The sequence below is a fragment of the Electrophorus electricus genome, chromosome 24 (genome assembly GCF_041902795.1).
Source record: "Electrophorus electricus isolate QZ-2024a chromosome 24, ASM4190279v1, whole genome shotgun sequence".
Lineage (NCBI taxonomy): Eukaryota > Metazoa > Chordata > Actinopteri > Gymnotiformes > Gymnotidae > Electrophorus > Electrophorus electricus.
The window spans coordinates 10,545,679-10,686,513 of NC_137520.1; the positions used below are offsets into that span (position 1 = coordinate 10,545,679).

General features: G+C 42.5%; 7 protein-coding genes and 2 long non-coding RNA genes across 50 annotated transcripts in view; 5 read left to right on the top strand and 4 right to left on the bottom strand.

Annotated features, from left to right (window-relative positions):
* The window catches only part of vps13d (vacuolar protein sorting 13 homolog D), a 40,561-nt gene extending 13,565 nt beyond the window's left edge, over window positions 1-26,996 (bottom strand). Inside the window, exons 1-64 of one of the 11 annotated variants that reach the window (XM_081706665.1) lie at window positions 26,461-26,991; window positions 25,615-25,824; window positions 25,438-25,515; window positions 24,907-25,097; window positions 24,690-24,770; window positions 24,481-24,597; window positions 24,295-24,399; window positions 23,968-24,138; window positions 23,683-23,783; window positions 23,369-23,537; window positions 23,123-23,224; window positions 22,457-22,658; window positions 21,196-21,378; window positions 20,954-21,084; window positions 20,758-20,824; window positions 20,431-20,610; window positions 20,219-20,349; window positions 19,980-20,112; window positions 17,571-19,820; window positions 17,086-17,225; window positions 15,906-16,988; window positions 15,705-15,795; window positions 15,465-15,591; window positions 15,190-15,370; window positions 14,428-14,652; window positions 13,321-13,474; window positions 12,892-13,105; window positions 12,395-12,566; window positions 11,883-11,998; window positions 11,564-11,776; window positions 11,128-11,396; window positions 10,897-11,030; window positions 10,360-10,515; window positions 10,015-10,213; window positions 9,841-9,915; window positions 9,513-9,710; window positions 9,084-9,173; window positions 8,773-8,913; window positions 8,522-8,647; window positions 8,026-8,100; window positions 7,424-7,529; window positions 7,165-7,317; window positions 6,807-6,942; window positions 6,504-6,551; window positions 6,258-6,408; window positions 5,935-6,151; window positions 5,607-5,854; window positions 5,260-5,451; window positions 5,044-5,170; window positions 4,697-4,839; window positions 4,461-4,591; window positions 4,159-4,334; window positions 3,933-4,056; window positions 3,573-3,808; window positions 3,329-3,434; window positions 3,039-3,196; window positions 2,394-2,502; window positions 2,094-2,264; window positions 1,888-1,992; window positions 1,537-1,686; window positions 1,287-1,436; window positions 1,022-1,115; window positions 742-890; window positions 202-336 (exon numbers count right to left, since the gene is read on the bottom strand). In XM_081706665.1, coding sequence (XP_081562791.1) covers window positions 202-336; window positions 742-890; window positions 1,022-1,115; window positions 1,287-1,436; window positions 1,537-1,686; window positions 1,888-1,992; window positions 2,094-2,264; window positions 2,394-2,502; window positions 3,039-3,196; window positions 3,329-3,434; window positions 3,573-3,808; window positions 3,933-4,056; window positions 4,159-4,334; window positions 4,461-4,591; window positions 4,697-4,839; window positions 5,044-5,170; window positions 5,260-5,451; window positions 5,607-5,854; window positions 5,935-6,151; window positions 6,258-6,408; window positions 6,504-6,551; window positions 6,807-6,942; window positions 7,165-7,317; window positions 7,424-7,529; window positions 8,026-8,100; window positions 8,522-8,647; window positions 8,773-8,913; window positions 9,084-9,173; window positions 9,513-9,710; window positions 9,841-9,915; window positions 10,015-10,213; window positions 10,360-10,515; window positions 10,897-11,030; window positions 11,128-11,396; window positions 11,564-11,776; window positions 11,883-11,998; window positions 12,395-12,566; window positions 12,892-13,105; window positions 13,321-13,474; window positions 14,428-14,652; window positions 15,190-15,370; window positions 15,465-15,591; window positions 15,705-15,795; window positions 15,906-16,988; window positions 17,086-17,225; window positions 17,571-19,820; window positions 19,980-20,112; window positions 20,219-20,349; window positions 20,431-20,610; window positions 20,758-20,824; window positions 20,954-21,084; window positions 21,196-21,378; window positions 22,457-22,658; window positions 23,123-23,224; window positions 23,369-23,537; window positions 23,683-23,783; window positions 23,968-24,138; window positions 24,295-24,399; window positions 24,481-24,597; window positions 24,690-24,770; window positions 24,907-25,097; window positions 25,438-25,515; window positions 25,615-25,711 — 12,183 coding nt within the window. In that variant the 5' untranslated portion in view covers window positions 25,712-25,824; window positions 26,461-26,991. Of the gene's footprint in view, window positions 1-201; window positions 337-741; window positions 891-1,021; window positions 1,116-1,286; window positions 1,437-1,536; window positions 1,687-1,887; window positions 1,993-2,093; window positions 2,265-2,393; window positions 2,503-3,038; window positions 3,197-3,328; window positions 3,435-3,572; window positions 3,809-3,932; window positions 4,057-4,158; window positions 4,335-4,460; window positions 4,592-4,696; window positions 4,840-5,043; window positions 5,171-5,259; window positions 5,452-5,606; window positions 5,855-5,934; window positions 6,152-6,257; window positions 6,409-6,503; window positions 6,552-6,806; window positions 6,943-7,164; window positions 7,318-7,423; window positions 7,530-8,025; window positions 8,101-8,521; window positions 8,648-8,772; window positions 8,914-9,083; window positions 9,174-9,512; window positions 9,711-9,840; window positions 9,916-10,014; window positions 10,214-10,359; window positions 10,516-10,896; window positions 11,031-11,127; window positions 11,397-11,563; window positions 11,777-11,882; window positions 11,999-12,394; window positions 12,567-12,891; window positions 13,106-13,320; window positions 13,475-14,427; window positions 14,653-15,189; window positions 15,371-15,464; window positions 15,592-15,704; window positions 15,796-15,905; window positions 16,989-17,085; window positions 17,226-17,570; window positions 19,821-19,979; window positions 20,113-20,218; window positions 20,350-20,430; window positions 20,611-20,757; window positions 20,825-20,953; window positions 21,085-21,195; window positions 21,379-22,456; window positions 22,659-23,122; window positions 23,225-23,368; window positions 23,538-23,682; window positions 23,784-23,967; window positions 24,139-24,294; window positions 24,400-24,480; window positions 24,598-24,689; window positions 24,771-24,906; window positions 25,098-25,437; window positions 25,516-25,614; window positions 25,825-26,378 lie in introns of those variants that run through there. The other 10 variants (XM_081706668.1, XM_081706667.1, XM_081706666.1 and 7 more) reach the window with 10 other exon arrangements.
* Window positions 26,997-31,688: 4,692 nt separating this feature from the next.
* On the bottom strand, window positions 31,689-37,953 carry lrrc38a (leucine rich repeat containing 38a). The gene is made up of 2 exons (XM_026998204.3): window positions 37,316-37,953; window positions 31,689-33,450 (listed from the first exon to the last, which is right to left on the bottom strand). The coding sequence occupies exons 1-2, from the start codon at window positions 37,941-37,943 to the stop codon at window positions 33,206-33,208; spliced, it is 873 nt and encodes a 290-aa protein (XP_026854005.3). The 5' UTR covers window positions 37,944-37,953; the 3' UTR covers window positions 31,689-33,205.
* A 1,143-nt stretch (window positions 37,954-39,096) lies between these two features.
* LOC118240722 (uncharacterized) lies at window positions 39,097-41,306 on the top strand. The gene is made up of 3 exons (XR_004775600.2): window positions 39,097-39,182; window positions 39,295-39,371; window positions 41,225-41,306. It is a non-coding gene; the product is annotated as an uncharacterized LOC118240722 (long non-coding RNA).
* Window positions 41,307-41,475: 169 nt separating this feature from the next.
* On the bottom strand, window positions 41,476-78,771 carry ephb2a (eph receptor B2a). 4 transcript variants are annotated; one of them, XR_014119686.1, is made up of 17 exons: window positions 78,635-78,771; window positions 70,207-70,271; window positions 69,190-69,874; window positions 56,976-57,131; window positions 55,025-55,360; window positions 51,747-51,871; window positions 51,304-51,466; window positions 50,504-50,612; window positions 50,343-50,407; window positions 49,000-49,122; window positions 48,576-48,823; window positions 47,761-47,976; window positions 47,317-47,466; window positions 46,675-46,868; window positions 46,159-46,314; window positions 45,205-45,612; window positions 41,476-42,501 (listed from the first exon to the last, which is right to left on the bottom strand). XR_014119686.1 is itself a non-coding variant. In XM_035522406.2 (16 exons), the coding sequence occupies exons 1-16, from the start codon at window positions 78,732-78,734 to the stop codon at window positions 45,504-45,506; spliced, it is 2,973 nt and encodes a 990-aa protein (XP_035378299.1). In that variant the 5' UTR covers window positions 78,735-78,771; the 3' UTR covers window positions 41,476-45,503. The 4 variants fall into 4 exon arrangements, 3 of the variants coding, with proteins under 3 accessions (XP_035378299.1, XP_026853931.2, XP_081562844.1); XM_035522406.2 differs by having other exon boundaries at window positions 41,476-45,612; window positions 46,159-46,287; XM_026998130.3 differs by having other exon boundaries at window positions 41,476-45,612.
* On the top strand, window positions 76,254-90,026 carry LOC113569981 (uncharacterized). 2 transcript variants are annotated; one of them, XR_014119687.1, is made up of 4 exons: window positions 76,254-76,505; window positions 84,673-84,772; window positions 85,491-86,160; window positions 89,390-90,026. It is a non-coding gene; the product is annotated as an uncharacterized LOC113569981 (long non-coding RNA). The 2 variants fall into 2 exon arrangements; XR_003409857.3 differs by having other exon boundaries at window positions 85,495-86,160.
* Window positions 87,102-88,322, top strand: lactbl1a (lactamase, beta-like 1a). The gene is given in 6 exon segments (XM_035522650.1): window positions 87,102-87,194; window positions 87,523-87,590; window positions 87,592-87,764; window positions 87,767-87,854; window positions 87,856-87,973; window positions 87,975-88,322. Coding segments are annotated over 6 exon segments (888 nt in total).
* A 3,254-nt stretch (window positions 90,027-93,280) lies between the features above and the next one.
* eif4g3b (eukaryotic translation initiation factor 4 gamma, 3b) lies at window positions 93,281-116,141 on the top strand. Of its 23 annotated transcripts, none has more exons than XM_081706726.1 (35): window positions 93,281-94,002; window positions 97,222-97,321; window positions 98,449-98,625; window positions 100,767-100,859; window positions 101,244-101,276; window positions 102,263-102,283; window positions 103,109-103,414; window positions 103,705-103,819; window positions 103,953-104,059; window positions 104,145-104,270; window positions 105,473-105,614; window positions 106,021-106,902; window positions 106,977-107,056; window positions 107,183-107,399; window positions 107,485-107,609; window positions 107,703-107,822; window positions 107,957-108,112; window positions 109,256-109,453; window positions 109,598-109,744; window positions 109,877-110,113; window positions 111,142-111,246; window positions 111,339-111,477; window positions 111,614-111,699; window positions 111,957-112,053; window positions 112,150-112,270; window positions 112,384-112,598; window positions 112,871-112,986; window positions 113,126-113,298; window positions 113,614-113,739; window positions 113,856-113,937; window positions 114,112-114,210; window positions 114,414-114,560; window positions 114,640-114,742; window positions 114,881-115,027; window positions 115,151-116,141. In XM_081706726.1, exons 1-35 carry the CDS (start codon window positions 93,857-93,859, stop codon window positions 115,330-115,332), a joined length of 5,466 nt encoding a protein of 1,821 aa, XP_081562852.1. In that variant the 5' UTR covers window positions 93,281-93,856; the 3' UTR covers window positions 115,333-116,141. The 23 variants fall into 23 exon arrangements, with proteins under 23 accessions (XP_081562852.1, XP_081562853.1, XP_081562851.1 ...); XM_081706727.1 differs by having other exon boundaries at window positions 93,282-94,002; window positions 111,611-111,699; window positions 114,414-114,554; XM_081706725.1 differs by having other exon boundaries at window positions 93,284-94,002; window positions 111,611-111,699.
* A 12,574-nt stretch (window positions 116,142-128,715) lies between these two features.
* Window positions 128,716-130,047, top strand: LOC118240729 (eukaryotic translation initiation factor 4 gamma 3-like). Its single transcript, XM_035522649.2, has 5 exons — window positions 128,716-128,849; window positions 129,165-129,290; window positions 129,407-129,488; window positions 129,663-129,761; window positions 129,967-130,047. The coding sequence occupies exons 1-5, from the start codon at window positions 128,785-128,787 to the stop codon at window positions 130,045-130,047; spliced, it is 453 nt and encodes a 150-aa protein (XP_035378542.1). The 5' UTR covers window positions 128,716-128,784.
* A 2,043-nt stretch (window positions 130,048-132,090) lies between these two features.
* The window catches only part of phc2a (polyhomeotic homolog 2a (Drosophila)), a 26,248-nt gene continuing 17,503 nt past the window's right edge, over window positions 132,091-140,835 (bottom strand). For 5 of the 6 annotated variants that reach the window (XM_081706628.1, XM_081706629.1, XM_081706626.1 and 2 more), the window contains 8 exons: window positions 138,076-138,443; window positions 137,824-137,986; window positions 134,977-135,185; window positions 134,454-134,586; window positions 134,113-134,227; window positions 133,878-134,001; window positions 133,514-133,784; window positions 132,091-133,321 (listed from right to left, as the gene is read on the bottom strand). In XM_081706628.1, coding sequence (XP_081562754.1) covers window positions 133,167-133,321; window positions 133,514-133,784; window positions 133,878-134,001; window positions 134,113-134,227; window positions 134,454-134,586; window positions 134,977-135,185; window positions 137,824-137,986; window positions 138,076-138,443 — 1,538 coding nt within the window. In that variant the 3' untranslated portion in view covers window positions 132,091-133,166. Of the gene's footprint in view, window positions 133,322-133,513; window positions 133,785-133,877; window positions 134,002-134,112; window positions 134,228-134,453; window positions 134,587-134,976; window positions 135,186-135,756; window positions 136,757-137,823; window positions 137,987-138,075; window positions 138,444-140,835 lie in introns of those variants that run through there. The other variant, XM_026998149.3, reaches the window with a different exon arrangement.

Genomic DNA, 140,835 nt, shown 5'->3' on the forward strand with positions numbered 1-140,835 from the left:
TCATTTTGCCTGTAATCTGTGCATTCCTGTCAGTTTTGAACATTATACAGATGTCCTTGGGTGAGAGAAGGGTCATCCACAAATCACTGCCATGCTTCATCTTTAGTCTTATTGGACTAGTGTGGCCAGTTCTCTCAGCATTTGTCTATGTTATTGCCTATAAAAATTAGAAACAGAGGGCAGGTAGGTCAGGACCCATACCTCTCTGAAGTGTTTGAGTATGTCAGTGACGATGATCTCCTGGGTCTCATACGGGTGGACTCGAGTGAATGGATACATGTTAATGACTGCATCCTCAAACCTGATGAGTGGGAATCCCAGGGTTCCTTTTAAAGCCTGTAAAGATTATGGAAAAAAACTGACCACAGTCCCATCACCACACAAACCGCTTGTCTTAACACATTCACTGGGCATTCCAATGAATGCAGAAATTTAGGAAACTTTGATACTAGTGATAGAATCAGAGATACTACTGGTATCCCTTCCCTCATGAATTCCCTCAAGTCTCTTTACATTGTATTTTTACTTTAAAGTTTTGTGCCTAATCACCTCAGTGTTCAGAACACTGTGCTCCATCACCTGGCCGGCTATAGTGTCAGTAAAATCGAATTACAAAGTGAAAAAGAGGGAGCCATTGCAACCTCTTCTGTCGAGCACAGGAATTGTGGATAATTCTTCATCCACTAAATAAGGCCCTTGATGTATTTTCAGTAAGAGATATATCTAAAGAGCTTATTTTACCTTGAGGTCTGGCGGCAGCTTGTGTGAAGTAAAGACACTCAGTTTGACCTGGGGGAGGCTGATCTTCAGGTTCTCAAAATAATAGCGTTTTTGAGACCCTGCATCCTCATTGGGCTTCTCATACAGATTCTCATCCAATTTCTCAACCTCTGAAATGTACCACCGTTTCATACACATATGCAGCGCTGTCACACACAACTTTAATGTGAGCAGTGGTGGAAATTTTGGCAGACTGTAACTTTCTTAACTTTACATATGAGATTATAAACTACTATATCACCTTCTGTTTGCCCATAGCCGAAGAATGCCAGCAACTTGAGCAAGAGCTTCTCTTCAATGATGACAGTGAAGTGTCGGGCAGTGACCATGAGGTGCTGGCAAACATTATAGGATTGAATTTTCCAAAACAAAACACATTAAATCACGCAAGACACAGCTACATATGAATGTTCAACAAAAGATGAGTAGTGCGTACCCTCCAATCCTGATTCTTTGGACACATACTTTAATTTTCCTGTTTTACTAATCATGGAATCAGGCCTTACCTTGAAGAGCTCAGTAAACATGAGACTGCTGGGCACTTTGACAGCATTGACTTGCAGAGCAGGTCCAGAATCCACTGCACTGCTCTCGCTGAAGTCTGGGGTCACACACAGCATCACAGGCTGAGTGGTGCCCAAGAGCTGGTTATCCACCTGAGGGAGAGAGGCAAGAGGCGCTCTGCTTGATACTTTCCCCCCTCTGATGAGGGTGCATGTGAAAAACCACTCCACTGCATGGCTTTACTGCAGTTACCTGGATGTTCTGTACACTGAGCTCCAGCACCTGGCTGGTGGCCGTGCGGGTAAAGTGCACGCTGATGCCAGACAGTGTGGTGAACACCAGCTCCTCGGGCAACTTGTTCACCAGAGACAGGCCCACTCCCTCCTCCAAGTTCACCATCACCTACACAAAGAAAACACAGAGAGCACTTTACTGATTTAATATGGTGATGTGATGTGAAAAGGTTGGTTACAATGACCTCAATATGGAAGATTTGCTAATTCAACACTATTTTAATGAAATTCAATCAGGTTATAGATGCATATCATCTACCTAAAACACCTGAACTGGTATATTACAATTCTTAAAATAAAAGGAATTAACCTCCAGTTCCTCTTTAGCGTCCGCCTTCTGAGCATTCTTCGTGCTCTTGTCTTCCTCTGAGCTTGGAGTAGATCTGTTAATACGCCGCTGAAGAGAGTCACTGACCTGCAGGGAGCGCAAAAGCATCCAGTCTATCAGAAATCTAGTGTAGGAGAAGAACCCATTAGTCTCATTACCATTCAACAAACTGACATCTGAGCATATACCTGCAGTACACGAGTAGGTCCATCAGGCAGCACCTGCACAGAGAGCACCCCAGAGCCGGGCCTCATCTTCTGGTTAATAAACTGCTGTTGTGGGGGTAGATCGAGCAGTCCCGTGTCAGGTCCGAGCACTACCTCCGCACCATCATAAAGCCCTGTGATGCCCCCCTTCACCTGTGGTACACAACGAACACACACACACACACACACACACACACACACACACAATACACAAAATAAGAACAACAGGGCATTTGACAAGTGCAGGCAAGACGGTCAGTCATCCAAGTGAATGAGCCAGACCTGCACCACCAGTCTGGGTAAGTCGCAGGTCAGCATGCCAGAGCTAAAGTGCCATGTCTGGGTAGTGCTACGGCGAGAGTCTGGCCGCCTCAACATCAGTGGCTCATAACTGCATGACAAAAGACACAGAGAGAGGGGGAGGGGTGCGGCATACAGAAAGACACACACAAAGAAAGACACGAAAGCCTGATTTTGTAAACAGACACGTATAATATACATAAACATATAGATGTCAAAATTTAACAATTAACTATTTCTAGCTGCTTATTAAAGCATGCTGCAGTTAAAAAAAATGTAAATATGCTTTAAAACAACAAATGTGTTTTAAGATATAGACAGGTTATGTAGACAAGTTGTTTTTCATGCTTTTGTTTCACAACTGTTCCACTATTAAATAATGAAACAGTAAAAGTGAATTGAAAACAGTGCACTCCTGCCAGGACAAACCACAACCAAGTTCAATATTTTTAATTAATCAGATTATTTACATATCCATGAATAAAAAAAAAAAAAAAAAAAAAAAAGTGTTGATTTTATGTAACTTGGAATTATTCTGGCTGTATGCCATTGATTTAGTCGCAAAATGCATGCAGAATGCACAAGTGCATCCCACAGCATTCACACTATAGGTCAGCGCAGACTGACCTGTTGTCGGTGACGGCAGCCAGCCCAGCAATGTCCAGCACCAGGGAGGAGTCGAGAGGTCGGGGTTGGGAAGGTTTACTCTGAGGGGGGGAGGAACCCTCGTGACAAAGCATTCCCTTCCCCGTCATCCTCCACAGCTGAGATCGTTTGCCTGGCTCCTGCAGACCAGCCAAGAGAGCCAGGACGGTTAGGATGCATGCTTACCGGGAATCTTTAGCAAGAAAAAAAAAACAAAAAAAAACCACAACAACAACCTTATTTAAGAATCTTAGAAAAGAAGAAGATGGCACCTTTTTCTTCAGTATGACTCTCTGTGTCTTTGCCTTGACATCAAGCACCAGTTCAGTGCAGCTGGCCTTGCGCTTCATCATTCCTGGCCTTTTATCTGCACCCCTGCTGTCAGAGCAAGTCCTCAGTCACGGTGATGACATTAACTATCTATTACAATCGTGGCATGGCAGCCTATGTGACAGCAAATTTGAAAACGATTTGAGTGGTTTTGAACTTTAAAAAACTGTCTGGGAGAGAGCTCACTGAGAGAATGTGAAAGTGGCAGCAATGTAGATGAAGTTCTCATAGTAGAGCCTGTTGTACTCTCGAAAGTTGTTCATGTCAGCGGTGACCTCCGAAGAGCCGGCTCCTTTTACAGTCAGAGTGAGGTAGGGGAGAAGAGTGGGCTCGTCGCAGGCGTAGTCCAGCACTGTCCCAGGCTTCACCTCCGTGTGAAGCTTGATGTCTGGTACTCCGTGCTGCCAGAACTGGATAGGCACCTGAATTTAATGAAAAACACCAATCAGCTTGGGACAAGGCATTGGAAGGCAGTTGGATAACCGGAAATGAAAACTAAATGGACACATTAAAAACCACAGCGCATCTGGAAGAGCTGTCTCTAACCTCTGAGAGGTTGTCTAGGCGGAAGGGTGGGGGCAGCTGGTCAGTGTCACGGAACGAGATTTGATAGGTCGCTCCTTTCAGGGTGATTTCAGCACAGAGAAAAAAACAGTTGCCCAATGTGTCCCTGTGGATGTCAAAGAAAGAAAACATATTACCAAAACTATTCCATTTCTACCATACACACAAGACATTACTGGAATTATTATTTTTGCTGTTGCTGGAGTACCTCATGTTGACATAGAAAGACTTAGGTTTGTTGACTTCAAACCCCCCAGACCAGGTGCAGTTGGGTACGTCCATGAGTCTCACACATAGCAGCTGGTCATAGTCGTTCCTGGGCCAGTGGAACACCACACTGGAGCCTGACAGAGTGGAGATGTAGCCCTCAGGATTCACTGTGCCCTAGAGCACACACACAGTGAGTTAAAGTCACTATCAATACAAGAAGATTTTTATCTATTTGTCATGGCAAAACTGTCCAAAAAGACAAGGGGCGTTTCGGAGCTTATATTCACACTGGGCTCTTACCTTCCCTCTAGCAAACTCTCTCTGGGAAAAGGCCAACTTGTGCGAAGACTGATTGTCAAGCAAATAGCGAGGTGCAAACGTCACAATGTGGGTGTCTTGGTAACGCCCCTTGCCCTTTCGAACATTAATTCCTTAAACAAATCACATTATGCCCGTTAAAGCTTGTAATGCTCAAATGGCAAGATAAGTAAAACAGCATTACATGGAGAAGAATGTCTGAGTGATGTTTCACTCACCTATGTTATAGATGAGTCCCGGTCTGTTCCCTGGCTGGATGACTTTGACTGCTCGCACTCCACTCCCCCCATCCAAAGAGAAACCCTGACACCAGCCAGGAACACCATCTGGGTGGATCCCTTTACCAACACGCATAGTGCACCTGATTCACAAACACAAAGAGGGAGAGAGAGAGAGAGAGAGAGAGAGACACATCCAGACAACCAGACACACACACACACAGAGAGAGACCGAATACAAAGGAAAATTCAGAGGTCCGGATCCACGTCGGTCGGCGACTGAATAAATGAAAGACTCATTAGGAGAATGAAGTGAAAACGTCACTACCCATCTTTCATTCACTTACATGGTGGCCTGCTCTTTGTCTGTGTAGCAGAAGAGCAGTGGGCTCAGACTCCTAGCTAGCTCATGCTCCTCAAACTGGCCGGCAGCGTCTGTTTTGCAGTTGTCCTGGCGGAAGATCAGAGGCAGACCTGCAGGAGAATAGCCGCCTGTAAATTATACCATTGCGACCATGGCATCATCGCACTTTTGAGCTATAATTAAGGAGCAGGCAGAGTACCAGTCTTGTTCAGGAGCCAGTAGGGGGCGGAGATGAGGATCTTGAGTGCCCCCTGGGCTCGGAGAACGATGCGGAGGGTGAGGCACAGCAGGCGCTTGTTCGTGTCGTACAAGCGCATGCGCACCACATAGTTCTGAGTGCCCGGAGGAATCAGCAGCTCCTTACACACTGAGAAGTTCTCCAGAAGAACACCTGGAGAGGACACGGAAAGGTTTAGGAGCCATGCCAGCTGTCAGGCATCATAGTACACTATTAAAATTACATGTATATATAGCCATGGATATCTTTCTAAATTAACACCTACGCAATAGTATCTGTGTGCGTATCTGAACTTATTGCCAGCTTACCCAATTCTATATTCTGTGAAGTGTCTGCAGCGTGGAGCACTGCTTCTTTGCCTGGCTTCATGGTTCCTGTGATTGAGGTGCCTTTGATGTAGTAGTTGAGGTCACAGGGCAGCAGGTTAGCCAGCACTAAGGTAGGCAGTAGATAGATGGTGTGGCCTGGTTGCCGGTAGATTTGCTTGGTGCCACCAGCAATGGCTTTGGCAGGTTGCTGCTCAGGGTAGTTCTCTTTCTTGATAACCACGCAAAATCTAAAGAGCAGATATCAAAGCCGTCGGTCGCGAGCAAACACGTCACTCTCTCTTTCAAGCCAAACTTCGTCAGCATTTACCTGAAGCTATGCTTGAGCTGGTCGTCGTAGTCGGCCGACTGGCACTCCCTCTTGCTGCTGCTCACCTCCCCAGGCAGCTCCACACTGGTCCAGTGTATTGGCAGCTTGCAGAAGAACAGCCCCAGGCCTTTGGGCCGGGCCTGTAGCCTCCAAGATGTCAAGTGGAGGGGAATAGCCAGGGCTTCTCCAGGCAGAATAGGGCGAAGCACGACTGGCTCTGTTGGAAACAATCCATGAGAAAGAGCTTCCCAAGGGCAACTCCTTGAAGTGTACTGGTGAACAATGGTGCATAAGGTGGAGGAGGAGGCCACTTAGAGACTCACTGTCTGGAGCTGATGGGCTATCCAACCGTAGCTCCATGGGAACCTCCAAGCGATTTTTCACCACGAGAGCGGACTGAACGGTGATGACCTTGCGAGCGCTACCCTCCATGGTGATGGAGAAGACAACTCTGACAGGAGGCAAAGCTGAGAACTGCACAGGAAGTTTCAATATTCAAACTCACCTGAAATTAAAATGGGCTCAGTAACCAGTTAACAGTGCGTATATGAAACGTGGTGACTACTTACATATACATGAGGATGTATGATGTTCGTTCTGCTGACTGGGCTGCCAACCTATACGAACCATATCAGAAGAAACGTTCAAATGTCACCATTCAAGCTAAACTAAACATTAACATAATATTGTATTTTAATGATGATAATCACACCACAGAAAAGGTTAAAAAGAAAACCCATAAAAGATTTCATGGACCTCTGTAATGTGTGGGGAGAATTATCCAAGTGCTGAGTAATTCAGTGACTCGATTTACATTATTCTGAAGCCAGAGAAATAACTGTGCTTGTGTTTTCATAGCATCAAAAACTCACTGTGTTGGAGGGGTTGTTGCAATCAGGAGCAGCATAACGGAAGAAAACTCCGACCTTATCCACCGAGACAGGCTTCACCTGCTCCCAGCCTCCAACACGCACCAACAGCTGGTGCAGCTTCAGCTCATGCGTATGTCTAAGCAGCAAACAGATGGACTGTTACTAAATTAACATCCCCATTGTTAACCTTAAGGCTTTGAGGATTCAGAAGTCATGTCCCAGTGACAAAATTCTGCACAGCTTGGCTCACTTTCCTCTGAAGGGCAGAGTATACGGTGTTACCAGTATACTGTTTATTTTAGTAGCCTGCATTTTTTTTCCTCAGCCGAATTGCAACCCAGAAGCAGTTCACACACACCTGTGTCTACGTTTCTCACGGGCCTCAAACTCAAAAGGAATCTCTGCTCCTGGCAGCACCTCTCTCCACTGACTGATGTTGTGCGTGTCATCTGTCCCAGGTCCATGTGCATCTGATATAGAATCAGCACTACCACTGTGAGACAGTGCCACCCTGTGGATGAAAGAGAAGCAAACTGGATTTACATGGCGCACACAGAAACGAATCTCCCTTTTGTTGCAAACTGTAATGTCCAACAGAAGAAAGCAGCAGTTCTGACCTGGTTGGGGTGGTGGTAAGGGTAGCAAAGCACATAGTACAGCCCGTATGGTTGCGCAAGGCGTAGGGAATGAACGGCTGCCTCCTTTTAGACAGTTTCACCTCCGCTGAAACGATGCAAGAAAACACCATCAGAAAGCGACCACAGTTCTAAGAGCAGTACAAATACAGAGACCACGCAATGTTTCCATACCAAACAACAAGCAACTCATGAAAATGCAGATACCTCCGATAAAACGTTTGATTGACTAGACATGTGGTTCTGGTCTTGTATGAACCTTATGCAAATGTAGGTTGCGTCTTTTGACATCAGTGCAGAAAGACAAAATGACAGTTTCACAAACTAGAGTTTCAAAGTCTTATAAATGGTGCGACTCTATGATCTTCAATATCCTAGACAGATGCAGAGCTGTGATGGTGGAGGTGAGCGTAACAAGGGTGACTTCATGACCTGCTAAATGGAAATAAACTCAATAATGTCTGCAGACAGGAAGAAAGATCAGAAGGAATGTTTAAGGGGGTTAAAGGTGGAGGAGAAGCAACAACCTCAGACACTGACTCCCAACTTGTTTAAACTCCTGCAGCTGAGTCTATGAACTGTACCTCGGGAATGAATCTGACGCTCAAGGCAAGTCAAGCTTGCAGTGCTTCTAGTTCTAAGGTAGGCAAGCGGAACACCTGACAGCAGAGAGAGGAGGTTAGTCCAGAGTAAAGAGAGAGACATGCAAGGAAGATGCAGGACAGGAGTGCACTGAGGGAAGGAAAGCCCATGGTTTCAATTACAACTGTTTAAATCAAATCTTAAGGTTATCCTCATTGGTCATGACATGTAAGGTTGTTAAGAGGCTGCAAGGCATATGCACTCTATGTCACTGAGGTGAGCGAAACACAATCTTTTAAAACTTCAACATTTAAACAAATTATTATTTTTAACTTTAACAATTAAATAACAGTCTCTTTGTCCAAACTAATCTTTAATAGAGACATTCCCAAAAAATAGAATTTGAGGTGTCATTTTTTTTTTTCTTTTCCCCCCAGGGTGATAAAGTAAATCCTTTCTTGGCTGGGAGTCAGGATTGAATGCATGTCTCCTACTCACTCTGGCCAAAGGAGGGGGGATCCACGGAGGAGCCCATCCAGGACAGGGAGGTGGACGAGGGCGGCGACAGCTCGTCTTCCTTGCAGTAATCCGCTAACCACGAAGTCTTGGTGGCGCTGTACTGCTCTGTGTGTCGAAACGACAGGCCGGCATCGTGGTGAGAGAACCATCACGCCACTCATAAATATGGAGGCAAACAGCAAGGGGAAAGAAGGCAAGCGTGGGAGGGGGGCTTGACCCAGACGGCCTACCCAGTAAGACGGAGGTGATGTTCACGTCCAGCCTTTGCTTGGCTCGCACTTCCATCTTCAGGCGGGGGGGATGGAGCCGGCCTGCCGCCTGCTGCTGCCAGTTCAGGACACACGGCCAGGGCTCGATGACCGGCTCCCAGCCTGCAGACGCACAGTCAACAGCGCTTTAAGGGCAGCACTATTTACTTTCCAGATAAATGTCAGTTAAGCCCCGGACTATACCTTCGGCCTCTCCTAGTCATAAAAGAGTCTTTATTTCATCACTTATCTCTAAAGCTTGGCATAAAATACTCGAATCTGCTCCAGCTCACCTGAGAGCTCTCGGTTGTAGTAATCACCAGAGAGAGTAAAGCTGGCATTTCCTTCTTGGGTAGAGCCAATCCTCTGCAACACCAATAGTCCTTTCATGATGCAGAAGGGCAGAAAGACATTTCAGAAAGCACCCTAAATTCTCACTTCAAATTAGTGGTATGCAAATCACAAATCCACGAAGCATGGCACAGCTTTTGCACCATCCCTGTGCCTAGGAGTTAGGTGTGAAAGTGGCCAAACAGTTGCATTAACTGTTCAATAAACATGAGTAATTACAAAATCCTGGACAGAATTTAGACTAAGTACCACTTCTGGCAGCACGGTCGCACATAGCTAGATTCCTGATTTTGCCTGATATGATGAACACATTAAAAAACAAACAAAAAAGGAAGAAAATGCATCACTCTCCACAAACTCAGTGATCTTACGTGAGAAGGTGAGCTCAGCCAGGGGGACGTCACAGTCCAGACAGTCATCAATAAAGCATATGCACACACTCTCAGCCTTGACCTCCACTCCAGACAGGGGCAGAGCTGAGTGGGACAGTGAATCAGAGTTGGCCCTGCTCCTGCCAAAGGTGCTCTCTGCGTTCTTCAGCAGCCATGTTGCGGCTTGGTCCAGCTGACCTGCAGCGACACACGCTCGCACTTCACCCTAACCCACCAGCATTTCCTCCTTCAAGCAAGGCCTGTCTAGTTTAAGGCAGTCAGGCAACTCAAACGCTGACTCAGAAACATTCAAAAAATTATGCCGGACCTTTGCAATGAATAAGGGCACATCTGCAGTCTTCCTTCCTGAAGCCCAGGTCCTGTAGGTGTGTTAGCTGATTTTCTGAAGTGACATACACAGCATGACTGTAATCAATGACTTATGACTTAACATCTCACAGTACTAGGAAGTCAGAGTAACACAAACTGCTGTGGCTCCTACCCAGTAGGGCCTCTGTGCGTAGTCTGAAGCTGTCTTTGGGTTTGGAGGTGGTGTCTGGACTGGCAGTGGAAGGCGCTGCCTGGGAGGTGCAGGTTGGGTCAGTGACACTGTGGGAACTGGTGGGGATGGACTTAGCAATAGCCAGGAAAAGCTGCACATCATTGTAGGAAAGACGGATATCCAGAGAAGGGAACTGGATCTGTGGAGACAACAAATCAGATAAACCTCTGAGGACTGAAAATATTCTAAAAGGAACAAATGGCTCGAGCAAAGGTACACAAAATATGTGAGAACAACTCCAATTTCTGCAGGCTGAGTTTTTGAGGATCTCGAGTGTATTCTGACCTCCAGCAAAGGAGGGAAGTCCTCTATGTTGAAGGCATCCAGAAGCCCTGAGCTGCTCTCATAGGTGGGGTTGCCACAGAGCTCCACCTGCACGTTGACAGGATCAATGATGGACAGAGCTGTGTCCTGCTCACTGCCCAGCCGGCAGGAGAAAACCTTAATGGACACAAATTGAGAGGAAGCAAGTGTTAAAGAAGACAAATATAAACAAGGGGAAAAAAAAGAACAACAGCTGATGTGAGTTCTATAGTTTGGGGGCCATGACATGATCTGGTCCCAACAGTGACCAGCCTCAATTTTGTGACAGCTACGAGGCCAGTCCAGAAGACTTGAGAGTGCACGCAGAGGAACAGAGATGAGGAAGAAGCTTGAAGAAGAGAAGAAAAGGTTAAAGGGTCCACTGTTTTGAAGTTACAAAAAGAGAAAAACAATATATTGCAAGGCTGAGAAACTGGAAAATTGGCTATAATTTTTAAAAAGTTAATATCAGAAAGTGATAGGGTAGTAGCTGTTGATATCCTATGCTGAAGGGCTTACCTCAATGCCAGCCAGGCTGCCAGAGAAGGGCCGGTCCAGAAGGCGAGGCTTGTAGGTGAGAACAGTTGTACCTTTCAAAATGATGGCATTGGTGTCCAAACACGAGGAGTCTTCCACAACTACAAACTCTGTACCTGGACAGCACAACAACCATACTGAGCACTTAAGCCCAATAAAAATGGAGAAGTTGCATTACTGAAAAGGCATATTATAGGGCTCTGGAATATTTACCTGTTACATTGAGCTTGACCTCCAGATATTTGTCTTGGGTGACGGGAACGGTGGAACGTTTCGTAACGACACCCCTCTTGACGGTTTTGGGCATGACAGCAGTGTTGGCTGGGTCGCTGCTGCCACTGGGCCAGCGCTGGCGGGCAGGGGTTGCATCCTTCTCCACGGGCATATGGAGGAAGTCTCTGACCAACAACAGCCAGTCGAAGATCAGGAACACTCGCATGTTGTTCAGGACCACAGTAAAACATGAGGAGTCCCGGGTAGACCTAGAGCCCAGGTGGATTGAAAGCAGTTAGATGTTAAATTATTCATCTCATGTATATCAGGATGACTAAAATATTGGTTAGCTCTAGAAAGAAAAAAGTATGTATGTTTGATGCTTACAGCAATTACTGCATGTAAAAGATGTTATTTAGAATTTGGGAAAGGGTACCTATAATGCAGCTCTAACTGGAGACAGGCTCGGTTGCCAGCAGTCCTACAGGGCTGCAGAATACAGTCAAACACATTGTGCTTGCCCTCTGCAGCACTGCTGTGTTCACTGTAACGCGTGTCGTAGGCCAGGAGTGAATGAGACACCAGGTTCACAGATGTGGACCCATTAGAGAAACTCTCAAACAGTAACTTGGATTTCATAAAATCAAACCTGTAGGATACAGAAGAAAAATAAGAGAGATATTTAATTGTTTCTGTAAAAAAACAAAAAAACAAAACAAATACATACGGAAATAAAGTGGAGGTGAATTACACACCTGGCCAAAGACCGCTTATGCCCAGCATCTCCGGAGCCATCAAGCAACTCCAGACTGACATTCTTCATGTCAACTAGGAGAGACAGGCCCGTATACACGTCACCACTCAGCACCGTCTGCCAGTGAGAAATGCAGGGGAGATGATATGGGAGTCCCTCCATCTCTGACTCATGACAGTTATTCACAGTGGTGTACACATCACATTTTCCATATTCCGCAAAGCAGATGGACCTTCAAGTAATCCATCTGCACAACAATGCTAGCATTACTGGCATTATGTCATCTGTATAGCAGCACATAAGCAGGCTTCATTCATTGTCAGTAATTTCACTACACACAAGTGACAAATACACAAATAAGAATTTTTTTCCCTATTTTATATTCAAATCATTATCAGTTGACAGTAATAAGTAAGACGCAAGAACATTTAATACATAAGAAAAACACATAAGAACGTTTACCAAAGTAAGTTGTAAGTATAAAGTGAATTGAGGGCAGGAGTGGAAGCTTACATAGCTGCTGGGGTCCTGGAGATTGTAGGGCCTGAGGAACTCCTCCACAGACTCTCCCAGGTTGTGCTCCAACAGGCCTCGGATCAGCTGGTACCTCTCCAGGTCCATGGAGCAGTCTACAGAAGACAGGCTGCCGTGGACGGTCATGTCAGGGACAGCATGACTCAGCTCCCTAAAAAACAGAAGCGGGTGATGTGATCTGGCAAATGTGCAAAACATTTTAGGTGCACATCAGAGCTAAACAACAGACTTCAGACTGAAGGAAATAACAGGTTTGGGGGGCTAGAGATACTCCACTTTTGCAGGGTCCTGCACCCCTAACCCATGTGGTAGGCTGACTGTTGAAAGAAAAAGGTGGTGTAAGGCTTAGCAGAGTAAACTGGCTCCAATGGTTCAAGACTTTTGTAGACCGTAGTTCTACCAGTGCTACTCTGTGCTCAAAATTCCCACAAAAATAACTAAAAGGGAGCAAGCCCCTGGTGTACAGACTGCATTACTTGTCTAGGTTGCGTTCCACTTTGAGTTTGAGATGGCAGCGCTCAGTCAGCAGGCTGCCTCCTGTCCTGCGCACTGAGTAAGAGGGGAACACAAGGTCTGTGTCCAGGTGCTTCCCGACGCTGTCCCACGGCTCGCAGGGCAGCCACTCTGCAGCAAACAAGTCCATCTCCTGCAGGTCTAGAGCGATGCAGTCCAGCAGACACACGTGGTCCTCTACGACACAAAGCACACATTAACTAGCCACTAGAACATAATTATCATTCAAAAAAAAAAAAAAGCGATAGAAACAGCACATTGAAATAACATTATGAAAGTGTAATAGTAATAATTATTATTATTATTGTTGTTGGTAGTAGTGGTAGTATTCTTAAAATTGGGTGGTATGTTAAGACTTATGCCACAAGCACAGTAGCATTACTGGTTCTCACCTGGGCTGGGAGACACATCTGTGTTGTGTCCCATGGTGACCTTGGGCCTGCCCAGGGTGAAGCCAGTGGCAGTGGAGCTGGAAGCTTTTGCTCCCTCTGATGATGCTTCCTCACTCACTTTTCCACAAGGAGCTTGAGTGCTCTTCACATGATCCTTTGAAAAAAAGCAGGAGTGTGAGCAAAAAAAACACCCAACTGTTCCTCTCAGTCAGTCATAAAAGCTCCATCAGAAATCAGTAATGAATGTAAAAAAAAAATAAAATAAAATAAAAAAAAAAAAGGAAAAGAAAGTCAGAGTAAAAATGATGGAAATATTTAATGGAAATATTATTTTACAAAATGACACTAGAGAAAAGAATTTGTGTAGCTGGAACAACAGAATGAAGTATAAAACAAACACAAAGTGTGATGCCATGCTGTATTCACACCAGAAAGTGTTTGAGTGGTCAGATTAGCAGATTAGGAGCAAAAACATAGGTAAATTTGTGTGTTGAAAAGATTGCTTATAACATCACAGGAATATGCAGTGAAACAGAAACACCTCAAAGCATAAAACCACCAACGGCTAATACCTTATAGTAAGAGGGGTCCTTGTATGAATTAGCATGCAAAATCAAATTCTTCACAAACATCAGAAAGAAGTTATAAGGTAAATAATATTTTAAAGAAATAAAATCTGATTCAAAACCATTGTGATAAACGTCATTTTTATTTTTAAAAGAATATTTAAAACAGTAGCCTACAGATGCATAATAAAATAAATACAGAAAATGGGGTCTCTCACATATAGGATACATACATACCTATTACAGTTTCATCTTAAAAGCCAGTACAATGGTCAGTTAGTAATCATGTATGGTGATAATGTCAGGACTGCATCCATGAAGCTCCTTCATTAAAGTACTGCCTTACAGGAGTCTTGGGCCTACTCACTCATTCTCCCTAAAGCAGGAACCTTCTCTATAATGAAGATATTCCACTGAACCAAGCAGAGCGGGAAATACTCCATAGATGCATCCCATTGGTGTAGAGTGGCAGAACATCAGTCAGTGTGTGTGCACGCGCATGCGTGTGTGTAAATGTGCGGGAGGTGGTGCCACAACTCACCAGAGAGGGAAAAAAGGTATGTACCATGGTAAGTTTCTCTACCTTGTCTCTAAGAGAGAAGGTTCCGTGCGCGCCTGCATGCAGGAAGCTGTTGCGCACTCTGAGCTGGCCCAGGTTTGCCACCATGAGGCGCTTTGAGCGGGAGCTCTCCGGGATCAAAAGGACAGGTGCCCCAGCCACAATGTCCAAGAGCAAACGAGAGGCTCGCTGTGGACGCTCCCGCACCTAGGCCAGGAATATTAACACTATTAACCATCCTCTTTCACCTCAAATCAGTAGAAATGTAGAAATGTGCAATACACAGCAAACAAGACAAGTAAATTAGAATTTATTAAAAAACAAGCATGTTGTTTCTGACTACACCACCACAAAGCATTTAATAACATTAATTGTCTAACAGCAGCTGTGAGTATCCCAATAAACCTCCAAATACTAGGTTTGAAACATGTGAAAGGAGACTGAAGTATTTGGCAGACTTAGAATTCACAGTCCCTACAATGACAGAAATGAGAGTTGACAACTGCCAGTATTACCTACTTTTATCACAGGTTCAGGGTGCATTTTCAACTGCTGGCACTCAAACTATTTGTTACACAAGTCAGCCGTATGTTATTTCAATAAAACTTTCAAGGATGCACATTGTTATTGCACCATGTTGGGTACATAGAATACCGCTTAACAGACACCTTACATAAGGCATTGAAACGTATTCTTTCCAAAGGTTAACAGTAAGCAAGCAATGGATGCAAGTGGCCTACTTACAGCCTGCCCCTCCATTGCTGCTCTCTGTCTGCCCAGAACATCCTGCAACTGTGTGAAGTGCTGGATGAAAGCCACCACCTCGGCCTGGAAACGTTGCGTGTGCACATACTGTACTGAGGCCATCTGCAGAGACACTTTCATGTCACAGTCCCGTTCCAAGGAAGGGTCCAGCTCTCCGTACCTGTGCAAAGATCCATGATTGGAGGTTTCTAAATCAAACTGTTATCATGAGGTACAGAAAGAGTTGTGACATTGTCAAAGTAAGAGTTCATTACTTATTTATATTGAAGATAAGTGCCTCTCCCCCCCGGGTCGTGAAGCGCTCCCTATATAGGTCACCATGTGGGGTCAGGTCAATTAATGACAGACTACCCAGGCTTCCTTGCAATGAAAGATCTCCATCTATAATGTAATGCCAAATGTGCATGTTAAATTACAGTTCTTAGTTGAAATTACATAAATCTTATATAAATGCTAAGGGATACACCCCTTAAAAAGTTAAAATGACAACTCACCTATCATTTCTAAGTGTGTTAACAATTTTGAGACGCTAGCTTTGGCAAGTTCTGTAGTTTTCTTATTCAACACCAAAGACAGGGAACGAACCTGTGGAAGGAAAACAGAAATATCACTTTTATAAAGCCCTCAAAATTATTCTGCATTTCCACATTTTCATACACAAATTCAACCTAATAACATTAATGACAAATCTCTACCTTCAGGTCTAGTTTAGTGTTGATCTTCTCCTCTGGTTCTTCCTCATCAATCTCAGGGTACATATCTGTTGTGTTGTACAGTGGGTGTCCAGGCATAGACTGGGGAGAGGTGGCAGGCACCTTCACTGCATGGTTGTTGGCTGTAGAGCCAATGCCAAAGAAGTCAAGAATGACGACCCAAGTCTGAAGCGTTATGAGGACATCCAGACAGTTGAAGTCCACATCAATACTACGACTGATGCTGCCATAGCGTGTCTTAAACTCGGGATGCCTTCTTTCCACCATAAGCACACTGATGTGAACAAGAGAGTCATCAAAGTCTGGTAGAGGGTGAGGTGATGCTGTATTCCGAGAGGGCGATGGAGGGGGGGTGCTGGGGCATCCTGGGTCCTTCATATTTTTCTTGCCCGATGCTGCAGGAGTGCTAGGATGCCGCTGATAAAACTGGAAGACATTCTGGGCCTCCTCAATTTGAGCTGGTAGCGAGCGTGGCATTTCTGGGTACAAGGCATTGGATGAGGATGGGCATGATTGGGAGAGGTATTCTTTAGTGTTAAAGGTAGACGGTTTGGGGGCACCTCTGGAAACCATAAGGTGTTTGTGTTTTGACTCAGGATTTGACTCCAGAAGATCTTCCATGAGCAGGGAGCGAAGGGCCAGCTGGACTAACAGAGAATGAGGATCCTCCTTAGTGAAGTTTCCTTCCAGGTCTTGGAAGCGCAGACTGACCAAGCCCTGAGATCCTTGACTAAGGTCTGCACTCAGCTGTACCTGAAGCTCAGATACCTTGAAGTTGGCTCTGACTTGGGTAAAAGAGAGAAGCTGTAGAGGCTGGGTGTGGTTCTGCAGAGGGAGTGGGGTTGAGAGAGAGGATGACATCGAGGAGTAAGACAAGCCGATAAGAGGGTTGTCCCGAGCAAACAACCCGCCCTGTGGATCAGGGAAGCGATGCGGTTTGGTGGAGGACGGTGTCGGCGGAGGGGGAGTTGGAGGCTCATTGGGAGTTACTCTCTGTTCCTCAATCAAAGACAGGTTATCTAAAGTCTGAAGAACCTGTTCATACACAGGCTTACAAAGGAAAACCTAAAAGGACAAAAGAAACCAAAGAAAGAAAATGAATGTCATGAATATCATATTAGTTGTATTAATTACTATGACTTGGATTTTTTTTTTTTTTTACCTTAACGGCATTGACAAATTTGCCTTCTACTCTAAGTAATCCTGTATTGTGGTATGGTTCATCACAGAACTGTATGTCTTCAACAGTAGGAACTTTTTCAAGAGTAAACTGGATGGTAGTGTCTTTAAGAATGTGAAATGCTGAAGAGGGAGGAATAGCATGTTCAAACAGAAAATGCAGTTAAGCAGGAAAGTCCATTTAATGAGTTTTAGCTCAATGTGATATGATTGGCATATTGTACACATTCACTGAAGAATAAGGCTACCTATCATCCCTGATGTTAATGAGCAGACTCACTTAAAACTAGAGCTGAATGATTTCATTTCAAAATGATGATTTAAGCAAATAGCTTGGCAAACATACATGTCCAAAGCATGCAAAGTTAAACAGTTAAGCAGGACTTCATTCTTAAGTCACTTATTAAACATGGTGTGGTCATTTTTCAACATGTGTAAACATGGTATCATTAAGGTAACCTTTCTCACCTTTTCCACGACTTAGATACACAAAGAAGTCTTGCCGAGTAAACTGTGGCTCATCTAGGTAGATGGGATTATGAGATGGTGACTGACTGGGGTTGGAGCTGCTGTCAGTCCGAGGCCCTTTCTTCGGGACTAGATTACTTGTATTGACAGAATAGAGCCTTATATTTTTAACTTCAACCTGCAATTTTTGTCCTTTTGTGTCTTGCTCTGCAGCAAAATTCTGAATGGTAATGCTTCCCAGGTGACCAACGAGAAGTTCATGGTGTCCAGGTTTCCGAGGAATTGATACAACAGGGGATTCTATGCTGACATTCAGTGTAAGCTTGACCAGAAATGAGTCTGTGCCTTGTTCTTCCTCAGGACCGGTAAGATCTTCTTCATATTCTGGAGGCTCCAGTGTCCAGTTGCTTAGACTTTGCAGTCTGGATCTCTTAGATGGGGTCTCAAAGAGAGAGACCATGCCACTGTATTCTGCTGTTTTAGTAGCCAGCACAGAGGAGACCTTTGTGGCAGCACTCTTCAGCATGGAACGAAAGTTATCTTCCACTTCATTGGCAGAAAGACTGAGCTCTTTCAAGAACTTGGCCGAGTGATTGTAGTGCAGTGATGCCATATGGAGTTCTAGAGAGCACTCTCCTGGGGACTTCTCCAAAAGGTGGAAATTTAAAGCCTCATAGGGAATGAACCCTGAACCAGTAAAAAATACACCTTCTACAGCGGTATCATCTTCTAAATTTCCAATACTGACCACAAACTGACTTTTACCCCCTTCCTGAGTTAAATCTACAAGCTGAATGCAACCCAAGGAGCCGTTGACATCAAGTCGACTACCCATAGAAACGTTGACTTTTGTCCCATTTATACTGGCTGTGGCAATTTTCATGCCTCTTTTTTCACCACCTAAGCCAGATCCAGTTGAAACTGTTCGCAAGAGTAGCATATTTAACCTATGAATCTCTACAGTTAACTCCTTATTCTGATCATAAGTGGATTGATAGAGTTCGTCTTGGTCTTGTCCATTAGGCACTGGTGTAGGTTGCTGTGCTGAGGGAGCCCATGTGCTCTCTTCTTTAGGAAATGATTGCTGAAGAAATTTGAGCAGCTCTACAATAGTTTCAGGGTTGAGAATAATATCCAAATTGTTGACCTGTATGGTGGTGACCTGTAGAGAGCTATCTCTGTTCATTGATGGGCAATCTGACCTAACAAACTGGTATTCCAGTTTAATGAGTGCCTCCTCATTGCTAAGTGAGCTAAGAGGGGATACTTTGTCAAAAGGCAGACCCAGGTCTGGCAGTTCAGGTGGCTTCCCATCTTGAGAGTCTGGTGATGTAGGCTGGCTCTCTCTGAGACTCCCAGTGGGCACATCAAAACTAAGGTGCTTATGAGATGCCACAAGCAGGTCAAAATCAGAGCCATATGTCTGCATGGTGTCCACTAGAAGAAGACCATGGACTGTGAGGGAGACGTCAACATCATAAGGTCGTTTTACAAAGTGAGCATTTGTACCAAACACCTTTAGAACAGATATATACCGCCCCCCACTTTCCACACCAAGCTGCATGTAGTTGATGTTGAACTCCGCAAGAAGTAGTCTGGATTCAACCAATACTTCTCGTGTCTGCTGCTCAAGAGTTGTCACACTCTTGGTAAGGTTTTTGTCATACTCCTGCAAGTTCCACTGACTGTCGTCCCTCTGAAAGATCTTTTCATGACGGAGTGTTAATGGGTCAGGAGACTTGACGTTCTCTGCTTTATTGCACATGTTTTCATCTCCACTTGTGCGAGCAAGTCTTGCCAGACAGCTTCTCAATGCAGTCATTTTGTCCAGGTTAACATGTACTTTCAGGTCTGGTAAGGTACCTGAGAGAACTGCACCAGGGAGCTGAGGGTCTGAGGTGTAACGCAGTCTCTGCTCCAATTGTAAGAGCACATTGAACTTCTCCACTACGTGGGTGGGCCCCACTTCACTTTCCTGTAAGTGTTTCCAGTTGTCTTTGTAGCGCCCAACCATGATCTGCAGGTCGTTAAAAGATAAGGAGTACTTCTCATACAAGATCCTGCTGAAGGCCTGGACTCCCTCTGCAGATTTAAGGATGGAGAGGTCAGGGCTCTTCTCCAGACCTTTAAACTCTCTCTCTGGTTCGGGTAGTGGAGACTCTGGAGGTGTTGCTAGTGGAGTCTGGTATTCCTCGTCACTGAACTCCTCATCTTCTGACTGAGAGGTCCTGGACTTTGTTTTAGGATCTTCTATAAGGACAAGAAGAAAAAATGGAGCACAAGAAAACCCCCCCCAAAAAAACCCCATAAAAGCTAAGCACATATATACATTTTATATACATACATATATATACATACATATATATACATACATACACACACACACACACACACTCACACACTCAATACCTTGAGAATTGGTAAGGAGAATTCGACCAAGATCGACTACAACTAGCATGGGGTCCTCAGATTGAAAGTCATCTGGGAAAATAACTTGAGGCGCACATATATCCAATTTCATTGTCCAACGCTTACTATTCTCCTAGAGTAAATAGGAAAAAATAAAGGTTGAAGACACTAGTACAAACACAATAATCACTAGCATCACCAAGCATAATGAAACAACAGTTATTGTTAAAATGCCTTACAATGAACTCTCCAACCAACAGCTGGTCTATGGTCTGCCGAATTTCAGCCTTTGTCTGCATTTTCAGCTTGTTGTATTGTCTCCTTGCTGCCTCAGTCACTCTCAACTCTAATTCAGACTGATATCCAAACCCTATAAACAGCAAAAGTGCCAAAATTAAAAACATGGCAATTAATAATGGAAATTCTAACAATTGAGTAATCCAGTGCCAACCTGAAGTATGAACCCTTCCCTTGTAGAAAAAATCTGCCACTTTCTTGATAGCTTGAGGGTTGTAGATGATATTAAGAGGACTGGTATTGACCTCCAGTCTCCTCTCAAATTTACTCCTTATTGGGTTACGCTCATAGATCATCTCAAAAACAGGGGATGACGTGGACTCCATATCAGAATCTGAACAAATTAATAAATAAAAGAAAACACATCTGTTCTAAATTACTCAAGTTTGTGAGAAGAATTCACTATTTAACATAAAGTTAAAACTAAATACTACAAGGTGGCCAGAAAAATAAGACATTCATATATATTAAAACCACTCACCCATATTGCTTTTGTCTGTGATACTATTCTCTCCAAAGGGCTGATTGATGGCAACAGCAACCTTATCCTAAAATATGTTATAGAAAACATGTTAATTTAATCCTGAATTATCAAAGGATGACAAGTCCGGTGCAAGAAACAAAAATAGCTGCATATGCAGATGTAAACTTTCACACAATGAGCTAGAGAAGATTACCAGTTTTGGTGAGACTAGGACAGGGAAGATAGAGCCCTGGGTGGTGAGGTCTCTGAGAAACAGCCCTCCAAGCTTGACAGACAGTAGAGAGGACTCTGAGCGAGGTAAAGACTCAATACCAATCTTCACCCCTGCAAATCAAAACAATGCATTTAGCTTTAGGGAAAAAATGTGTAACAGAATAAGATTCAATATTTTCTGAGATTAAAAAAAAAAGATGTATGGAACGATATTTACTGCACCTGAAAACTCTAGCTGTATGACCCCACTCTCACTGGACAAAGGATTCAACTTGTCTTGCTGGAAGAGAGTGATGGCTGCCTTCTCAAGGAAGAAATCCAGTTGTGCAAAGAGGTGATCCCTCCTGGTGAAAGTGTTTAATGTCCGAGACTCTTCTAGTGGGTCAAAGAGGTCATCCGTTTCAGCTGTGAATGGCAGGAGTAATTCATGTTAAATTATGCATAAAAGACTGGGCCAGATTCATAAAACTTGATGGTAACTGCACTATGCCACACAAAATGTGCTATACAGTATTTAATTCCTATTCATAATGTAACTGTTGCAATAATAAGCACACTGGTGTCAACTTACACTAATTTTACCTCTGCCCAGATTGGTGAAAGTCAATGAACAACGAAATATAAATGAATCCACACATATTTTAAAGATCCACATCAAGAGACAGATGACAAAGCCCAGGCATGACCAGTGGTACGCTGCCAGTTACAATAAAATGTAATGCATTTGTAAATTACCAAAATGGGAATTACATGGTTGTGCTGAGTTGACTTTAGTTTTTTTTAAACATGGCATAGCAGCAAAATTCTCTCCTTAGTCTAGATATGTGAATAGTTTCTTCCTCTGCAACACCTACATTTGCATTTCTCATGGGAAATGTTTATGGCATTCTGAGATAGTTTTAAAGCGAGTCACAGTCTATTATTGCAGTTGCAAAATGTGCCATCATGCTCACCCCAAACAGAGCAAAAATGTGCATTTTAAATACATATGTCAATTAGCTAAATGGGTGCATGTACAGAATTTTGTTGATGACTTGCATGTGTGACCAAGGGAAAATCCACAAAGGCTTCTTACAAGGACATTTACCATCAGACAGTATCAGGTGGTTATTTTTTTTGAGAAGCAGTGTGCCATTATGAATGGTATATGCAAATGAGGACAAAATGCAGTACTACCACAAATCACTGAAATAGTAAAATATGCTGGCAATGCACATTTACGAATGAGGAAACATGTTACTGTGATATATAAAATATGTGCTATTAACGTCACATTAAATACGGCAGTAGGTTATACCTCTTTGGCGTTAATTTTATAAAGCTGTTATATTAAAGAAAGACAACACTACAAGTAATAATCCATAATTTGAGTTTAGTAAAAGGAAAATGCTGAGAAAATACCATTATTTTAAGATAGTTATTTACCCATCCTTTTTTCATCCAGTATGAGACACATTTCTAAATACAAAACATCTCAACTCACCCAGAATATCCCATTCAGCAGTTCCTTGCATGAGGTCATCAGCCATGGGCTGCCCATCTAGGCCCCTTTCAGAACCTCCATACCATCCACCCCAACCGGGGAACCAGGACTGTAGGTACTGGATCATACCAGAACTGCCACTCTTTGGAATAGAACTGGAGGGGGAGGCGCCCTCAGGTTCGGTCATGGGCTCTCTGACACCCTGAGAATGAATTAATTGTGGTGAGTACTTAAGACACCAATTCAATAATACTTTGCTTATTCATTACCAAGAATAACGAGGATCATACATTTTTGACGAGACTTAGTGATGTTCTTTTTTAAATATGCAAATTGCTGCAATAAAGTTTCTGCCCTTTGTCTGATATGGTTGTACTGCTGCAGTTAAACGTGGCCCAAAAAGCAAGTTGAATGAATAGATAAAATAGTTTTCTAAGCATGTAGCATGCATATGTGGCAGCTTTTTCTCTTTGGGCCAAGAGATGCACACAATACTTCAATGTCCATGACAGACAATGATGAAGGTCAGAGCTTAATCCACAGGATTACTGTTACATCTTTTTATGTCTTATATCTATGTTTAATGTCAAGCAAGATATTTTAGCTCAGCACAAGGCCCTTTAAGTTAGTGCCCTTCAAGCTTCTACATAAAGCATATCAGCTTGCCTCTGCAATCTCCAGCTGCTTTCGAAAGGAGTCATGAACAATTTCCCTGAGACTCTGCAACTCCTCCACTGTCTGTTCATCTTCAATCCTCTCAAACTCAATCTGTTTATGAAAGACACAGCCACAGTAGTCCACAATTTCTCAATAAAATCAGCCAGTTATACTTAGTTATACTGGTGATTTATGGTTTTGTGCACTGTATCATTTCAGTCCTCTAGGTCTATAAGTTTAGTACGGGTGGTTTACCTCCTCCTGTGCAGTCAGAGCAACTCCCTCGAGTCTCTGGTTATAGAGGCTTGTGTAGAGCTGTGTATCACGTGCACGCTGAAGAGCAAAGTTCCAGTTCCTGCACCTGTGCTTCTCCCTGATCTTGTCCAGGTTAGCACTGATGGCATACATCCACCATTGCCGGCAGCTACAGGAAACAAGAAAGCTAGTTATTTTAAACGCTGATCCATTTACATACACAGACAGAGAAAAGTCAACCAAAACTAAATGATAAAAAAAACACATATTTGCATGATTGCTTGCATTTCCAAATATGATGCAAAGTGCCTTACTTTCCTGATAAAGGGACTTTGGGTCTCCACTTTCGAAAAAGCATTTCCCTCTCTCGCCTGTCAAGCTCTTTCAGAAAAGCCATTATCTGCTGATACTGAACCTGTATTTTGGATTCAACCCAAAGTACCCACTGAGAGTCAACACAGACATCTTAAATAAAATCTTAAGTCTTAAGGTTTTTCTTCTCATGACAATTTCTTCTTCAAAAAAAAAAAGAAAAAAAGAAAAAATTGAAGTCATAAGCTAAAAGCTGAGTTGACAGCTGCAGGCAAGCTGTCCAGTACCTGTGAGAGGTGCAGTGAGAGAGGGTCGAGCTGCACCTGGCCCTGGATGCGTGGGGTGTGACGTGAGCGCAGAGGCTCTTTAGACGCATTCCTCCGCAGAAGCACAGACGCACACACAGGCTCAAATATGTATTGGTGCTCTCGGCTATGCATGCAAGTGGTCATGGTTTCCTATTGGGGTAATACAGAAAAAAAGAAATGCATGTCCCAGGAGAAAACTATCATACATCAGGTAAAGTCCTGAAACTACTTCGTTAATCTGGTATATATCAAACTACTGGTACTGTAGTGGGTTTTTTTTTGGTATTATTATTTCCAAAGCAATACCTGTATTTCAGCTTGAGGAAGATCTGCCAGCATGGTACATTGGGTGTCCCAGTAAACACTGAACTCCTCAATCTCCAGCTGCTTCTGCCGCATGAGCTTCTGAGCCTGTGAGCAAAGAATTCAACTAACATAAGAGAAGGCTGTAATGCATTTTATAAATTCAATTACTGTTACTGTTCATCTCACCGGTTCTTTAGAGGAGTTCTGTGCTGATACGTTCTTAATACAAATTCCAAAAGCAAAGGGCTTTTCTGGGTTGGAGACATCATCCTCAAACCTTACGTGCACACCCTGAATCTTCAGCTGCAGATGTAAAGATATGTAAGGTCATTATACTAGGTTGAAATTAACAGTGAAATTAATATACAATAATAAAATGGGAAAAGTGGAATTACCTCAATATTCTCAACTATTCTGGTGACCACGGAGGCAGTGGCAGAGTACCAGTATGACTCACCCTTCTGCTCACATTCACTCTGAAATTACACAGACACAATTGTACAATCATTTTCATTGTAAAGGTAACCAGTTATTAAAGGTAACTACTGTAAAGGTAACCAGTTCTTTACACTGAAGCACAAGCATCGGTCAGTATTTTTCAAAGCTCACTACCTTCCATTTGTCCTCTAATGCTTTGAGCAGTTGTTTCTTCTGCTCACGCTCAATTTTTCTTTCCTGCACCTCATCGTATTCCTGGGGCTGGGCATTGCCAATAATCAGATTTATCTGAGACATGGAGATGACCCATGGGTCACTGTGAGGCCGATAGAAGGGGATCTGAAGCACGATCTTCCCAATGAAGCCTGCGGTAGTTTAGAAACATAAAACAAGTGTTACACTAAAATTAAGAGAAATACATATGTTTATTGCACACTCAATACACTTTCTTAATATTTAGCACTACTGAGATCCATTAAGAATTGTTTCTCAACACTTTTTTGAGAGTTATCTATGCAGGCAAAGAACAAGAACCAAAAAAAAAAAACAACCTACAAACAAAACAGCTGCTAGACACAAAAGTGCACTTTTTGGTCACCAAACCAAAAAAATCCTTATTGTCTTTAAAAGGCATTTCATTGTTAGCGTGAGTTTCCTCACTGTCTCAGTGGCATGAACCGCACACAGTGCTAAATTAGCGCTCACCTGCTTTGACCTCAAAAGGCAGATCAAACCCTCTGAGTGCATCTTTTCTTAAAGGAAGATTCTCAAGCTCTACAGCTCCTGGAACATAAAAAAAAAAAACATAGCATTGATGATGTTTGATCAAAAGTAGCTACTCACAAGCAGCATGGCACACAATGAGAACGAGAAGAGTCATACCTTTGAGAAGCGCAACAGAGAGCTGATCTGTGTTAAGGTTGCTAACATATTTGCCTAGGTATGTGTTAAGTACCCATGCAACAAGTCCCTCCAACATTATGGGTCAGAGTGGAGGGAAATGGGCTAGGCAGTGCATAAATGGGAAGGAAGCTTTGATGGCAAACAGGGGCTGGGACTTTATAGTCAATGCTCACTCCAGTCATTTGAATTCTAGAAAACAAGAAACAGAGGCAAAATATTAGTGTTCTACCGAAACATACATCAATTCAAACATGAAACTTCTAAACCAATACAACAGACTTATCTTAACCTAACATTATACTGGACAGCAGCCAAAGATGGATGGATGGATGGATGGATGGATGGATGGATGGATGGATGGATGGATGGATGGATGGATGGATGGATGGATGGATGGATGGATGGATGGATGGATGGATGGATGGATGGATGGATGGATGGATGGATGGATGGATGGATGGATGGATGGATATTTGCGTGCAACAATACACAAAAATATAACTATATATTAACCAAAGACAGCAGGCAAACTCCGTGACAGCTGCCTAACTATAAAGATGGCATCTAACCTAACGCCATCTAACTTTACCATTAGATACTGGAGATCAGAGAGGACCGTGTAAATAGACAATTTAGAGCGCAGTATCAATCAGACGAATGTTAAATTGCGTTTTTGATCAACTTTTCCTTAACATTTGCTCTTAGCTGTCACCTGCTAACGTAAGGTTTGCTGGTCACCTTACCATAACTGTAGGCCGAACGTGAACGGCGACCTTTCAAGACAAGCAGTTTAGAAACATTGTAATCCACACAAATTTATCTAACCTAATGTTATTAAGTTCCACAGGTCATCCAGAAACAGAGCGACAGGCTGTTAAGTATCCAGTGTCCATGAACAGAAAGTCTGTCCTTGTCAAAAGGAAACAGCGGTGAAAGACAGCCTTTGCGTTTGTTAGCTTTGTACGCGTCGTCTCCACATATTAACACCACACAGTTGAGTTCCCACGAAGAGAAACGCCTGGCAAAACCCTCAAGACAAATGCGACACCAGCAGAATGAGACAACACGCTGAAGCGAAGGTTGCAGAGAGCTACACTTAGCTATCTTAGCTAGCTACCCAGCTAGCTGGCATATCCGGCGGACAACTAGCAACTTTTTAAACATGATATAAAACTGGACTGAGCGATATGTTTGAGGTTATTTTCTGTAATGCGGACTGCATCGGTCACTTGGTCTTGCGAAAATCATCTGCTTTTATTACTTGATGGCTAGAACCTGCGTATTTGTCGCCCAGATATGTCAAACTGAAAGAATCGCGGTTCCATCGGCGCTTTTCCGGTCACGTGGCAAAACAAAATAAAAGGTCACGCACACATTGGTGACTGTGGACATCTAGTGTTTGGGTTTATACATGAGAATTTCGTGAATCCGTTCTTCACTATAAACAGTCGCTCGTTAATCATTTCACCAAAGGTCTAGAGAAAATAGATTCCAAGATTACGACATCAAACTGTAAAAAATATAAGTTAAATATATCTTGTTAGGGCTGTGTAGGCTTAATGGTGGGTATTCTTAATGGTAAAAAATAGTCTAAACGAAAGATTGACAGACAGACAGACAGACAGACAGACAGACAGACAGACAGACAGATAGACAGATAGACAGACAGACAGATAGATAGATAGATAGATAGATAGATAGATAGATAGATAGATAGATAGATAGATAGATAGATAGATAGATAGATAGATAGGAGACCTGTCTTCCTCTTTTGTCCAGATGTGGGGGTCCGTAAGAACGTAAAATGAGCAGATGGCCTTCTACACCACCGCAAGCATGCCATGGATTTTGGAACGGTTCATCAACAACCAGGAAATATGAAGTTTCGTATTTGCTTGGACTATCAATATTCTGTGTGCTATTTAAAAGCGCAATTTATTCTCTCAAGATGCATGACAAACATAGGCAGGCATATAGATGATACTGAATACATAGAAATGTACTGAATATATAAAGATTGCATTCATATAAACAAATAAACACATAAATAAATGCTGGGGATAAAAACACAAGGCTCTGGGTTATTTCCATTGCAGTCCTCTAAATAAATAAATAAATAAATAATTAATTGTAACAATCAGTCACGCAAGAAAATTGCATAAATATATTACAATAAGTTGTAATTTCTTCAACACATGTTTAAAGCTACTCTCAACTTGTAACTGTTTAAAGAAAAACAGAAGTTTATTCCACATAACTGCTGCAGTATACAAAACATGCTTTTGCCCATTAAACTCTTAAGTCCTATGGTATGAAGTTAGTTACACTCTCTCTAGTTGCACAATTGTGAAGATTATTTACTAAATTAAAGTAATTAAGTAGGTAGATTGGGACTAGTTTATTTAAAATTGTATGAGTAAGTTTCAAATCAATTTGATTTATTCTCATTTCTACTGGAAGAAAGTTGAGTCTTTGAAAGTGATCCTCCTTCAAATGATAGCAGGGAGGTATTTTCTGTATATCCCTAATCAAGTTGTTTTGAGACTTCAGTCTACTCTTAATACAGTTAGGAGAGCAGCCACACCAGAAAGTAGATGCATAATCAAAATGTCCTTTTTAAGTTGTTACACCCTGTAATACAGCTTTCCTAGCCAAAATATAGTCTTTTGTTAAATGGTAATTAACTCTTTATGGACCACTGCCTCCCCTAATAACTGATTATTTAAAACACAACCTAAATCATTTCTTGTTAATTGACTAGAAACAGTACTTGCTGTCCATTATAGATACCTGAATGTTTGGGAATATTAGAAGCAGCAGTTGTTGAAAATAGGCTTTTTAATACTCATCAACCTCTTTTTTATCAGAAGTAATTCTACCACAAATATTTAAACTAACCTTTGTAGAGTGTCAAATGCATCCCAAACCCGTTTAATGTTTTCCACTGCTTTTAAGGCTTTTTTTTTGGGGGGGGGGTTTGCTTCCATAACAATCTTCTTTACTTGTTTATGCCTTTTTGCCTATTTGAATAAGCTATGCTATGACTGGCAATGTTGGAATATTTAATATTAGGCAAATAAGCAATATAGTTAATCATGTAGTGCCCAAGTGCTTAGATGTGGGATGGAATCTTTGAGCAACACACACACACACACACACACACACACACACACACACACACACACACACACACACAAAGGCAGTGAGACATTTATAGCCCTCAGGCTATTCTGGTCTGGGTTTGACATTTCTTCTAAGCAGCCTACAATCATTGTGAAATGTTCAACAGAGTTTAGCATGAAATCTATTATTTTGTCTTTCAGTGCTAGATAAAGAAACTAGGGCAAGGGATCAAGAGATGGTGTATATTTAAACTACTGTAAATATCTAAGATGCATTTTATTTACAGAAGTCGCTGTAGGCTATACCATCTCCTTTACACTGTCTCTCATTTGCATTTATACTGCCAGTGTCAGTCTTTAATAATGACTTGTGTTCCAGACTTTACTATGTGCACCATGTCTAATTACCAAATGAAAATGACATGACATCATCTTACATTATAAGAGCTAAAAGTCTATAATGCACTGTTTAGAGTAATCCACTCAGATCCGGCAACACAATATCCTGACCACACTAGGCCTCTTGGGGGCACTGCTGTCCCACCATATTTTTCAGGGGTGAACATAGCCAATATGCCTGCCTATGTTTGTCATGCATCTTGAGAGAATAAATTGGCTGCGCTCTTAAATAGCACACAGAATATTGATAATCCCAGCAGATGTGAAGCTTCATACTTCCTGGCTGATGATGCACCGCTCCATAATCCATGGCATGCTTGCGGTGGTGTAGAAGGCCATCTGCTCATCTTGCGTTCTTATGGACCCCCACATCTGGACAAAACAGGAAGACAGGTCTCTCTCTCTCTCTCTCTCTCTCTCTCTCTCTCTCTCTCTCTATCTTACATCCAACTTTCTCTCTGTATACAAGATGTCTATGTATGTCTCAGAACTCGGATGATGCCAGATTTTGTAGTCATTCATTTGGGGGGTTTATGTTATGTTTGGAATATTACAAATTATTTTACTATAAATAAATAGTTACTTGAAATGTTTGGAAGTAATTTTGTGGTTTTGGTACACAAACATCATTTGAAAAAAAAAAATCCATTTATGTTCTTTATATTTTGTAATGAGGTATGACTGGATCTATTAAACAATACAATATGACATTGTTCCATTTGTATTTTTGATTTCCTTAAAATTGCTGTGCTTTCTAGCATACATTTACTTCTAGGGTAAACATAACAAAGCGCCACTCCAGGGGTTAAGGGCTGTGGGGTGGGGCATCGGGGAGAGGTAGCTATAGCATGAATGGATATGTGTGTGCTTTTAGCCTTGTGTAATTAGCACCGAACGGAGTGGGTGCTTTGCCACATGTGTAAGGCAAGCAGCTTCAGTGTCAGTAACAGTAGAGTTGCACAGAAAGCCAGGTCACGCTGCTTGTTGTTCCCTGGGATCTTGCTTGCACACCCAGGGTGCAGCCTAGATAATAAGGAGAATGCTGGGGGATCAGTGTCCTGAGCCCCAGTGCTACAGTAATCGTCACTGCTACCCAATTAGGCAGGCCCTGGCAGGTGCTAATATGACCCTTCATTCTCCCAGAACTATATAGATTTTTTATTAATATTAATAATATTAAAAATAATATGCTACTGTACTATTTGACACATTAATAAATAGAATGCTTTGAATAAATGCAATAATACAAATTAAGTAATGAAATATAATGACATATAGTAGAAACAATAAATGAACAACCCCTGACCTAGAAAACAGATGCACTGTAAATATAGTATTTCAGTGAAGCCCAAAGGTATACTGTAATGGTATATCAGTGACAATAGTGTGGGGAGCCTATTAAAATAATAATTAAAATATTTTCCTACTACCAAATAAAATACAAGCCTATATAAATGTTTTTCCTGTGATGTGTGTGCAGTGCAACCTTGCCAATTTCTGCAGCTCCAGTCTGGGGTAGTGTGAAGGCAGACGGAGACTCATGACAATGCAGATCTTCAAGCAAGCTGGGCTGCAGCCATGTAACTATGGCGACAGCAAGATTTTGGCTGGTGAAGATCCTCATATTGGTAGATATCTCATTCTGCTACCTTCTTAAAATGGCTGGGGGGGCAGAGGTGGTTAACAAAACATGAATCATTTTCAGGGTACTCTTATCTTCCATCTGTGGGGTGTACAAGGCGAAAGGCTGCTGGCACCTGTCTTTGACTGTAGTTGGTTTGCTTCATGATGCCCTGAAGCTCTGTGCGCTGTTGCTTTAGCTTGCAGAGACATCTCCCATCCACTGGCACTCAATCCATACATGGACCTCTTCACACTACCAGGAATAATAAGGTCTTATGTGTGGACTTATAACTCCACACTGCTATAACATACATCCAATTTTACAGGTCATTTAACGTTTTTACATGCTGAAATGTGTGATTACATGCTCATTTAAATACATACTACAGTGTATTTCTGGCACAAGATTAGATAATAAACTATAAAAATGGTGAGAATAAAAAATAAAATCTAATAATATAGTCATTACACAGAATTATAGTAATGAGATAATGAATAATGTGGGACTACAAACATAAAATAACAAATGTGTTAGAAATTAAGCCTATTTTTGATCAAAGATGTGCAGCCAGATTGTTGTTGCTACAATGCATGTGCTGGAAGAGAATTCCTCCCACACGCTGCAGATGTAGACCAACAATTTCTTCCCTCCAAAAATATTTGGCTTAAGTTAGACTTCAGTTGGAATATCTCCTAACGATCATGATCCTGCTTAGAACCCACAGCAGTTAAAAACATGATCCTGCTTAGAGCAAAAAACAGCATCCTTTCCTTCTGCTGTTTATTTTTGAAAATCTTAAAAATAAGCCTCTTTGATTGGAATGGAACCCCTGTAGAGAAATATCTATTGGCTCACATGGGATCACTGGTCACTTTTCACATCACCTGCAGGGCTTTATTTTAGAAAATAGTACATAGTTAAACATGTGGACATAAAAAGTGTAATGAGCAGCATTACAATGCCTTATAGTTACTTTTATTCATAGGATAGGTTACTAACATTCTGTGGACTTGAATGTCTGATCAAAAGAACTCAGAACTAAATTTAAACAACTAGATTAATCTCTTCTTAGAAGATTATCTTCAAATGAAGAGAATAGCTATGATGTTATTTAACCAGAAGTACTGCAGAATAACGGAAATACTTTTTAAAATAAAAGATAGCTAAAAAAAAAAAAAAAAGCAACACTCAATACCATGGAGAACTAGATATATCATGTGTTTAATTTTTACAATGTTTTGCCCAAAAACATCTGAATGGGTTTACTTCATATAAAGAAATTACTTAAACTGCTGACTGTAACTGTATGAAGACCATGTGGGGTGTTTTTATTTGCTTACTGTAAAATGAGCAAAATCACTTTAAAATGGTTGTTTACTGTAAAATGAGCAAAGCACTTCAGTTGTGTAACACTTTGGTGCCACTGTTTATTTAATTATTACTCAAAGTAAAAAAGGAAAGGAAATTCTCAAGATAAAAGTGAAAAAGTAATAATGATATTCCCTTTCTATTCACAGTTGTTACAACATTTGATTTTATACAGAGAGTCTTCACCATGTCTCTTGTTCCTGTTAGCCTTTACTAAATAATCTTGTATACAAGATTCATTTACATTTATGGCATTTAGCTGACACTTTTATCCAAAGCAACTTACAATTATGACTGAGTACAAGTTGAGCAACTGAGGGTTAAGGGCCTTGCTCAGGGGCCCAACAGTGGCAACTTGGCAGTGGTGGGGCTTGAACCAGCAACCTTCCAAGTACCTTAACCACTGAGCTACCGCTGCACTGGTAGTTGCCACTAATTGATCATTTTCTGACAATAAATTAAATTATTGGGTGTGTTTTTTCAAATCTTAACTGATTGCATAACATGCCCTAATACCCACCCCAGAATTTGTAGGAAGATGCAAATCTTTTAAGGAATTCTTTGGTGACATGAGAAATTATGATTTATAATACCATCTACTTTATGGCTCACTGGGGTTATGTGCAATGTATCAGTTCTTATTTAAAGTGCAAGTACATTAACCTCACCTGTTTTAGTGAGATTCATTCCAACATTAACAAAAATAACATACAAAATATTAATTACCTTGCACATTTACATAAAAATATGTGCTAACATGTTATGCTCAGTTCCATGAAATCACAGCCCAGATAAAGGGGTCTAGAACACTATAATTTTACATAATTATTCGAACAGTTCATGTCTTAAGGCTTGGTTCAGATATTCAAGTATAAAAGTACTCCAACATCTCATCAAGCATCATACATGGAGGGGAGATGCCTGATGTGTGGCAGCTTATTCAGCCTCACCGAGCATCACCGAGGGGCGAATAGGGTCTTCCCTGGTGCAAATGTGGCCCTCCATCCAGAGCGAGGTGCAGTACAGTGCACCGGCGGGGTGGAGCTCAGCCGTGCGCTTACTCCAGCCCCTCCTCCTCAGCCAACATCTTCATCCTCTGTTGCTGAACGTAGCTGATAATCGAGGCCATAATGAAGCTGGTAGTGATGGAGATCACCAATATGACGATGCCAGAGAACATGACTACGAGAAGGTCCTTAAGCGAGAGCACGCCCAGACACTCTCGGAAGCTGTTCTCGGAGAGCATGCTCAGAGAGATCCACTGCCCGTTCACTGGGAGCAAGCACTCCATGTCCTCCAGGCCTGCAGAAGAGGAGAGAAATCGTACTGAGACGCAGCAACATAGCTGCACAGTGGGAGGCAGCAGCACATCCTCACACGGGGGGGGGAATCTGAGAAAAAACGTGGGGAAAACTTTAAATTGTTTGCTGTTGCTGGATAGCTATTTTGTTTCACAATGACACAGTGACTTTTGTATGTATGTGTTCATGTCCAATTATCTCAAATCTGTTACCTAGGAAAGACAAGGCAAAGAATTTTTAATTATGTAACACATTTGATTAAAAAAATAAACTGCATAGTACAAAAGATGATTGAAATAGAAGAGATATAAAAAAAAAATCTAAAAATATATATCTGAAATTTATATTAAAATAAATAAAAATGAAGCATATTAAAACATACAATACAGTACAATGAAACAGTACTAACTAGAACAGTACAAGAAACGTGCAAGAACATTTTAATGCTACAATCCAATCTGGATTGGTTAGAGTACGTTTTTCATCTTGAAATGTACAAGGAATTTTTTTATGGTAACCACATGCCCAAATGTAATAAATACAAGATATATCATTATAATGCCTTACAATGAATAAGTTAAGATTTAAAGAATAAAGAATGTGCATGTGACTGAAGGAGTCACAAGCACTGTTCCAGTGTGTTGAGACTTCTGGGTCTTATATTTTTAATTCTGTCTTCTTCTATCAAAGGTGACCAGCTCATAGACTACAACAGCACAAAATAGTGCAAGCTTGTGCCCCAAATATGCAGATATTAAACTGAACGCTATATACTTTGTACTTGTCCATAATCAAAATCGTTCTTCCCCATTCAATGCCATCACAGTCCAGTGACATTCTGACAGACAGGCCAACCCTGGATGCTTGTTGCCAAATGCATGCTGCTTCAGCTTGGTTGGAAATGAATCACAGTGTGTTGAGCATTCGTGGACTCTGCCGTGACTGCCGGGAGATCAGGGACAGAGCAGCCCCGCTGCGCCCACTGCTACGTCAACTACCTCTACCATGGATGGAGAGTTTGCGCTGCCTGCAAACAAGTTTCTATCTGCTTCATTCTGTTAGGGAGAAATGCAGTGCTGCATTCGCTAAGGTCACCTGCAATGCCGACGATCTGTTTCATACTGCACAAGACTCCAGACAAGTCAGCGTATTATTGTTGCATAGCAATAATTTGTGTCATTTACATTTTTTTAACAACAAAACTGTGATTCAACTACTGTGATGAAGCCTGTTCCATAACTCAGATGAAAAATGGCATTCACTCTGGTTTCTCTTTTTGCTCTCTTTGAATGCATTGAAAATACTGATAAGAATAGTAGCAATTGTAACAATTTTCATAACTGTAATAAAGTGAATGACACTGCATTAACCTGTACTGTCACTGACAAGTCAGTTGACATCATCAAGCATGCATACGGTGATAAGTATAGGTGTGTCAGTGTAGACAGAAAGGCTTTATCACATCACTTAGGGATTCAGTGACCTCAGCATCCTTTGTTTGCGTCTCACCTGGCCTTGCTCCTAGCCTCACAAGCTCTTCCAGACTTTCAGCATTCCTGACTGCTAAGTGTTTTACACAGGAGCACATTCTCCCCCACCCAACAGCACAAAAACAAACAAATACGCAAGTAAACCAACTTTTCCCAAATGATGTGTGATATGATATGTACTTTTATATATTAGCCACAAAATGAATCATGTTAAGATGTGGGAGATTACACCACCTCTGTTGCCACATGCAGTGTGTATTGGTTATTCTTCATCTCTTCATTAATGCTCAGTTTGTTCACAGTCTTTGGGTGGCAAAGGACTCTCAACCCAGCAGTGACACTGCTGTGCCTATTACACTCATAATAGTGCAGCACCCATTATCATGTCACTGTCGTGTCACTGTTATACTGAGACACACACACACACACACACACACACACACACACACACACATATATGGGAGTGTATGCATGGGTATGATATGCTTGTGGATATATATATATATATATATATATATATATATATATATATATAGGCCTTTTTAATCATATTATTATATATGCACACACATCCACAGCTTGCATTTTGAATACAAAAAAATATTTTTTTTAGAAATACAGAGTTATTATTGTTATTATTTACATTTATATAGCACCTTTCTCAGACTCAAGAGTGCTATATTAGGACTCAAGGACATCTATGTTAAAATACTGATATTAACCATCTAGATGCCTGCATTGTCATAACTGTATAGGTAATTTTCCAATGTAGTGTCATGACGGGTTGCAAAAACAAACAATCAGTCAATCAGCTGGAAATGGAACCTGATATGGTACTATAACCACTCCAGTCATGTCTGTCTTACTTGGTGCATGCTTGATACATTTGCACTGCACATGACATTTTGCTTACAAATACAGCACATTATCAGTGAAAGTCCTGTTATTTCTTGGCCTTTCAGGAGAGCGGAGTTCATGTTACCTGGTGGCAAGCATCTATAGTGCATTACAAGTACTTTGTCATCAGTATCACATTCAGTGTTGCATTAAATTATGGATGCCATGTGGTCACCTTTGACCCCTGTGTATGTTGGGTCATCAACCTTAAGTTAATAATCAACCTTTTTCTTCATTATTTTTGTTAGTTTCGTTAATTTAATTAGTTGTTCGCGATTTTGGTGACTCAAATGACTTGACCCATCTGAGTTGGCTCTTTACTTCATTTAGCTCTTCAGTTTAACTGCAAATTACACAAATTACATCTGGAAAACATTGTTGAAAACGCATGATTATGTAATCTACCAATCTGTAGTGGGGGTTTTTTCCCCCAAGGTTCTTTCAACTTTATTATTTAGCCTTAGAATGAGGAAATACAGTCCTTGGGTTTTGACTCCAGCTGACATATGTCAACAGTGTCTCTATGAAGGAGAACAGAGCAGTGGAAAGGGTGGACATTGAGTGAAGTTGGTTTTTCATTTGCTTACAGAAATTCTCTGTCCAGGTCAGCCTTCAGAAACCTGAAGACCTTGAACCTACATCAGATACTGTCTGACCATACACTGTGGAACTAGTGATCAATCAGTATCAGCCCATCACTCATCTCTCACTTAGAAAATGGTCGATTACAAGAAAACAGAAGAGCAAAAGGAGTTCAAGGTGAGTAGTCATAACATTGCACATGTTCCATAATTATTGGCATGGCCAAAAACGTAGCATATTGTTGAGATTGCCCCCAGTGTTGGTTTAGTGCTATTACATCTCTCGCATACATTCATATAGTGTCTTCTAGGCACTTAGGTGGTGTGCCATGTCACAGTTCGAAGGCTTTCAGTGAAAATACGGACAGCAAATGCATTCAAATGTAATACATTTACATGTTTGACAAATGCACTTATCCAGAGCAACTTACAATTTCAACCATGTTACGGAGGCGGGCGAATGTGTTGCTAGGAGTCCTGCCCATGGACTCTTTTTAGTATAGTGTGGTGCACTTGCACAGATGGGGGAACGAACCCCAATCAATAGAATATGACTTTGATAGTGTGTGAATGTGGATGTGAAGTAGTCCATCTTCTTCTGGTAACTGATGTCATGTGACAATTTCTTTTGCACAGAAAAGCAATTACCCTCTTACCGGGAAATGCATTTCATATGCACAATATTGACGTAAGTACAATAAAAAGATGCCGTTCATTCTAAAATTGACAACAGGCTATACACTATATGAAATGTGGTGTGAAGTAAGCGCCAAGATCATTTTGTGTATATGGCCTAACAAACCAGACTGTTGTTGTGGGCAGGTGAAAGAGCATGGCATGTTCATGTGTAAAAGACAAAAGCATGTGCTCAATGAAAAAGTGGATTTAAGCAGCTTACCATTTGGGAGCTTGTGATGATTTTCCACCAGCCAGAAAAACAGCTTGGTAAACCTACAATTGCATACCCAGGGATTCCCTTCCAAACGTATTATTCGGAGGGAAGGCAGCTGTCTCAACATCCCAACATCCAGGACAGAAAACCCATTCCTCTCCAGTTCCAGCTCCCTCAAGGAGGTGAGGCCTGCTAAGGCTCCCCGACTGAGCATGCTCAGATAGGGATTGTTGCCTAAACGAAGCTTGATCAGGCTGTGGGATTCTCCAAAAGTCCCTGAGGGGATCTCAGTAAGATTGTTGTTTCTCAGGTCTAAGTAGACAAGCCTGGAGAAGGTAGGCAGTGTCCCTGGCTCCAGCTTGGTAAGGGAGTTGTTCCTCAGGTCCAGGTACACAAGATCGCTGTAGACAACCAAGAAATCAGAGGGGATCCAAAGAATTCCGTTGTCAGCGAGAAGCAGCCTCCGGACGCCAAGAGGGATGGAGTCTGGCAAACGGGTGAGCCCTTGACCAGTGCAGTCCACTGTGTGATGGTCTGGACACAGGCAGCTGGGTGGGCAGCGCTGGCCCAAAGTGACTGAGGCAATGGACAGCAAGACAAGGAAAGACTGAAGACAGCAAACACATGAGAACATCGTCGGGAGGGTGAGGAGGGAATGTGAGAATGGGGGACTGGAAGGGAGATTTAGAAAGGGGCACAGGATGAGAATGGAACTGGGTAAGGGTCAGGGGGTGGGAGTTGAGGAGAAGAGAGGGAGGGAGGGGGGAGCATGAGGGTGAGCGAAGAGTCAGGGCTGTTGCAAAGGCATCATATCCATTCTGTTAGATCACAGTTTACAAAAGCTCCAGCATCCAACAGCAAACAGAGATGTGCAAGGCTGCTTTCCAAGAGATCATATAGCAGGCGGTGCGGATCGTGTGGCAGCCCGCTGGCTGTGAGCAGGAAAGAGGCAGAGAGCGTGAGCAAAGGAAGGAGAGAGAGAGAGAGAGAGAGAGCGCAAGAGCATGAGAGACACGCCGGGGATTAGCGGAGAGGTAAATAGAAACGAGCAAACCACAGACCAGGAAGAGCTGGGGGTGTGAAGGGGGGTTGGGCGGGAGACAGGATGTGACAAAAGGGGAGGTTCTGATTGGCTGGGTTAACTCACAGTCTGTTCATCTGCAAACTCTAAATCTAAATCTTCAGCTCGTCCTATGCATGTCTCCATGTTTGTCCATGTGCTCCTGTTCTTCAGTGCACACAACGCATGGTATGCCAGCTACCACAGATTTGATATCCCATGCTGGCTGGAGTCAGGTGGATCGTGATGCCTAGAAGTGGTGGTCACACACACAGTAACACTCAGCTTGTCTTCTGCTGTCGTGCCTGTGCCACATTTCAAGTCAGCATGTGAATGCAAATTCCAGCTCCATTGCCATGGCGATGAGCACTAACACAGAGCCATCTGCACAGCGCTGCCATGAAATAGAGAGACAGCGAGCATGAAACGAATCGACCATGAGCTGTACAGGGGAAGACCTTTCTTTTGAGTGCAACACAAATCTAAAATAGCATACAGGCTGTAAATTATGCAATCTTGAAACCGCATACCAATGAGCGACAGTCACAATTATTGCTCCAAGTGCATGAAAAAGCCGTGAGTGTTATATCAAGAGCATTTCTCCTCTCCATGGGCTTTTTGTTTCCACCTCGCTGTGGTCCAGTCTCGTGTTCACCGCTGGGCCACCATAAATCCCCGGCTCAGTAGAACACATGCTGGGAGCACAGACGCATTTCCACTAACATCACAGCACAGAACAGAGAACGACAGACCAGTGCAGACCAATACTCTCATACTACTGTAGCCTTGATCTTACAGAGAAACATCTAACAGGTAACGCTAGTCAACTATGATTTTGCTTCTTGCAAAAACAAAAAACCTGTTTATTATGTATTTTTGCGTGTTGAGTCCAAATATGTTTTCAGAATTTCTTTATCACCCACAGAGTTTTTGTGCCAGTACACTCATTTGTCATTATGTAAAGAATGGAAAAGCAGGAGAAGAAGAGGGATGTTCCAGATGGTAAATATAGCCATAACTCTTACATCAAGATTAATGGCCATGTTACCTAAAAACCATACATGTCAGAAACATTCCATTTGAACTGAGCATAAAAGTACTGTAAGGTCCAACTATTTTAGTTTGTGAAACAAAGTTTATCTTTTGTATACTAAAATAAAATAAATTAAAAAAACAACAAATGCTGATTTTTGCAATTGCATTAGCAGAAAATCCATTTCTTCCTCATGTCCAGCCTTTGAACAAAAAAATGAAATGCCATTTTCATTAGCAGATGAGGGATAAACACAATATATCTTCGCAGTGGGACAGCCAGTGATGTGGGAAAACCCGCACTGACTTCCCATGTGCAATTAAGGTCTGACATCTGAATAAGTAATAAATGTCAGGAGAGGCTTACCGTAGCCAGCTGCCCTCAGAGTGCCGCGGGGAAAGGAGGGGAAACATGAGCAACCCATGCCAACAATACCTCTAAGGGTCTAAAAACAGTGATGTGGCTCAAGACACTGGGGCAGCTGTAGAATCTTTTGGCTGTGCAGCAGTAGGTGAGGGTCACTCAATACATTGTACGAAGCCAACTGTCACAGCCGAGGCCAGCCCAGGAGGGACGGGTGCAGCAGGACGTCCAGCCCGGGTCCTGGATATGGGAACCTGATCAAGATGGGAAACCCGAGGTGGCCTTCCGCAGGCTAGCCGCATGGAAGGTGTTCCTAGCCAGGAGAAGGCAGGGTGCTAACATGTTCAAAAAGAGCACCCATCAGCAGAGGTTGAACGCAGTGACAAAGCTTTGTTCCAGGTGTGTTCTGAGACTTCACGCCACATGATCCTGAGCAACACAGCCAAGAACGGCATGTCTTGGTCTCCTGTAACCCTGACCGAATAGCCAAACGGCTCAGCTTTCGGACTGAGAGGACATTATGAACGGATGATGGAGAAGTGCAACTGGTCTAGACAATTTACACCAACATTAAGTGACTTTTGTCACCATTTATTAGAATTTGCTTTCTTCCCTATGATGTGCATTCAGAAGCTACACAGGAGGTATAAGTTTGACTTAGCTTGTTTAGACATACATAAAATGCTTAAAGAATGAGCATGGATAACAACTCCCAAAACAAATAGAATTAGTAATGAATATATTCCAAAAAGAGTTTTATGGAGTAATTTCTTACATGTGCAATTAAAGTCTGACATCTGAATAAGGGGTTTATAATTTGGTTTATATAAAAAACATTTTTTGCCAATAAATACATTTAATTTCTATGTTGTTTTTATGGGATAGTTCATTTTCCAGCTCTTAGCAAGCACCAATCTAGGCATATCCATCCATCTATCCATCTATCTATCTATATAGATAGATAGAGATAGATATAGATCAATAGATATATCTATCTATCTATCTATCTATATATATAGATCTATTTATCTATCTCTATATATCTGTCTATCTATCCATATAGATATATCTATCTATCGATCTATATCTATCTATTTACATATATATAGATCTATCTATCTATCCCTATATATCTGACTATCTATCTATATATATATATATATATCGATCTATATCTATCTGTCTATCTATCTATATCTATTTATCTATCTCTATATATCTGTCTATCTATCCATATAGATGAAACTAATTTAATATTGTGCATGACGGCTGTGGGACAGTCTTGATTTACAGCAGTCTATGTTGAAAGGTAAAAGATTAAGAGTGCAGCGGGTGGTCAGTAGCATGCTGCTCCATAGCAGCAGCCCCATAGTTCTCGTCCCACAGTGGTTTAAACCCCCACCACTGCTCTCTCTGACCGCTCCTTTGTCTGTCTGTCCATCCGCCTGTCTCTCACCAGTTGCTGCCAGGTGGAAGTTGTTACAGCACCACTTGGCAGGGGCATACATCGGCGTTCAAAAATGTTCCCGGCCAAGTGCTTGTGGGATTCCACAGATCAGAGGGATTTCGGGAGTCTGCAGGCTCTCTCTGCCTAGATATCCTCAGACAAAGCTAGAGGAGTTTACAGGCTGCTGAGAAATACAGCGAGCTCTTGATTGCTGGCTCCTTAAAAAGGAGTCAAAGACAAAGAATCTGCAAGGGGGGACAGATGAGAGAAACTGTAATTAATCCTAATAGCAGAGACTCTGGTAGAGGCCTCACACAGAAGCGCTCTGTAGTCTAAACAGTGTAAACTCCTGGCTAAAATGGATAACAAGACAGTAAATGTTTTTTTGTTTGTTGCTGTTCTTTTTTTTTTTTTTTTTTTTTAGATTATGTAATATTTAAATTAAGTTAATAGCATGGATTTCCAGTAAATTGTTTAAAGTGTTTGTTTTGATTAAATGCAACAAAATTGTCATTCTATACATAGTCTTCATCTCAGCAAATACACAATTCGTAAACCAGATTAATGGGACATGCGTTACTCTGTGCCCTATACTGCCCCCTTGTGTTAGTCGTATGAATGCCTTCTCACATAATCCACAACCTCCTTATCCTTTTTTTTTCTTTCAAAGAAGTAGAAACGTCTAGAATGTGATCACAACCTTTAGTCTTTTTTTATTGAATAAACATTTTCTCTCACTTCTTTCTTATTTTTTAGAAAGTAAACCCATAAGTACAGTTCATCAGGAAACTCATTGACAGGGCAGGATTATTTTACATGGTGTCCAGTTTCATTCACAGTATCAGAATGAACAGAGCTCTCTGTGTGTGTGTGTGTGTGTGTGTGTTTCTGTGTGTGTGTTTCTGTGTGTGTGTGTGTTTCTGTGTGTGTGTGTGTGTGCGTGTGTGTTTCAAGTTTGGTTTATTTGTCACATACATAGTCATACACAGTATAACTCATAGTAAAATGGTGTGTGTGTGTGTGTGTGTGTGTGTGTGTGTGTGTGCGCGCATTTGTGTGTTTGTGTGTGTTTCTGTGTGTGTGTGCAGAGCCAATGACCTCTACTGACTAAGACAGAGCCTAAAAGTAGAATGAAAAAAAACTTCCACAAATGGCATGCTAGTCAAAGGTTCACAGCTAGGAATGAGACTATAGTGACGTTAATACCTTTTTATTCTTGAAAGGAATAATATTTCGGTTTTTCACACTGAATTGACTTCAAATCCAATAGTTTTTTCTTACCGTGTCCGCTGCATGGGGCAAGTAGCACCGCAAAGAAAGAAAAGGCAAAACAAAAGCAAATGAATTGGTTATGTGAATGAAGAAGTGTCTTAAGCATTCTTTTAATATCCAGAACACACAGAGACTGTACAGAAATATGATCATAGGAAGTATGATAGCATCAACCTGAAAGCTTTGTATATCCATATATAACCATGGCCACAGACTCTGGGGCACCAAATGTCCCTCTTTACATAATGACCCATTCTCATTTTAAAAAAAGGACAAAGGAATTCGGAGTGAGTAGCCATAGTTGTTGTCTAGTGGGAGAAAAGCTTCACACATTTTTTGAGACTGAATCCTCATTAGTTTTCTACTTTTGTTCCATTCTCGAGGGTACAGAAAGTGTGTTCTCCTAATTACAACAGCACCCATCTTGGCAAAATGTAATTCTTTTAGTCAACTCATTCTGCAGGTAAAAGTGCAATAAACATCCTCTTAAATAAGCAGTACATCACAGGACAGCTGGCCTTATAACAACCAGCATTGATCGCACTCACTTTTTCAGTTCTTTGACTGACCTACTTGTCATTCATCAATAATCCAAGGTGCAAGGTGAAACCAATGGGCTTGGCTTGGAAAAAAGGCATGGACATGAGAGATGCTCACAGACCGCACACTCACAGACCACACTCTCAAACACCACACTCTCAAACACCACACTCTCACATGCCACATTCTCAGACCACTCTCACATGCTACACAGACCACACGCTCACAGACCACACGCTCACATGCCACATTCTCACAGACCACTTTCACATGCTACACAGACCACATGCTCACAGACCACATACACACATTCCACATTCTCTGACAGTATAACTGTCCTTTGGGAAGATCAAAAAGGTATGGCAAAACAATATGCACATCCTTGTAATGAACTCTGTAACCAAGGAAAGAAAGCAAAACATATATGCTTGAGAGTTGGTCAGGAGTGGAAGACTGGCTTACTATGTGAAAGGAAGCACATTCAGGACATGATTGTCACAGTGTAAATGCAATGAATACATTTGGGTTAGTAATTTGCAGTGTTTAGAACATCTGTCTTTAAATTTTTCCTAAATCCACACTGCATGTAGTAGAGAAAAAAAAGAAGACATTTACAGAGCGGAGTACTTTACAGGAGTTTTGTGGAAAAACATGTACCTCTTCAACAGCTTAAAAGATAGCACTGAATTTCAGGTGATCACATTGATACTGCTTGGATGAATGGCCACACCTATCTCAGGGAAGGAGGTGTGCGTTTAAAAAAATTCCTCCGGCCAGTGTTCTAGCTCAACAAAGTCCCCTAGAGATGTAAGGAGTGGGACTTACTACAGTGAATCAAGATACCCTCTGTCTGTCGCTGTGTGTGATGCAGGAAACAGCCCAGTTGTTCCATTCAATTCCACAGTGATATTCAACCACAGTCAGACATAAAAGCAGAATCAAGATGGAAAATCAAGATGGAAGGATTGGAATTAAGACTAATCAAAAGTTAAATCTATTAAAAAAAACTCTTGGAAGCTTGGATGAGGACGGTTTTCAAATAATTATGACTGTCATGTTAATACATGGCATAAATACTGCCAAACACTCCTAAAAATGCATCAACTGCTTTATACTATACTGGATAATGTACGTTATATTAAAAATCACAATGTTTAATGAGTTATAAACAACAATTATAAACAACATATATAAAAACGTAGACTGAACAAAGTGTCCTGTGAAGTGTCTTTAGGTCAGCCCTCTTGAGGCTAGTACTGCTCAGAGTCCACCAGCTGCCAGTGTATGCCAACAGCACACACCTGACTGCACCGTTCAATACACGCCACTATTCCATGTGCAGTGGAAACGTACTATATACACAGCTAGAAGAGGGGGGCGGGGGGAGTGAAAAGAACAGTCAAGGCTCTTAAAACATGACATCTCATTCCAAAGTCATGTCAACATTTACTTTGTCACCAAGGCGTGCATACTGTACGAACATCGGGAGCGGAAGCGATGGCCGTTCGCGACCACACCCACGCAGCCCGCTCCAGTTGCACTGGAACGGCAAGTCAGGACAGTGGTGAAGTCAGGAAGTGGAGTGCCTTTGATATATACGCATTACACGAGCGTGTGTGGAAGGCTGTCAGGAAATAACGACTGCACGGTTCATGTCGAAATGTACAAAATAAATAAATATATACCAAAAGCATGAAAAAAAAAATCACCACAATATTCATTAAAAATAATGTTCCAAGTCTCTGTTCATCACAAATTTTTAAACAGCATGAATTCTACAAGGGTCCTCTTAGGAATGGGCTGCCACATGGATTCCTTCCTTACCATATGGCAGCAACAGAAGAGGCTTTTTTTTTTCCATTAGCCCACAATCCATTTTAGACTCCAAATCAAACCCACATCATTCCCTCCACACTCTATTGTGCTGCTGTATGCACTTTTCTCATCAAGAACAAAGCTCTTAGCAGAAGACTCACACACAGCTTCAGAAGACAGAGCTAATTGGATTTTACCTATTGCCCTTTTAAAGGGTAGCCTTGCAATCTATCAATACAGATTTCTCAAGTTATGGATCAAAACTAACAATGCTAATGGTGATGATCATAATAAGGACAAAGCTGTTTTACCTTGGCTCCTTTATACTGTTGTCATTATAATCATCACCATCGTCATCAACGTACCACAGTACATGAGAGTGAAAAGGGTCCAGTGGTCGACACCGCAATGTCAGCAGGACACGGGCCAGCAGCATCCCACCTGCTGCGTGCTGGTGGGTTCAGGGGCAGTGGTGCGTGGGAGTCCCCCCCAGTGGGGGCCCTGCCTCACAGGGCCCTTCCCCAGCAGGGACCTTCCCCAGTGGGGACAGGCTACCGCTGAGCTCTGGAGCTGGGGCTGGCGGAGGAGGGAGTCGGTCCGAGGGGAAGAGCAGCCCGGGGAGCCCGAGCACGTGCCGTCCGTCTCTGGCCTCCAGTCCTGAGGGTCAGACCTCCACCGACTGGACATGGTTCATCTGCACTCGCATCACCTGCACACTGTTGAGGATCTTCTTCTGGTGGCCAGCTAGTGTGACACCCACTCTTAGGATGTCACTGTGAGGAGGAAGGAGAGCCCAATTAGCACATGCTGCACAGCCTGGAAGGCAAAGCACGCAGACTGCACCTACAGCAGCCTGTGCCTTGTGCGGTTAGAGCTTGCAATAGAGGGTGATATAGCAAGAACACAATGTCACCATACTCAAAAGCCATCAGTGAAGCGAGTGCCACATTTTTTAAAAAAGCCTATGAGTGAAATGATGTTTTTAAATTTTCATGTCTACAAAAAATATTATTAACTAAAAGTATAAAATATTATTAAATAAAATATTTAAGGAAGCAACAGGTTAAAAAAAAAATTAATAAAAAAATGGACACATCCCTGGTTGTTGTTTACAGGTTCATAATTGTTTTTTAATGGATCATGCAGCTCGTCAGTGTTTATGAAGTACGGACAGCACCCATGATATGTTAAAAAAGCAGACTGTGACAATTTATTCTAATAATGGTAAAATATCATTTCTCGCTCAAGCCCAGCTGATAACGAGGGATTCTCAGTATGGTTAAGCACATGCACAAGGACTGCAGGATGAAGAAACGTACTCGAGAGTCATTTGGGAAACAGCATCGAAGGTGCTGAAATCCTCGCTGGCAAAGTTCTCTTTATACTGGCCCATTTTGATAGCATCCAGCCACTCAGCCACGCTGCCAAAGCTGGAGAAGTCTGGTGTGCTGCGGTCCAAGAGAGGTAGGTGCATGCTACAGCAAGCCCACACACACACACACACACACACACACACACACACACACACACACACACACACATACACACAGCATCAGCAGCAAGGCCGTGCAATACAAGGTACAGGGGTGATTTCCAGCATCAGACATAAACAATGTCACATTTATGAATGGGATGACGTTTGGGCCACTGAAAGATTGCCACTGATAGATTTTCAGCGTGGTGTGAAAACGGATGTGTACAGTGCTTATTATTTACTGGGCATCTCGAATTTCTGCAGCAGTCAGCAAACATAAAAATCCTATTTGCCTCTTTATCTACCATGGCTATGTGTTGTAGGTGAAGCTCTATCACTTCGCAAGGCAGTGTTATCTCACCCTGAAGAGAGCGGGGTGGTGGCCTTTAGGCTGTTGGGGTTTCGGATCATTTTATCCAAGGTGTTCACAATCTGGCCAAATTTAGGCCGGTTGTTCCGGTCCTTCTGCCAGCAATCTAGCATTAGCTGGTGTAGCGCATTTGGACAATCCATAGGAGGAGGTAACCTGTAATCCTGCTCTATGGCATTGATCACCTGGAGAGATTAAGACAGATTAAAGCACTTGCAGTGACAGCAGAGGAGAACAAACATATAAAACATTACTATTTAATTTGAGACTTATTATTTTTTAACGAACTGGACATTTGTCTCAAATTTTGGATTTTACTAAACCGTAATGTGAGGATGATTTGTTAAACTCATTTTTGTCCACTAGGGGTCTCTGTATGTTAGCAACACAAAATGTTAGACCAAGGGGCTCAAGGCCAGTCCGGGATATACCTCTGATTGAAAGTAAATTTCTAACACACTTCATCTAATTAATTAGTAGGATCTCAACATTAGAGCCAGGTGCATTCCGGATGATTATGTTTTGATCTAAATTTTGCCCAGCAGTAGATGTCCAGGGCCAGACTGTTCTAAATTATACTTGTAAAATCACACAAAATGACAATCATAAACTAATATCTACAGAATATCCTACATCTTGATTGCTCATGTCCCAGTACGGCCTCTCTCCATAGGACATGACCTCCCACATGACGATGCCATAGCTCCACACATCACTGGAAGAGGTGAACTTCCTGTACTGGATGGCCTCTGGGGCAGTCCATCGGATGGGAATCTTCCCCCCCTGGGAGTGAAAACGGACTTAGCAGGAGCGGGAGAAGCTAAACTCATAGGGGAAGGAAAAGGCTACATCAGGAAAAGGAAAACTCATAGGGGAAGGAAAAGGCTACATCTTTCAGCTAAAATGCTGATGGGAACGACTCATCTGTTCTGCAACACACTGTGTCTTTGCAATCATATAGCCCACAAAATAACGGCAACCAATCAGGATGATACATCCTGACCCCCTCTGCCCCATGTGACCAAACCAAGGCTTGCACCAGTAAGGGAAACCAGGTGAGCACACGAGCCCGCTCACCAGGGCACTGGTGTAGGTCGGATCTGAAGCATCGTCCTCCAGGAAGCGGGAGAGCCCGAAGTCGGACACCTTGCACACCAGGTTGCTGTTGACCAGGATGTTGCGGGCGGCCAGGTCACGGTGCACGTAGTTCATGTCACCCAGGTATTTCATCCCTGAGGCGATGCCACGTAGCATTCCCACCAGCTGGATCACAGTGAACTGCCCGTCGTTTTGCTGAAAACACACACAGCAGGATAACTCAGTGTAGCAGAGCCGTGGGCGTTCCACTTTTCTCTGTATTTTCGGTTTTCCTTTTCCCCCCTTTTTTACGGGGTAAGCCTGCAGCAGTTCTTTCTGTCTGCTACCAGAGGAGGCCTTTTGGCCCTCCCATAATGTAGAACTCTGGCTGCCTCCCTAAGCTGTGTTACTGGAGCCCACCAGAGATACATCTGCGCCTGGAATGTCCCCTCGTCCAGCTGTGCCTCAAGCCAGACGCAGCTGGTCCCACACTGCAGGCACGCCAGGACGACTGGAGGCCGCAGAGGGAAGAGTGGCTTCACGCCATGTGGGACTGAGACAGAAAGCACACTGGAAGTGGTCGTGGTTAACAACCATTACCGTTCGATTCCTCACTGTTGATTTTCTCATTTGTCCATATGCAGGGAAAACATGGGAGCCAATGAAACACAAACAGACTTGTAGTTTTTCAGGTCTGTAGTTAACTAATTTGATATTTTATAAGGAATCAAATGAGGGTTTTCAGAAAGGATGAACAAAACTGAATGGAGACAACATGATAATGGACTAAAATGAGACTAGTGCCTCATGCCCACCCTGAGGAAGGAGTCCAGCGAGCCGTTCTCCATGAACTCAGTGATGATCATGACAGGGCTGCTCTTTGTCACCACCCCCTCCAGGTGGATAATGTTGGGCTGGTCAAACTGGCCCATGATGCTGGCCTCGCTCAGGAAGTCCCGCCTCTGCTTCTCCGTGTAGCCTGACTTCAGCGTCTTAATGGCCACCAGGATCTCTCTCTTCCCAGGAAGACGCAGGCTTCCACTGCACACCTCCCCGAACTCACCTTACAGAGAGTCAGAGGTTTAGTGTCAGTAGTACATTCTTCGAGCACAGCATCTGTCTTTTAAAAGGCTCCCTTTTACAGAATCTGTCTGCTGACAAAATTCAGCATGAGCTTGAAGCCTCGATGCCAACCGTTTCGGAATGGAAGGGGAACTTTAGATTCACGCTTGCATTTACCCGCGCCGATGACTTGTTCGATCTTCACACAGGACATGTCGATCTCTTTAGCGAACTCACGCACTGCTTCGTTGGGGTCTTCATAAGTGAAAGGATCTATGTAGATCTTCATACCAGGTGACACTTAGGAAGAGGAAGTGGAGCTTTAATTCATGTACGAATGGCTGAGCCAGAACTAAAAATGCCAAGAAATTCCAGTAAATACTGTATAACTGTCAACTTAACTTAGAACTGGTGCTGCTAATTTAATTTAAAAGTTAATCTGCATAGTTAAATGTTTACATTTAACCATAGATTGAGGTGATACAATTATTAATTGTCCAATAATACAATAAATAATTAGTCTCTTCTCAGCCAATCTTAGTACTTGCTTCATACTTTTTAACCAGCTGCTCTGAGTGCAATGGTTAAACAGGAAACTATAAAAGGCAGTGCCAAGTGGAAGAGACAGAGGATGAGACATGAGAGATGTGTGTGCACAAGCACAACATTAGCAAAGCCCAATATACTGCATTACCTTACTGAAGCAAAGCCAATCAGGTGGAGACAGACCATTCATCAGAAATTAGCCATCAAAATCCAGTGTGTGTAATGAAATGAAAATAACACATCTGTGTCTTGTATTTCACGCAGCAGGAAAAAACATCGAGCATCAGGTTTGGGGTTTACACCTTATATCCTCTTCTCATGTTCATCAAGGATAGAGAGAGCTAGTTATAACTGCTTAAATGTGAAAGGATGTCAGAAAGGAAGAGAGGATTTGGCCTAGTTTCCGGGCTTGCCTGCCATGTTTGATTTGGGGCCTGACATCAGCTGGGTTTTAGATGCTTAGATGAAAGCAGACGTGGTCATCGGAAAGTTTTCACTAACAGCACACACCTGGCCCTGCCCTAATTGCATGGATGTCTCATTTCTTTTCACCAACCCTTCCACCCTTGTACAACAAGAGATGTATGAAACTTACCAAGTCTGTAGAATATAGTGAAGGGTCCATAAACTGTGCTGACTTGGCTCTGGACAATGCATCTGTGTTTGTCCCCACTTTTCCCAACCCCAATTATACAGGACCCACATTTCACAACTTTTCATTAAAAAATCTATTCTCACTATTAAAATTTAAATGAGTCTTTCCACTGAACCAGTTTCATTATTCATTTCAATCCCACTAACAATGTGACAGCATAAACACATTAGGGAGACTGAACACCAGTGTGCTATTCCATTCTCTTATTGCCTGGCGCTCGTATTGATTGGCTGACAGTGCTAGCACCAAGCCTGTGTCCTGAGTATTATTACTTCAACAGACATGCATTTTGTCTGAGGGCTACTAAGAGAACACTCACTGTGGCCGCTGGTGTAGTGCTGCAGCTTGTCTGTGTACTCTGACTCTGTCCTGTCGCTGCCTCTCCTGTGGAGAGTCAGACATTTATTAACAGGCAAACAAAGCAGTGTGCATTTTTCTGGCACATGAGATTCCTCCTGGGAAGGATTTAGAAAAGCTCACCGGTTGCATACGAATACGAGCACGATGACCGCAATGAGAAAAACAACACCTGCAGCAGCCGAGCCGACGATGAGAGGCAGTTTTTCCTGAAGGCTGGAGTTATACTCCTCTATACAGAGACACAACACACAAAACATAACACACACAAACACAAACACAGCAGAGACAACCTAAAATTGGAAAAATTCATACTCCATGAAGTTAATGCCATGCAATGCAAAGTGTCAGCATTCATAATGTTCAGTTTCATCCATGCAGTGATCTGGGTTTATGAGTGCTGGCTCTTGGCATTTAATAACATTACCAGAAAGTCCACAAAATTTTTCCACTGCCACTAGAGCTGCAAATGGTGCTGTATGAGTTCCAAATATCACACTTTTCACATGTCTGTTAGCTTCTAGGAACTCTCTAAAAGTAGCAGTGAAAGTGCCCTGGGCAGTGCTGCGTGTTGCTGCTCACTTTTGGAAAACAGGTACATGCTGGGATGGTAGTGCTGAGAGCTCTTTTTGGTGCTGCTCTTGGCACAGAGATCCATTGACATGCTCCATCTGACTGAAGTCAGTGCCATTTCACTGACTGGCAGCGATTCACAACAGCATTACTGGAGCTCGTCACTTAGCAGCAATTGATTAAACTAATTGCTGACAAAGCTTTAGGCGGTTGGTGCTGTCGGGACACCTCATGATATGACTCGGACGATCTTGTGTCGACAGTGGCAAAAGGCAAACCCAAAGAAGAGAAAAACAGTAGAGGTTGAAACTGGAAAGATATTTCTCAGACTGCTTCACACAGATCCTTACCTTCGGTCATGGTCTGGAAGTACATTTTTCCACTGAAGCGTCCGAAGCCAGCCACAGTGCGTGCTCGTACCTGGAACACGTAGATAGCCCCTGGCTTCAGTGACCGAACCACCACAGTGTTAGTCTGGCTCCTCAGTACAGAAGCATTCAGCTCTGCCATGTTCTGAAAGACATCAACACACCAGGTTCAGTCCAGTCCAGCCCAGAGGAGTTCAGTTCAGAACAGAAGAGTTTGGCTCTGCCACGTTCTGGAAGACATCGGTACACCATGAACCTCTTTTATGTACTTTTAAAGTAACAGACATGATGAGACATAATACCACGTTTTAGACATCAGAGCTCATCTTCAAGACAAAGAGAAGACGTGAGGTCCCGGCCTTCTCATGGGCAGTGCAGGACACCTTGGCCTGAACTCAGGCAGTGAAGTGAAAGCATGAATTTACCTTTTCATAGTACTGCAGCTCATAGTCTAGAATGACTCCATTGGGCTGGTCTGGCTGTGACCAGGACAGTGTGACGCTGTCTACTGTCCTGCTCACCTGATGCATGATGGACACCACTGATGGAGCTATGTGCACAGACACAAAGAAAACAGGACACAGAGAGAGACAGAGAAAGAAAGAGAGAGAGAGAGGGAGGGAAAGACAGAGAGAGAGAGAGAGAGAGAAAATGAGGGATAGTGTGAATATCGGGTCAGAGACAGAATAAACCAGAGAGCCTATTCTATAAAACAGTGGCTAATTGAAAGGACTGTGAGAAGAGCACAAAATCCACTTAAACATTCAAAACCCCATTTTTCCGCTTTGAATACTTGGCTTTTGCACAGTACATCAAATCTGGCATCAATTCTGTATAGGACACTGGGAAGTCTTTACCCAACACAAAACTGAAGACTAACTCTACATCCTTCATGTCACTTGCTGTCTCAAACAAGCCAAAAAGCAGAGTGAGAAAGCTGGCAGATGCCCAGTGAAGTGGTTCCTTTTGCTACTTAATGACTGACTGTGCGTTTAAAGCAGTCGCTATGATCACCAGGCTCCAGCTATAGCAGTAGTGGGCAACAAAGTCCATTAGCTTTGGCCTTGGCAAGTCAGTGTGAATAGTGCAAAAAAATCTCTGAAGGGAGATGAGACAAAGGGTAAGGACATCAGGTCATGCATGTTTTCTGCTTTCTTTAACCCCAGTTGTTTTCAGACAAGCCATTCAATTTATTGATAGGACATAAAGCAGGGAAATGCCAGCTGATCACTCCCTTTCTCCATCTTTGTGTGTCAGCATTTCAGTTAAGTGCACACCAATGATAACTCTGATGACCATATTGTAAATGCCGTTTATGGCTGGCAGCAATGGGACGTTTGTCTGCCATTGGCTGATTGCTCTGGGTGTTCCAGGCCTGGGGTTATAAACCTCCCCCTGCTGTAGAGGCTGTGGAGTAGAGCCCAGGAATATTAAACACACCCTAGCATTCAGAAGCAGCAGGCCATGTGCCTTTTGCCTGTTCCTTTCACTAGGAAATCCATGAAAACACCAGCGATGAAGATGGAGTTCATCACTGAATTCACAGTCAAAACTTGGCGTGCTGGTGTACCACGCAGACCTGTAGGTTTAGTGTGCGAGTAATATAAGATGCAAGAGTGCCAGGTGGGACTGAACCAAAAAGGACGCTGATTGTAAAACTGTAATGATAAATGCCTTGTCAGATTTGAGTAGGTTGTAAAAAGATGAATCAAACGACTTCCAAACTCCCAGTGACTCATGCCAATGAAAATGTGTGGACTAATTTAGCACTCCCGTCATGATATGAGTTTTAGTGCTTTATTAATGATAAGGCAAATCCATGTACACCACTTGTCTGACAGTGAGTCTATTTCAATTAGCATGGGATGAAGCAGAAGCTCTAGAACTGGAAAAAATGCTCCTCAAATCACTCATCAAATTCAATTCATTTCATGAGATTGATAACAAATTTTCACTGAATGGCAAAAAAATATATTCCAATCATATAGATGGGATCACATTCTGCATTTGAGGTTATTCTCAACTTTCCTCATGTCTTGTGAAGCACTAAAATGGCACATCCTCAGGGGCGGAAGCAGCCATGCATTTGCGACTACACTGTACATCTAAAAAGCTTCCGTATTTCCCTGAACCTGTTCAGCTCTGCCGAAGCAATCCATTTTCCACACAGAATGCTGCAAGTGGAACTCTATCAGTCAACTTGTCTCAATGAGTTCAATTTAAGAGAAATCCAACTAGTATTCTAACAAGGGAAAGAAACGCAAGTTCACAGGTCCTTGTGATATTCAAGTTGTGAACCAGAGGAACCAATTATCTGCAACGCATCTGAAAGTCTTTCTGCTAACCAAGAGTTTTTCCACTGTGGTAAACGACAGTTATACCAAAGGTATTCAAACTTTTCCCAATTTTTAATTCAGAAGATTTTATTATGTATTTATGTATCTACACTCCATCTAACGTTTAAAACGGCCATGTCAGGGGTTGAAATGGTATATGGGAGGAAATATTAAGTTCAAATGCTGGAATGTAAAACTCATTCATAAAGTATAAACTTTATTACAGGCACTCAGAAAAAAATAACAGATTTGAAATGTGGAGGCCATTTCCCAATGCTGATTCAAATAAAACATTTGTAGGCATGGTTTACAGGGCCATGTAAATTTCGGTTAAATTGTGAACAGGTTCTAGTGGATGTAGTGTACTGAGTATGCCGCACTGCTCCACAGGTGATCAATAGCAGTTCATACATAAACACTTCTAGGCAATGCATGACTGCACTGAGAGCAGTAAACATCTCCAGTGAAGAGGAGTAAGAAAGTTTGGCGTCTGCTAGCGCTATTTGCTATGCGGCACTACACCTGCCCGTTTTGATTTACCACTTACATGTGAGGTAAATAGCACTGTGCTGGTAAAACTGCAGTGTGTCTCTGAGCCAAGAGCATTTGTGCCATTACGAATCCAAACTTTTCTTGCATCGCTTTGCAATCACTACATTTTTATTTACCATCTGTAACTTAATGAATGCACATTAAGTATTTTTCAAAAGTCATTAGATCTCGCCATTTCTCAGAGATTGTGCATGAGTTTCTGCCTGGGAGCAAGGGTTTTTATGTCCCCCATGCTGCGTGAAGTAGGTTTCCTGCTGGCGGGGCCAGCCTCTGAGAGCTGACATGGACGCGGGCTGTCCAGCAGCGCTCTGTGGCCTCTCGCAGAGCTTTAGAGGAGGCTGGAGCTGTTTGGTGCAGTTTCACAGCAGCAGTGAGGCAGTAATGTGGGCTGACAGGCCCACCGGTAAAAGGCCAAAGCCTGCAGTGCCAGGGCTAGCGAGTTCACTGTAGTGCAGACACGGACAAAGCTCTCATTAAAATGCTCTATTAAACTTTACTGTGCTCCTTTGAACTGATGATGTTTCTTTTTTTTAAAAAAATTGCATGCCTGCCAATGCGATGTTAACAATGTGACCCGCTACTCCGTTCTCACAAAAGCAAGAAAACGGGAAATATGAAAAGGCAAAAAACAAAACAAGACCAAGTTTGCATATAGGAAAATATCTAAAGTGTGAATCAGTGTGGCGTATCAACCTCCACCAAAGGACTTTGATCTTAATTCATCATCAAAACATGAACTAGATGAGGAGACCTATTTTGTCAAAAGTAAGAGATTAAACTTGGGATCTGGCCAGCCATAGCATGTGGTCTCTTACCGGCCTGGTTAGTGGTGATGTTCACCGAGGCAAACTGGGGCGAGTAGGGGCTCTGGTCGGAGACGCCGTTCACCGCCTGGATCTCGAAGGTGTACTGCGTGTGAGCGAGCAGGTTGCTGACGTGCACTCGGGGCTCGGCAAGGCCCAGCTGGCGCGGCAAGAACTGCACGTTGTCGCCGCAGCGGGTGCAGGCCCCGCGGCCTGAACCGCAGCTTTTGCAGATGACATTGTAGACGACGTCCTCGCGGCCACCGCTCTCACGCGGTGCTCCCCAGTCCAGCCGCAGCGATGTCTCGTTCACACTGGAGATCACCCACTGGGGGGCGGCCGGCACAGCTACAGGGAAGGAAACGGCCACGGGTGGTCTGTCAGCGAGGCCGCCCACGGTGTCTTGTGCACCCCGGAAGAGCCTGGTCCACGACTCGCTGCCATTATGTGCAGCTGAAGCACGCTGAAAGGACCGTGCTCCAAACTATGGCCTCTTGCCCAGGAGCCTTACAGAATATGCTTAATTGGACACATGATTCCAAGTATATCTCAAATGAATAAGACGCTTCATTAATGTTACCACTGATTGAAATCTAAATCATAGAAACTAGCAACGTGATGCCGAATGATCATCAACACTGTCTGCCTCTTTTCTGATGCCTGCCTGGTGGATGCCTTTAACGCTAAGCGATTGTTCTTCTTCCTGTACTTTTATGAGCTTATTCGCATTCATTCAGGCCATTATGATTGCTCCATTAGTGAGAGCAAAATCAAAGCAATCTGGCCCCTCTGTTAACTCTTTAATGTGTGATGTGATGAAAAGAGCATTGTGTTTATTATAATGCAAAGCAACACCGAGAGAAAAGTATTCCTCGCTCCTCAGCCTGTATCAGAGTGCTTCTCTCATTCACAAATGCCTACTCTCTTAAAAAGGGACAGGGAATTATGCAAATTGCATTGGGCCTGTTATTTCTTGGCTCCTTTTCAGATGCGCCAAAGACTGACATTTTCATTCAGAGTGCTGCAGGTCTACTAACTGGCACTTCTAAAAAGGGCAGCCACATCCAGAGATGAAACCACCCAGCTCTGCGTGCTTAGGCATATGCAATATGAATTACTTGAGGATTTGGAGATTTCCGTATTAAACAGATGCAGCCACGGATCACACTGGTACTGTTTTTGTGCGCTTTTGGGAGTGGGATTTATCGACTATGCTTACATGCACAAAAGAACCCAACTAAGCTCTTAGTGAGTCTATGAAACCAAGATGTATAACAAGATGTATAACAGCTTAATCTGTCCATAGTGCTGTTTGCAGGCAGCATAGTGTGACTATAATGGCAAGCAGCCCCTTCACAACGCAACAGAAGTTTACCCCTGTGAGTTTCCTGTCTTAAAACAAGCTTCCTGAAGTTGTCAAACTGCCACTCCCTTATCCATCGACACACTTACTAATGTCAGCATTTTTTTTCCCCAAAAAATGCATTATGTTGATTTCCAAAAGAATATTAAGCATGTCTCTTCATCCCCACAAAAATGTGGACGCCTTCTTCTTTTGTTTCTCATTTGATGGTTTTTTGTGGCATTATAAAGCTGGCATCACACATGTAATATTGCCAGGACTGCTGCATAATGTGGCGAGAATTTGGCAAGAGTCAGCATTTGGCTTGGCTCAATCTAGGCATTTACACTGCAGAATCTACCTCAAACAATGCCACTAAAATCCGCCTGGACCACAGCTTTTAATTGCACTTAGGATGAAGATAAACGAAGGACGTCCAAGACCTTAGTAAGACCATGACAACTGGACCGCACTGTTTACGTGATCACAGCCTACTCTGACTAGCAGTCGTAGTTATTTTAGACTAGTAGCTTAGACATACTTCGACTAATTTTGAGCTATTGCTGTGCATGCAAATGCAGCGACTGAACAAAAATAAACATGTTTGAGGGATGGATATACTTGTGCAGGGCATCTGGACGGGGTCCGAGTCAGTGCGGTAGTAGCTGTTCCGGCAGACGCAGTTGGTGGCCCCCTCGGTGGTGGTGCGGCTGTTGATGGGGCACTGCAGGCACTGCTGGTCTCCCTGGGACGCTTTGAAGAATCCCGAGGAGCACGCTGGCGGAAGACAGGCACAGAGATGATGGTGAAGGAGAGTGCTTGCTGCGCTCTAGAGATCAGCCTGCGCCGAGCCAAACCACTGTACCCTATTGCTTTAGCTGAAATTCTGAAACGTTATATAGACTGAATGGAGCGGCGTAGTTACTAAGAGAAATGTGGAAGCACCATCTCATATGGTTTTTGATTAAGCGTTTTTTATTACTCAGTGTGCAATCCTATAGACAGACAGACTCAATGCGTCATCACAAAGTGTTGTGCTGGGCCTCTCATGGGCTCCTTTTTAAAGCTTCCCTCACAAATATCAGTGTATACTAACACGGGCCACCTTAAAGAACATGTGCATACATCACCCAGAGCTCTGTGTGTGCCTTTATTTTGCACTTACTGCATCAGTGCATTGACATATACTGTTAGGTAAACCTTTTTCACGAGCAGTCAAACCTACTGCACTAAAAAGTCTGACATTAATATTAGATCCTCATGAGAAAACACTGCAGGTGCTGTTACTCTAAAGCATGCAATGGGCATGATGTGTAACCTAACAAGGCAATAAAGAGTTCATAAGAATTCTTCATCGTTCTCACCGCTGACAAGTGAAGGGTATCATCTTATATCGCCTCATTGCAAGTTAATCAACTTCAACCACTCCCCCCCAGGCAAAAGCACTATATCAGGATACAAAACAATGAGCCCTTATATGAAAAACAGAAATAACAACCTGACTGTGCCAATAATGGTACGAACAAAGGCAAATCAAACGCGTGGCACGTTTTGCGCAGGTGCGCAGCCGCCGCCTCCTCCAGCAGCACGCTGAGACGGAGCTAATATAATGAAGCTCATTCTATTAAGACTAATATCCCACAGTGGCTCTGACAGAAGAGCATTAGTCTTGGCCCAGTGATTGATGACAGGGGGTTTGCTTCTCTGCCAGCACGAGTATGAAGCTTCCATATTCACACTTCGCAGCGAGGCGCGAGAGGGGAGGCCCACGGCGAGGTGCCGGGGACGCCTCTGCAGGCGGACGGCTGAGTGGCAGAAACATAAACGGAGGGGAACGGAATTTAATGTCCGTGGCGCCACGAAGGGCAACAGAAGAAGAGGACGAGTACCGCAATAAGCCGTGGCTTTGGATGTTAGGACAGGAGCATTTAGGGCGCAGGCGGCCTGGAGATCCTGGTGAAGAGGGGACGTGAGCTTCTGGGCCAGAGTTCATTTACAATGCGAATGTATGACTGGGAAACCTCCTTACTGCCACCACATATGACACGGCACCCTTCATTAACAGTCATTTCTATAAGATTTTAGACAACATTCTAGGTTCTATAAGTCACAGAGGCAGTAAAAAGTTTTTTAAAAGATTCCAAAATTTAATGAGAACGACGATTAAAACAGTATCATATAACCTCTTCATCGTCAAATAAGTTTAACTAATGTAATTTTCAGTGGCTTTCTGCCGCGAAATAGTACTGAGCATGGAATATACTTAATAACAGCTTCATAAAGATTCAATCAGTGTGGGATTCCTTTGCTAAATGTGAACGAGAATGAATGAGGAGTGAATGAGGACTTTAGGACAGTGAGCATATTAAACCTGCAAGACGCACGGGCCACCGTCTCTTCAGTGACTACAGGGACTGGCACCACAGTGCCCTTTCCCAGACACCTGTGATGCTATAAGGCATTGACGCAATCTGCTGCAGGTCTTGTGTCACAGATCAGAGTGCACGGCCAGCTTTGAGGAACCTGTATATGAGTTCCCCCATTACCTCCCACCCGCCACCCCTTCGGCTTGCATGGCCTATTTCAGCACAGAGCCACAGCTGTCTGGGTAAGTCTCCTTGGTGGTGCAGGCAGCAGGAGAAATATTAATATCCATTAGACGTCGTCTGCCAACAGGCTGCACTCTAATACCGCTGCAGCCTAAAGGGAGATGAGGAGCTGAGCTCCAGCCAGTTCATTATCCCTGTACTACCTCTCAACCTAGCGGTAAAGTCAACACGATGTCTACCATCAGTATGGCTGGCATTATGTAGCTAAAATAGTCTGGGATTAATCTGTTAGGGATATTGTTTATGTTGGTCGGAGACCAGAAGCAAAACATTAATAAGAGAGTTTAGTTTGAGATCACAGATTTTCAACACGTCTTTTTATAACCTTGAGCTGAATCTGTGGGTTAATCTGTCCTTTGAAATATTCCTAGCCCACATACCTCATTAATAATACTGTGATTATATATTTTTTTAGATTATAATGAGACTCACTGCAACAAACAACTGTCTGAGCAAATTGCAAGAAATGTGATACTCATATAAGGCATATCTAGTAGTTAGCTATAGCTGACAGCCAGACTGGTGGACTCTGCAATGTTCATTCCTGTTCCATGAAAACAGGTGAGCACCACATCCACGTTGACTAACAAAGACCCAGTGAAGCAGGTTAGCCGACGGCTGGGGACAACTTGTGTCTTTGGTGACTGGGGGTGAAAGCGGAAGCGCGGAGGTCAGGGGTTAGGAGGACAGGAACACAGGCCCACCGAGCAGCTGGTGATCAGGCAGAACCTGTGCTCCTACAACCCACCTCAAAGTGAAGCTTTCTATAGACTACAAGACCGTAAGTCCTAAATTCTAATCCATTAGCCTCATATTGCTACTCCAGCGCTGCTATGTAAGGACATTACACTGATTTTGTTAAAAGGACTGTGCAGAGTACATGTCATAGATACTGCTACTGCAAAATATGCAATAACAATAATCGTAAATGTTATGGAGACGGAGACTGTGTAAGATATGTTCGCCACGTTACAACTTTAAAACAACTTAATGTTTCTTAACAGTCAACTTCAAACAAAGTCTAATCAATTGAATAAATATATGTACTGAATATAGCTGTAAAAATGCTTCGGTCGCATACTGGCTAATTTATTCACCAGTTCTCATCTAAATGCGGGCCGAATAAATAAAGGTTCGTAAAAAAGAAAAGACTAGAAAAGAAAAGAAAAAAAACAGAAAAAAAAAAACCAGGAAGGCCAGGCTGGCACTTAGCAAGTGTGGAGCAGACAGACAACGCTGCTAACGTGAGCGCGCAGTCACACGCACCCTGCTGCAGACATCACGTGCCCAGACCATTCCCGAAGGCTGGCACAGCACCGAACTGTCAGTCAGCAGGGAGACGGGCGAGAGCGCCGCAAATGCAGGTGGCAGACGTGCGAGCGCACACGCGCAAACACGCAAATCATAGTAAGGCCTGATTCTCAGCACTTCAGATGCCAACAAACCTTCATGATGTACCATATTATAATACTCCAGTATTTCTAGGATGCGCTAGAACTATAGTATTAGTAGTGGTGTTCTCAAGTAGTATATATTAAAATTATATCACCTGATGTAACGAAAGAAATCCCCCAAGTTTGTGTACCAGTTTGTGTAATAATAGTTTGTTACTCAGACCTGGAAAATTTGGCCTGTTTTAATGACTTCAAAGGGAAAAAACACCCACAAATGTGGAATTTTCAGATATCTGTTGTGCATTTTGCTATCTTTCGCCGCTGCACTGTAACACCGCACCACTGCAGCCATCAGCTTGTTTTCATCATCACATAGACTCATTAACTCCACATGACATCCAAGGGAATCCTACCGGATTTTCAACTCCGGGGCCAGACGACTGGAGGATTAGCACTGAATTCTTTGCTGAGGCATGGGATTATCAGGACGGTGGGGGACAGGAATCTTGCTCCAAAGCGTGTGGGGAGGGCCCGGGCCAAGGCTGGGGCCAGCAGTGTGATGGAGGCCTAATACGAGGGGCAGCAACCCGAGACACATGCTCCGCAGCTCCAAGCACAGCGCTCCAGGATTAAGGGGAGAAAACGCTGAAGAGCAAAGGCACTCACAGGCTCTTTGTAAGAACTTTGTGGCTGACGTCTGGAATCTTATGAAGAGTGAGCTAGAGAATATTTGGGGTGCGTGTGGTAGGAGAGGGGGTGACATTTCCTTAAAACCTGACAAAAATCTGACTACCTCTATTGTGCCTTGTGAGATGGTGGTCTAGTCCCAGTGCTAACCGAACCACAGTTCGATGGACGTCTGTTCAACAGGATGCTGAATTCAGATTTCAGTACTGTACAACTTGCCAAAAATTAGAGGAAGTGATTTTTGATTTGAGTCAGAACAGCCCTGTTCTGTCTCTTCTTAAATAGTTTGCATGATAGGCCTGTTCCTGCAAGCAACTGATACCCACATTAAAATTTTTTTAAAAAAAACAACAAAACAAAAACGCACTGACCACAATCCTTCTATTGTGATATGGTATGGTGTGTTATGAAAGGTTTTAAAAGTGGCCCAGTGAGGGTGGACTCCGTGCTGAGCTTTATTTTCTGATCTGGCCTGAACATTCCAGAACACTGTCCACAGGGATACGTCCTCGTCTATGCCACTGAAACCTATTCCAAAGACCAAAGCCTGAATCTTTTGCTGGAACATTTGCTCTGCGATGTATTACTTCGCTGAATTTTGGCACACAGTTACATCATACGTTCCTTGTTTAGTACACTATACCATACACCCAGGAGACCTTATTTTCACAGATTAGTGACTATGAATACAGGGTACTGTTACAAAAAAGGAACAAAAAACTCTTGTCTAAAAAGGTGTCAAAACCAGTTTAGTTGCAGACAGGCCAGATATTTGGCAGATATTTGGTGTTATGTATTCATTCATCGTGTTTGATGTTAATATTTCATTAGTCCCCAGTGCCTCAGACTCTGCTCCCCAGGGAGCAGTTTTCTGCTGACTGCCTCCATTGTGCCGTGACTGACAGTTGAAATGTATTCATTTCATTTGGAGTTGTAAATATTAATGGTGTCAACTCCATCTGCTAACCTCTACCTGAGACAAAGCCCTGCGCGTTAACCCGACAAGCTCTTTTATGTGACACTGTGACACCCGGTCCAGCGCTGACTGTGTGGTGTCAACATCGCACATCCATGATGCTTGGGGCTTCCTTTGTGCGCCTGACAGCGAAATCCGAGCGCGTCAGTCATCAGCCGCACCGCTGGGGAGAGTGCTGGCAACGCGTGAATGGCGACGACTGATAATATGACACTGACAAAGAGGCCGGTCCATCATGCAGTGGGGCGATGCAGGGGGGGGGGGCTGGGTCCATGGGCGGTGGTGGTGTTCAGATGATTCGCCGCAGTTGGGACTCAACGCTGCGAACGCAGAGGCACGGTACGCAGGCCTGCAGGTGCACGACGACCTCGGGAAAGGAAGCCGACGTTGTGTGATGAGGTGATGGGTGATGCAGAAATGGTTAACCAGAGCCATTCCAGCGTTACGCTGGGGAACTTCAAAGCTACAGTGAGCCTGACTTCAAGTAAAGAACGTCACTGGGTACGTGCATCTAGATCAAAAAGGTTTGTATGGTCATAAATCAGTTCAAAGCGACTGTTCTTCAAATTGTTCGACTAGTAAGAAACGGTAAGTAAGCTTGTCCTTGGCTAAGGACCACACTGAAAATCAGGAAACAACAAATGACTGTAGAGTAGATACCAAATATACTATACTGTATATAAATAAACTATTTAGTTATCTCAAACCGACATCTACTCATATTGGTGCAGTACTCCTGTCGGCGTGTGTGTGTTTGTATATGTGTTTGTGTGTGTGTGTGTGTGTGTGTGTGTGTGTGTGTGTGTGTGTGTGAGTGAAATAGCCCACTACTGCAGAAACACGCGAGAGCAACATTTAATGTAACCCTGCACATTACACTTAACCACAAACTAACAACAACGATGCCTCCATATCCACGATAATTTGTTTTTCTGTTTAAATGTGAGTGCATATTTATGTGGGTGGGAGAAAAACAATGTGTGCGAGAATGTTTCACAATGATTACACGTGCCCAGTTCGAGCTATCCTGCCATGTGAGCTCCTTTGGACTGAGTCAAAGTGCATTCAGGCCGACGCACATCCAGCAAAAACAGCTCCACTCAGAAGGACACTTTAATCTGAGAACGGGTACCGCTATGAACGGTTTGGTAGTGGCCTTGGCTAAGAGAATACAGGTTGATAAGTGTGATATTGAGTGCGATTTCACCGCTGCAGCTCTGCAGAGGGCGCGTATGCTCCGTTTGCCCTCCTTCCCTGTAGCCGGCTTTTTGTTCCTCATCTGAGCAGGTGTGTCTAGCTGGGAGATCATCTGATGATGGCTTTCATGCCATTTTAAGCACAATTTATGTCTCCAAGTAGGTCAACTGGCCCGAGTAAGGTATGATGGAGGTGTCCGACTCTCCAAAATTACAACAGGTCCTTTCTCTGTGACAGGGTGCACGCTGGGGGGTTCGTTTAAACAGGAACAGAAAAGGCCATATTACACCTATGGAGATATCTCAAATTTGATCCAGGACAGATACGACGCGTAACAAAGGACCCCTCCCGCTCGCCTTTCTTTCGTCGGAGGCACTTTTCCTTTCATGGCGGCTGAAAGGAAGAGGAGAGGCATGAGGAGGAGAGCCAGCGACAGGCCCCACTCACCCGACACTGTCTGCCTGCTGGGGACGGATGGACGAAGCCTGGACTCCCGACGGGCCTTTGATCAATGAGTCCCTCATCGATGACAACAGGACACCTGCTTCCCATCAAAGAGAGGAAGGCCTGGTAGCGCCAGTGCAGACAGCCAGTACTCAGCATAGATTAACCCTGCTGTAGCTTTCCAGGCTGTTCGGACAGCCTGAAGCCAGATCACAGGCTACCAAGACCCAAAGTGGTTTGTAAACGTGCAGGATATGATCCGAGGGCGTGTACTGTGTTGTTCGGGGTTAGTGGCAGCTTGCTAAAGAAAGGTAAAAAAAGGTAAATGTCTGTTATCAGCTGGATCTTACACTGCAAATATAAGAGAACTATAACCTCTCAGCTCACTATTTAAATTTAAAAAAGAGCATGTAGTAATTTACACCATATCTAATAAAACCTTTTTAAAAATGTAACTTTTTAAAATTTTACACGTGAGGTTTTAGGTACCCTTAAGTGGTCATCTATGACTTCCACTGTCCGCGGATTATATCGCACTGTATCTCTAACTTTGTTGTCAGGACACACGGCATCATGGATCAAAAAAAAAAGACAAAAGACAAAAGGCAGTTGAGTGACCCCTCTCATGTCTCAGGCTCAGCGTACCCAGATACAGAATGAAGTGCTGGCGTCAGAGCAGATTGCTTGCCTCACCACACTCAGTATAGAAAATATCCTTTCATTGAATCATCAGTATGAAAACAAAATGCAACTACAGCCATGAAGGTAATTAATTATTAATAATATTGATGATTATTAATTTGGATAATTACACCTTAAAATAAAGTGGAAGAAGCAATACTTGCCTGAAGCTGAAAAATATAGAAACATCAAATATAGACATGGCATACTTAAATATATGTAGTAACATTAATTAACCTGATAATGCCTAAAGCATCATGAGCAACATTCCTACTATCATTTTATTAAAAATTCCATTACACAAAATGTTTTACATATATATTTGTATTTTCTGATAAATACATCACATTAAGCATTAGGAGAGCTGGAGAGGATTAAGAATCTTAGAGCTACACTGTGTTGAGAGTTGTCAGGCAAAACTACCAAGTTTTTTACGCTTCTAATTGGAAGGACGAGAAAAATCCATGCCTGGTTTGTCAAGACAATCAATGTCAGTCACCTCCTGAAATGCCCCTACTGACAGAACAGCAAGGTCACCTTCCCAAACATCATTCAGCTCTCAGTCAGTTATATTGAGAGAAAAGTGCAAAATAAGTGACATTTAATTAAATGACATTTGAGTAAAAAAAATAGGAATCTGAACTACTGCAACAACTACTCTTACAGTTACACAGCATTTCCACCTTACTATAATATCTCGCTTTATTCACATATAACCTTTTAACTTTTAATTTCTTTTTCCTACAGATTGTGGGGATTTTTCCCCACATATCAATGCATTAACAGGGATAAGAGGTCAATAAACCTTTGACTTGCCTTGCTGCATTTCAAGAAATGATAATACCACATGATTATTAGAATTAGTATTAGAATAGTTTCATCTAGACATATAAGAGTCACAAGGTCCTGAGTGATTGGCACTAGAGCTGATATGCCTGGTATTCTTAGAAACAACTTTGTAGCTCTGCTTATCTAGTGGCAGACAGGTACTGTCTGCCTGTCTGAGTGGAAAGAGAAACTCAAGGGTGGGGACATCAGCATGTGGTTATAAAAGGATGTATGTACTGTGTGGGGGTTGCGAATTGCTCTAAATGCTGTGTGACACTCAGCCCGTTTCTCCAAACCGGACTGAAAAATAAAGAGCCGTTCATTCAGTTGCATTGTATGTGCTTCCTAAACAGGGCAATAGATTACTCCTACATTGTAATGCATTTCCCACTGCCTAACACCATAAACTAATACAGCTTCAATTATATTAACTAAAAAGACAAAGCCAACTAACCAGCGTTAGTCCATGAAGAAGTGCAAATATGTGGTATTCATACTAAAGAGTGACTGCATGACTACATAACCAAGTTCCGAACCTTGAATTGAAGGTATTTTTGTATCTCAAAACTACACTTTGATAACCTTATTGGTGTCCTATTCTATCTGCAGGCATAAAAAGCATTTTGTCTAGTCCCCTAACAATTGTTGCTAATCTCAGTGTTTGTCTTATGTTCTATATGCCTTTTTTGTGCATTTGTATCGTGTAATGATAACCATATATATCCCATTTTATCTTTATACACAAATTTGCCATTTAATTTAAATTTGGTTGGGACTTTCCATTTCCATCTTTCCATCTAAGGTGCACTAATTTCATATAGCAATCTAATGTGCATCTCCCAGACATGAGGTTAGTGTGCATCTGCTGCGTCCTGTCCTGGAGGCTGACTCCAGCACTCTGCTTTCCCCATCTGTGAGTAACCATGTTTGTACTGGGTCTGTCCAGAACCTGTGCTCTCAGTACGGTTGCACTGCTGTCAACATGCAACCGGACCTTGAAGATGACAGCAAAGATACCGAGCCTTCCTCAGACCCTATATATTTGCCACAGAGATCCACGTGTTCAAACTAAGTGTAAAATTAGCAACCAGACTACATATTAAACTCTTTCTTCATACATTGTGTTTCAGTGTTGTACGGGCATATCAGACCATGTCATGGATCAATCAAAGCATGCATCTTCAAATGTTTTCTTGGTTCAGGGAAGCTTTAGCAGTTTCAGTCTGTAATTGATTCATCTTAATTGAATTAAGTAATCACGATAAGTTAAATGTAATCATCATAATGGAGTTGAATGTAATCACGATAATTAGTCTTTGAATTTGATGTTAAGTTAAATCCTTTTTAAAAGGCAACCCACAATATTCTTGTTATGATAATACTGAGGCTGGCAGCCGGTAATGTCTTCATGTCCCATGGAGAGGTTTAGAGCTCAACCTACAGTTCCATTCTGGTCTTGTTCTGTTGGTGGGCTCAATGCCTTACACTGACGTGAACAAATGAACCAGCTAACACAAATACCGGAACACACACAGAGTTGCCCTTGACCAGCTGTGGTACTCCATTAAGGTCACAGGATTCCTTTTCCATGTGTCCTTCTCTAGTTGTCCTGGCCTGACAGCAGTGATCCCGAAAGAGAAAGAAGTGCATCACGATGCAATAGCACACCTTGAGGCTTAGCCTCAATTCCATAGAACTCATTCATCATTTGTACCAGCAACCGAATGTCTTATGCCTCCCTTCGGTTAGACTTGGGTTGGGGGGTGAGGTGTGTTTGTGTGTGTGTGGGGGGGGGGGGGGGGGGTGCTGTGAGACTTGTAAAGAGGTCCTTTGGGGCAGATGCTGCAACCTCAGCCTGCAGCTGAAAACACAACATGATGAAATAAATGTTCATTAAACTCGCCTGGGAACGCACTATTGATTTGAAGCTGTAACAGTATATAAGGGTGTGCTCAGCTCATTATGTTTGCAGACATATGCAATCTTGGCTAGAAACTTTGCTTTGGCTGCATTCCAGCTGCTTAAAAACGGAGTTAATTCATTTATATGCGAGTGTACACTCCACGGGCCAGTTACAAAACATAGATTAAGTGCAGATCTGAAGAAAATAGATTTCCCTCATGTAGCATTCAAGGTATATGTTAGCCTTTGAATTTTATTTTTGGTGCAGAAAAACAGATGTGTGATATTTTTTTTCCCCCCTTTCTTAATCTTTTTATATTTAAAACATGTAGTTTAGACGTTCAATAGCGAAATAGTCAAATATGTCAGTGGTCAGTAAACACATACAGAATGGCAGCTATATGTAAGACATCTCTGCATGCGAGTAGAGAAAGCAAATGGCTGGGGGCATTAACTGAATTACTGCCAGCGCTGTAACTGCCTCAGGTATAGCCAAGACTCGTTTTGCCCTTGGCTTTTTGACAGGAATTTAACATTCTAATAATCTTCTTCTAAGGAGGGATTAATAATGTAAGGTGACGTTTTTGGGATTGGCAAATACTGTTTTAAAATTACCAGTACTGCTTGAAACACAACAACATTTTTAAATACCATAACAAAGCTGCTGAACCCAATTACTTTTTTTTTTTATATGTCGTTAATAGTATGTATATTCATTACTCAAATAATATGGGCATTTGTGTTTAAATACATTGCATGTTATCGACTCATACAATAATCTTGATGATCGGCACTGGCCTAGAATTTTCAGGCCAGTGTATTCCCAATTCTAAGAATCTGAGATCCAGCTGTTCTGAGGTTTGGACTTTCATAATTCATGAATTATGATTATTAATATATTGTCTATTACTTCTTTTGGCTAAAAATGGAGCCTGGGGTTTATATGATCCATTAGATAAAATCACTTACCTCTGTATTTTGGATTTACACTACCCTCAAGCACAATGCACTATATATAAATCTTATTTAATTGATATGCTCTAAAATAACAAAAGGCTTACAAATAATTAAGTCATTACATCATTACCTCCCACTAATGAGAATACCACTGTTTCCAATGATGCCAGAACACAGCTCTCAAATCCCTTTGTCTACATGCACTTCTTGGTTAACCACCTCGGGGGGATATATTAGTTGTGCGTGATATTTGAACCGAATCGCCAGGGAGAGCCGTGTCTAAGTGTCCATGCCGCTCCCCTTCCACACTCCAAATTAGTCAATTAGTAGTGTCATTAAAGCAGTGGCAGCGAGGGGGATTAACACCGGGGGAAATAAAAGAGACAATCTGCTGCGTGCTCGCCGAGGATATTGCCGATTTCCATCCATCAACTGCTCCAGATGGAGGGACATTAGTAATTTATATTCTGTCAACAGTGCCCAGGAGAACTCTGCCAAAACCATTTCCTCATTGCAGCTCAGCTCTCTATGAATGTAATCATATCTGCTGAGAGCTGAGAGGAGAAGAAGAAAAAACACCTTTTCCCTAAATCCTTCTAGTCATTCAGAGCTATCTAGCTTGCATTACCACTGACTGAAGGATCTCTATTTGTTATTGTTCCATTATCCTTACAGGAGAAGGAGCACTCATTTCATGCATTAATACTTAAACAACATATCCTCATGTTAGTTTGAGTGTAGGTGTGTGTGTGTGTGTGTGTTTATGCGTGTTATGTATACTTATGTGTCATTAGGCACAACCTGCATGGATTTTGAGATGGAGACGTGGAGACAGATAAAGGCAAAGACACAATGGCTTGATGTCTTCCTGTCTCTCGTTATTCCACAGAGTGAAAGGTTTCTAACTGAAGGGCTGTGTGATACACCTCCATATGCACATGAAGGGAAGAGAGAGTCCCCTCTTATATGCCCAGATACACTCTGAATTTGAATTCTTATTTCATTGTCACAATACATATAGAGACCACTGACAATGATTCTTTTTTTCTTTTAACGATATGTAGGTCTGAAGAGCTAATACGCCACAGAATATTAAATGTGCTTTAAATGAAATCAGACCAGCTCTCAATCAACAGTCCCAAATGCTCAAGCAAACTCACCCTTGCAGACGGTGCCATTCTCCACAGCCTCGTGGCCCGCCTTGCACATGCAGCGGCCAATGGGGACCAACCACTCGCCGTCTCCGTTACAGTACAGTTTAATGGGCACATCCACCTCCTCTGCGTTCGGCACACAGGTGCCCCTGGCCGCCACCAAGGAGGTGCTCTCGGCCCCGGACAGGGTCTCTGGGAAGACGGCGCCGTTACGCACAGCGCGGGGACACTTGCGGTAGTAGACACGCACAGCGATGAGGGACATGCAAGCACCATAGTCCTGGAAGGCCAGGTAGAAGCCATGGCGGGACACAGGGCCAAAGCTGCGCACCTCAGTGTTGATCTTCATCACTCGGCCGCCAAGGTCCACCTGCGAGAAGCTCTCATCAGCCGCAATGGTGTCCACCTTAACCCACGGGTTCTCCATCCAGGCTGGGTAGGCCTTGGTGGCCACATCTGAGTCCGATTCAAAGTAGTAGAGGTTGAAGGTCTCCTTGCAGGAGCCCGGGACATTGGGGATGCTGCTGCAGTCGCGCACAGAGAACTTTATCTCAACGTGGATGCGCTGGGCGCCGCGCCGGCGGATGTACTTGGTGCGTACCCAGTTGTTCTGGTTGGTGTCGAAGACGTTGCACACCTGGTAGGTGCGGATGGTGTTCATGTTCTCGTCGTAGCCGCTCACCTCCTCCCACTAGAGACAGAGCAGAAGCTGTAAAGCTGAAGTGTCTTCTCCCAAGAGCGAAAACATGTTCCACGAACATGAGTAGGCACTTTTTAAAAAGTATTCTACTGTTTATATGCCCTACACAGGCAATATACTCACATACCTACAGCAGTAAAAACTGAGCAGAAGCTTTATTAGGCTTCATTTGGAATACATTCAAATGCTATTTTTGGCATTGAACATGGTGAGTCATTGTGCATTTGTGCAGCATAGCACTGATTTTATGTAATGTAAATCAGCAAAGCATTTACAAAAGGCACTTGTAAAAAGACAGAGCAGATCCCTTTGGTAGCCCTCACCCCTAATGATGGGTATATTGTCCAGCCCAGCTCTGCTGTCGCTGTTGTTGAGTCCATCAACACATCTGAAAGAAACACAGGATGGGGACACATGAGTACAATGCAGCTGCTGTGATTAGATTTTAATTATGCTCTATAATAAATAGCTTTCCTGAATGCTAAATCTGCAATGACTTATATTATGCCATGTAGAAAAACAACGGCTGGGGTTAGCCTCTTAACCCTAATAAATGGATGGGAGTCAGGCTTGTTATTGGTTTAAAGGTGACTGGTACCATCAGCAATGGATCACCTTGCTTTCTGAGTTCCGCTAACCTACACGATTTCAATCTGTCTAGGAGCAAAGAGGCGGAGCAGGTTGTCTGGCGGGGTAGGTTTACATAATATTAACTTCAATCAAGCAGGTGTGGGCTAATATATGACGAAGAGGATATCTGAATAAATTTTTATGCCAAGGTGTTTTAAGGAATGTGTTCAGGTTAGGCTCAGAAAATCAGTTTAATTATTTGAATTGGAGACCGAAGGTCAGCTTCTCAGAAGCACAGGTGGGTGGAAGGAAAGAAAAAAAATCAAGGAAAAAAATAACTGGCCCACACACCGTTACTGTGTGTCCAGGCACAGTAGGGCACGTTCTTCTGCTTTACCGCGAGTAGTATAAAACTGCTCTGAAATGGCCCTGCAGTCTGACACATTTTCAATTATTCAGCCAGTTTCGGCCCAACTGCCGCTGCACATTTGCAGAGCCTATGGGAACAGCCTTTCACCACGAGTCTCTGCAGGGTTATTTTCAGGAAGAGGGCTAAAGAATATAGTATACTACGCTGCTTTGAAACTGTCAAACAAAACCACATTTTACAAGCAAAGCCCTAAATCAAAGGAGGCAAATATAGCAGATAAAATATAGCAAAAAACCCCAAAAGATTCTGCATACTCAGGCAGGCATAGTCTTGATGAACTCACTGACCATCCACTCATTAACCTAACAGCACACTCTGCTCAGGGAGGCAGTAGGGTATTTGGAATGGGCGAGACAGTGAGGCTATTAAAATGAATTAGGATTTGTACCTACAGCTTCTGCATACTCAGGAGGTCACTTTTTTAATGGATAACAGTGAAGCAATACTAAGCCAATCCTTCATATGTTGAGAGATGATCATGTGGAGGTTTGTCAGATTGTCAGAGCATATGGGCTCTATATGGGCCTTACATGGGCAGAAAGAGATTGTCCACTGCATTTCTGTATTAGGACTTGATGAGGGGCAGAAAGACTTCCTGAGATGGGATCCACATCCCAACCCCCCCACCCCCCCCCCCCCACCCACCCCAACACAAAATCCTGGGATCCCTGTTAAACACTGGCTCCATACAGACCATGCCTTTAAGTGCCTCATTTATATTTCAGCAGCTTCTGCAGCTGAGGGATAACCCGTGCAATTCTGCTCAAGCACACCACCACCAGTGGGTGGGTAAGGCTCTGGATATAACCATATGACAACTGTAGATGTGGCTGTGCAGACTGTGTGACAATCCTAAGAGCCCTTAAGAGGTGACATATTCAAACGGTCTAGTTGACCGAGGTCCAAAATTTCGCAGTTTGCAAAAATCTCTCCCTTTGAATAGCAGATTCTTTAAACATTGCCATCAAAAAAGACAGACCTGCAAAAGATTGAGAGAGAAGGTCTGAACATTCCGCCACACATGGTACAGTCAAATGAAACCCCCACTCCATCTGTCAAAGCATTCCTGTAATACACCTCTCTCCCTGTCTCTCTCCCTCTTACTCACTTGCTCGATATTTTAATGAAAACTAGGGCAATGGGAGTGCCAGTCCGGCACGTATAATCCCGACAGGCTGAGCCACACTCTGTACATTACACTGGATTAATCCCAAAGGAAGTGTGGCTAGGCTCTGCTGAATTTCAGCTCATTATGCCAAAAGACAACTTTCAGTCCCACATTTCTTTTTAATTATTTATTTATCGGTTTTTGGTATGTTTATTCATTCCGTCTCTCATGTCTGCGGCATGGGAGTTGGATCACATGAAGAAGGCACAGGAGACGCATGGTCCCACTGGGACATGACAGCACTAGCGAGATGCTATGGTGTATATTGATCACCCTGCTTGGTCTCCCTTAGCATGAGCATAGTGTGCGGTGGACCTCATCAAAGTCACACTTGTAATTAGCGGTTGTAAGTGTTCACATTTCTGCATGATAAAAGAAATACACACCAGCCTAGGTTTCCTTCAAAATGAAATCAAAGGAGTCACTGTTTTTCTGTCCAGACATGCATTGAGAACAGATGACCTCGTCGTAACTCAGGAAACAGTTTCCTGCTCCATAAGCAGGCAATTAACACAGGGCAATACTGTTGCAGCTGGACAAAGCACATCAATAGTACAGACTAATTTGAAATCCACCTGTGTGTACCAGTCAGTCAAAATAATAACAATATTTTTTTCCAACTCAAACTGCCATACTGTTAAAGTTGCGTATATCAACTTTCCAAGCTTTTTAAAAATATGTAATAGTGGCATTTGACATTTTTACAAAAATATTTGACATTTTTTCACCTACAAGTCAAAAATGCTAAAAATTCCCCTGTGCTGTCCAACAGAATAGAATACATCTTTCTGGCTCTTTTTAAATCTAGAACTTATAAAAGCTATCATCACCTGCATTCAGTACTGCACCTGCTAAACTCTTAATTCAAGCACCATCTTAAGGACATGTGATAATTAGGCTTTACCCATTGAGATCTTCCATAAACAATCTTACATGCACACTGGTGAGTTTATTTATGACAATACACTCTCATCCCTCCCAGTGTGGAATACTATCATGAGGTTGCCTCTTTGTCTGTTTTCCCAAGAGAGCTTGTGAAAAGCCTCATACACCGCACTTGAAACATGCTGAATAATTCATGTAGAGTTAATTAATTCACAGTGAGCTTTGATCAAACATGACATGTGCTAGAAAATCCCTCACGAACTCGGCAGCCCACCACAATCTCGGGCAAATTCCACCGTACCAAAAATATTAAAAGAAAAATCTTGGGCCCATCACTTGCATATGCACTGCTGATTTCTATATAACAGTGGCTGTAAATGACTATCTCCTCCTCGGCAAAAACAAAGAGGAGTACCTGATTAGGTGTTCTGGCCCGCCGATGGAACAAACGCCTGTGTGGACCACGGGGTTTGACGAATCTTTCCCACATCACATCTCTTACGGAGGGAACACTTCCAGCAAGTTTCAGACAAAATCGATGGAACGTGTGAAAGGCCATGCAATCCTTTCCATGTGCCATAAGACTCTGTGGACTCACAGGGACCATGCAGAGAATGCATCCTCAATTTAGAAAGGGGACAGGGCCAATTGATCCTCTGTGCTCTAGTTCTGTCACTCAGCCTGTGGGTGGGTTGCTGAAATGTTTACTCGGTCATTGTGTGATTCATATAGTGTGGGTAAATATGTAAATGGGAGTATTGGCTCATTTTAAAAAAATCTATTTCAAATAACTGTGTGTTTCCATATCAACTATAACTATGTCTAAGATTCTATCAAAGCTTTTGATCACAGAGTTATGAGTGTGCAATATTAAGTCATTATAATTAATGGTTTAGTGTTCAGGAGTCCAACAGGACCCTTGTGGTATTCAGTCATTTATCATTTACTGCTTTGGTTCTTCAATTACTCAAATGTCTGACACATTTATCTTAGCGCTTTTCTTGAAGCATATCTTAGATAATAAGGGCAGCTCATGTTTGTGAGCAGGAGATGGATTTTGTATGGCTGAAAGGGCAAAGGGTCAGAGTAATGGTGGTGTCTAGTACACAGCCCCAGTGACCAATCAGCATGGCCCCAGAAATACAAGCCGCATTGTCATGCCAATGAGGAGGAGGATGGGCAGGAATAAACACCCAAGCCTAGACAATACAATAGTCCTCCCTCACTCAATCATCTTAGCCAATCAGTGATCACCATGCTGGGCATAGATAAAAAGCAGCCAAGCTCCTAAACACAGCCAAGCTAAGAGAGACTGAGCACAGAGGCCATGATGCTTCAGTGATACAAGCAGTAAACCAAAAGATTGCTGGGACTGTTCAATCTGTTTAGTCAAAAACTCAAAACTTCTATTATTAAGCACAGAAACAAACAGAATTTTTTTTTTTTTTTTTTTTAAGAAATAGTGAACATTAAAAACTATTAAAAACTGTGAATATTGTAGTATAAAACACAACTAGCCCCCAACATTAATAAAGTTAATAAAGGATAGAGTAGTGCCTGGGCCACATTTTCCTTTCTTGTCTGTGTCAAGGATGTGTCAATGATATCACACAAGGATATCACTGCATGCTACAAATTTATGTCAAAGTCTTGTCAGTGCTATAAAAAAAAGTTAATTACAAGAAAAAAAAATCTATTTGTACAATCCAAAAGATATTTTGTTTCCTTCTCAGCATCCCTATGCTTTGCATTTATTTTCGCAATAGCTTTAGTGATTTTTTATTTAGCTAGGGGAAATTAGCGAGGGGAAACTATTGCATAATGATATGTATTGACTAACAGTAAAATGAATCTGAGTTGCCAATGAGAATGTTGTGATGATTCCCTGTCATAAGCCTGGCATGGGTGACTGCTGAGTACACTCCACTGCAGGCAAATTACAAAGAGCCAAATCTACTAATAGGAGGGTTATTTATCAAGATAAAAGGTATAAGATCAAAGAAGAAAGGAAATCTGTAACAAAACTAACCCCTGAAAAGGTGGCTGCAGCACATATTAAAAGTGTTTTTGGCTACCTTCTTTTGCACAGTTGGAAACGGCAGCTTTTCATTTACCCTTTATTCAATAGGAAATAGAAACCCCAATTATGTAAAACAAATTCAGGAAATGGCATGCTTCAGAAGTACTCTATGAACATCTAATTCGTGGTATTTTGACTAAAGACTGATGGTCTCTAAAATATCCATATCCATTTGAAAATCACATCTGTGCCTCAGTGGACATGAGACTAGATTAGTAGCTTCAGGCCATAAGAGCAAATTAACTTTTCATCTGATTTTTAATCACTCTGAGCACTGAATATTTAGCTCAGGGAGCTCTCCCACTTTTCCCACAATTCTCCTTGGAACAAAATCTTCTGGGTCAATGATACATCGTGTCCAAGCGGGATCCCTTCAACAAAGAAAGCTGCAGCTACAGAGGTTCACTTCACTGCATCCATTTTAAATGTGAAGGGGCAGAGATCAGAGCTAGATTAGAGAAGTAGGAGACATCTATTTTCCCTCCAACCACCTTCGCACTCAGGGACCAGATGAGTTAGAGGAACTACACAATGTAGGAAACACAAAAATGTTCTGCCGCTCATGCTCAATCAGCCAGAATGCAAGAAAACAGCTTCGAGGAAAAAGCAGTGCATGAGCACTGGGGAATTATCAGGCGTGATGCACACATGAATTCTGTTTAGATGCGGCACATTTTATAGCATTTCAAAATTAGCTGTTTATTTAGGAAAACAAGCTTCCCAGCAAATTAGTCACACAATGTAACCAACATTGAAAAGACAGTGCAGCTCGCCCAATTCCATCCAAACTGACACATTAAACAAAACTGAGGAGACAGAGGGATAATTAAGTTGTCAAGCAGTTGCCAAGTCCCTCTTGAATACCTGATAATTTCACTATTCTGACCCCTGCTAAGCCTGCAGACAAAATTCTGTCATTTCGCAAGAAACAATTCAAGGTCTCTCTGGCTAGCACGGCCAAAACTCTCAATCAGACGTTAACATTGCAAGTCAACAAGAGCGATATGATAAAAGGATGAGGTGGTACAACCTAAAAACAGCATGCATAATTGCATGCTAAAATTTCCTTGATTATTAAAAAAAAAAAAAAAAGTCTGTCCGGACTCGGGAGATGGCAGCGGCACTCTGAGTTCCTAAATGGGCACTCAGAAGCCGTCCCAAAGCCATGGATGTGGCAGAAATCGGTCAGGTTTGCCCTCGTTGCATAAGGTCTCCAAAAGATAGCAGAGAAGCCAGGGGGAGGTCCTCCTAACGCAGAGGTACAGGGGAGCTCAGGAGGCCAAGGACCCCGTCTGACACACGTCACATGGAGCCAGCACTAGCAGACATCTCATGACCACACAACTGTCACCCAGGTGCGCATGGAGATTTTTTATTTTATTCTTTCTTTATCCAAATGTAAATAAGCTGCATTGTTGTTCCGATCCAGAACCAAATTCGTTGATGAGTTCATCTGAACATGCAAAAGGGGCGACTGAAAATATGCAGAGTGAGTATAACATTCAATTACCATGCATGACACAAACATTTAATTCATACATAACATTTTTCATACATTGTTCTCATGATTAAAATTAACCATAGTGTTGAAGTGAAGGCATATAGATGTTAAATAAATATTCAAAGCTAATTAAGTGTTAAGGTATAAAGTCATATATTTCAAAAATTACATGTACAATGCCAATTACAAAGCTACTTATATTACCTGAAAAGAGAGCAATGAAGCAAAAAACTATCTAGAATGGAGAGTGTTTTTACAAGTCAACAGGGGAATGTGTGTGCAATTCAGTCGTTTTGTACTTCAAACAAATCAAATGACTAGACGCGAAGTGACCATATTTTGCTTTCCTTGACGCTAGTCGCTGAGGAGTCTGAGTTTCTGTCCTGCTTGGGACGTCATGGCTTTCCCCTGCTTTTATAAGATTCTGTTCATAACTCCCCTCTACTGCTCTACGCCAGGACCAGGACGTTGTGAAAGCATCTAGAGTAACAAACCAGATGCAGAATTTCCTTTTCAAAAATGCTACGATTTCTTATAATTACAAATGCAGGGTCAAGTTAGGCTATAGAAAAGACAATAATTTACAAATAAAAATGCAGGCAAAAAAAAAAAAAGATAACCACAATCGTACAATATTTGTATTTTTAAATTAAACTTAAAATGACATTTTCAACAAAATATCAGTTTACACTGGCAAGCACAAGAACGCACAAAGGCAATTCTTCCGGTGGTTATTTTTGTTTAACCTCTTTGCTCATCAAAAGAAAAATAGCTATCAAAAATTCCATAGTATTGACTGAATCCAACGGTTTAACTTTGGACAAGTGTGCAGTCTGCCCAGCCGTATTAAACCAGTGAGAAAAAAGAAAACAGCAGTTCATCCCAATCTTTGTTCATCAATTTTGCATAATTCCTTAAAGATACGTGACTGGTTTAACAGATTTTTATCTAAACTAAGCTTCCTCCTGAAGGAAAGTATCACCTCGGCTGCATACACTGGACATTTAAACTACTGCAAATATTTATTGACACTACTGCCACAAATCTAAAATTGGAAAATACAGTGCTAATAATCTATCTGAAATGTAATTTCATAATAGAATAGAATAGTGAAGCTAATGTCTGAACCTTTTCATTAAACTTTTCTCATTTTGCATTTTTAGCATTTACGTTCTCATTTAGAATTAATTTGCAACAGGTATGAAATCCAACAACGCCCAGTTCTCTCACCACAAGGAGAGCGTGTTGCGCGGGGGAGGGGGGGGGAGTATATAAGTTACTGAATGTTTCTTTAAACTTACCTTTAGCTTTATGAATTCTCTCAGACACAAAACAAAAAAATAACACACATGCACAGCCTGTATATAACAACAGAAGAGTAGTATATATATGCCATTCCTGGGGACTGGTCAGCTTGGTTATGGCGCTATGGCGCCTGGTGATGGTCAGCAGCAGCAGCAGATGTGCAGACAGTTGCCCGTGTACCTACACAGTCGCGCTTTAAAAGATGGCTCATGGCCCGCTATGTTCGAGCGCATCGCTCACATGAGCTATTCACGAAGCACATTGCATTTCATATAGGAATATAAATAACTACTTTATATCGTAGATAGTAATCACTTAACCTAATCACTTAACCTTATCCTGTTTATCTATTCGTGTTTTATTTTTTCAACACATTCATAGTACTCTTCACTTGACGTAAATAAAGCATCAAAGAAAAGAAACAAGCAGATGTAGGCTATTATCGCTACAACTTTTTCTGTGATTAACAATGATGTGATTTAATATATGAACTTAGCACACAATGCCTAGGCAGTTATAAGCTAACAGTAGATCTAACATAAAGGCAATTCCGAGCCACATAAAGAAGCATTTTTAATATTATTCGCAGATGCATTGCACCTGCACCAATTCCCTCAATGATCACGATGCTACACTCAAGCAGTTAGTGCTTGAAAAACACATCAGGATTATCGTTCAAACTGAATGTGCATGTAGAATGAAGGATTTTTTCACTGATAAAAGCCAACGGTGGTGTACCATCTCACAAGTTCGCACTGACATCTCAGACCACGCGTTCTGATAGACACAAGACGGGATACAAGGTTTCTTACCTTCCACAGCCCACAAAGGTGGTATTATCCATAATAAACGAAGCATGAGCATAACTGCTGTAAATCTGGCCATATGACTATAAAGAGCCGGTATACTCATTGAAAAATTATCCGCTGGCCCATCTGTAAAAGCTCCGTCTTAGCAACCAATTGAATAAGCCACATTGGGTAGGATGAACACACAACTACGCCAAGTTTGGGCGAAACCAATAAAACACAGACATGGGGGGACGGTAATGTGTTGCTTTAGTCTACAAAACGACGGAAAGCACATTATGATAGACTCAATAACTATTTATTATTATTATTAATAATAATAATAATAATAATAATAATAGTTTTTGTTGTTATCGATTGAAATTGTGATGCTAATTTAACATAATAAAAATTGTAACCAATTGTAAAATCAGCTCCAATGATTAATGATTCATAATTATTAAAGCAGCACCAAGTAGGTGTTAATAAAATAAACTCTGGGGAACACCAACCTATTTCAAGATGGTTAAAATCAGTAAATTATGAGTATATGTATATGTTGCACAGAACATGCCTTACAGAGTAGGCTTCTATTGTGTTTGCGTTCAGAAATGTATCAGCATCAACAGTGCCACCTGGAGTTTGAATAAGAAACGTTGAGAGGGTATGGAGTGAAGGACGGTGGTTCAGGCAAGGGTGTTGATCCACTATCGAATATATCATCATTGAATCCATTCAAATTTTTCATAAGTACATCAAACCTCATTAGCTCATCACTGTGTAAATTGAAGATAGATGACAGATCAGCTGGTGTGCCTTCTCCTTTTTCATCTGTACACATGACCTTTAACCCCAACGTGAGAATTACATTTACATGCTTCTACACAGCTGGCACAGCACTGCTGGCCACAAAACCCATCATGCTTGGTTTGGTTATTATTTCATTTCATAATTTGCCTCTGGATATGTTATTCATTAATATAGCCTGAGACAGGTATTGAATGTAAACCTAAATGTAGGTAATGAAAATGAAAGCAACTTCACTTTATAGCTACAATCACATTTCTATAGGGAAATTGCTGTTTTGTTATATTCTTCATTTTGTAGGCTATTATAAAAAAAAAAGGCAAAGGAACACACAAATGTGCTTGTTTTTTATGTAAGACATTTTTGGCAGAATACTATTTTGCTCTGTGTGGCTGTGGCTGATATGAAAGTGGGAGGACAAATCACGATGACTCATTGTAAAAGTAGATCAAGAATGTACACCAGACAAAAGGAGCACAGAAAAGCTAGGAGCAAGAGGTGACTGCAAACTGGTATAAACTGGGCAACAAGAGTGAGCGCGACAGAGAGAGAGGAAATAGAGCAGAAGAATATGGAACTGACATAAAGAAATCTAGAATAATTCAGCCTCAAGATGAGTGGAAGCTAAAAAACAGCACTCTAGAGGATCTGGGGGTCGTTCCCATGGAAACCTTTGCCCAGGGAGATCAACGACCCTCCTGTCTACTAATGCACACAGAGCACAGATTGTAGGTCACATATGGCACCAACAACCCAATCAGGTCTAATCTGCCTTGACTTGTGGGTCGTGAATTGAACCGTGAAACAGGTTTCTATTCTGACTTGTATCAGTGACTATCCAGTGCACAAATTATAGATATATAAAGACCTTCAGAAGCACTTTGCTGGCACAGTTGAAGAACTGATGAAGGACCTCTGTCCGAAACGTCCTCTTTCTCTGGAAACCTTATTTATGTGGGCCCTGTCCCATTACTTCCACTTGCACTCTCGCTCCCCTCCTTTGCCTGTGCCCGTTTAGGTGTGCGAGGCTACAGGGTGCCCGGTTTCTTTCATTTCCCCAACTGGGGTGCTCGTGAGCACTTGATGAGCACTTGACGTGTCCCTCTCGTATGTCTGCATCAGAGCACAGTTTCGTGAAAGCCAGCAGCCGTGTTCCATTGTTATCCCAATCAAACATGGATGGAACATTTGAGGAAAAAAAAAAAAGTTTAGAATCTTTTATATTTTTTTCTTTAGCAAGATTGATATGATTTGAAGGTTGTACATCTGGAAAGGTTAGGAGAAAAAAAAAGCACTACTTAACTGAATACTTGTATGAGTAATGTTTTTAACTGTACTTAATTAGAATTGTCACCAGCTGAAATTGTGGAGAATTATCCTGTTTTGTTATCCTGTTTTCGTGTAATCTTAAGGTTGAACAAAAAAGCTGGGCAGATGTAAAGGCATCACGTCAGAAGGGCATTCACAATCAAATTTCAGCAAGGTATTCTTGTCGTTACATTGTCATAAAAGTTCTTGAAGGAGGACCTTAGTGCTTAGGGCAAAAATTGGGACAGTGCCGTGGTCGTAAACTAAATCGGTCGTAACTAAATCGTTGTCTGTTATAGAACTTACACTTGTTTCACATTTCTAGGTATCAGCATTGATCTCTATATTTCAACAGCAATGGTATCTTGAACTCTAACCTACTGTACTGGCTAGGATATATTCTGTGAGTAAATTACACTTTTGTAAGTCTCTCTGGATAAGAGTGTCTGCTAAATGCCGTAAGTGTAAATGTAACTTTCTGGATGTAAATCACAGCAGGTAGCTTAGCCATAGGCACCCCGACTATGGAATGCATATTGTACCTCGGTACAGGATTCAGACACACTCTCAATATGTAAAATTAGACTGAAAACCTACCTGTTTGCACAGTCTTTTGGCTAGCATATTGTCCTCATGCAATGATAAGTTATTCTGACCTATACACATCTTTTGAGTATTATGTTGCCACATTCATCACTGTAATAAAAGTGACTATTTACTCACTACTGTTTTCCTCACTAATACTGCTTCTGACTTGCTCTACTGGGGCTTGGATACAGACATGTAAAGCTGCTTTGTGACAACAGCTGTTGTAAGAAGCGCTATATATAAATAAACTTTGCTTGCTTTGCTTTGCTCCCTTGCTTGCTTCTAACTTTAAGACTGTTGCACAAAGCAGTCGCAAGCCGAAGGTGTAAAATGTATCCATAGTCATGAACAGGCATAAAGTCAGATTCTGTACCTTTTCTATGGTATAGAGAAGGTCACAATGGCAAGGTGAGGTGATGTAAACATTGTAGCAACCCTTCATCTAGATGTCTTTAGCTAGATGTGTTTTTTATTTGTTATTATGCTGCTTTGTTTAGAGGTCAGTGTGGCTTTATGTAAACTATATAATTCAATCAATGCGCATATTTCACTGTCTGCGAAATTAATTTTGCAGGTTTTGTTTTGTTTTGCTCTATAGTTAGTAGGATAGATGCATACTAGGTTTATACATTAAGTATTAGCAGCAATTTTGCTTAGTAGTAGTGCAAAATGCTTAGCAAGTGTCACTCTTACAAATATTTTACATGGACCAACTAGTTGCACATAGGTATAACTTTACTTGGTACAATAGGCGTAAACTCAGTGGTCTTACCTAGGACCAGTTTAGCAATTTTGACCATATTAGTTAGGCCCTGTTGATGCAACCATCCCCTCAGTGGTGAGCCATGACAGGAACAGCAGTCCACTTCAACATGCAGGCCAACGGCAAATATAAATGGTTGTTTATGCTTTTGTTAGGACTTGCGGGTGGTGGGGGGCAGTATGGGGGAATGACCACGAGCATTGCCACACAGGGGAAATGAGAGGGGGTTCTATAGTAAAGTATACGATGGCGCTGCTGAAATAATTTGGCTTGAGTGTTTGTAGCTACCATTTTAACAAGCACCTTCATGACTTGCTGTGGTAGCTCAGTGGTTAAGATACTTGATTTGTAATCAGAAGATTGTTGATTCAAGCCTCCCTTTTGCCACTGGGCAATGCCCTTAATCCTTAATTGCTCAGGTTGTACTCACTCATAATTGCAAGCTTTTTTTTGGATAAAGGTGTCAGATAAATGTAATTATGCAACATTTAATTGGGTATTTTAACTAGGTGTAAGTGTATATAAACCATAGAGGACTTTTGAATATTTAATGGTGTTTGTGCATCTTGTGTGATGTTATTTGTTTGGCTTGTTTACATGCCCTGATCCATTTCAAATATTGCTGCTTTAAAGCAGCAGCAATAACATGCTGAAATAATCAGGCAATGTTTTAAATTGCCCATATTTTTAGCACAGTTAGACTAAGATCTGGAAATTACAACAGCAGTGGATTATTCGAGCAACCACCCACTGGTTTGAAAAGGCTCAAATGCCACTGCTTTATATGTTTCAAGAACTACAATACAAATGGTCAAATCTCATATAGGCATTCATCTACAACCAGAAAGTCTGAATGTCGCACATAAAAAAAAACATTTTTTTAAGATAAGAAACAAATACCAAAGCATTCTGCCAAATACACATCCGTGATATTAACACACAGTGATATGTGGCTGCCGTTCTAAAACTGTTGATCTAAATTGGAAAAAATGACGTGGAGGTTATACAAGTTTGCTCTCTCAGACATTTCCAGGACTTGCTTGAGTTTTCTGTTAAGGTTGCTGCAAAGCCTAGGGGGCAAGCAAATATTTAATGAGTAACTTAATATCTGGAGCATGGACATGCCCCCTGTATGAATTAGACCCAGGAAATGGTGAGTGATATGGATGCTATACAGAAGCCCCACAGTCCTGAAGGTTTGGCAAGTACAACAGTAAGGACAGTGATTGGAAAACCAGAGACAGACATAGAGAACCACTAAATAATAAGAAGGGAGAGGAGCCAAATGACCGTGGCTCCTATCGGTGGCCTCTTGGTGGGTGTAGGGGGTGGGTCCTGCTGCCACTTTCAGCTAGTTAGAAATAGCAAACCTTGTTGCCCTGCTCATTCTTCACCCATAGACACAACAGAAACCTTTTCTTTTCCAAAAAATAAAAAATAAAAAATTGCAACGCTCTAATTGTATAGAAAGGGTAACCGTGTACCTGTCAGATTATGATTTAACTGTAACAGGTATAAACTAGTGTAATGCCAAAGATGAATGTCGGCATTGATTGTATGTCCTTGACAACATTAAATAAGTAGGTCTGCCATGTACTTCGGGGCTGGCCAGTGAGTCCTGTTTCAGCAGCAATTCACAGCAGTTAATTTCATGCCTGGTTCTTTGTTAAAATTATTTCCACACAAGCAAAATAGCTGACGTGTTTTTCATATGCTTCAATGTTACTAACTGCACATCAACCATGATGTCACAGCAACAGGAGCACCAAAACAGCAAATATAATACTTACAAAGATAATACATTCAATACACATAATACTTATATAGCATAGAGGTTATATTTATAGGTTTTGTTGATATAAAAAAAATTATAAAGGTTATAGGATGAATGTTATATGACATTAAGTAAAACAGAAAAATTGCTTAAGAATCTACTGCCCTCTTGTGCTGTTTGCTGAGAGAGAAACTGTACCACATAGTAGTTACACTAGCGGACGCCTAATTATAATAATTATCCAAAGGACAAAATAGTTGAATGAATAACAATGCAGCAATGTACTAAACTGAGCAAGGAAAATATTAATAAACAAAACACATCCACAAAATATACTGGAAATGGCTTGAACTGGACTAACTTCTCTAGCTTTTATTTGAGATGTTTGAGGAGTTGTTTACAAGGTGATCAATTATGGATATTATGTGATGCCAAAAAAACCCTAAGGAAAGCCAGGGCTACCAAAATAATGGGACTGGTGCAAGCAGAGTGATTTGGAAGTTCGAAGAGGTGGAACCAGTTTCAGAAAAAGCAGATATTTAAATGACTAAAATTAATTCTATGGGGTTCCAAGGATTTGTCAATCCCAGTGACAAGGAATTTTAACTCTAATACTAAAGGATACTGCATTAATGACATATCTGTTTGCATTTCCAATTGGCAGCAATGAAGTTTGAAAACGCACAGAAAAATCAGTCTCTATGTTACAGCTGAAAAATCATTACATATTGGGGGAAAAAACGATACTTTAACAAATTGTGCTACTGGAACAAGAATATGATGTGAACTGCAGCCTATCTCTTTAACTGTTTTGCATACCAGAGCAGCGGAGATACAGCTGTATGAAAATGTGGAATCTGAAGGTGAATCTGTTCTCAAGGCTGTTTCCTGTGGCACTCCAGGCTTGCCAAGGCAAAATGAGGTAGGAGTGCAAAATAACAATGCTTCTTCTTCAAAAAGTGTTTTTCTTTTAATGATTCAATACCAAAACCTGACAGTCATATTTGTCCTCAGCAGCAAATAAGTAGTTCCATTTGTTCTGTGTGGGGAATGACATTTTAAAAAGGTGCTCTTGGTGCAGATAATGCCTGGAAGTACATTTGTACATTTGGCCTTCTGATCTCCTTATGCTTAATTGATTGTTTGTGGGGGAAGTCTAGGGATTACACAAAGCTTGACACAGAGGCTCACAGGTTTCTTTGCACTGTAAAGCCTGATTGTCTCCTGGGGGAAGGTGAATGCAACAGCAGCGTAAATGACTCCATTATGGTTGAGCACCCATACTAGCATTACCCTCCATTCCACATCCACACCACATTATGTAACAATAAATACAATACGAATATTCTGTGATATTGGAATAATATGGCTGACTGCCTGATTACATTTCAGGGCTTTGTTCTGTAGATAAGGCAAATGAATGGAGACATTGCTTAAATGATAAGATGAGGGTATATTAGGGTGGCACAACATCGCCCTTGTCCTTGGTCTTGTATCTGCATGATAAGTGCTATCCATAATGCAGAAAAGTGTCAACCTTTTATGCATTATTGTATAGAGATCTTTTGGACCAAGCCTTACAGCTTGTTTTTTGTTTGCTTGTTTGTTTGTTTGTTGTTGTTTTTGTCAATTTGTCCAAGCCAGTGGCTAAAACAAAAGTCAAGGAGGGTGAAAGAGGAGAAGTTGTGTCCATGTATCCCACAGCCGGAGCTGCTGGAGCATCTGGCCCTGCCCTCGTGGAGGTTCAGGAAAAGGTCACATCATGTGGTGTGAAATCAAACCACAAGAAATAGGTCACCTTAGCCAGGATCAATACCAGCAATCAGTACTGCTGGATCAGTAATGTGCTTTACTGAGTCTTGGCACCCAGTACAATATCATTTTGTTGTTGTGCTGTCTCTTGTCAACCACAGAAGGATGAGTTCCCTCTTTGAGTCTTCGCTTCTCTTGAGGTTTCTTCCTCACACTCCTGGGAAAGTTTTCCTTACCACTGTCACCTTTGCAATGTTTGGACATGCACTGGGGGGCTTGGACATTTGTTTTGTGATGTCTGCTGCAAAAGTACTATATAAATAAATTTTGATTGGTTCATACTATATTGTACTATATTGTATATAATGTCTCGCGCTTGCTAAACAACCTTAAAATGCACTTTGAAAGACACTGTAAATCTTGTCTTATCTAGGTGGATGCTGAAGAACAGCAATGATACAACAGAACCATTATATATGATTTATATGTGCTGTGGAATGGGAATGTTGGCAGAAAAAAACAGAAGTAACCCATTCCAAATGAGTAAACAGTCTACAGGTGAGGAAACTGCACAATTGGGTATCACTGTAGTCTTATATGTGTGTCATGAAAAACATTAGGTCTCCAGTTCAGGGCTGGTATCTTACCTCCATCAAAATATCAGAAACAACCATGCTAATAAATCCAATTATTCAAGATGACCTGATGGACAGTAATCATTTTGTTTGAGGGTTCTCTGCTGCCATTGTTAATTCTTAATTCTCAGTTAATTATTTACCAGCATTAGTTAACAGAATAGATAATTATGCCTAGTTGTAACATCTTTGTTAGTAACAATAACCTAGTTATCATCATCTAGGTATATTTTGTTATAGGTAGTTGAGGCCTAAATCTAGCAGATTCACTTAACACAGGATGCTTTTTGTATTTCACACAGAATAGCCAACTGAATTAATTAAAATAGTTATGAAAATGTATTGTTACATATTATATAAGTTGTTATGAAGGAGAACAGTAAGGTTTGCAATCAAATAATGTGTTGCTATATGTGGTTGCTGTAATCAGTTCTCCTATCTGAGAACACGTTACAGAAAATGTTTTTGTCCAGCCTTTTTAGTCTAAAGCCATTATTCTGGCAATGTCCTTGAAAGTCCATTCATTGAGCTTCTAATAGCCCACTTTTAGTATGCCATTTTATTTTGGGGCTTAATCATATGTATTAACTGTTTTTTATTTGACAGTTCATAGATGAAGTACTAAAATAATAGAAATTACTGATTACATGGTAAGTTGTCTAAGATAACGTATTAGTGGTTGTAGCTGAGCAGTGGTAGCTCAGTGGTTAAGGTTTCTAATACCTAAGGTTTGCCTTGTAATTGGAAGGTTGCTGGTTCAAGCCCCAGTACTGCCCATTTGCCACTGTTGGGCCCCTGAGGAAGGCCCTTAACCCTCAATTGCTTAACTTGTCCTCTGTCATAATTGCAAGTTGCTTTGGATAAATGTATCAGGTAAATGTACCCAGGTGGCTCATAGGGACCAGTCTACTCTAGAATAGTGAGACCCAGGCTGTGGTTGATTTATTATGGGATGATGTTCTAGACCAAGGAACAGCCATTGCAAATCTTAAGGCAGAGGATCCCATGCACTGCACATGGTTGCAATTTTCCACATTGGTTTCTAATACCTGATTAGTTCAATCAGGTGTGAAAGAGCAAGGGAAACACCAAGAAACCCTGCACACACAGATGTGCAGAGCACAAGGTCCAGAGTCATTTGTGTAATACATCTCTGGACATAATGAGGAATGAACAGTTTGGAAAGTGTAAATAGATGCAGTAATGAATTCAACAAATTAAATGCTTGAAATATACAACATTTGAGAAGGATGCCAGGAGGGAATTCAAAGCCTATACACAGTAGTTCTCTGTGAGCCTCTCTGTTCTCAGATGTCACTACAGTAACCTGGCCTTCTCTGTGCTGGCCCATGTCCCATGAAGTGACAGGAACTGATTACAAGAGCTGGATGTCTAAAAATATCCTTTAAACGTTAGGCGAGGAGGACACCAGTTTTGACATCACCACAGACACCAAGAAGCAGATGGCAGTGGGCATTTACTTGAGCAGGCAGTCCTTGCCTCTCTGTGACCTCAGCTGATACCAGCCCTTGGGCAGATGTACTCCACTATGGTGGACAGGACCAAGCTTCTTATGGTACTGTTTGTTTCCTGCCCCCACTGTGTGCTCTGCCATGACCCTCAAGACCAAACTGATGTCTCTCGCACACCAATCCGGCATGTCCTGGTAGCAGCTGGAATATGAGATCATCCACAAAGATGGAGATCTGCACAGCTATTTGGTCTTGTACTCCCTTTGTTTTGAGCTTGAGCTTGGGCTTGATCATCCTGGTAGCTGGGACCAAGTCCGATGGGAAGGACCCCGTGGCCAAGGTCTACAACTACCTCTTCCCCACCATGAAGAGCACCTTGAGAAGTACCAAACATGTCCTCCTCTCTCCGCCTAACTCGACATCCTACTTGGGCAGCTTCACTTACAATGTCGTGACCTTCTATGTGATCAAAGCAGGGTGTAATGGAGTGCTGACCCTGCAGCAGTGTGGGCCACAGGCAGATGCACTGGTGTCTTTGAAACACAGAAAGTGTTACTTAGTAGGTCACTTAGAAGAAAGGTACAAGCTAAAGGTTGGCACCACTTCTATATAACTGGAAGCCCAAGAGACAGCTGGTTAAATTCCACATTTTAGATCAAAGTTCAAAGAGGTTTTATTGTCATTTCAGCTATATACAAGTACACAACAAAAATGAGACAATGTTCCTCCAGGACCATGGTGCAACACAAAACAACAGTGTAACAGACAACATGCTACATAAGTGCAAACAGTCCAATATAGTGCAAAAATGTAATTAAATAAACATTAAATAAACAATAATAAATACAGGACAGGACAAATACAAAATGAGTAGACAGTGCAATTATTTAGTCCAGTACACAGTACTGGGCATATGTAAAGTGAGTTGTGCATAGGAGTCAGTGACATGCTACACTGAACATAGCAGTCACCAGTAGCAGCCAGAAGAGTTCAGAGTACAGTGCTGGTTTAGTACAGTTTAGTACATATATATGTACAGTTTAGTACATATATTGTACATACATTGTTAATATATTTTGTACATACATAGAATATATATATTTATCTTGCATATATATATATTTCACATATAGAGAATATCTATATTTCTCTATGCACCCCTGTTTTCTTATCCTCAGTTTGGACAGCGCACTCTCCACCATTTCACTGCGAGTTATACTGTGTATGACTATGTATGTGACGAATAAACCAAACTTGAACAGTACTCTAGCCAGGATGAGAAGGCACTTGCATCTGGATTTGTGGTCCCAGGTCTGAACGCTTACAAAGTGATGCAGATACCACACTGAGATGGAGGCCGTCAATTCCTGAAAGAGAAAATGGTATAAAATTTCACCAAGTGTAGATTATCAAGTGAGAGCGGATAATTGGGTTATGCTTGAGGGAAGACAAAGCACTATTGTTTGATTAGTAACAAATGCTGAGGACATATTAATAATGAACAGTTCCATTCTTTTTTGTTTGTTTGTTTGTTTGTTTGTTTGTTTTTTGTAAATGGTAATTTACAAATAAACCTTTAATCACTCTCCCATATGTAGAATTTTGTAATCGAACATGTGCCCTAAGAGTACCTGTTGATCTTAAGTGAGGTTTTTTTCTCTTCTCTGTCCTGCTACCTAGGTGATGAAATTAACTTCCCCTGCTCTCCATACAGCTGAGACACTTGAGTCTTCAAATGAAGACTGAAGACTTGCCTCTTCACTGAGTCACTAGGCTTTTAAATACTTAAACTTTAACCTGAACGTATTCTGAACACTGACCTATCTATTCTCACATGTGGATATTTTTTTCATAGAGACTACAAAGTACTTCTTTAAGTTTCTCTGGTCAAGTGCAACTATTATAAGTGTAAATGTATATGTGTTTTTGCCATGGAAAATGTATAGCTGTTTTGGGAATCATGGGTGTTAAACAAACTTATTTTTTATTTCTGGCACATTGTATTTGTGACTATATTTGTGATCATTTTTGTCACACCCCTGACAATCGACCTGTTTTTTGGGGGAGGGGGTTTCATATTTTTGGAGTAGCATTTGGTACCTTTGCTCATTCTCTCAGTTTCCTCAGTTTTGACCCTAGCTTGTTCTAAGGTCCCCATCTCTTGTAGTAGACTTGTGCTTCCATTCACTCTCTACACGCCTTGCACGCGGATACCTTCCCACTAGCGTTTTGTGATAGTTGTCAAGAAGTTATATTTATGGTGGATGTAGATCATAATGTCAAGAGTAATATGGAAATTTGTAAAACATTATTTTACAAAAACGTTAATCCACACCCTTTATATATATATATATATATATATATATATATATATATATATATATATATATATATATATACATATACATACATACACACACACACACACACACACACACACACACACACACACACACACACACACACACATTGTTACTATTATTATCTGTTTTGGTTACCTATTGTTGGAATTGGGAGCAGCATAAATGTCATAAATTCTCACTTCAGGCCTTATGCTTCACAAACTTCAGCTAACGATTAAAAAGTACTGTTAATACTGCCCTTGAAATGTACAGGGCAGTAAAATAGGATTAATCACACTTCCTGAAACAAAACTGTGATTCAAAAGATATTACTTTAATCATTAACCTCCCACCACTGCCAGTAGCCAGTAGAAATATGCAATTCGAATAACATGTTAAGAGGACGAGAGGTGTTTCCCCAGGGTCATCGCATTTAGCATTGTTATCTTTCTTTTTGTAAAACATGTCATAAATTCATTGTGAAAAGGGACATTACTGATTACTCATGTGTTCTAGTACTCATATTTATGTGTACTAGTATGATCATACCAGAGGAGGATGCCCCCCCTCCTTGAGTTTTTGGCACTGTCACCCTTGGCTTGCTCACTGGGGGCTTGGACAACATGTTTTAAAAAGAGCTATATCAATACATTTGGTTTGATAACAAACCAGTAGCATCTGAACAAAACTTAAACCATTTGTAAGCAATATATTTGACAAAAATAATTTTCTATATACTAAACATAGAGGATATATTATTATTAGAGTAGTAGTAGTAGTACAGTGCTGATAGGAATTAAAGTCATCATGCCACATTGTATGTCTCTCTAAATGTGTTAGCAAGGTTAATAAAAAGGTATTTTATCATTACACTGGAAATTGGCTGGCAGTTTATTATCTATCCCAACCACAGGGCGGAGATGATAATTGTCAGAGGGAAAGCAATATAAAAGGATAGGGAGAAGGCATAAGGCACAAATAGTTGAAAAGGAAATCTGTTTAGACCTGGCATGTGTTCAGACCTAAGGTGAACTAAAGATGAGCACATTATTGAGAAATGTCCTGCTAATTTTGGTATTCATTCTTATTTTAGATGCTGTGATTGTTCAAGTAAGAATTTGCCATCATGACAATAACTACAGCTATCATGGAATATTAGTTTAACTCTAAAATCTTTATATTAAATAATAGCTCATACTAGTGCTAGCAGTGAAAACTCTATTCAGTGTGTGTGTGTGTGTGTGTGTGTGTGTGTGTGTGTGTGTGTGTGTGTATATATATATATATATATATATATATATATATATATATATATATATATATATAAAATGCACATTTATATAATGAGCATATAGCCTTGAATTGCCTTCAAATCTTTAGAGTAATTAATTAATGAGCCTTGTAGGAACAAATATTAGACCTTTTAATAGTACAGATTGCTCAGAAGAAGTCAATTCCAAATCACTGGGAATAATGACAACTTTCTTGTGGTTTAATTAATCAAGCAGGGGAAGCAATCTGTCTGCAATCTGTTCTTTTGTTTTCATTTGTTTTCCTGAGCAAAGCCAATTTCTTGATTTTAGTACAAACCATGAATTGAAAAAATATCATAATTCAGTTAGTGGATTAAACCCTGACATTTAAAAATTATCTGAATTATGTGAAAGGATTGGTTTTAAAAAGATCAATTTCTTCATTACGCTTATGGATTTCCAAACATAGCTGCTACTGTTTGCCTCATAATTCTCATACTGCATTAATAGAGAGTGGGTGGCCTTTAGTAGGAGTTGTTACTTTGTTGGGATTAAAGTTGAGTTGGAATGTTTTTGGAATTATGCTGTCTCTCAAACATATTTAAATGAAGCTGATATAGCCGGCAAGTTTGGCCTGGTTCAAGTACATTTAGCCAACTTAATGACTATACTTGAGATGGCAGAGTCTAGTTTATTGCAAAATGTGTAATCCTGAGATGTTCTGAGATGTTAATTACAGTGATGATGGCAAGTTTGAAGAAAAGAAACATTTATATATACACACACACACACACACACACACACACACACACACACTTTTTTTTCCCTCCAGGTCTTTCTTACTAGACTCAGTAAAAAAGCTTTGGGTCCTCATGGCTAAGGATTCCCCAGTAAATTGGAACAGCCACTACGCTGGCAGTATGCAAAAACCAAGACCTCCCTGAAGAATTTCAGCCTCTGTGCCAAACCAAAAATGCACAAGGCTCTTTTTCCAGACTTGGTAAGCATGCAGCAGCTCCAACAAACAACTTAGTGGGTTATTTCATGTAAAGGGGTGAAATTGAAAGTCCATGTTTGTTTATATGATATTTTATTATATTGAAGTACTTACTGATAAAGACAGGACACTGCTGGAACTGCTGGAAAAAAATATTTTTGCGTGTCTTGCAGCACTTCTTTCCAGACATGCTGGCTTGTGTCAGATTTGTGCTTTTGCTGCTTGCACTGGTTGCTGAATGCGACTCTAAGGAATGCCTACTTCTATTTTGACTAATTTTCAAAGTTTAAATCTTAACTTCTATTTTTTTAATTCTGTGTAAGTTTATTTGCTTTCCTGTTTATGTAACACACATGAATATTTAACTAGGATATTTTGCAAGCAATTACAGCATCATTTACAAATAAGTTTTTTTTATGTCCAATTTTTATTTTAGTAAAACTTGCATTATTCGGCATCAAAGGTCTCTTTCAGAGGTGGTACATCAACTGTAATGTCTAAGATTGTGTTAAAGGTGCAGTTTATGTCATGTATCTCATCTACATTAATGGTCCACTTTTTCATCTGTTACTTTCTTTTGTGATATTTTTATTCTGATATTTATATTTATATTTATATATATTTATAAAAGCATTATTTACACTACATGGAACACTTCCTGACCCACAATAAATAAATAAATAGATAGATTAAAAAATATATATATATATATATATATATATATATATATATATATATATATATATATATATAAAAACAGCAGCAACATAAATAATGGGCACATTTTTGTAGACTAGACTGCAAGTTCCATTGTGGACACAAGGTGACACTGTAACACCACGGATTGTTCTGTATCGGACCAGAACGTATTTGAAATATTTTTAAACTTGAGCGACATAGCTGACGTGAGCCGTAACCCATCAATTATTTTCAGTGTAGAACTACTGAAAAACTAACTTGGCTCAAATACACGATGGTTCAGAATTTACTTATTAACTGTGTCAGGAGAGTTACAGTTGTCAATCGCCGAAATTCCATTGACCGAAAGCTGTCGGAACTGTCCGATGTTCTACGAGTCGTCAGTCCTGTAGGACTGCTGGAGGCGGCCACAGCGCCATGTTGAACGAAGTCATCCTACTCAGTGGAGAGATACTCGTTAAATAGCAGTTGTAAAATCAAGTATTATTAATTTAATAAGGGTACGTCTTCACGAACGCACTGGCAAGCAGAGACGAACTGGATCCTCGGAAACCCCGACCGGGGAGGGGGAACAGCCCCCATCCTTCAGCAATGAAGATAAACCACAATAAGCGCTAGCTAGCTAACGTTAGCTTGCTGCTCAATAAGCTAGCTGGACTGTTAGCTAGCTGGCTAAAGCTTTCTGTCTAGCTAGCTAGCTAGCAAGCATTTCTGCCACCGGCAACTTGCTTGGTCAAGGCCTGCTCTTGGCGCAACTTGCTGGCTAGCTATATTTTTATGCGCGTTATTTTTTAAGCTACTAGTTATAAATAGCTAGCTGTTTATTATTGTAAATATTTACCATTTGATTTTTGCAATGAGTTTGCCGCCGAAAGCGGTGCCGAAGTCAGCCGCTGCCGCTGGACCTGGAACCGGGCCGTCACCCTCAAATCAACTGCGGGCTACCCTGGCTACAGTACCGTTGCCGGGGCCCCAGCAGCCTCCTCCGGTACCACCAACGCAGTATCCTTTGAAAACGTCCCCTGTGTACTATATTGAAAACATTTTTTCTTTTTGTCCGTTAGCTAGTTAGCGAGGGCTTTGTGTCCTTTTCCCTGTGTGTAGAGCCGGGTGAGTCCAGCGTGAAGTGTTTTGATTGTTGCCGTTTGGCCACAGTTCGTCTGCCTTCTTTACGTTGATACAGCTAACCTTGCTACCTCTCCCAACTGTCAGAAAATAACCGTTTTAACTAGCTACGTGACTGGTTACTAGCTTTCAAATCGCCGATTTTGCAGGCTAACCACTTAGCTTGCTAACTCGCTCTCCCCGCTACATGGCTGTGTGACACTTGTAAATAAGAGAGCGTCAAGATTAGACATTATATGCCCATGTTATTAAACGTGGTGGGATAGTTGTTTTATCATTGTACAGCAGCTTCGTCAGGGTGTTCGCTAGATTCAGTAACGAATAGCAGCAATTTCGGGAAGCCTATACCGGTTGGTTTTTCCTCATCGTTTAGCTAAGCTAAGTTGGCTAGGGAGGTGGGTGGTATGTAGCCAGACAACATTTTGAGGGCCATATCGTCTCGTTTGACACATCCCTAAGTTGCCAGTCGCTTGCTATCCACGTCTTTTGAGCGTTTTTCATTAAACCCTTACATTCTTCCTTGTAACATTTAAACTACGGTGTAGTTTATAGTAACGTATTTATATTGACCCTTTTTAAATTAAGACCTCGCCGTACCGCAGTGTGTGCTGGGGAAACTTGAGGGACCATGCCTGTCAAGTATTTGTTTACGGCTTGTATACAAGATGTTAGCAAATCGGTATGTTGTGTAATTATCAGTCTATTTCATTTTTCATCTCCACTCTCAAATGTCTGTAGTGACGCGGCTCAGTTATGGTATTGTAGCTGGAGGAGCTTGCCTAATAGATGAGTATGTTCAAGTGCCCATTTGGTTTGTGTCGTTGTGACGTGATTGGCACAACTTGTAATGAGTTATTCTTGCTTAAGGATAAGATTTGTAACGTTCTCTTACTATTATGAAACAACGATAAATGAACGACACCAATATGTGAAGGTGCCAATAAACTTATGAAGTTCAGAGACAGAAGCATTAACCTGCTTTCAGAATCTGCTGACAGTGACAGTCATCTAATGTACAGACATGCTGTCTTTTATTATGCAGAACAAGGAATGAAGCAACATTGAGCCAGTCAAAAAGAAAAGCACAGTGTAGGTTCTTAAATAAATAATGATGCATATATTATATTTGTATTCATATATTTGAGAATTTTTATTGCTATTATAATAGACTTTGCGGGCAGATTCTGATTTCTGTGTTGTATGGCAGTTGTGGAAAGATAAGACCAGGAGAAGGTGAGAGTATGATCATTTATAGACATTGAGTTGTCAGGCTTCTTAAAGTGTTTGTAGTTGTAGTCTTTAGTTTCCATGTAAACAGTGTTGAGATTACAGAGAAGCTATAGTTAATACCTAAATATAGTTTTCGTCAGTCTGTCTTGTTTGTCATAGAGGAGCAGGGGATTCCCCAAACTGATTTACGGGTAATGTTTTCTTTCACTTTTGGTCTCTTCTTTCTCATGTGCAGGTTCCTTTCAAGTTTGAAATGAGTTTGGTCATTTTATTAGCATGTACTGATACACACCACTGGAAAAGTAATTGTTTTGCACTGAGAGCTTCTGTTGGTATTGTAAGGTGATGGTACTGCGTATTCAGCCTCCGCTTTGTTTCCCTGACAAAGGCTGTGCTGTTTAGCATGCCCGCCTGAGATTCAGGGAGTGTTCTCATCATAAACTTTCGGTGTCTACTTCTGGGAGCTCTTCATCTTGAAAGCTGTTATCTGAAAATGGGTGGTCTCCTTTTAAAAGTTGGTTAATTAGAAAAACGACCTTTTAGAAATTTTAGTGCTTACTGCAAGTCTAGAAAATTAAAGTTTTATATCACTGCTCATTGATTTGTGTTTGTGTTAAGAGACAATTCTTTATTCTGCGGTCTGAATTTTAGGCATCAGTACACTTGTATGAAACAGGGCCTTAGTCTTATTTTAACTGAACTCCCAAGGCCCAGAGGAAAACCCAATCCTTAGCTGCAGTGTTAAAAGTGAGAATACTGGAATTATTAATCAGACTCTAGTACTAAAAATATCTTAACCTGTGCACTCCTTTTAAGTGTAGTTGTTAAAGTGGGAAACAAGCATGACCCGGAAGCACTCCAGTAGCCACCCTTAGTCATCCGGGACTTTTCATCCTTGGCCTTCATTTTGTGGCACTAAACCAAGGCGAAATTTAAATCAGTGCCTGCCAGCTGTTGCGTTAATCCATTTACAGTTAATCTTCATATTTTCTGGGTGCAGGCTGAGTCTGATTGAAGTGAGGCTTTGGAGGAAGGGTGCCTCCACCCTCGTAACAATAGCCCTGTTTGTGAAGCTCCCGGTGGCCTGGAGATGGGAGAGGCGTCTCCATCTGTATGGGTTCCAGGGCTCCTGTACCCTGCTGTACATTCAGCCATCACTGCTTCACTTGACAAGCTCTGCCATTCATCCAGCCGTCTGATGGCAGGGGCCCTGCTCCCGGCACTTTTCCTTTCTCAGTCCATGCTCTCACCCCGGTGCTGCTCTGCAGGGCAGCAAGGAAATATTTGGAACTGAGTACCTCAGTAAGATGTATGTCTTGTTTGTATGCACAGTGTAGCACGTATAGTTTGCGGATGACCACGCAGGGCGTGCGGCGTTTCTTTTGCACTGCACCTCGGAGAGCAGTGGTGAGTGCAGAGTGCTTTATACATTAATGACAGCAGGCATGTCTTGACAACATTGTGAATTCCAGTCCACTCAGCACCCGGAGCAGCCTGTATCACTGCGACAGCCCACAGGAGCCTCTCTCTCCAAACTACATGTTCTCTTACTGGGGGGTGAGGGGCAGAGAGAAACGAAAGAGCAACAGTTGGTGGAAAAAAAAACGAGTACAACAGATGTTTCCATTTTTGTAGGAGCTGTTGACTTAAGCTGTTCATTTCTCCTGGATACCAGTGCCTAAGGGGGGGGGTAAATCTGTCTTCCTTTGACATAATGCTGTATGTTGTGACTCATTAGTGATTAAACTTGCTGATTAAAATTGATCTTTTTGATTGCATATATACAACCTTGTGTGCCGCATGCCTGCGTTTTGTGTGTTCTCCCACCTTGTTGATGTGTTTGGCCTTAAGTGGTTGCTTCTCCAGAGTTTTCCTTAATGCGTTGCACCCCAGGATCCCCCGAGTGCAGCCAACCCTGGACGAGCGAATCTTCCCTACACAGCCTGGCGTCACTGCCGTCTACAGTGTAAGTGAGACCCTCCTGTCTCTTATTCTTATGGTTATGTATTCACATACGGTCTGACGCTGTGCAGGTGCATGCATCATTGACCCCAGGTGCTTTGTGTCTGTGTGAGTTTTGTGGTAGATTTTTATTGCTGTCCCCTGCACACTTCTTTTTAGCCCAATAAACAAATACACAAACCAAGTAATTAAAAGGGCTGAAGAGTTTCGCCTCACTCTGACAATCCTCATCCTTCTCGTTTAATCAGAGTTGCATTTAAACCAGGTCTCAGCCTGAGCCAGGAAGAGAAAAGAAGCAGGTGTATTGTGTTACAGCTGCGAGGATCGGCGCGGCAGGCTCAGGGGGAGTTTAGCAGGGCTTGAGGCTCAGCGGAGAGGGCCACTCGTTTCTGTGCCACGACAGCAGCGTGGAGCTTGGCTGCTTTTCTGCTGAGCTGTACTCCCCCCGCTCCTGTTTCCTGGGCTGTAGGGGAGTCTGGCTGCTGGCCTTGTGATCATCCACCTGGATGGCTGTATTTGTCATCTTATCCGTTCTCGCTCTCACACACACAGTCTCGTTCTCTTTTTCTCGTTCTCTGAACACAACCTCATTCCACCCCCTCTCAGATAAGATGCCCTAATCCTGGGTCAAACCACAAAAAGTGAGTCACTCTCCACCTGTGGATGGAACCTGGGAAAGTGGGCTCTCTGTTGAGCCAGAGACCGGAGCCACGGCCAGGGCTTTTTCCAGCTGCACCAGAGCCACGCTAAACCCGGCTGGCCGCATTAATGCTAGCTCGGCCGTAGTTCCCGCCCATGGAGCAGGAGATGTGGTGGCACCTCTCCACTTTCCTTTAAAGAGCCCTGCAGACGGGTGCAGCCAGGGTGTGCTGCTGCCTTTTTGTGAAGCGGGTCTGAGTGCCATGGGAATAAAAGTCATTTGTGATTGAGGCTCAGGAGCCCGAAGTGACAGTTAAGGTCGCCAAAGTTGATGATTTCGATTTTTATTGATTAACTTTCCCCTTTTTTCCCTTGCTGTTGTCTTAAGACTGCCCTTCATCATGAGGAGCCACGCCCCCAGTGTGCGTGTTGTGGTTGTCCCCTGTCCATACCTCATCACAACTGTACTTTCTCTCTCTTGATGGGTTACAGGTACAGAGACCTGCTGGCCCCCCTTACACAGCGCACGAAATCAACAAAGGACACCCCAGCCTAGCGGCCACACCGCCGGGCCATGCGTCCTCCCCTGGCCTCTCTCAGGTATCAGTTTCCACAGTATCCACTGCGCATCTGTATGGCCACCCTAAAGGCTGGGAGGCAGGAGGAGGGGTGAGTGCACCCATGCGACTGCCTGAGAAAGCATGGGAGTGCGTACGAATGTGTGTGTGTTCTTCCACCGTTGAGCTGATCAGCATCTTGGTGTTTGTTTGTGTCAAGCTCCTTACTCATCTATGAGATCTTTGAGATGAGTAAGAGATTATGCTCAGTCTCCAGGCAGAGGAATTAGGGATGCGCTCATGCTGGTGGCATACAGTGTGCGTTATTCACAAGACGCAAACAGTCAAATCAAATGGACTTCACGAATGAAGTCAGGACGAGCGCTAGCATGTCAAACGTCCTATTCTTGTTAGAATAACCAACCAGTCCATCTTATCTTCACTCTCAGCAGAGCCAAACCCAGCTGAAATGGGCCAAGCATTCCTAAATCTCTGGTTATGCCCTCTGTAACTTAAAAGAAGGAAGTATGCTTGTCATTTGAGTGGTGGGCTCAGAGTAAGATGGAGATAGCTAGATATCTCTCTCTCTCTCTCTCTCTCTCTCTCTCTCTCTCTCTCTCTCCAACAAATGTACCTTCAGACCCATCTTTGATTTTAAAAGAGAACCATACTGCCATTTTAGTTTGAGCTACTTTGGTTGTTGGCTTTATGCTGGGCATCCCTGCTTGCTCTGTTTGAAAATGGTCCTCAGCTCAGCCAGTTTTGTGTAGTGTTCTGTGGCCTGCTGTGTTCACTGTCTGTGAGTGGAAACTGCTTTTTAGCGCAGTGTCTGTGTTTCTTATACTTTTTGGTATTTCAGCTTTCCTTTAAAAAATACAGAAAAGAATGGACAATCAGCACACTGTCCTGTCTTCTATTCCAAAGATCCATTTGCAATCTCTAACTTTGTGTAATAACTGGACTATAAAATTAATTGTGTATTGCAGTTTTAAAACTTCTCTACTGGTGCCTCCAGTGCCCAAGTCATGTGTGTGATCACTGCCATGAGACCAATGAACTGTAGAATTTTCCAGTGAGCAGGTTCACATGTTTCCTTTGTTGTGAGTCCCAAGTGGTCCCTCAGAGAGAGCAGTCATTTTACATGCTCTTCTTTTAACTTGGTCCTCACAGCACAAGGCACAATGATCAAAATTGTTGTTTTTGATAGGATTCAGCTTTACTGATATTGAGGCCATGACTGACATGGCAGTATTGAGTTCGAAACAGGTTCACATGTCAATATGAATTCTGAAGTCTACATGTAGCTCCAAACAGTGAGTTTTCCCAGCATGGTGGAGCATTAATCAGTTCAGAAACCCCAGGCCATGTGACCTGGGTGGTAACCTGGCCTGTGAAGATGCTTGGCCAAGCCTGCATGTACCGCGGATCACCCCTTGTCCGATTCTGCTTGCCTATTACTGATGGCTCTGTGTGTAAACTGTCGCATCGCAAATGCACGCTCACACACACAAATACTCACTGTGCCCAGCTGATAGTCTCCCTGAAATAGAAAGTCAGTCACAGTGACTCAGCTGTTCTGTAGAGCACTCAGATTTCCGCTCTACGCCCGCACCATGCTGTCGGCAAGCATGGCCCTGCTAGACTGCTATTTATAGAGACTCCAGTGAACATGCTTCAGGATCTAAAGCCTTAATCACAACTAAACCCCCCCGCAAAAAAAAAAGCAGACCCCAGGTCTGAATGGAGACAAGAAGGAAGGAGAAAGGAAGGAAGTGGTGAGGTGTTGGCTAAGCTCCCCCACTCTGCTGTGCTCTCTGTCTCTGTAAGACAGACTGTCGCATGCAGTCTTTGAGCCAGCGCCCACTTGCGGCCGGCCAGGGCGACGCCTAGCCCTCTCTCCTACTCTGCTCCCAACCCCCACCCCTACCCCGCCCCTCGCTGGGTCCTGAAGGCAGCGTTGAGGCGATGGCAGATTTGCAGGAGTCAGCAGAGCACAGCAGCAGCAGCGAGTGGACACCCTCGCTCTGTCACCCACACTCGCCCCAGCCTTATGCGGGACAGGGCCCAACTTAGTCAGGAATTTCACCCAGCCTGATTCTTTTCTCCATCTGCTCTATATTTTTTTCCTAATCACTTGGTTGTTCTGTTTTTTTGTTTGTTTGTTTTTGTTTTTGTTTTTGTTTTCTGTTTTTGTTCCTTCCCCCTTCCTCCCCCGTCTGGTCCCTCTCCGTGACCCTGCCCTGTTTGCTGCAGTCTCCGTACACGGCGGGCCAGAATGCTGGCACGACCCCTCTCGTCTACTCCCCGCCAACGCAACCAATGAACGCCCAGCCGCAGAGCCGCCCGGTGAGTGCCCGCCTCTAGCCGCATTTTCAGAATGGCGTCTTCCTCTTCCTCTTTACCTTCTGTGTGCTGTGCTGCCTTTTGAGTAAGGTGTCTAGTCCTGAGCACTGTTGGACAAAAATGCTTTAGTCTTCTTGTGCCACTGCTGTAGGCTGCTGATGTTACAGTTGATTTGGTCAGAGCTGTTGCGTAGATGGTGGCAGTGTGATGTGGGTGGCTTCATGCTTGTGCCCGGATAGCATGGCAACCTGCCCACCAGCCTCACACAGCCTGTGATTTATATTTTATTTGTCATCTCTTTCTCTTTCCCCCTGTCTCTCCCCTTCTCTTCCTGCCTGCCCCCCACCCCTGTCTCTGCCTGGCTCCCCCACCCTCCTCCACCCCCAGTTTGCCCCGGGGTCTCGTCCTGCCCACCACCAGGTAACGTCCACCGCCGCAGAGCAGCACCTCCCACTGTATGCTGTGTGCCTGTGGTAAAACCTCGCTGAGCTTAGAGTTCTAGCCACTGCACTCCCCTCCCCAACTCGCACATTGATCTAACGGGGAGATGGATTCCTGTCTCCCAACTGCATCCCAGCTCTCTGACCTGCATAAACACTTGTATAAATGTTATCTGTGAATGGAACACAGCAACATTTGTCTAGTGTACCGGAGACCTCTTGAAGGTTTGTAGACAGATGAGGCCAGGCTGAGCTATCTAGGAGAGAGTTTTTAAGTTTAAATCTGACTAGCACATGCACAAAAGCATATGGTATTATAAAGGATCTGCATAATATCTTGACCCAAGGTTGATCTTACAGTAGGTGGCCATATTACCTCATATCAAGGGCAGTGTATGTCGGAAGACCAAAGCAGGGATGTGTGACCGAGCTATGTACACGAGCGCATAACATGCCGCATTCCTTGTTTTCTTCCATTCTTGAGTGAAGGTAATTTATAGTGCCATCTGCCATCTCCTTTTAGAAAGCCAGTGCAGTGCCTCAGCTGTTAATGTGAGCTGTTTTGTCAAAGGAAAAAGTGGAAAATGTGAGCGGTGATATATGTGTAATAGTTGGGCTACAATACCCTTTACCACTCATTCAGTGCTTGTCTGTGTACATGTTTTCAAGAGGTACAGTGTGATTTTATTTAGGTGACGTTTGTTTTCAGTCTGTCTGTAGTAGTGTAAACGGCATAGTCTACACTTTTCTCTCATGGAGTCTTACTTTTATACTTTTCATAAAAGAAGTGACATGCTTAGCTGGGCATGTTTATTCTGAAGGGCCAGAATATAGAGTTCCGGAATATAGACCTGTTTAAATCGTGTGTGCCAGTGTATGTGAGCGTGTTCCAGTCTCTCTGACCCTCCACACCAATCAGTGCGTTCTCCCATTAGCTTTTCTCTCTTTCCTGCTTCAATTTTCAAGGGAGGATTCAGACCCATTCAGGTAATTTTGCAAACTTCAAGAAATGCATGGCATGACGTTCCAGTAGCTCATTGGAGCTGGCCTCTTTGTTCCTCAAGCCTGCTCACTGCACCTGTGCTCCACTCTGCTCCCCAGCTCGGAGGACTCCAGCACCTTTGCTTTGTCTTTTAGTTTCTTTCTCTTTGTTTCCTCCGGACTGCAGTGCTTTTTAATAATCTGTTTTGGACATGTTATGGATGCTCCATAACCCAGGAGCCCATACAAAGGTTCATTTCTGCCTGTCTACATAACTGCTGGAGGGGGGATTTTATGTCCAGAAAATGTTAAGATGGTGACGGCTCGGTGGGAGACAGTATGTGAGAATCATGAGAAGTCATGTTGTGATTGCAATAATTGTTGTTTACTGCCCTAACCATTTTTTAGAACTGTGATTGTGCTGACAGAAGTCAATGCAAGATATAAAAGCTGCATTTGGACTGGTTTATGCCCAGAGTTGTGGTTTCTGACTCTTGACCTAAAAGTGAACAAGGTTTACATGTACAAACCATGTCCTGACGTCAGGGAAAAGGACCTAGCACTAGAGGGCCCTCCATGTCAGTAGTACCTTTTTACATATATATATATCCCCTCTCCTGCAGTAATGGCTAATTAGTTGCATCCTTCATTTGTATCGATTGTTTAATTTTTCATGGTAGTTCAATCACCTGTGTATTAGTGCCATGCATGTAAAATAGACTCTTGAAAGGTTTTCTTTTCATGTCTTGCATGTCTAACATTACAGGGCATTCAAGATTTGTTGAAAATGTATAACTTTTTTTTATGTATATATCTCTTCAACATTGCCAGTACAACTGCTGTAGTGTCCACGACATAACTCTTGACCAAAGTCTTCACTCCGAGGGTCTGAGCCAGCCGCTGCAGCATACTCCACGCGGCTCTGTGACCCTCGCGCTCCTCTCCCAGTTTTTCCAGAGGCCTCAGATGCAGACAGCCCGGCCTGCCATTCCAAGTAACAGCCCTTCCATTCGACCTGCGTCCCAGGCACCAGCCGCCACCGTCTACCCCCCCAGCCAGCCCATCATGATGTCCATGACGTCCATGACGCCCATGCCTTTCCCCTCACCCCAGACCGCCCAGTACTACATACCCCAGGTACCCAGAGCAGAGAAAGGTGCCTGTGCAAATATGTACACAGTGTAGCAAATGGGCTGAAAATCTGTCTATAAAGAGGTTGGCCAAGAATAAATAAACTACTCCCAAAATATATAGCTACTGTACCTTTTTATCTTGTAAGCAGACATGAGAAGTTCTGTTTAAAGTTTTTACACTGAATAAACTAACTTTGTTTACCACTTAGAATATCCCTTTTTGGATTGTCATATTTGATTGGCTATGTCTGGTGCTAGTAGTCCCTTCACCTCTGCGTACTTTTTCATTCTCAGTATCGCCACAGTGGCCCTCCCTACGTGGGACCTCCCCAGCAGTACACCGTCCAGCCCACAGGACCCAGCACATTCTACCCTGGGCCCTCTCCTGCAGACTTCCCTCCAGCATATGGTGAGTTTGGACATCTCTCTCTACCCGCACCTGCGAAACACATGTGTGCTCTCTTATGGGTATTGATGCTGGATGGAACTAGTTTTTTGTTTGCTCTCTAACTGAAACTAGTGCTTTTTTTGGTCACCGCTAGCGGCAGGGCCTTCATACTATCCTGGCCAGACCATGTACACCCCATCTCCATCCATAATAGTGCCTACAGCTCAGCAGCCTCCACCGACTAAGAGGGAAAAGAAAACAGTGAGTGTTCCCCCTGCTTCAGAGGTGAAATTAATTTGACTGTGGATTGACTTGGATGCAAATAACTTACCGTTTACCCTTCAAGATCCGTATCCGCGACCCTAACCAGGGTGGCAAGGATATCACAGAGGAGATCATGTCAGGCGTAGGCGGCAGCCGGAACCCAACCCCTCCAGTGGGACGTCCCTCCACTACCCCTACTCCTCCACAGGTAAGCCATTCGGTCCCGCAGCCTGAACCCCTGATCGTCTGCAGGGCACTGCCTCGCGTGGGCCACTCCACAGGCCAAAGTGCTCTCATCTAGTCCTCCCTCATAACAAGGCTTCAGCAGGTTGTTTGGCTAGTTTCATTGTCTTGTCCTATTAAAAGCGTCATAGTTTGATTTCCAGCCCTTCTCACTTCCTCCTTCAGTGAGTCTGTCACGGATATTTCTGCACTGTTGAGCCAGCTGGTTGGCGGGGGCGGGGTTGCCTTAAATTCTGTAGTGAAGCAGTAGGTCCCACGTACATAGTGGCAATCACAACATCTGGTTGTATCGCTTCCCTCTTTATAATCTCCTCTTTGTCTCCTTATCTCAAGCTATCTCATGCCTCTAGTCTGGCTTTACCCACCCTGCATTTACCAATAAATAAGTAAATCCAGCTTTAGTTGCTTAGTTACTGTTGCTATTTCTCTGTAGCAAAACATAACAAATCAGTACCATTGACCCTCCTCCGTCATATTTGACTTGTTTAAGTAGCTTGTGTGATTGTGGCTGTTCTGATGTATTTAAGAAGCCTCTTCAGATGTCTTTTGATGTTTCAACTTGCCTTACCTATTCTTTCATCTGCCTCCATCCTAGTTCTCCCTCACAGCTGCTCGACTCCTCCTGATCTCCCCTCGTGTTCCCTCTACACAGACAGCCCATGTAAAGGCCCTCTAAGAATGATTCGGCCAAAACCTGAGCACCTCAGCTTCTCTGAGGAAAGGCCTCTCTGTAAAGGGAACACTCACTATTGCGTTGTTGCACTTACTTTGTGTCCTCTTTCCCTAAATGTTAACAGTGTTCATCTCTCCTCTCTTTCCCTATTTCCCCTGCCCATTTATTTAACCACCTCCCCACACCACCCCATGCTTGTCTGCTGTCTCTTGCTGTCTTTGTGTCCTCACCCCCCCCCCCCCCACCCACCCCCACACACACACACACACACACACACACACACACACACACACACACACACACACACACACACATTTTGTGCCTTTGCTGCTGGATCTTTTGCCCTCTTGTGCTTTCTCATTTCCCCTCTTTCTCTACTCACTTCTGCTGCTGTGCTCACTCAACCTCCCCCCCATTCCCATTCTCCTTCTTCTGCATGTGTGTGCAATATCCTCTCTCTCTCTCTCTCTCTCTCTCTCTCTCTCTCTTGCTAGTTTTTATGTCCACACCCTCATTATCCTCACATTTTCTACCTCAAATCCCAGCAGCTGAACAGCCAGGTAGCAGAGCATGGGCATGTCATGTATAACGTGGACAGCGCTCAGGTCCTTCCTGCTTCCGTTGACTTGAAACCAGGTCAGAGCTCACTGTTCCTTTGAACCCTCTGACACACACACTCTCTCTCTCTCTCTCTCTCTCTCTATCTATCTATTATTTATATTATTTATTTATATATATATATATATATATATATATATATATATATATATATATATATATATATATATATATATATATATATATATATATATATATATATAAAATAAATACACACACACACACACACACACACACACAGCTGGTTTAGGGCTAGGAAACATATGCATGACCTTTCCTTATGAATCTAGTGTCACGATGGGCTGCGGATTTGTTTTGTTGTTGATTTGCTTTTGACTTTCCACTGATTTTGTTTTTTGGTTTTTTTGTTTCCCCCCCCTTTGGTGGTTCAACTTTCCCAACCCTCCTCTCTGATTGGCTATAGATGACAAGCCAAAGCTTGAGTGTGCAATGCTGAAGTCTTCATCACCAGGGCTACGGCCAGTCGACCCTCCTGTGCAGAGGCGAGAGCCCGGCAGTCCTGCCCCTGCTCCTGCCCCTGCTCCTGCTCCTGCTCCTGCTCCTGTCCCTGTCTCTGCACCTGGACCTGGACCTGTCCCAGCTCCAGCTCCAGCTCCAGCTCCTGCCCCCACCCCAGACTCTTATCCCCCTGAGAAATCTGAGCTTCCTCCCTGTGGCCTAGAACCAGCCCCCAGTGTAGCCTCAGCTCCAGCCCCCAACCCCTCCAAGCCTTTGTCAGCAGCAGAGGGGACAGAGACCCCCGGCCCTTCACCAGAGCCTGAACCAGCCATCTCTCCAGAGCCAGAGAAACTGGAGGTCCAGCAGGCCCCCTCAGAGCTGCTCATCTCTCCAACCCAGGAGGTCAAAGCTGTCAACGGGCTGGCCGAAACAAATCCCACTCCTCCCTGCGATGATCTGGGCTTCCAGCCCAGCCACACCCCCCAGCCGCAGCCTGCCCCCGGCCCTACCCGGCCACAGGCTCCCATCTCAGAGCCCGGCCCCGCCAGCCCGGCCCTGGAGGCCCACTGTGCGGAGGCGAAGGCTGCAAATCCAGCAGCCGGAGATGCGGTTGCCTCAGGCACGGCGACGCCCTCGTTGCCTTCCACCACTGCTGCTGATATTGGTACTGTGCTCACGCCTCCTCCAGGCCTCACTCTCCCAGGCCAGGCTGCCAGAGAGGCAGGCCTGGCCCGGGAAGCCTCCACTGGGCCAGAGCTGAAAGAGGCTGGGACGGAGCCAGAGGTCTTGCTGGAGGATAAAGTGGAGCCCACCTTACAGCCCAATCTTAGACAAAGCTTGAGTCAAGGTAAATAACTACATGCACGACATGCTATGTTGGTGCAGTAAAAAGGCACCAGACTGATTTGTTATGTTTGACAGCAATGACTAGTTTACCAAAGACGTGGAAGAAGCCAAAAGAAGACACTTCTGTGGGGCAGGTCCAGTGTCCTGACAGAGAGGTGAGATTGGGTCACTCTGCTGCTCTTGTGTTTTATATGTATATAGATTAGATATTAGATTAATTACTTATTCAAATATGCTCTGTTACTGTTAGTTTAAGTTAAACGTGTGTGTGTGTGTTTTAGGAGAAGCTGGAGCTGGGTATGGAGGCTTTCGTGGAGCGCACTAGCCCTCCTCCTTTTGGTGGGGAGAGACGGGCCTCTGCGGGGGTGCCACCAGAGGAGAACGGAGAGCAGGAGGCGGAGCCTTTGAGGAATGGACCAGCGCATATCCCTGAGACGGAAAGCAGCGATGGCGTACCCGCTACTGTCCTAAAAGAGCCCACCCCCAACGCAATACATAGTGAGTCCCACTTCCGACTAGCCTTCAGATTCTTTTCACCTGATTACTCTCTCCAGGTGCTCACTGTACCCTTCTCTGCCTGCAGAGCCAGAGCTGAAGGATGGGAAGAGGCAGTATAATAGAGACTTCCTGTTGGGATTCCAGTTCATGCCTGCCTGCGTGCAGAAGCCAGAGGGGCTTCCTCCAATTTCCGATGTGGTACTGGACAAGGTAAGCCTGCTAAAACATTGGCCTTGGGGGACATGTAAAACCATTCCGCAGGGAGGGGCTGATGGACTTTGGCTTTACTCTGTTCTTTTCTAGATTAACCAAAACAAGCTGCCGCTGCGGCAGGTGGACCCTCGCATCATCTCCAGAGGCCCAGACTTCACCCCAGCATTCGCAGACTTTGGCAGGGCAATTCCTGGAGGCAGGGGTGCACCGGTTGGTCTCTCCGTTCTTCCCTTCTCCTCCTCTGTCTCTCTCACAAACGAACGAGCACATGGTCATCTGATGTGACCGAGGTCTATGCCACGGTGTTACCTACCATGATAAAGAGCACCCATTTGTTCCTTCAGCTGCTCAGTGTCGGCCCGAGACGGCCGCCTCCGCGCAAAATTATCACCAATGTGTCCGTGAACGACGAGGTGCAGCTGAAGAAGGCCGAGAACGCCTGGAAACCTGGCCTGAAGAGGGAGAATGTCACAGAGGACCCCGAGACCCAGAAAACTCAGGTTAGCTCCTGACTCCACCATGCACTGGACCTCTGTTTTCAGATTTCAGAGTCACAGCCTGATATGGTGAGCTTGAAAACTACTTAATTTTTCACAATATGCTCTTCAAGAATTGGATATTTCAATTATAGAGTCATTGTTTAATTGGGTGTCTATGTGGGCAGTGTGCGTGAATGTAGCTGTGCAGGGAACATTTGGTTTCTAGTGTAAACAGGGGGTGTGATGATACTGAGGGCCAGATGTTGTTTGCTTGCTGTTCCTTGTGTTGATTTTGGTGAGATAGTCAGTGTTGTAGATAGTCTGAACACCTCACTTCAATTGAGTTAAAAATTAGTAGTTTTGTTATTGATGCATGTTGATACCTTTTGCCATTGAAATGTAATCCAGTAGTAAGTTTCTCCAGTGAGTAATGGTATTTTTTGCTTGTCAGTTCACAAGGATAGTTTTCTTGGCACTGGTTTATGCTGTGGAGCCTTCTCTGTCACAGTGATTGCTGACTTGTCTCCTAGCAGACACTGCTGGAGATGAGGGCCGAGTGATATTTAGAGATTGTGATAAAAGGTTGGCAGCTTCCTGCCAAAAATGTTTTATGGGTGTACTGTACCATATGGCATGCATATAGTTATCTATGGTGTTTTGTCTGAATTCTGTGATGTTGTAGATTAGTGCCTATTGGATGAGTTAAAATTATTCTTTCAAATTTGTGCCCAATTCAGCATTGGGAACGATTGACTGATCTTCATTGCATTGTCTGGTTGATAGGGTTATGATTGGATTAGATTTGGTTATTGTTATGTATATTTTTTTAATAGGAGTTGTATGTTGATAAAATCTGAAATAGTTGTAGGTGGGTGTAATGTGTTTTCATTTGAATTTGGAGGACATAAGAGATTTTAGTTGATAAAATTTGATAAACTGTTTGCTGCCAATGCTATACTTCTTGGAAAGTGTGATGCCTTTATCAGTCTATACAGTAAAGATGAGTGATTTTTGTTCATGAGGAAGTTCCAAATGGCAGAAGTTAATATTTGGTGAAAATGAGGAGTTAGTAATGTGTGGAAAAATGCCGGAATTTAACAAAAGATTGGGATCTTTGCAATGGTAAACTTGGTTGGTAGCCCGTTTTCCTTGGGTCTTCTCCAGGAGCTTTTCCGGAAGGTGCGCAGTATCCTTAACAAACTGACACCGCAGATGTTTAACCAGCTGATGAAGCAGGTGATGGACCTCACCATCGACACAGAGGAACGCCTCAAAGGCGTCATCGACCTGGTTTTCGAAAAAGCCATCGATGAGCCAAGCTTCTCTGTGGCCTATGGCAATATGTGTAGCTGCCTGGCTATGGTGAGTAACACATTCCCATACACGGAAGTGAATTCTGGTCGAACCACCCTAAATTGACGGGAACTTTAATTACTTTGTGTTTAGTAAGAGAACACTCAACTGTCTTATACCCCAGTGTTTGCCCTACATGTCTTTCCTGCGCAGTTAAAAGTGCCCATGGCAGACAAGCCCACCAGCACTGTGAACTTCCGAAAGCTGCTGCTGAACCGCTGTCAGAAAGAGTTTGAGAAGGACAAGGTGGACGATGATGTCTTTGAGAAGAAGCAGCGGGAGCTGGAAGCAGCTTCCTCGGTAAACGCCACCCCTATCTAGTTTACCCTACTCGCCAGTCCCGAAATCGGCAGCGGCGCCGGAAAGCGATCAAGTCATTATCAAATCCAAATGTGTTGTTTCTTGTTTTTGTATTCGTCTTCGCCACGCCAGGCCAGCGAGCGGGAGAGGCTGGAGGAGGAACTGGAGGAGGCGAAGGACAAGGCCCGCAGGAGGTCCATTGGCAACATCAAGTTCATCGGGGAGCTGTTCAAGCTGCGCATGCTGACGGAGGCCATCATGCACGATTGCGTGGTCAAGCTGCTCAAGAACCACGACGAGGAGAGCCTGGAGTGTCTGTGCCGCCTCCTCACCACCATCGGAAAAGACCTGGACTTCGAGAAGGCCAAGGTAAGCAGGCAATGGGCCTGGTCTGGGTTGATTAATATTCTCAGCAGATGCTCAGCATTGCACCGGTTTATCTTTTAATGTGTCGTGTATGGGTTTACAGCGCATGCGGAGACGAATGCTGGCATGCAGTGCTGCGTCTGTGTACATTTTGTCCGGAATGCATTTTTCACAGCAAGTAATTTGCACATGGAAACTGGATGAAGTTGCAGCTACATTTGGATATTGACTGTCCATGTTGAGTGTCCATTTTGTGTCTAGTAGGACCAGCAATTATGATGTTGACAGTTCAGTCCCCAACTGATGTGATTGGTTATTTGTTTTCAATTTTCCTGGTCATTTCTAAAAATTTTCCATGCATGCTTTTAACCTAAAAACAAGCATGTTTAAATGTTGTCGCTAAAAGTCTTGCTGTCGTAGTGTTTTCTGTTGCTTGCCTGTTGCCTGCACTCTGATGTGTGACAGGATGGCCAACTAATTAGGAGTAGGAACACCCCCCCCCCCCCCCCCAAAAAAAAACAAACAAACAGTCAAACACACAACCCTTATTCTTTCTCATTTATAGTACGACTAGCATGCTGTGCTGATATCAGTGTATTATTAGGCCTTGGCAATGATTTAAAAAGTGCCCAAGTTCATGTTATTTAGTGAAGTTGTTAGTGTGGTTGTTAGACTAGCTCTGCTCGTACTGCAGCCGCCAAAATTGAAAGACTTTTATTCAGGACTGGTCAGCTGCTAGTAGGAGCTTTTGCCCTTGGGGACGTGGGGTGTGCTCTGACAGCCTGCTCCCCGTTCACCGCCGCCTGCTACTGCTGGATTCCCCAAGGCCAAATGACAGCACAGCTACACCCACAGTGTTGGTGAACTGCTTTACAGCACTGACCAACGTGCATGGCAGTATGGTTTACATAAGCGTCATAAACATCTCGTGCTGGCAAAAACTCAGGAGTTCAGCTGAGACCACAACTGGTCGACTCGATAGCCGAAGAAGAATACCTGAAATTTGTCGTTTGTCTCTCCCTCTCTCCCAGCCACGAATGGATCAGTACTTCAACCAGATGGAAAAGATAGTGAAGGAGAGGAAGACTTCCTCACGCATTCGGTTCATGCTCCAGGACGTCATCGACCTGCGACTGGTTGGTGACTATGCCAGTGTTTGTGTGTTTGTGTTTCCCATTCCAGAGGATGGTGATGCAAAAGTGTGCATCTGCTGGTTTTGCCTTTCCAGCATAACTGGGTGTCGCGGCGAGCTGACCAGGGGCCCAAGACCATTGAGCAGATCCACAAGGAGGCCAAAATCGAGGAGCAGGAGGAGCAGAGGAAGGTGCACCAGCAGCTGCTGTCCAAGGACAACAAGAGGAGAACAGGTCACAGAGATGCTAGATACTATAGACTGTTTACAGCTTGTCCTAGTCCCCCATGTTTCTCTCTCTTTTACATTATATAGTCAAAGCACACACCTCATTTAGTCCTCCATCCCTCTCACCTTTCTTGCTACAGTAGTGCAGAGAGAAGAGACCTGGAACACTGTGCCTGTGCCCAAGAACAGTAGGACAATAGACCCCACCAAAATCCCCAAAATCTCCAAGGTAGAACATTTTCATTACCTGTTCTCTTGTAACACATCTCTGGCTAAGTCTCGAGGACTGAACTGGAGTTTTAGTAATGAAAGATGTTCAAGAGTTTCTTGCATGTCTGAGACACAGTAATGTGCTATGTATCAGCTTGAACATTAGCACCGAACAGCCCCTCCTGCTGGTGATAATGGTGCATCCTCTTGAGCAACATGAATATCTAAATGTAATTTGCATACACTGAATTGATGTTTGCCCGTGTGTATCTTTAGCCAACGATAGACGATAAAATCCAGCTTGGCCCGCGAGCGCAGATGAACTGGATGAAAGGCAGCAGTGGAGGAGCTGGAGCCAGAGCCAGCGAGTCAGGTAAGCCAGTGGAGCTTCTACCGGGCCAGTGCCGTGCTTATGCTTTTTGCAGTGTGACAAAAGCGTCGGATTGTGATGCAGCTGTTGTCCATGCAGACACCCTGCGGCCCAGTGCCAGCAGCCTGAACCGCTACTCAGCCCTGCAGCCCTCGGTCCCGGCAGCCGCCCCCACATCCTCCGCAGGCCCAGACTTTGAGTCCAAGCGAGGCCTGAGCAGGTACCGCCTGGCACGGGTTCCGTCTTAGCCATAGGTCTCTATAAAGTGTCTGTCTGAGTCATTTGTCTCATTTAAAGGTGATTTTCAAATGTGTTTGTGTGTGTGTATCCTAGCCGTGGGAGCTCAGGACGGGAGCGCAATGATAAGCCACTGAGTTCGGCCCCTTCGCGGGCGGGGCCTCCCTCTGTGGGTGGGGCCAGTAAAGAGGCCCCCGAGGAGCCTCCTAAGGAGGAGGCGCACAAGGACACGCACGTCCCCCCCACACCAAAACTGCTGCCCAGCACAGCCAACAGGAGCAAACTGGAGCGCAGCCAATCCAGGGAATCTGGTGCGATATGCACACAGGGTAGCACAACTGAATAGTGTGGAAACACGTACCTTGGAATGTACATTAACTAACCTGTGCATGCAAGATTTAATCAATGAGTGGACTGGTTGCATTGTCCAATTAGTGATGATGACCTTGATCTCTATTGTAAATTGGAGGTACATAAAGCCTTTGGATCAGACTTGATTCAGTTAATTGCGTCTGGAGTCAGCAGTGCTATCAGAGCTTCGGCTTCGTGTTGCCTCATTCGTGTGCTCTCTTCCTTGTGGCAGTAAAACTTGAAGCAGCGTCAGGCCCTGCTACGGACAAGCCTGCACTATCAGAGGAGGAGATGGAGAAACGCTCCAAGTCCATCATCGATGAGTTTTTGCACATTAGCGATTATAAGGTATGGGTTGCTATTTAATCCTCATGCAGTGCCTGATCCTTTTTTTAATCCAAATCACATTCAGGAGCTGAGTGTCTGTCATGTTGGATAACGTTCTTTAAAATTTTGCAATGATTTCTATGATGGTGCATGCGTGCAGGAGGCTATGCAGTGTGTGGAGGAGCTGGAGCAGGCCTCAATGCTTCACGTGTTTGTGCGGGTGGGTGTGGAGTCCACACTGGAGAGGAGCCAGATAACACGCGACCACATGGGCCAGCTGCTCTATCAGCTGCTGCAGGCTGGAAGCCTCTCCAAACCTCAGTTCTTTAAAGGGTGAGCTCGCATTCCTCATCACTCATCTTATTCTGCCTGCTCTTTTGTAGCTCAGGAGACTAGGACAGCTTGAGTGCACTTGTGTTAGTGTTATTATTTAAAAGATTGTCTGCTTTACAGTTTCCTTGTTAGTAGTTTGAGAAAAAATTTTAAGAGGAGGGAAGACTTTGAGAATTTGAATCTTTGAGAATCTCATCAACTTCTACTGCTAGTAAATGCTGTTAGACAACCACAAACCTCATCAGAAAAGCAACAGGCAACAGAGAGGATTTCCTGACATAACTTGCCTTTCTCCCCATCTCTGTGTTTGCCCAGGTTCTCAGAAACCCTTGAGTTGGCAGATGATATGGCCATTGACATTCCCCATATATGGCTGTACTTAGCGGAGCTGGTTAGTCCTGTGCTCCGCGAAGGAGGAATCTCTATGAGAGAATTATTTAGGTATGATGATTGTTTGGATCTCATCATTATTGCGAATGAGTCAACCAGTTTGCAAGTAATCTGTGCATGTGTTTTGCGTGCTGACATCAGTGTCTTCTTTATTCTTGGTCTTGCAGTGAATTTAGTAAACCATTACTCCCTGTGGGAAGAGCTGGGATATTATTTTCTGAAATATTGCACCTGCTATGCAAACATATGGTAAGCTGAAAAGAAATTACAATATCAGTCTATTGGTAATTATTGCTTGATCCCTTCTTTACATGTTTGATCTTGTTTTTACCAGATATTGTCAGGTCATTGGTGCTTGTGTAGTTGGTAGTCATGGTAGCTGAGGTTATAGCAGTTTGTGCTTTGGGTTTCTCTGTGCTGCAGAGCCATAGGAAAGTGGGAGCCTTATGGAGGGATTCTGAGTTGAGTTGGGTTAATTTCCTCCCAGACATGGAGGATGTGCCTCGCTTCATCACTGAGCAGGTGAGCTCTTGCCACCACTCCATCACACATGCTCGGCCGATTTGGATGTCACTGTGTAGCTTTAAAGAAACTATCCACTTTTGCAGTAATATCTTTGTAAATTAAGTTTGTGTCATACATTTGTGCAGCGTTTTACAACTGTGTGGCTTGGATTTGTTGAAGGAAATTTCGGCACTTACACTTCCATTTTTAACCTCCACCAGAAACTAGACTTCACTCTGTCTGATTGCTCGAGTCCGGCATGTGCGGTCTCTAAGAGAGCGCTCTCGCCTGAGGAGCTGAACAAGCAGCTGGAGAAGCTTCTCCTGGAGGACATGGCTAGCGATGAACAAATCTTCGACTGGGTAGAGGTATTCCGCTATTGCCGCCATTTCAGGCAGGCTTGACTCATTAGGATGGCCTTTCTAATTTGTGGTCTCTCCCTGGCAGGCAAATCTAGATGAATCCGAAATGAGTTCAGCTCCCTTCCTCAGAGCTCTGATGACTGCCGTATGCAGAGCAGCAGTGAGAAGTAAGCCTGTTGGCCTGGTCTGTATGTAAAGGCATTGTGTGTTTAGTACACTCACACATCCGGCATTGCTTTTATCTTAATTGCTTTAGTCAGTCAAAATGTATTTACAGATGTACTGCTTGTTTGTTTTGTGTGTCTGTGCGGGCTGCGTGGACACAGCTGAGAGCTCCTCCTCAAAAGTGGACACGGCCATTATCCAGAAGCGGTTGCCTGTCTTACACAAGTACCTTAACTCGGACACAGAGAGACAGTTGCAAGCACTTTATGCACTTCAAGCATTGATAGTAAAACTGGACCAGCCCCCCAGTGAGTACAAACCCCCTCTTCATTCTCCTTGCTGTTTAATGCATGCCAGTGGGCCCCACTCTAAACTACCAAAGTCTTTGTTGCTAAGTGTTCACTTTGCTACATTTTTGCTGTGTTCCCCAGACTTGCTCCGGATGTTCTTTGACTGTTTGTATGACGAGGATGTGATCTCAGAGGATGCCTTCTACAAGTGGGAGGCCAGCAAAGACCCCGCTGAGCAGCAAGGCAAGGGCGTGGCCCTCAAATCCGTGACAGCTTTTTTCACTTGGCTGCGCGAGGCCGAGGAAGAGTCTGAGGACAATTGACGAGAGGGAAAATGGACACATTTGCCAACGTGTGCTGAAAGACAATAGTCGCTGAAACAATAACTGCATCTTCTAAAACGAAACATAATAAAAGCAAAATCATGGGAAGAGTTCACACTTCAATGAGGGACAGCGACAGGATGACTTAAAATTGCTGGAGCACTAAAATAAATACCTGTATTATTTATAGTAATATTTCAGTTAAGTTTTTAATTTTTTTTAAGGAAAAGACTTTAATAATACAACTATGTGCGACAAAGAAACAAAAGTTCAGACTCTAATTTATGTTTTTGTTTTTTCCTTTTTTAAGAACAGCAGACAAAACTATATTTAACATTTGCAGATGGTTAAAACAAGAGACAGTGGTGAATATAGAAATAATGTCAATAATGATATTAATATAATGGTAAAAAATCATTAGAGCCTCCCTGACTTTCAGATTGTTGGGTTTGGGACAGTAAATTTTGATGGGGATATCAACTCAGTCTGGGTTCTAGGCAGGATTGACGTAGTTGTACGTCAGATGTTTAAGGTTATTATTTCAATAACCATGTCACCTTTCCTTCTGCTTTAGCTTGCTCTATGTGGAAACATATAAACCGGCAGAACTATGCATTCAGGAGACTGCTGAGATTACAGTCACAACAAGAACCTTGAATGGAAATAAAATGAGCAAATGGCAACTAGTGCAAAACACTAAAGGGATGTTGCTGAACCTAAAGTGCTTGTAATTCTTCATACTGATAGAGCAAATTTAAAGCTTGTAAATAAATTAAAAAAAAACAACAACAATGATACATAAACACAAACCATGTTGATGTGATATTTCTATACATGAACACAAACGGTGGTGATGGTGTGGTTTTTCTCTGCAGTGGGTGGTGTCAGACAGCCATGCTTCCAGAAACTAGAAGCACTGGACTACAGTAGGAAGTTGGACTGGACTTATTAGGGCTCCAAGCCCTATTGTATTTGTTAGGTGGCTTTCATCCTCTTCCTCCTCCACAACAATGTTTGTAGACCAAACTAAGACATGGAGACATGAAATATAGCCACTAGTCCCTCCTGCTACTCGAGCAAGCAACATAAGCCCAATCTTGCTCTTGTTTTTATTTTTATTTATTCTTATTTTATTCTTCCTTTGCTTCTGAATTCACAGAGGCTCTGCCTGTTTCACCTTTTTTTTGTTGATAATTTGCAAACCAGTCCTAGGATTTTCACCTGATCTGAGTGAAATTGGTGCCAAAATATTTGCAAGAGTTTGAACCTCAATCTTTTTTTTTTTTTTTTTTAAACTGACAGAGAGCTGTCCTATTCCAATCTAATCAGTAGTACAAAGGTCAGGCTTTAACTTTAGCTGTAACTCCTGAACTACACGTTCGAATTTAATGAAGTTTGAAAGAGGATGGGTGCAATTTAGTAGGAACTGGCTTCAGTGGTATGCCAAAATGCTGATTCACACACTTGGATAAATGTTATCTGTGAATAGAAATCAACATTTGTCTAGTGTAGGTTTGTAGACAAATGAGACCATGCTGAGCTATCTTAGACAATCTTAAATCTGATTAGCACATGCACAGAAGCATAGGGTATTATGAAGGATCTGCATGGTATTGAGCTAATAAAATAATATTGTAAGCAGAAGAATGCAGATGGTCTAAAATAAACAGGATTATGTAGAGAAAAGGCTTCTGCAGACTTCACTATAAGGCCTCACAGAAGGCCTTTGTGTCAGGTCTTGGACTAAAGCCAGGACATTGAGACAGACCAAAACTATAACTACAGTGAACACCAGGTGGTTTGAATGAGAACACTAACACACCACCTTACATCTGCAGATAATGGTAGCAGAACTGGATAATTGTACAAATAATGTAATAAAATGTTTTGGGGTATCTTAAAGTTGAGAGACCCTTTTGAGTCTGTAAGTGCAGAACAGAGGCTCTGATACAGGTGGTTTCAAGGCCTCTGCAAGTCTAAGGCAGATCACTCTGAACTGTTCTCGTGAGAAATGTCATTAATACTGGGAAAAGATCATCTTCGCTTAAAAAACGAGGAAAATCCTCCAATGGGACAATGGTGTCAAGCTTCAATTTGCATGAGTTCTCAGTTTGCATATACTGCATAATGCATGTTTGGATAGAACTGGCGATTTCAAACACTAGTACGTATAGATGGGGCGATTACATAATCACTTCTGAAATTTGTTTAAATGTGTGCTCTTTCTGTTATCGTTAGAGATTCTCCGGACAATGCCTCGTTTGTGGCAAAATCGACAGTGCTGTAACAGTCCTAAGAGGAGTGTGTGTAATTTTATATATATATATATATATATATATATATATATGAATGAATTAATAAGGCATGTGTAAAATAGCCAAGGATGAGACCAACACCAGTAACCTCTACGTTTATCAATTTACTTGTACCACTAAAAATCAATGGCGAGAGCATATAGTTCAAGGGTGGACGCTATGAGCGATGCCCAACAAACTAAAATTAAATATCTTCCCTGCCTACAGCATACCTTTCCTGCAACAATGCAACAAAGTGGCACCTGCCCCTAATCTATCCCATCTATACATTGAAGTCACCTGTGACCATGTTACCGGACTTGTCCACATCTCGCAAACAAACTAAACAGTATAGTTCATACATTGTCACAAAGCGGCCTCAAGTAATAACTCAATGCACGAGATCAGCCTTTAGAGCGGCAGTCCCGCCTCCGCCCACAAGGCTTATTGGTTTACCTGCAACAGGGAAAAGCAACCAATACGAAACACACTCGAGCACACCTGGCACGCAGCACGCCCCCAAAATTAAGACCTTTCTATATAATGTCCACCCCAGCCTGGTCCCTTATCAAAATGCTCCTTTAGAAGGAACGGAATAACGTATCAGCGACCGCATTATCCACACCCTTTGTATGTTTAATCGCCGGATTATAGTCCTGGATCAAAAGAACCCAGCGCATCAATTGCTGGTTCTGGTTGTACATCCTGGATCGGAACACCAAAGGGTTTTGATCGGTTTATACCGCAACAGGCAGATGTGTAGATCCCACGTAAACCTCAAAATGTTGGATCGCTAAAAGCAACAGCATCTCGATCGTAGAGTAATTCAAATGATGCCCATTAAAATTACGCGAGTAATAACACGATGATCCATCCCCGTATCTTCCTGTAAAAGCACCCATCCAGCATTAACCGCACTTGCATCGACCTCCTGCATGAATGGCCGAGCAAAATTGGGAGCAACTAGCACGGGCGTATGATTTAAAAGGGTTTTTAACACTGTTAAAAGCACAATCGCACTCAAACGACTGAAGGATTAAGCAGCCTCGTTAGAGGCTCAACTACGGTAGAATCTTTTACAAAATCCCATATAACATCCAGCCAAACTCCCGACGTGTGTTTGGGACAGTATAATTCACTATAGCGGTCACTTTCGTCTCTAAAGGTCGATGGTTGCTCGATGACGGTTGCTTTGCCGAATTCATATTTAGCCAAATTCATGGTCAAAAGATGCCTTCTCCAAACGCTGAATAAAGAACACGCAAAGACTTCACATGACTGGACCGATCAAGCGAATACACAACCAAGTCATCCAAATACGAGGAACAATCCGGCACATCACCCAAAATAGTATTAGTCTCTAGAAAGTGGCAGGTGCATTTTAAGTCTAAAAGCCATAATGGTGTACTGCATAAAATCAGAAGTAACAAAGGCAGAAGTCTCTGAAGCCTCAGCATAACCTTTCAGCATATCAAACGTACTTACAAAACAAGCAGCACCAACATTATCAACACAATCCTTCATAAATCCTCGCGGTAAAAGGTATGAGTCAGAAACGGTGACCGCATTTACCTTCCTATTGTCCGTACAGAGCCTAAACGTTCCGTCTGGTTTAGGAACCAACAAACAAGGGGAACTCCACGGACTATTGCTGGTCTTAGCAAAGACGTGATCCACCAGCTACTTCACTTGTTTTATAAGAGCGTTCATACCATACGGGTGCTGTTTAATTGGCTTTTCAACAGTGACTTTCACATCGTGTTGCAACACATGAGTTTGAGTTGGAACATCACCAAATATCCTAAGAAACTCAGCAGTTAAATGAATAATATCTTTCTGCTATTCTTCCGATAAATGACCAATTTGAGAAGACAATCGTAACAAAGCCTCGGAATTAGGAAGCCTAGCAGTATGACTTGATTTAACACAAGAGGTCAGTCCATCTATACTATCGGTATCGGGTACAGACAAGGCTGCAACAATTCCCACAGAAACTTAACCACTCACGCTATCAGTTAATGGAACGACTATGATACGATATCAACATATTAATGTGACAGACGCGGGAACTTTCCCTACGTTCAGGAATCTTAACGTAATCTGTATCGCTCATCTTTTTCTCTACGACGCACAGTCCAGCAAAACGAGCTGCAAGAGATGAACCAGAAACAGGAAGCAAAGCCAGCAATCGATCTCTTGGGTTAAATCTACGAACCACTGCATTTTTATCAAAAGTTTCCTTCATTTGTGTCTGTACCGCTTCCTGAGCAACATCCCACGCTTTTTAAGCGACCGCTCACGAAACGCACTGACATTCTACCACATGGCGCGGTTTTTGCGTCGTATCAGCACCCACAAAAGATTCTTTCAAAAGTTTCAAGGGTCCCCGTACCGTATGACCAAACACCAATGTAGAAAGACTGAAAGATTTTTGAACGGCTTCTCGGGCTGCAAACAAAACAAGAGGGACTCCCTCATCCCACGCTTTTCCAGTCTCAAAACAATATTTACGAAGCATTGAATAAAGACTGATGGAAACATTCCATGGCATCCCTGCGATTAGAAATAACATGGACTAGAAATAACATGCTTAACTTTTAAACTCTCCGTAACACGAGCAAAAGGTTTCGACTGAAAATGTATATCCCGATCAGTCTGAATCACTTTAGACAAGCCAAACAGAAAAACCTTCACAAAGGGTTGAACAATATTTGAAGTGGTAATCCTACGTAGTGATATAGTCTCTTGAAAACGCGTATCGGCACACACGATGGTAAGCAGAAATTTATTTCCCGACTTCGATTTAGGTAACGGCCCAACACAATCCACCAGTACCCTCTCAAAAGGTTCACTGGCATAGAACTACGGAGCCGGTGGAATAGGTTGGTCCGAATGGTCCTAATCAGTGTTGCACACTTTCACAAAATGCCCAAAATAATAACTCAAGCATGTCCCGAATCAGCGCTGCACACTTTCACAAAATAATAACTCAAGCATGTCCCGAATCAGAGCTGTACACGTTCACAAAATGCCCAAAATAATACTCAAGCATGTCCTGAATCAGCGCTGTACACTTTCTCCGAAGATCCGCCTTTAAAGCAGCAGTCCCGCCCACGTCTCGGCCCACAGGCATCTTTTTGGTTTACAGGGAAAGGAACCAATACAAAACACAAACGTGCACACCTGTCACGTAATAGTAACACTGAGCTCAGAATAAAGCTATTCTCTTCAGTTAATTCCACAGTCTGTATCTTATTTTCTGTTTAAAGTGTAGTTAATAAAATTACTGGAATATGGGGAAAATGTAGGAATCACATTAATTGGTGGCCCGTACCTGGTGGATCAATTGGAACAATTGGCAACGGACCCATGCTGTCGGCAGGACAAAGCGCCAGCTGACGGACCACCCAAAGCTGCACTGTTCTGTGATCAGGGTCTGAATCCACACGTGTACACTGTCAAAGGTAAGCAGAATGCCTGTCTGAAACATTCTGCATAGGTGGTATTCAGACCTTGTCCACAGAGTTTTGTAGTCGGGTCTTGGGGGTCTTAAGGGTGCAGACTGAGAATTAAGGGAGTGAGAATAGTCTGATAAAACATATAAAATAACAACAAAAAGGAGTAACAGTTAGAAAATGAGGTAATAAAAGAGTGTTAACAGGCAAAAGAGGCCGAATATTGCATTATACATATTAATAATATAAAACATAAAGGAGTATAGAGAGCTTTTGTCCTTTCAGGATTATTTGCATACAGGACCTCTGTAGAGGCCTATGCAGGCTTCAACCTAGGATCCTGGGAAGGCTTTGGTGGACCTCAGGGTAAGATATATGACCTCCCCACCAGGCTCAGCATGCTACAGAAAATAATCTTCTTTAGGACAAGGTTAAGAGACGTCTTCTCTTGGAATGTGGTGGTAACGGGTTACAAATGGTGTTGGTGTTCAATGTCAGTTTGCATATGTTGACTAATATATGGTTTGGATGTAATGGTGGTGAATGCATACCCTAGCATGTAAAACGATGGGGTGAATAATCAATTCTGACCAATGTATCAGAATTTGGACTCTTTGTTCGGCTGTTAGATATTCTCTGGAGGGTGCCTCAGTAATGCTTGTTAATGTTTATTTGCAATAAAACATGGACCCACTATTCTCTTTAATTAATTCTGAAGTCTGTATCTTCATTTTATATTTGAATGTTTAACTTTACAACTACCCGACTGGGGATTTAGGAACGACAAAAACTAGCCAGTGAAAGTGAAAATAGTTTCACAAAAACTTACTATAAAGAGAAATAGTGAGAAAAAAACAATTTTATAAAAAATGATGAAGTAAAGAATAATGCACAGTGAATAAATTGAATACAGAGAATAAAGAGAAATAAATAGCGCTCCAGACAAAGAAGAGCTGAGCAGATAAATGTTAAACCATTTCACTGCGAGTTATACTGTGTATGACTATGTATGTGACAAATAAACCAAACTTGAACTTGAATTTAAATGTTGTGTTTGTTCCAGTTGTTTTTGTCTAACTGTGGCCACAACGAGTGATGTAAAGAAAATGCGCAGAGAATAAAAGAGAATAAAGACAATAAAAGAAAATAATAATAGAGCCTGTGAATTAAAAAGCGCTAAGAGATAAATGTTAAACGTTTGTCTTGATATGGCCGTCGCGAGTTAATAGATTACCAACAATAACGTATTGTACGACGCATACCAGCATAATGTCATGCCGCCCGACACCCAAGCACACTACAAGACCCAACATGCTGTTCGTCGCCCGGAGGCCAACTCATCCAATCGCCACCAGTTCGTCAGATCCTCATCACCAGAGTATTGACTTCACCTGTTTCCCTAGTATTCAGTGCATGTGAACATGCCTAGGGTTGTTCAATGATGCTAAGTATTGCCTCCAGGGTCTCCTGTTTGTGTTTCTGACCAGGTTTTCCCCCGTGTTACTATCTTCCGATTTTTGCCTACCCTTTGATTGATCTCTGGTTTTTGAATCGGACAGTTTTTTTCTTCATGATTGTGATTACACCGGGCTTCGTTTTTCTGCTTCTGTCCCTTGCTTGTTTCACCACTACGGATTTGGATTGTAATAAAAGCTCTACCTCTTATCCGCTAGCGTCTGACTAAGCTTGCCCCGTCACACACAACAGTTTTTTTGCGGGTTATAATTAAGATTATTTTGGTTTGGTTGTATAGGTCACTAATTTAACAAAGGAAGTGAATGGATACGCAGACAGATCTGTTTAATATCATCTAATGCGTATACGCAAAATATATTTACGTGGTTTTAGTAATATAAAGGAAATGATTAGAGGATACAGTATATAAAACCGGTGACAGTTACAGCGGTAGCAGAAATAGGAGAAGGGTAGAGTTAAAATATTACAGGATAAGAAATTTAACAGTTAATAGAATTTTGGAACAGTGAATATCTAATTTACCCAAGTAAATTCTGGCTAAGTCAATACGTTAATAATCAGTTAAATCCAACAAAACAACTTAGAATCGAGGGAATAGATTTGCGGTTAAAATAATCATATGGACAGCGATTTGTTGAGTGCGAACGCATTTTGCCTTGAGAAAAAAAATACATAGAAACTGCAGGCGAGGAGTGTTGGCAATCGCTAGAGTTAATAAATCTTAAATTGTATAATGTGACTAAGTGACATAAAATGTATTTCCTCATTTTAGTAAGGGAAAGAATAAGGAGCATTTGGAAAAGGGCTCTGTTGGCTGCAGTTGCTGTTTAGCCAAGTGACTGTAAGAGCAACAGTTGGATTAGAGCGGTTATTGTGGGGACTGTCTGAACTACTGCCAGTGCTGGATGATGGGAGGCAGTGTAGAGGGTTAGAGATTCTTGTAATGATAGACAAGAGGCAGGTTTAGTGGGATAGAGGGCTGGCTACGTCCATATTGGTGAACAGAATTAACTCATTGAGCTCAGAGAATTGGAGGCAGACACCTGTGCAGAAAGCTGCAACTGTGAGGAAAAATAATTGCTGTGTTAAACTCAAGGGAGCAAGTCCTCAATCCCAAGAGTCTTCAGAGAGAAATGGGTCAAAACTGGTAGATCAGTAAAGGAAGTTTATTTTAAATATGGTGTAGTAGTGAATTAGTGGATGCCTTCAGAACAACTGTGGAAAAGGAGAAAAAAAGGAAGCTTTTGGATGGTTTTTTTGAAGGGCGGCATGAAATTACAAAAAGGGATTTTCGATATGCTGTGAAACAAAGAACCACTGTATAAAATACCAAGACCTAATCAAGAGCTAGAGGCTGTTATGACATGCACACATAATGCTCATGGAGTGATTAGTGAACATGAACACTGATTGTAAGGCATTATATATACGATGCATCATGGTTATACTTGCCCCAGAATTAACAAGATCACTCAAAGGTTCACTCAAAATGGTCCCCATGGAGACCCACAGAAAGTGAAGAGCATAAGTGAGTGATTTAAATGTATGCAGCAAGTGTAAATGTTAGGAATTGCAAGTAGTATAGTATATAGTAATATAGTATATAGTAATGTTTTTTTATTTTAGCAGGGAGCTGTAGTAGGCTTTTTGCTGATAAACAAAGGAGTGTGAGGGAGCCGTCAGAGCACAAGCGGGAGGGAGAGCGAGAGCCCACAGACGCACAACCCCCTCCTACTTCAGGCATAGGAGCTGCAAGGACACACACACACACAAATATACATGCCGTTGTTGTAATAGGGGGACACCACTTAATATGGTCCTATCAGAAGGGACTGGGACAGAAAGAGAATTAATGATTCTTATGAAAAAATGGAACAAGATGACTAAAGAGAAAGAAAACCAATGGCCAGTGAGAGGATCCTCTCATTGGCTACTGCCAAATACCTGCCAAATAGTCAAAGACCTCATGGAACACATGAAATTATACATAGATTCGGTATTCCTGAAAAAATTAGTTTTGATGATGGCCAACAGTTTGTTAATAGAGTAATCAATATCATAGCACAAAAACTTAGAGTTAGGTGTAGACCGGGATGTGTTTATCATCCTCAATCATAGGGCACAGTTGAACATCAAAATGAAGTCCCAAAAGCAAAAATCGCTAAACAATGTGTAGATAGCAAACAGAAAATTAATTGGCTAAATGCCTTATCATTAGCTTTAATGAGCACAAGTATGATAACTAATAGTAATAACCATCTCACTCCACATGAGATGCTCAAGGGAGGCCCCATGCCTGCTACTTATTTAAGGGGACCAACTAAAGGACCTAACTGAGAGCAGCTGCAAGGTGAACGGGGGGAATACGTTAAATGCCTAACAAAGATCCATAAAGAGATCTTCACACAAGTAAAGGGTGCAACTGAAGGACGTAACCAAGTAATTACAGAGGGACTGAAAGAAATACTGTCTCTTGTAATATTGTAATCACAATATCTCTTGTAATTACGAGCGGGGAGGCAATTGGTACGGTCCTGGTCTGGAGGGGGCGTGTCCCTCCCGATGGGCGTCCGGCCAACCGTGACATTAACTAACATAGTTTTGCTAGCGTTCTGTGGGTGTTGTCTCATTCCTTGTGTTAGGGGTTTGGATTGTATGTACAGTGGATAAATCAGTGTCAACTGAAATGTATGTTGGGTATCAGCAGTTCACCATCTCAGCCACAATTTATTTGCCATGACGTTTTGTTTCAGTTATATATTTGGTACTCATTTGGCTTCCTCCGCCTGCTTTGATAGTTTGATTGACGTATTCTCTAAATTGTTATCCAGAATTCGTGCAGGGCTTCAGCCGCTTCAATTTGGCGTTGGGGCTATTTGGACTGTTATAACACACCATTTCGTGGTGGCGTATGACAAGAGGCTGGCAATTCAGCGGATGGGCTCTGAGTTGAGTTTTCACGTAACGCTTTATTCTCCCGCCTTGCTGTGCCAGCCATATGACGTCAGCTCCTGCTTCCATAGAAGTGACTAGAAGTCGTGGTGCAAGGCCAAAGGTTGGCTGGACAGCCACTGACGGGTAAGATCCTGGCCAAAATACAGGACAGCCTAAGGCAGGCGCAGTCATGGGACTTTGTGTCACCACTTAACAAATGATGCCTATAAATGTATTTGATATTGGGGGAAATGAGGAGCAGAATGGAGGCTACGTGATGAGTTTTTTTCCCTTTGTTTTGTAAATGACATGATGGCCTTTTCTTTGTTTTTATTCCTTTGTTTTATCTTTATTTCTTTTTTCTTGTTTTATTTCTTTACTCTTTGACTACATAATGACTTTTTTCTTCGATTTGATTTTTCTTTGACGTTTCCTTCTGTTTTACAGCTTTTTCTCTTTTCTTTTTACAGACATGAAGTCATTTTTGTTTAAGGTATGGGCTGGATAACACGTTTAGCACGACCATCCATGGTGACGCAGTAGATTTCGTTCTAAATCAGAGCGATGGTAATGCAGTCTTGTCTTGCTGGGTCAGGATATAAATTCAGCTCCTATTTAATGGTGGTTCATGTTCTTTGATGGTGGTTTATTTTATTTTGTCATTTTGTTTTTTTGTTGCATTTCCCAGTTACTTCCCCTTTTACACATTCCCTTCCGCCGGTCATTTCTAAAAATGTTCCATGCATGCTTTAAACCTAAAAACAAGCATGTTTAAATGTTGTCGATAACAGTCTTGTTGTCGTAGTGTTTTCTGTTGCTTGCCTGTTGCCTGCACTCTGATGTGTGACAGGATAGCCAACTAATTAGGAGTAGGAACCCCACCACCACCACCACCACCACCAACAACAAAAAAAAAAAAGTCAAGCACACAACCCTTATTCTTTCTCATTTATAGTACGACTAGCATGCTGTGCTGATATCAGTGTATTATTAGGCCTTGGCAATTATTTAAAAAGTGCCCAAGTTCATGTTATTTTGTGAAGTTGTTAGTGTGGTTGTTAGACTAGCTCTGCTCGTACTGCAGCCGCCAAAATTGAAAGACTTTTATTCAGGACTGGTCAGCTGCTAGTAGGAGCTTTTGCCCAGGCTCATGGGGGTGTACTCTGACAGCCTGCTCCCCGTTCACCGCCGCTGCCTACTGTTACATGCTGGATTCCCCAAGGCCAAGTGTAGCTGATGACAGCACAGCTACACCCACAGTGTTGGTGAACTGCTTTACAGCACTGACCAACGTGCATGGCAGCACGGTTTACATAAGAGTCATAAACATCACACTGGCGAAAACTCAGAGTGTGCAGCTGAGATCACGACTGATTGAATCAATAGCCAAAGAAGAATACCTGAAATTTGTCATTTCTCTCTCCCTCTCCCTCCCTCTCTCCCAGCCGAGAATGGATCAGTACTTTAACTACTTAGAGAAGATAGTGAAGGAGAGGAAGACTTCCTCGTGCATTCGGTTCATGCTCCAGGACGTCATCGACCTGCGACTGATTCTTAATTTCTTAATTTCTTAATTACAGCCAGTATTATCTCCTTCATTTCACACTCCAATTTGCTTGCACTAGACAGAGCTCATAAAACTAAAATTCACAGAAAACAAAACTTGGGCCATATTCTATCCTTTAAACATTTTCAAAGAAATAAAGTAAACGGCCCTTTTGAGGGAGTGAATACAGTATATCCATCTTAGCTAGTTAGATTAGCAACTTAAAGAATGAACAAAAAAAGAATAATAATTCCCACCAAACAAATGACATGGGGGTTATTACATATCTAATCTGTGCGAGATTAATGTTTTCTAAGGATTAGCATGAATTATTTAGAATGCAAAAATCATCTTGACTCACTTTCAAAAAATAAAACTAATAAATCCACAGAAGCAACGTAACAGCAAGGTACCCTGAGAAACAAAGCATGCGCCACCCAGTGGCTCAAACTGTTAACACTACCTTACAGTAATGAAAGATGTGTGTGAATTTCTTGAATGTCTGTGACACACCTTTTCTTGACAGATTTATAGATAGTGTGCTATGTATCAGCTTGAACATGAGCGCAGAACAGCCCCTCCTGCTGGTGATAATGGTGCATCCTCTTGAGCAACATGAATATCTAAATGTAATGTGCATACACTGAATTGATGTTTGCCCGTGTGTATCTTTAGCCAACGATAGACGATAAGATCCAGCTTGGCCCGCGAGCGGAGATGAACTGGATGAAAGGCAGCAGTGGAGGAGCTGGAGCCAGAGCCAGCGAGTCAGGTAAGCCGGTGGAGCTTCTACCGGGCCAGTGCCGTGCTTATGCTTTTTGCAGTGTGACAAAAGCGTCGGATTGTGATGCAGCTGTTGTCCATGCAGACACCCTGCGGCCCAGTGCCAGCAGCCTGAACCGCTACTCAGCCCTGCAGCCCTCGGCCCCGGCAGCCGCCCCCACATCCTCCGCAGGCCCAGACTTTGAGTCCAAGCGAGGCCTGAGCAGGTACCGCCTGGCACGGGTTCCGTCTTAGCCATAGGTCTCTATAAAGTGTCTGTCTGAGTCATTTGTCTCATTTAAAGGTGATTTTCAAATGTGTGTGTGTGTGTGTGTGTGTGTGTGTGTGCATGCGCACGTGCGCGTGCTTGTGTGTATCCTAGCCACAGGAGCGCAACGATAAGTCCATGAGTTTGGCCCCTTGCGGGTGGGGCCTTCCTCTGTGGGTGGGGCCAGTGAAGGGGCCTGTGAGGAGGCGCACAAGGACACACGCGTCCCCCCCACAACAAAACTGTTGCCCAGCACAGCCAGCAGGAGCAAACTTGGGCGCAGCCAATCCAGGGAATCTGGTGAGATGTGGATATGCACACAGGGTAGCACAACTGAACAGTCTGGAAACACGTGCCTTGGAATGTACATTAACTAACCTGTGCATGCAAGATTAATCAGTGAGTGGACTGTCCAGTTAGCGATGATGACCTTTATCTCTAATGAAGGTACATAAAGCCTTTGGATGTCTGGAGTCAGCAGTGCTATCAGAGCTTCGGCTTCGTGTTGCCTCATTCGTGTGCTCTCTTCCTTGTGGCAGTAAAACTTGAAACAGCGTCAGGCCCTGCTATGGACAAGCCTGCACTATCAGAGGAGGAGATGGAGAAACGCTCCAAGTCCATCATCGGTGAGTTTTTGTACATTATAAGGTATGGGTTGCTATTTTATGGGTGGGTGTGGAGTCCACACTGGAGAGGAGCCAGATAACACGCGACCACATGGGCCAGCTGCTCTATCAGCTGCTGCAGGCTGGAAGCCTCTCCAAACCTCAGTTCTTTAAAGGGTGAGCTCGCATTCCTCATCACTCATCTTATTCTGCCTGCTCTTTTGTAGCTCAGGAGACTAGGACAGCTTGAGTGCACTTGTGTTAGTATTATTATTTAAAAGATTGTCTGCTTTACAGTTTCCTTGTTAGTAGTTTGAGAAAAAATTTTAAGAGGAGGGAAGACTTTGAGAATTTGAATCTTTGAGAATCTCATCAACTTCTACTGCTAGTAAATGCTGTTAGACAACCACAAACCTCATCAGAAAAGCAACAGGCAACAGAGAGGATTTCCTGACATAACTTGCCTTTCTCCCCATCTCTGTGTTTGCCCAGGTTCTCAGAAACCCTTGAGTTGGCAGATGATATGGCCATTGACATTCCCCATATATGGCTGTACTTAGCGGAGCTGGTTAGTCCTGTGCTCCGCGAAGGAGGAATCTCTATGAGAGAATTATTTAGGTATGATGATTGTTTGGATCTCATCATTATTGCGAATGAGTCAACCAGTTTGCAAGTAATCTGTGCATGTGTTTTGCGTGCTGACATCAGTGTCTTCTTTATTCTTGGTCTTGCAGTGAATTTAGTAAACCATTACTCCCTGTGGGAAGAGCTGGGATATTATTTTCTGAAATATTGCACCTGCTATGCAAACATATGGTAAGCTAAAAATAAATTACAATATCAGTCTATTGGTAATTATTGCTTGATCCCTTCTTTACATGTTTGATCTTGTTTTTATCAGATATTGTCAGGTCATTGGTGCTTGTGTAGTTGGTAGTCATGGTACCTGAGGTTATAGCAGTTTGTGCTTTGGGTTTCTCTGTGCTGCAGAGCCATAGGAAAGTGGGAGCCTTATGGAGGGATTCTGAGTTGAGTTGGGTTAATTTCCTCCCAGACATGGAGGATGTGCCTCGCTTCATCACTGAGCAGGTGAGCTCTTGCCACCACTCCATCACACATGCTCAGCCGATTTGGATGTCACTGTGTAGCTTTAAAGAAACTACCCACTTTTGCAGTAATATCTTTGTAAATTAAGTTTGTGTGTCATACATTTGTGCAGCGGGTTACAACTGTGTGGCTTGGATTTGTTGAAGGAAATTTCGGCACTTACACTTCCAGTTTTAACCTCCACCAGAAACTAGACTTCAATCTGTCTGATTGCTCGAGTCTGGGCTGTTTGAATGACATGTATGTGATCTTGGAGGACACGTTCTAAAAGTGGGAGGCGAGCAAAAAACCCGACCGAGCAGCAAGGCAAGGGCATGGCCCTCAAATCTGACAGCATTTTTCACCTGGCTGTGCGAGTCCGAGGACAGTTGACCAGAGGGAAAATGGACGCATTTGCCAACGTGTGCTGAAGGTCAATAGTCATTGAAACAATAACAGCATCTTCTATAACGAAACATAATAAAAGCTTAAGAAAACATTATAAAATCTTGGGAAGAGTTCACACTTCAATGAGGGGCAGCGACAGGATGATTTAAACTTGCTGGAGCACTAAAATAAATGCCTGTATTATGTAATATTCAGTTTTTAAGTTTTTTTTTAAGAAAAAGACTGTTTACAACTATGTGCAACAAAGAAACAAAAGTTCAGACTCTAATTTATGTTTTTGACTTTCAGATTGTGTGGTTTGGGACAGAAACTTTTGATGGGGATATCAACTCAGTCAGGGTTCTAGGCAGGATTGACGTAGTTGTACGTCAGATGTTTAAGGTTATTATTTCAATAACCATGTCACCTTTCCTTCTGCTTTAGCTTGCTCTATGTGGAAACATATAATCCGGCAGAACTATGCATTCAGGAGACTGCTGAGATTACAGTCACAACAAGAACCTTGAATGGAAATAAAATGAGCAAATGGCAACTAGTGCAAAACACTAAAGGGATGTTGCTGAACCTAAAGTGCTTGTAATTCTTCATACTGATAGAGCAAATTTAAAGCTTGTAAATAAATAATAATAATAAAAAAAAGATACATAAACACAAACCATGTTGATGTGATATTTCTATACATGAACACAAACGGTGGTGATGGTGTGGTTTTTCTCTGCAGTGGGTGGTGTCAGACAGCCATGCTACCAGAAACTAGAAGCACTGGACTACAGTAGGAAGTTGGACTGGACTTATTAGGGCTCCAAGCCCTATTGTATTTGTTAGGTGGCTTTCATCCTCTTCACCTTTTTTTGTGTTGCTAATTTGCAAACCAGTCCTAGGATTTTCACTCGATCTGAGTGAAATTGGTGTCGAATTATTTGCAAGTCTGAACCTCAATAATTATTTAAAAAAGCCTGACATAAAAAAAACAGCTGTCCTATTCCAGTCTAATCAGTAGTACAAAGGTCAGGCTTTAACTATAGCTAAAGTTAACTTTAGTTAACTTTAGCTGACTCTTGAACAACATGTTCAAATTTCATGAAATTTGAAAGACATACCAGTATTGATTCCGAGATAGATGACCAAATGTGACAGTTTTGTCAATATGTGGCATTATAATATGCAGATATCTGTTTCTTAACAATACTTTGTGACTATTCCAAATATGTGCAATAAGTTTCATAAACCTTTTAAGCCTGTTTTTTGATACCTAAAGTGGTTGGTCAAATGCATCTTTCAAACAAGTCATTGACCTAAAGCTACCTTCTAAATGTAAAAAATGCAGCTTCTTGGAAATAATTATAAAAAATATGTTTATTTATGTCAATCCCCTGGTGCAGGCTTTTTGTTAATTAGTTGGCTAAAACTTAGCCATAGAGTGTCAGATTATCACCAAACATCAATGGTGTATATAAACATACTGTGAATGCAAGCACATTTGTGGTGAACTGACCTTCCAGGGGAACTATATTTCTCAGTCATGTCAAATCAGAAAATTATGAGTTTATATAAAGCAATTCAGCAGAGAAAATGGAAAGACTAGTTTTAAAATACAACATTCCCAAGAACAAAACCTCAAAACCAACCACAGAGGCTAGTGAACTTAATATGGGATGTCATCAGTAGCCAAACTGTGTAGATTTGATAAAGTGATTGGACCTCTTAATAGCCATCTGCAGCTATATTTTCAAATGTAATTCTAATATAAAGGAGTTTTCATTTTATATATTCTGAGCGTATCACGAATTCCATAGATGAAGGAAATTAATTACATTTCACTAGCAACACAGCTCCCTTAATGGAATGACTGAGTACAGAAACTAGTGGGAAGGCCATAACCCAGAAAATAGCGCAGCCACAGCCTTCAAACCGGACAAACGTGCTTAATGACAAAGTTTTATTTTTTCCAAATACAAAACAGATTTACTCTCAATAAATAAACATTTGATCAACTGATGCAGAATGTAAATTAAAACAGTGACACAAGCTTTACTGTAGTCACTTAGCATTTAGGTTTGAGTATTTTTAGGACTTGGTGGGATGGTTACGAGACAATATTGGCATATTAGGAAAGCAGGAAAATACTATGGATGGGTTCAACACCTGATATGCAGACTCATTTAACTTTGGATCTTGAGTATATGCTACAGTAGATTTCACACCAATAACTTTGCAAAGATAAATGACCACCTGAATGCTAAAACATTTAATGGTAATGAATGGCTTATCCAAAATGAGAATTATGGAAATCGAGTCATCTTTGGAATAGAGGAGCATTAGGCACATACTGATAAAATGCTAATAAATTTTCAGACACACATTATCCCTCATGTAGTTAAATCAGACTGGTGTGAAGAGGACACATTGCATTTAAACAGACAATTTGTGGAACTTTTAAATTATATCTTGTGTAAACCGTTGGCTTCTGAAGATTGCTTGGGCATATTTATGCAAGGCTTATAGTCCCATTTCATAACTGAACAGAATTATCATTATATGTAAAAGAAACTAAAATCACAAATTCACTGCGACAAGCACCTGAACGACAAGTTTTTGACATACCTTGAAACAAAACCCACATATATGTAAAAATGAATTGTAAACCTGGTGCTATGGCACATTCTTATTAGCCTTTCCTGGTCAGAAGAATCATAACCATTTGTGAACATAATTTATAAAAGGTTGATGTCTAGCTAATTGTGCTTGTAATTCATCCAAGCAATTCTTCAAGCTGATTGTTCCCCTATGAGACCATGACAAGGCTACCAGACTGAAGACCATTCTTTCCTCACTCCTTAGGAATAACTGTGAGCAGAATACAGTCCCTTGGGGCTTTGAGGAGCAGCACAGGTTCCCTGGATTCATTGCCATAACAGGATGTGAAGAGAAATCAGTGCAGGAGTTTTGGGTATTTCCAGTCCTTTCCAGCTGTGGCGCTACAGTCTCCAGTGGGAGAGGCTATGAGTCTTTGAGCATACTGATGCGGGCAAAGATTTTCAGTGCAGGCCCTAGCTTGATATTCATGGCGCTCATAAGATGGTCTTCTTTCAGCAGCAGCAAGGCCTGACCATCGATCTCCTGAGCACGGAACTCCTCAGCAATCTCCTGGCAGCCTGAGAGTGGAAGGGGAGGATCAGAGTGACAAACAAAAAAACACCTAGACCCAAGGGGATAATCACTTTGTTCTGTATATTCATAATATTTGTCATTTAAAGGTTCTGTAAAGAAACCCATGTTCTTTGTTTAAATTAGAACTCCTTGTGCTTCCGTAATTCCTCGTCTTCCAAGGTAGTCCCATGGCCTACCTGGCAGGGAGCAGATGAACTCGTAAACGTCCGCCACCTTCCATTTGGCTGGGTCGCTGGGCAGGAAGGGCATCTCTCTGCCCTGGTTCTCACCATGTTCGGGTCCCCTGTCCCTGCGTGGCCTCTGGGCCCCAGAGCTGGCTACGGATAGGGGTGAGGGAGGCTCCTCATAGCTGGACATGTCCGAGCACTGGGTGGACTCTCCATGACTCAGGTTGCAGAGGCGAGGGGAGGAGAATGACCCTGCTGGGACTGTTTGACTGCTGGGATTCTACAAGAAAACAGAGATAAAGCGAATTCAACATCTGCTCAGGCAGCGAAAAGAAACACTGTAATGGAAGATAGTAATTTTACTAATCTGTACTCGTTTTTTGGCCTCTGAACTAGTGTTCTGGTGACTGTTACTGGAGGCTTTCTGTTTCTTGGGGTTCTCAGGAGTTGGTCGTCTTGGAAAAAGGCCTATTCGTTTTGTGCATCCCACATTATACCTTCAAATAAAAGACTTTCATGAGTTAAATACAAACAACCAATACACATATTCAAACAACTCTGAACTACAGTTGCTTATCAGGATTTACACAGACTTATGTTCTTAATACCTCTTTGCACATACTGTAGAACAAAACCGCTTTGATCTTTTGAAGTTGTAAGCAAAGTCTACTTTCCCACACAGTTCACATGAGAGTGTTGGCTCCTCCTGCTGGTTCTTCATGTCTGTGAATGTACAAGGTCAAAATTTTTACAATGAAAATGGAAAAATGCAACTGTTTTTACTCGAGCACAACACTGGCATCTTCATTGCTCCTCCCTGGCTTCAAGCAGCGATCTCGGAATGCTTCATTCATGATTCATTTAAGATTACAATCCAGTGGTTCAATATCCTGCCAGAGAGGTACTCAAGTATGTCTGGATGTGAAATGTCAAGGTTATATGACCATACCTTGATGTGAGATATCCTCCATTTCAGAGTCCACTGTGTGAGAGTCCTGAGCCTTTTTCTCTAGCTCGGAATAGGACTGTTGCTGTTGCTTCTGCTTCTTAAGGTTTTCAATCAACAATGACGGTCGCTCCACCTGGAATGAACCATGAGCTTGTTATATTAAACTGCACAAGACCGTAAATTAACACTTGTATTCATTCTGCATGAACTGCGCCTCACTTGAAATGTCAACCAAATTTAGCAGTAAATACGGTTCTGCAGTTAAAAGTGTCCACTAGAGGGAAGTATGTTGCTACTGATAGACGACAACAGCTAAAAATAAGTCTTCATTGACCCTACTACACCGAGCCCAGATACAACACAGACATGCATAGACCTGCATTTCCAGTAGTTGGCTTCAAAACACTGAATGAACTTGTCAGCAACATGGTGCAGATTCCAGCATCATGTGACACGACATTAAGCACGCATCTAGACTTATACAAATACACAAGTATTTGGATAAGATAGGACAGGTACTCACAGGGAAAGGCTCTGCTCCCTCCTGGATAACGAATCCCTCAATGACATGAGTGAGGATCTGGGGCTTAACAATTGCTTGGGGTGTTTTGCTCTCGCCATTTTGAGGAGTACTGCCGGTCACAGTGGGTGCATTGTTCCCATTGCCCGAGGTCATGGCTGGAGGTATGCACACACCTGGTTTAGCATTCACACACTCCGCAGCACCCGTGCCTGTAGAGAGGACAGTGTCCATCAACGTGCCATCTTCTCTTTCCTCGCGCCCGTTAACAGCGTTCAATGGGGACACTTCCCAATAACCGCTGAGATAGCCCCACAATGACAAATATCAAGTTTAATAAAGATATCCCAATAAATCGGACAATGTTATGAGACTGCAGCTAGCCAACTTTTTTTTTTTTCCTGGTTGTTCTGAATAGCTTCCAATTCAATCACCTCTATAATATGCCGATCATGGCCACTTTATTCGCATCAAAGATGGCTAAACTCCAACCCTTATTACATCTGAACAGACATAACGTTTACGCTGATGGCGCACACTAAAAGAAATATATATATATATCGGATATGTAACTTTAGCAACTGTAACGGCAGCCACTGCCACGCTTCCTCCTGTAATCTGTTTACGCTCAGTGCTGGAGGTTCGATGTAAACAACGACAAAATAGCTAGAGTAACATTCGGTACCACTGGATCTCCCATTTCCAGCGAGGCGGGTAGCAACTCTGCAACTTTAGCATTTTTTACTTTTGACAAGGTTACACTAAATCCAGTCGCTCACGTACAGGGGGGTCTTCACAATAGTCAGTAGCGCCCAGGAGCACACACGCCTTTGTTCCGCTCGGCTACTCACGAAGAGTCTTCCCTCACAATTTCCCAAAAAATGCAAAAGCGGGAAAGTGGAAAAACATTCCAGAACTCGCGTGATACTTCACGGTAATCCGCGCACGTTACACAAGACGACGTACGAGACGCGCCGTGACCCAAATCTAACTTTTAGGAAGGTTTGCTTGCTTTAACTAATTCCGCCCGCATGCGCGGCGCACGCACAACTCTAATTCTCTTTGTATGGGGGACTGAAAGGAAACACCGCGCCGTCACGATTGGCGGACCGCGCTGGGAATTCTGTCCAATGGGAACGTGTATTTACAACCAAGCCTTTATGTGATTGGGTGAAATGACTTAGCGGCTCCATGACAAATTCACAGGGTATTAAAAAGCGTCTCGGCTGATCTCAAACGAACTGGAATCCCTAAAATAATCCCAGAAATGTCAGAATCAAGTAATTAGAAGCCATCCTGTAACTTAAAAGTGATCCTGCACTTGTGAAAAATCCAGTCATATCTGATCTGCTTTTAAACTGATCATTGTTGGCTGCAGAACATTATCACATAATCTATTACCCACACAAAGTGTAGCCCAGAAACAAATATTTTGATAAGAGGGTCTCGGTTTCCACGTGGAATGAAAAAAGCGAGAGTGACACAGTATATGTACTGAAATCAAATCTGCCAGTAGATATGGAAGGCTACTCAATCGCTCAGTTACCAGTAGGGAGTCGAAACAACCCAGCTAAAGCTCTTAGCATGGCGAGATAAAGTCACCTTTTTGTGACACTGCTTTATTGTCAGTAGAGATGGACCTTTACATTTGATTCACATTTTCTGTTTTACTCTGACGTCGTAATGGACCAGATACAGGCATACATTTTAATTTAGTAAGGAATGTACACAGTTGTCATAGTTTATCTTTCACATTTGTCCAAATTTTTGTTTTTTTATGTTTGTCCTAATAGACAAAATTCTCTTTAATAATGTATTCCTTATCTTCTCGAAATCTTCTCTAACCCCCCCCCCCCCCCCGCCCCCCTCCACCTCTACCCTGAAAATATAACATTCCTTGGTTATATTTAAAAACAAACAAAAAGAAAATATCTCAAACCAAGCACATATCCTGCAGCATGGAGCCAAAACCACGAAAATACACTCTTTAATTTACAAATAAGAAATAAAATATGATATGCAGTAAAAACATTTATGGATACTTCATACAGAGCTAACTGCTTTGACCTATACATTACAAGTTGGCTTGACATGATTTATGGTTTCTGTGCTTTAACTGAGCAAACAAGAACATCTCTCCAGACTGTGGCCTAAAAAGCATTTGGGATCCAGTCCTTTCATAAAAGACTCATTGATCATCATCCATATGAATGTCTGAGTGGATAGGCCTCCGCCACACCTGCCAGACAGCTAGAGTGTATCCACCTTTATTCCCCCAACCTACTGGGAATTACAAAGCTGCACCCCTCACCCCTAATTATGGCAAAAGCTGTCACGTTCTAGCAAGTGCCTGGACAGGACAATAGATACTGGGGCGTGACAGATCTACTCTTCCGCTTGAGGGGAGAGACAGAGTAGGGACAGCCTTTGTGTTTCAGATGGCAAGGCTACAGATGGCAGTGACACAGTAGTCACTGTGCTCCTACCCATTTAGACCAAGCTTGGCACTTGGACAGAAGTTTCCGCCTTTGGGCTTTAGGCGTGAATGTTTCTTTCCATCAAATTAAAGCCCAGCACTTCATCTTTCATAGAAATTATTTGCACATGATGATATGCTTAAATAGTCTTTATCTCAGCCAAACCATGACAGTGATCCTAAGAAGAAGATGAAACATCTATGTTGAGCTATCAAACTACATTTTGTGTTCACATGATACTTTAACAATAATTTTCCAGTCAGCAATTATGATGATCCCTTCATCAACTAAATCACCATATTCAAGCAAAATTGCATGAATTCTATTCTGTAAACAGCTGAAGCTGAATAGTAAATGAGAAAAATGAGTCTACCTTCCGAGCTCCTTGTCAGATGGTTATGATCAGACAGGCATTGTTCTATGTTGGCTGGCTCTTGCGTGGGTAGGGACAGCAGCTGCTGTTCACTTGGGGGATTTCTGGCTGCAGGAGGAGCAAAGTTATCCTTATCAGCATCGTCCTGCGTCACCACGGCAATCTGGGAATCAGCCAGACAAAAGGACACGATCAGAGAAGATGGATGCAAGCGGGCCAAGCAATGGGCAAATCCACTTTCCCCTCACTTACCTGGGCTGGTGAGGGCTGAAGTGGGAGCCCAGTGGCTGATATCTGCAGCTGTTTGTCTTTGGTGGGACTCAGCAAGGAGCTCTGCCCGATGTGGGTAAGCACCTGAGGATTCACAGAGGAATGGAAGATGGCGGCCTGTTGGCAGGGAGCAGGTGGTTTTGGAAGTGCAGGGATGGCACAATGCTGGCTTGCAAGGGCAGGCTGGAGGGCCACAGCCTGCACAGTCTGGGCTTGGTCCTGGATGCTGGGCTGGACAGCGCCTGGCTGGAAGAACTGGCCTGGGCTTTTCTGAGACAGCTGCGACTGCTGCTGGATCAAGAACTGCTGCTTGTGCTGGAGCAGTTGATGGGTCTGGATTTGTGCGTATGCTAAAACAAGAATAACAGGGAGGCAGTGTGAGTGTGTGGCCACATGAAATGGATCTCATAAAGTTTTTGTGTCTCACCAAGGAATCAAATTATATTGAAGGGAGTTATAAACATATTGTAGCTGTTTCAGGTGACAGAGAGTTTTTGGAATACACAGAGGATGCCACACATAAACTGGAAGTATGGCTAATTGGGTATAGAAAATAAACTTGATACAAACATCCGGTCAAGTTTATTTTCTATAAAAATTAGTAATGTGCAAGGGTGATAAGGACTGGGTTGTACTGTAAAGTTAAAGTTATGGTTTAGCAAGTAGCTTTTGGTATAACTCAAGTCCACCTTCAATTAGCAAGTTATTTGTTTTATTAGCTGTATTCATACACCCAAAATATTTGGCATTCTTATGAATAGCCAAAATTACTCTATTACTCAAGAGCCGATTTTCCGCTACTGTTGGTGTAAACCTATTATTGAGAATAGTGTGACAAATAAAGCTCAGGGCACCTCTAATTTAAGTCTCAGTTCTGTCTGAGTAGTTAATTCTGAGTAGTGTAGTTAATTCTGAAATGTGGTCTTATCATAAGAACTCATCTTAAAGAAAGTAATAAAGGTATTACTTACTCTCTTTGAGATGAGTTCTTGTGATAAGGCCACATTTAGATAGCACAACCAGATAACCATTAGTGCTGAGGTTTAACAGAAGGTAAATATATCAAATATTTGGTACAAAACAAGCAATATTTTTCCTGTTGTTATCCTAAGATGTTAGCATCTAACTGGACAAGTCTATGGTGTGAATATATTAAAAATAGCGTAGAACATTTCACACTGTATTCTGTATTCCATATTCTGAACCTCATGACTCCTTTGGCAGAGCTTAAGTCTCAATCTATACTGTCAACTTTAAAAACCACATGACATAACTCTTCTCATCCACATGCAAAGAAGAAAAGAAGGGAGTTTTAATAACTGAATTCAAGATAACCACATAACCACTTCTGGTCCGCAGTCACGCTCTAGTAGCCATTGTTATGTTCATGGAATGTTATCCTCACCATTTTCTTATAACCTCAAGCCATAAATATGTGAGGCATCGCCATGCGCAAAATCAGAGAGGTTCAAAGATTTAATCTATAGCTTTGGCATTAATAGATTATCCTTCTAAAGAAGAAAGTAAAATAAAACAAAAAATATCTTTGTGCTCCTGAGAATGCAGAAGTATAACAAAAGGTCTTCCTCTCTCTTTGCTGAAAGATACCTGACTTGCATGTAAAGATGAATGGAAGGAACAGGTCTCAATTTCAGTTTTAGTCACTGGGTGGAGACTCCTAAAAGGCCGCCACACAGAGATATTAAGATGGTTTAAGAATGACTCAGACCTTTGCTATCAAGTGTGCAATGTCTGGTCTGGTGTTAAACTGAGCACAGTGCAATATTCTCTTGTAATCTTTGATAGCCTGCCAAGTTCAAGGAAAGGAATGGAATATCATTGGCTCAAATGAGAACCTTTCTTTGAACAAGGAAGACTCATTGCTTAAGTTGCACGTTACAAAATAATTTACTCTTGCTCTTCAGGCACCCAGTTCTATTAAACAGAGCCACATACTGAAAAAAGAAACATCTGTAACACGCCCTGGCTTTGAGGAAGGAAACAGAGAACAGCAATTATTCTGGTCTATGTATTGTGCTTCAGGGACAACAAAAACAGTTGCAAAGTAAAGAATGAAGCTGACCAGTTTTAGTTTATTCAAAGGGTCACTCAAGTAGATTCACTGAATGAATATAAAGACTGTAACAGCACGTCATAATTGAACTCTAACGCTATGCTTTTCACTAGGCCCACCAGTAGGAACTGACAGGATTGCATTTTTAAAGGATGAATACTGTTTTCACATAATGACCTGCCACTTTGATTCAAATGATTCTACTGACCCAAGATCCTGGGTTGTCTGTGCTTCCTTATGACACTGGAGATCCAAAGAGGTCCACCCACCGCACCTAACCCCCTCTACTTTCTCACTGGAGCTGGTCTCACATCTAGGCCCAGAGGGTCGGCCCAGAAGACGTCTGGTCCTGTTTAGGGTTCACTCCAATCACGGGCCAAATGCTGCAGTGAGGTGCATGCTCCTGGTTAGTCACTTTTTAAGTTTAATGAGTTCCTCATGAAGAAAATATGGGTTGCTAAAAGGGCTTTTCTGATACACATCCCTATAGATTCACACTGCTGGTCTTTCTGGAGGCCCTTCCTCTCTGCATTTACCCAATATAGTTTATACGCCAAGGGTCAGTGTAATAAGAGAGCACTTTTAAAGCTTCTGTGCTGCAGGAAGAAGCTGGCCATACACCAACAACGCATTAAGAGTAAAGGCACTGTTATTGTAATGCTGGATTG

Excerpts from the sequence above, each read along its gene's own strand:
- lrrc38a (XM_026998204.3), bottom strand. The coding sequence starts at position 37,943 with ATGTTCTCATGTGTTTGCTGTCTTCAGTCTTTCCTTGTCTTGCTGTCC. Across the intron at positions 33,451-37,315 it reads TCATCACAAGCTCCCAAATG|GCCTGGAGGACATGGAGTGC; the intron begins GTAAGCTGCTTA and ends CCTCTTCTGCAG.
- ephb2a (XM_026998130.3), bottom strand. The coding sequence starts at position 78,734 with ATGAGTATACCGGCTCTTTATAGTCATATGGCCAGATTTACAGCAGTT. Across the intron at positions 51,467-51,746 it reads AGCTGCAGTACTATGAAAAG|AACATGGCAGAGCTGAATGC; the intron begins GTAAATTCATGC and ends GATGTCTTTCAG. Across the intron at positions 45,613-46,158 it reads GTTTCCCAAATGACTCTCGA|TGACATCCTAAGAGTGGGTG; the intron begins GTACGTTTCTTC and ends TCCTCCTCACAG.
- eif4g3b (XM_081706725.1), top strand. The coding sequence starts at position 93,857 with ATGAGTTTGCCGCCGAAAGCGGTGCCGAAGTCAGCCGCTGCCGCTGGA. Across the intron at positions 107,823-107,956 it reads CTGGAGGCAGGGGTGCACCG|CTGCTCAGTGTCGGCCCGAG; the intron begins GTTGGTCTCTCC and ends TTGTTCCTTCAG. Across the intron at positions 114,743-114,880 it reads TAAGCCTGTTGGCCTGGTCT|CTGAGAGCTCCTCCTCAAAA; the intron begins GTATGTAAAGGC and ends GCGTGGACACAG.
- LOC118240729 (XM_035522649.2), top strand. The coding sequence starts at position 128,785 with ATGGGCCAGCTGCTCTATCAGCTGCTGCAGGCTGGAAGCCTCTCCAAA. Across the intron at positions 129,291-129,406 it reads TCTATGAGAGAATTATTTAG|TGAATTTAGTAAACCATTAC; the intron begins GTATGATGATTG and ends TTGGTCTTGCAG. Across the intron at positions 129,762-129,966 it reads CTCGCTTCATCACTGAGCAG|AAACTAGACTTCAATCTGTC; the intron begins GTGAGCTCTTGC and ends AACCTCCACCAG.